This window comes from Cyanistes caeruleus, chromosome 3 (assembly GCF_971803275.1).
Source record: "Cyanistes caeruleus chromosome 3, bCyaCae1.hap1.1, whole genome shotgun sequence".
NCBI lineage: Eukaryota > Metazoa > Chordata > Aves > Passeriformes > Paridae > Cyanistes > Cyanistes caeruleus.
In genome coordinates, this window is record NC_141703.1 from 61,064,928 (window position 1) to 61,174,753 (window position 109,826).

At 40.1% G+C, this 109,826-nt stretch overlaps 3 protein-coding genes and 1 long non-coding RNA gene across 10 annotated transcripts; 1 reads left to right on the plus strand and 3 right to left on the minus strand.

Annotated features, from left to right (window-relative positions):
- Positions 1-6,244: 6,244 nt before the first annotated feature.
- On the minus strand, positions 6,245-52,842 carry ZC3H13 (zinc finger CCCH-type containing 13). 5 transcript variants are annotated; one of them, XM_086881260.1, is made up of 20 exons: positions 52,582-52,842; positions 46,596-46,721; positions 46,049-46,158; positions 40,423-40,534; positions 34,050-34,158; positions 31,771-31,910; positions 30,895-31,055; positions 29,368-29,565; positions 27,720-27,893; positions 24,567-24,877; positions 23,089-23,553; positions 21,941-22,123; positions 18,283-18,826; positions 17,491-17,594; positions 16,066-17,082; positions 14,558-15,064; positions 11,373-11,528; positions 10,544-10,744; positions 7,324-7,487; positions 6,245-6,750 (listed from the first exon to the last, which is right to left on the minus strand). In XM_086881260.1, the coding sequence occupies exons 2-20, from the start codon at positions 46,710-46,712 to the stop codon at positions 6,580-6,582; spliced, it is 4,944 nt and encodes a 1,647-aa protein (XP_086737386.1). In that variant the 5' UTR covers positions 46,713-46,721; positions 52,582-52,842; the 3' UTR covers positions 6,245-6,579. The 5 variants fall into 5 exon arrangements, with proteins under 5 accessions (XP_086737386.1, XP_086737389.1, XP_086737388.1 ...); XM_086881263.1 differs by having other exon boundaries at positions 46,596-46,718; positions 52,582-52,837; XM_086881262.1 differs by having other exon boundaries at positions 11,379-11,528; positions 46,596-46,718; positions 52,582-52,836.
- A 1,272-nt stretch (positions 52,843-54,114) lies between these two features.
- Positions 54,115-67,172, minus strand: CPB2 (carboxypeptidase B2). Its single transcript, XM_086881266.1, has 11 exons — positions 67,068-67,172; positions 63,625-63,700; positions 61,595-61,719; positions 61,395-61,503; positions 60,770-60,871; positions 60,110-60,214; positions 57,521-57,637; positions 56,983-57,073; positions 55,609-55,811; positions 54,505-54,589; positions 54,115-54,382 (listed from the first exon to the last, which is right to left on the minus strand). The coding sequence occupies exons 1-11, from the start codon at positions 67,142-67,144 to the stop codon at positions 54,198-54,200; spliced, it is 1,275 nt and encodes a 424-aa protein (XP_086737392.1). The 5' UTR covers positions 67,145-67,172; the 3' UTR covers positions 54,115-54,197.
- Positions 67,173-75,848: 8,676 nt separating this feature from the next.
- Positions 75,849-106,609, minus strand: LCP1 (lymphocyte cytosolic protein 1). 3 transcript variants are annotated; one of them, XM_023939165.2, is made up of 17 exons: positions 106,357-106,559; positions 96,772-96,862; positions 94,772-94,923; positions 93,893-94,022; positions 92,483-92,615; positions 91,795-91,876; positions 89,571-89,736; positions 86,380-86,522; positions 84,681-84,704; positions 84,245-84,340; positions 83,532-83,727; positions 83,289-83,367; positions 82,979-83,093; positions 81,959-82,092; positions 80,881-81,004; positions 78,699-78,823; positions 75,849-77,322 (listed from the first exon to the last, which is right to left on the minus strand). In XM_023939165.2, exons 2-17 carry the CDS (start codon positions 96,836-96,838, stop codon positions 77,190-77,192), a joined length of 1,899 nt encoding a protein of 632 aa, XP_023794933.1. In that variant the 5' UTR covers positions 96,839-96,862; positions 106,357-106,559; the 3' UTR covers positions 75,849-77,189. The 3 variants fall into 3 exon arrangements, with proteins under 3 accessions (XP_023794933.1, XP_023794857.1, XP_023795002.1); XM_023939089.2 differs by having other exon boundaries at positions 84,681-84,707; XM_023939234.2 differs by lacking the exon at positions 84,681-84,704 and having other exon boundaries at positions 106,357-106,609.
- Positions 90,277-90,585, plus strand: LOC111937806 (uncharacterized). Its single transcript, XR_002868772.2, has 2 exons — positions 90,277-90,348; positions 90,488-90,585. It is a non-coding gene; the product is annotated as an uncharacterized LOC111937806 (long non-coding RNA).
- Positions 106,610-109,826: the final 3,217 nt, after the last annotated feature.

Consider the following 109,826-nt stretch of genomic DNA (forward strand, 5'->3'; position numbering starts at 1 on the left):
ACAGACTCATTCAAATAAAAACTTACTTAACTTATTATCAGAGTAATGAGAATTAACACCCAAGTTTTAGAACACCTTTCTCTCACTCTTCCTTTCTTCCTGGGCTTAACTTTACTCTTGAATTCTCTATCTGCCCCACCTCAGTGGCACCGATGAATGGAGAATGGGGGCTGTGGTCAGTTCATCACTTGCTGTCTCTGCTGCTTCTTCCTCCTCCTCCTCCTCCTCAGGACTAACACTCTTCCCCTGGCCCAGTGTGAGGCCCTCCTATGGAAGACTTCCATGAATTTCTGCCTGAGAATTTTCCATGGCTGCAGTTCTTCAAAAAGTGCTCCAGCGTGGGTCCCCACAGGGTCACAAGTCCTGCAAACAAGCCTGATCCAGTGTGGGCTCCTCTCTGCACAGGACCAAGGTGCTGCCAGGAGGCTGCTCCAGCATGGGCTTCCCGCAGGAGCAGCCTCCATTGGGCATCCCTTGGCTCCAGTGTGGGCTCTTCACATGCTGCCACTGCTTCCCCAAGGACATCCACGGGCTGCAGGGCACAGCTACCTCACCATGGGCTGCACCAGGGGCTGCAGGGGAATCCCAGCTCTGCTGCCTGGGGCACCTCCTGTCCCTCCTTCCCCACTGACCTTGGAGTCTGCAGGGCTGTTCCTCTCATGTATTCTCACTCCTATCTCCATCTACAATGACACAGGCTTTTTCCTTCCCTTTCCTAACTCTGCTATCCCAGAGGTGTTACCACTGTCACCACTGGACTTGGGGGAAACTTCTGGCTGCTTCTCACAGAACCCATCCCTGTAGAGCCCTGTGACCAAACCCATGCTGAGCAAACCAAATGGAGTCACTTCTGGACATCTTGATGCTGACTGGCAGAAGGACTTGAAATGAGCTAAATGAATAGACCACATGGCAGCAAACACATCTCTTTGGGTTTCCCTCCAGTTGTTAACTGTAATTTGCAAATTTTCTCATCTTGCTTCTCAGACAGCTCCTTCCCAAATCACAAATGTACAGGGAGGTCACCCACTGTGAGCTGTTTGTGATGAGACATGATCAGTTAATCCTCTATTTTGCCTTCTGTTTCCTCATTAATTTAAAATTCATGTCATTTCTTTATTCTTCACTCACTACAGCTTAACTTTTTCTTACTAACCTTGTGCGAGACGTTCCGTAAGTCCTCTGAAACCTCTTGCTAGCACAGTTTGTGTGTGCATTTTCTGCATTTTCTGTGTATACAAGGCACTTAAAATCATACACTAACAATCTGGCAGCACATTGCTCCGCGACTCAGCAGTTTGTACAGATATGTATTCTGACACTTCAATCTTTGTAGGTAACACCTCAATTTTATCACTAATGAAAGAAAGCAAGTCTGTGATAGATGCACCCTCAGCAGTGAAAGCAGATATTAAGAAATTAAGCTTTCCCAGAAGTTTATCTTCTCCCTTTCATCAGTTGATTCCTACTGATTGGGCAGAGGCAATAATACCGGCTGTACAGTACAAAAACAGACTTCTTCCATAAAACTCTGGGCATTTGGCCACTAAATACTGTTTCAGCACTTGTCTCTCCCACATGATTGGTCTCCTTTATACAGCCTGATGGGACAAATTTTCAAATTTTCTGGAGGCTAGCTGTTGAAGAAACTCCTCACATCTTGATGTTTGGTCACATTGCTTTACTTTGGAGTTTAGGGCTTTGTTTAGAGCTTTTCATTATAATTTTAACAATTCATTTGCCGTTCTCAATTGCATCCAAATCCAAATTGCATCCAAAAACACCTTGGACACCCACACTGCCCACAATCCCTTACTCACAATGTGTGCAGTGAGACCAAGCATTTGGTACCATATCTTTGGGCCTCCAATTGGCATTAAAACAAAGACTTGTACAGTTAAAACAGCTGCTTTGTAAAAGGATCCTTAGAAAAACAGACATTGACTGCTACTGCAAAACAAGAGGCTCCTGAACTCTTTTATCTAGTAGCAAATTTTGGTATTGAATACACAGGCTGTGTCCAGCTTCAGCCAGCCTGTTCCCTGACAAATGGCATCCTTACAGCAGGAAAAGGAGAACCCAACTATGTCAAAGCAATTCAAATAAAAGCTTTAATCTTCCAAAATTGTTTAAACTCTTTTAAGTACGCTTTTGAGTACGCTGTGCAGATGGCCCACTGTCTAAATCCTTATCTCCCCCCACTAGCTGAAGCAGCAATAGCCCTGAAGTAGTGTTTGGGATAATGAATGTGACACTACCCCAAGATACAGGTCATAGTCCCATTTGTGTCTTGAGGCTCTGAAAATCTGCTCTTCCCGAGAATCTGTTCCGGCTGCAGGAGCCGGGCCCAGCGTTTCACTGGGATGAAAGCCTGGTTCATCCACCAGCACAGGCACAGCTCGTTGTTCTGCAGCGCCACGTGCCAGTGGCACCTCGGGGATGCTTAAAACTAATTTATCGTCCAACCAGGCACAGCATGGGCTTAGCAGCAGAGAGGGCAGACGTCTCTAAGCTGGTTCAGGGACCGCTTTCAAGTCGCTGCCACAGCTCAAAAGGAAAAAACTGAGTAGGGAGAGATGCTTCTCCGTGTTTTCAGACTTGAAGCCAGCGCACAAAAGGGCACCTAACGCATATATATAGCCTCACTGCTGGAAACATTACAGGCTCTTGTGTATCCACCTGAAGCCTTACAAAATGTGAAATGGACAAAAATTCTTCCACCCATTCTTTTTCCCCTCAAAATCAAGCTAGGAGAGCAATGGGGAGGGAAGAAAAGATGCAAAAGACCCATCACAGAAATGATAATCAACACATGGTAGGTGTGGAGGGTCCAAAGATGGAAGGTCCTAAAGCAAGGTCTGCAATTCAGACAAGTTTCACACCTTTTTCTGAAACTGGGATGTAGGCAATTCTCCTTTTCTTAAAGCTATTGTAAAACTACCTGATGACAGTTTTTAACTTATATTCCCTGCAAACTAAACATTACTTTTAGTTAAAATGACGGAGACTAAAATACTCAGACACAGGAACTTCATACTTACTGGGCTCTACCCATACAGTAATTTCTGACAGGTGAAGGGAAATGCTTGAAAAAGATTCTTAGGGCTTCCCACAGGAACACCTAGGTTTTCTGCCAGTACTGTTAACATACTTCTGCAGTCATAAGTGCTGCAAACTGGATTAAAGCAAAGGTGTGTAAGAGGCAATTTCAGCACTGTTCTTTGTATAATCCCAGCAAATGATGGTACAGGTCAGCACTGGCTTTGACGGGACACTGTCACTTCAGGAGATACTCATAGTAGCCCATCAGACCTACTTTGAGTTTCCTAGGGTAATGTGAAATACTCTTCTCCAAACTAAGTGCATATATACACCTTGACTGTTTTACAGGAAGACAGTTTAAAGCACGGTGTAATTAAATGCCACACCATTAATCTATTTTGTGTACTGTGGTCTCAGATAAGGCTGTTTCTAGCTATCAAACATTTTTATGCCTTTTAGAGACAGAGGTTAAAATAGGCTTTAACATAATTGGTAGCAATGATCTAATACTTTCAGCTTAAAGGCAGCATTATTGTAGCTATAAAACAGAGAACACATTTAAATGCTGAATAGAATTGGTTTGTTAACTCTTGCTCGGGTACTACAGCATTTAAGACACGTCATTTTTTTATAAGCATATAAAAAAACATCAATGACATCACAAATAAGAGTTAGCAAGCTAAAAATGTCCAGAAAGTGAAAAATAGAAAATGAAGTTTTGCCTGAGTTACATAGCTTAATAGGAATAAAAAAAAAATGGCAGAGATTTCTCACATCATTTATATTTTATATGAGTACCATACACTGCTGTGTAGGCACTTAAAAAAATAGAACTAAAAACAGAAATAAAAACTTCCTCACATCATCTTCAACAATTCTTTAAATGTAGTGTAAGAACATTTTACTGAACCCTAAGGTACTAGGTGTTACAGAAAGCATTATGGTAAGAAATCTCTGTATTTGAACTGCATTGCTGTTCACAGCTAGGCCTTTGCCCGAAGCCAATACAACTGCAGCAATCACAGATGTGAGACAGACCTGCTGTTAGCACACTCAACATCCCACCACAGTGTGCTGGCTCCAAGTGGAGAAAAAAGGATTAGAAACTGATATAAGCCAACTTGTCAAAAAATTTAGTGGTTTGTAACTCATTTTCAACCTGAGAGAGAACAACAAAAGCAAGCTGATCTTCAGCAACCCAGCATCAAGGTATAGCTATGTTTGTTTTTTTTTTCAATTCTCTGTGAGCAGAATTCAAAGAAGCAGCTCAAGTTTAAAGCCAGGAAAAGTATAGAGGTATACACAAAGACCTAGTCTGAGGTTTTAGAAGTCTTGGTTTCAAGACTGGTATGATCCAAAGATCCCTCACAGATTTTGCAATAAAACAATTCTTACAAAATTGAGCCCAGATTTGACAAGTCCCTAACATGCCTCGGAAATCTTAATAAACAGCAAAAACATCATTGGTTAGTGCCTCTACAGCTAACACACAAAACCTGAAACTCAGCAGTTGTGAAACACCCTCAGGCTGCTGCATGGGATTGATCTGTCCTGATAACTAACAGAATGCAAAATCCATCACAGAACATCCTGAATTGGGACACCCAGGAATCATCAGTTGAACTCCTCGCCCTGCAGAGAATACCCCAGGAATCACACCACGTGCCTGAAAGCCTTGTCCAAATGCTTCTTGAGCTCTGTCAGGCTAGTGCTGTGACCACTTCCCTGGGGAGCCTATTCCAGTGTCCAGTCACCCTCTGAGTGAGGAACCTTTTCCTGATATCCAACCCAAACTTCCCATCACAGCCTCATGCTGTCTCCTCTGCTCCTGTAAGGGGTCACCACAAGGAAGAGGTCAGTGCCTGCCCCTCCTTTTCCTCTTGTGAGGATGTTGAAGACCAGTGAGGTCTCTGCTCTCCTCCAGCTGAACAGACCAAGTGACTTCAGCTGCTTCTCCTATGGCACCCCCTCAAGGCCCTTCACCATCCTCTCTGCCCTCCTTTTAGACACTAATAGTTAAATTTCTTGTTTCTATTGTGGCACCCCAAACTGCACACAGAACTCGAGGTGCCGCAGTGCAGAACAACAGGACACTCCCCTCCCTTGCCAGGCTGGAGATGCTGTGTGCAATATAAGGCAGGACACAGCTGCCAGGGCACTGCTGACCTGCCATTGACCAGGACCTTCAGGTGCCTTTCCATGGGGCTCCTTTCCAACCTCTCATTCCACAGTCAGTACATCCATCTGGAGTTGTCCCATCCCAGGAACAGAATGCAGCGCTTGCCCTTGTTGAACCTCACATGGGTAGCAATTGCCCATCTCTAATTTATCGAGGTCTCTCTTCAGGGCCCCCTGCCTTCCAGGGGATCAATAGTTCCTCCTAATTTAGTATCACTGGCAAGGCTACTTAGCCTTTAATGACAGTGACGAAGAGCACAGGGCCGAGGATGGAACCCTGGATGGAACCCCACTAGTGACAGGTCACCACTCTGATGTCACCCCATTCACTGTAACCCTGTGTACCTGACCCATGAGCCAGCTCCTCACCCATCACATGGTGCGTTTATCCAGCTGTGTGCTGGACATTCTTTTTGTCCAGAAGGATATTTGAGAGACTGTATCAAAAGCTTTATTGAAATCCAAGAAGATTACATCAACTAGCTTCCCTAGATCAACCAGGTGGATTACCTTGTTGTAAAAGGAAATCAGGTTTGAAAAGCAGGTTCCCACACAAAGCCCTGCTGGCTGCAATGAATGACTGCGCTGCTCTGCAGGAGTTTTTCAACATGCACTAGCTAGTTGTTTTTGAAAGGAGACAGCATTTCCAAAATGCAGTTAGTCTCACAAATACAGACACCTAAACTGTAATAATTTCTTCAAGTGGGGTTTTTTTGTTTGGTTTTTTTTTTTGTTGTTTTTGTTTTTGGTTTTTTTTTGTAGAAACTTTCTCTTTAATTAACACGAAAGGGAGCCTCAACTGACTGGACTAGATTTTTGTATTCAGAAATTACATTAAAGAAAACCTATGTTAAAGTTGGAAAAGAATTAGAGTTTGATCCAAATCCACACCAGAGGCTACTGTGATAAGAAAGGGATTTGGAAAAAAGAAGGCAAACAGATTCACAACTATTTAACAAATTTCAGAAGTGTACTGAGGGACCAAGGTGGTGGTGGAAATACCCATTCATAGTCAGGAAAAAGATTCACAGACAGTTTTCCTCAGTTTAATATCAGCTGATGTTATAAACTGTTAAACCCAGACATCTTCACATTATTACACTTGATGCACCATAAAACAGGTTTATGTTACAGTGTAAGGTTCAATATTACAAAAATTGCAGAGACCCCCCCACACAGAAGTCTTAATTTTTCACTCCTATTCACATCTAAACCCAATATTCTTAACTGTGTACAAATGGAGTATTTCCTTACATCTTCTAGAGCCGCTTTACAACCACCAGTTCTAAACAGCAACACCAACACACTGGTAGTGAGAAATCAACTCAAAATCAAGGAAGTGCCACTGCAGCCACTTCCTCAAGTCACACACACTTCCTGCTGGAGAGCTGGCTGCGGAATTTTGCTGTCCTCTGTCTTTTCCTGCCCAGGAACTTGGCACACAGTCTTTCGTTTGAATAACCGTAGACTCAACCGTAACAAGTCGCTGTCCATCGCTGCGGAATTTGTGTAAGTTTGTTTTGTTGCACCCTGTTGAAAATGGAAATGGAATTTAAAAAAGGGAAGAACTGAAAACAATGTCTTTTAACATGCAAGCTGGGAAATTAACCTCAAGTACTCTCAGTAATTAGAGGTTTAATCATACTAATCATACCACTAGAAAAAACTTGGAGAATTATGATTTTTGTACCAGCATACAAAATCGTAAAACTTACGGCAGAAGTTTTTATTTTAACTTGGATTCTTACAATTCTTACAAAAGCACACAGAACTTTAAACAGGAAAGTTATTCAACAGTTACCTTTGAAAGAATATTTTACCTAATTATTTTTATTATGTATTCTCTAAATATAGAAAATGTATCTCCAGAATTTAAACCCCAAAATTGTAAGAAACAGGACCTAGTTCTAGTCTCAAATTAATCTCTCATTTTACATAAAAAATAAACACCCTACAACCTCTATAAATAAAAGTCAGTTTATTATTTAAAGGACCAGATCTGCTTCAGAACAACAAACACAAAAATTATCTCCCAAGAGAAAAGCTCTGCTTAGGAGCATGTGTTCCCACACTTGGACCCAGCACTGTAAGCAGACCACTTGCCTTTTCATTCTTCATGAGCTGCTTCCGAATTGCAGAATCCCTGCGGAAGCACAGCGCTTTGCAGCAAGGACCCAGATTGCTGAGAAGGCCGGCTCTCTCCTCTTTTCGCCGAAGTGCAGCCATGTTCAGTGCTCCCAGCTCATGTTCAAAAAGGTTTTCTGCATCTAGAAAGAAGTGAGATTTGCAGAGATCAAATATAAACATGGTATTTTTGAACAGAAACATACAGTCATATCAATTTTCTTAACATTTTACTATTTGTATTTCTGCCTTCTAAACAATATCAAATTTGGAAAAAAAATAAAGAGTATTTCAGTTTATAAAAGTATATGAATAAATCCTTCAACGTTCAAAGGGAAGGACTGATATCCTTGTATTTAGTTTCAGCACTGGAAAGCAATATTGAGACAGCAATCACTGTGAAGCCTAAAAATGAAGTGACAGCTTTGGACTAAAGACAGGGTATGATTTATGGTCAGACGTGTGATGGACAAAAGGTGTTTGTTTACCACCTGCATTAATCATAAAGTAGCCCAAGTTTCACTTCTTTGCAAGACATCAGGTAACTGTGCCAATGTCAACGCTTTTTTTGTATGGCTATGCAGAAGTGAAATACAATTACCTAGGATAATTTTTTCATTTGTGGTGGATGAACCTGGAGAACAAGTCAGTAGCTGCCAATGGATCACCCCTTCCTACCAGCTCACCTAAGCCATTTAACAGAACTCAAGGTGGCAGGACCAGTCCTTCAACACATTTACCTGAAGAAACAGTGTGGAGAAAGAACACTTCTAGAAAAGATGGATCCTGAGGTGAATCTTGTTCCGCAACAAGATTCATATGTTTCTAGGAAATGCAAAGACAAAAAGAGCACACAGGGCTGGACCAGAGCTCGTTGATTTACAGCCCTTCTACAGTAAATGGGAAGATTATAATGTAATAGAAAAAAAGCCGGAAAAGTATGTGGCTGAGTCGAATCCAGCTGCCTCTACATAGCAAAGCTCGTGTTCAGCAGAGAATTTAACACATCACTCAAGATGTGAAGAACCCTGGGGGAAAATACTTTCAAAAGCAAAGACTGCTCTAGCAGTTTGTCAGTATGAACATAGAAGAGGACAAAGAGGCATTTTTTAAACCACTCAGAACTTGGATGAAACTCGGTAGTTTTTAAACTACTTTTTAAACAAGGTGAAAAGAAACAAGTAAGTTACATGAAATGAAGGGCAGGTTAAAGGGAACTGCACTGAAGTCAAAGACAACCTCAATGGACAATCAAAAAATGGAAATAAGTGACAAGACACAAAAAGGTCACTTCAAAGGTAAAACAGACAGCTTGCAGAGTCTTCTCAGGTGCCAGATGCTTGCTGAGCATATCTGGCAAGTAAGCATGTCCATATCCTTAGAGGAGCAACTGCATATAATAGAGGGCATGTCAGCTAAAAATCTCAATACCATGACATACTACAGATTTTTGTTTCCAAAGCAAAAATAATTTAAAAAGCACACCCTGAAACCAGGTATCATTTCCCTACTTAATGCATTTAATAGTATTACCAGAAATATTTCAATTTGTTCCTCAACAAGAACAAAGATGGGAACACCAACCTCAGGAATAAGACAGGGAGACAAATCATATGACCATGAAGTCCAGAGTGAAAATGCTGCTTTTTCAGTGTTACACACAGTGAGCACATCTAGCGCAGATCCATTCAGTTTTCAGGGCACCATACTTGTGTCTTTCTTTAGAATATATGTGCTGTGGCTGTGTAGTCTCTATAAAGAGAACTCATCTGGCCAATTGCAGAGGAAGTGCAGACACTTGAAAGCCTACTAGCAGTGCTGGAACTCTGATGTTGACAGACTGCACACACACACCAAAGGGAAACCAAGAGAGGCACTTCAAATCCCCCATCCTCTCCAGGGCAAGGTTCTGCTGAATCCAAGTATACTTAAGACAGTCCAGAGGCAGCACTGGAGAGCCTCCTATTATCTCTAAGGACTGTATTTCTAGGGTAGCATGAAAGGATTGCTGAGATTATTTCAGGTATCATTTTGAACACCCAGCTGGAATGATCCTGCAGTGCAGTCGCTGTTGCAAGGAATCCCTGGTAAGAATTGTTGAAGTATACAGCAAAATTAAGGCTTACAGGGAGAGAGACACAGTTCACACCTTGACTATATCAGTTCGTATACTGAGGGAAAACTCAGTATTTTACTGGACTCAAAAAAAAAAAATAGGAGCAATAGTAACAGCTCACAGTTAATACAGTTATACAATTTAAATGGCTCAAGCAAACAGCGATATTGATGGAGATTAGCACAACTAAAAGAAGTTTAGGATTTTTTTCCCCCCTCTTATCTGAGACTGTGAAGTTAAGAAGACAAAAGAATAGTGTAAAGTGAAAGGTATTGTTTTAAATTAAGAACTAGAATTTACTGAGTAAAAAAACCCATGAGCTCTGCAGATACTGTTATTTGTAAGCCACAATTTTCTAACATTCAGATCCTGCAATAATTTGCATAGAGGTCTTACAGAAAGCAAATGTGTCATGGTCCCAAAAGAACCATTCTACCAGGCAAGTTGTTACAAGCAGGTCAACTGGTTCCTGGGATGTGAAAGAGAAAAACCAGTATTTTTTTTTCTCATGGAAAAGCCCTGCTAACACTCAGAACTGTAGTAAACATTACTAGTACAATTGACACCTATCCCATTTATCATGCATGTCTTGCAACATACACTATGTCCAAACCTGTGAATTATTGTATTTCCCATTTTTAGTAGAGATATAATATACATATTTCACTTAGTGCCTTCATTCTGAGCCAAAACCCCTATCTATGAATCCTAGAAAGGAGCCTTAGAATGAAAATAAGAAATCTTTATTTCTTTCTTGAAATACTACTTCTAGTTCACTGGAAAAGACATTTAGCTCTCTAAGACAAAGACAAGTCAGGCTAGAAAAGCATGAATGGCCTCACAAAAAGAATATTCCACTAAGATAAAAGCAATTTTGTTTTATTAGTCTAGACCTCCTCACCACTGCTGCAATCAAAACACTAATCTGACCAACATGCTACTGTATCACATTTCCGTAATTTTCACACAATACTCATTATGCACTTTTTGTGGTCTTTGAAACCTAAAATAATGAACTAATGCACATTTCATAAGGACTTTCTCATTACACATAAAAGAGAGTTTAATCCCTGCAGAAGTTACCTTTAGGTTTTTCTAACACTCTCTGGCATGTCTCTTTTATTTTGGTGAAGAGCTCTGGTCCTGCCAACCGCTTGGAAATGCCAACTCTCAGCATAACAGCACCTGGTGTGAATTTTAAGAGCGCAGCCCCAGGCTCACGTGGTTCTTTTGGCTGCTTTGGCATAAGACTGGACCAGTCTACATCTATAACATCCACTGGATCTGCAAAAACATTGACAAAGAATGAGTTATCACATCACCATCCCTTACCACAGCTGATTAATTTCACATGCTGTGCACATGCCTGTCTCCTGAAAGCAATATATATATATATATATATATATATTTATTACATGAACATTGTTCTGCAATCCTCTTGGACCCTCCAGGTGAGAATGTCAAAACTCACTCAGATGGGTGGAAAACAGGAGAAATACAAAAAGAAATAGAAATAAAAAGCTATACGGATTAAAAAACCCAACCCATGCCTAATATTCTGCTTTATTTTTATTGCAATCCCTTTGTGAAAGGTTGCTCAGATCCTGCTTAGACAGCACGTTTGGACATATTACTTATGCATTCAGAAAAGTCACAATACAACTGAACATGATAAGATGGATTCAAATTAAATGCTCAGAAAGCTAGTTCACACAGCCCAGATTACCCAAGTGAACTTAGGACAATTAGACAATTCCATTCTTCCCACTGCACTTGGAAAGCATTCAAGCAGAGACAGAATCTGCTCACAGACTGCACTCCTAATTCAGAAATACTTTCAACATCACAATAGCATTATATGCACACTGATCTAATCTTTATATTCAAATAATCACAAAGGGGTTTGATATACTTTTACCAGGCATCTTCTCATCCTCCTGTTGATCCTCACGCTTTTCAGCATCACCTGCCAGAATTTCATCCAGTTCATCATCACTGATTGGCTCGTATTCTCCAGCACCAGACCCCAGTGACTGCACATCATTAGTCTTTGTTTCATCCTCTCCTCCTACAGAGACAGATACATACTGTAGCTTTAAAGCAGACTTATTTGTTTTCTAAACATGCTGTACACTGCCTTAAGACAAAAAGGTTTAGCAAACCAAACTCTTAGCCTTTAGGAACAAGTATATTCAACATAAAAACTGGCATTAACCCACGGAAACAGTGAAGTTATTCCTCTCATACACAATGTGGCAGTCTGAATTTTACATACACTGGTCAATTTTTTGGTGCAGTATTAGTCAAACTGCTCAAAGAAGGCCAATTTCACAACATACATGCTGATCATCTGATATGTGACAGGTAGTTTAAAATAATAAAAAGTTCATGAAAATCTAAGTGCCACAAAGTCTTTCAGATGCTTTAGCACATTAATCTAAAATCAAGATTCAATCCAAAGGTCCTAAAATAAGTAACAAAACTCCAAAATACAAAAACGTAACAGGTATCCTTAATGAAACAATTATGTACAGAATTATAAACTCTTTGCAGCAGTCACAGGAAGAGCTTTTAGAAAAAACATGCCAAACTTCTTTTAGTCGTTACCCTCCTTTCCATCCACATACTACCTGCATACACAAATATGAGTGCTTTATCTGGAAACATATTCCTTAGGAGCTGCGAACACAAGACACTCAAACACTGAATTTTGCAGTTCACAAAAGGGACATCCTCTCAACCTCCGAGACTGAAAGATCTGACTCAAGCATTTAAAAATTCCATTGCTCTAAACTCAGGCTTTATTATGGCTCTCCACCATGGGTTCTTAGCAATGAGTCGTGCCACACAAACTGGACAGAATTTACAAGGATCTTCTGCTGTGGATGACTATTCTGACACCTTCCAGCTCCCTTAGCCAGAGTGAAACTGCTTTCATTGTAAGTTTCCTCCCTGTTCTTTGGGGATTTTTTTTGGCGTGCCTTTGAGGGGGAAGAAAAAGTAGTCACCTCAACTAACCTAAAAATCAGCAAGGAAAAAGCAAGTAAAAGACAAGCCAGTAGAGCATAAACAAACTACTCAGACCATCTGGCAATGTATTGGAGGAAGCATATAGTATCTCAGGCATTATTTAAGCCCACTCCTAAAGCAAACACATAAGGTTCAAAACATTAAGATAATTTATAATATCCTGACATATTTTGTTAAGACACCATGCAACAGTAATTTGCCCAAGTAAATACCAAATACCTTCCTAACATCATCACATTTGGAAACTGTACTTAGTTTCCTAACAAGCTTTTCCTTTTCAGAAAGAAGAATAAGGTGATCTACACTAGATTTCATTTTATGTCTTACAACTTTCAATATTCACTGCCTGTGAGAATCCACCTGCTGCATCCACACTGATGTACCAGACACACTAGTTCACCAGTACTACATGCCTGGATCCATTAAAAATATACTGTATTACGAAATTTAAAATAATACAATTCATAGTTCTCAATATGCAAATTACTTTATATTTTGAATTTTAAGTAAAAGTTTGATAATTTCTAGACTTTTACCACTCATGTGGAAGTGTACTTTTATATTAATTCTGCATTAAAAACTCAACATGCTCATCAGCTGAATGAAGCAATGTAAAGAGGAATTACAAAATAATGAAAGACAATGAAGTATACTAAACCTTAGAAAAGCATAACCACAGAATATAGAGTATGCCTTAATAAAATGGAATGCCATCTAATATTTTATGAAATAGATTTTCCTAAAATAACTAAGAAATCCTAAATATACCATAACTCCCTACAGATGATAACCTGCAGAGAATTTAGAACATAACCTTCGCAAAACAGACAAAATACATTAAAACAAGTACGCTGAAAGGCCAGACCTAAGAACACATTTAACATGCACAATGTTATGGTTACAGGTGCCCTCTTGGCACAAGTAATGTACCCAAGAATGGCCTTTAATTATTTCTTTTCTCAAGGTCCCACATGGTACTCTCAGATTTATCGCACCATGCTTTTCCTCTAGTTTAGAAATTGTTAATTCCATTTATTGTAGCAAAAGCAGACTTTTCCATGCTCACTTCAAATACTATCTTTGTCAAGTGCTTCCACTCCACAGATAATCTCTTTAAATGAAACCTTCTCCATAGGATCTCTTAACTCTAAAGACCACTTTGTGAGTAATCAGGCAGGAGACCCAAGTACTAAATATTCCTCACCACCCTCTTGAGACAGCATTTAATTCAACTGCCCAAATTAACAATGAACAATACAGGTAATTCTTACTAAGAATGGCAAACACAATGAGCATAACCATAACATACACCAGCTACTCTTGTTTCTTTTATGTTGTTTATACAAAAGCACTTCCCAACTCCCTATTATTGTAAAGCTCAAGCTTCTAATGCATGTGACAAATTGTAAGGAGTTGGTCAGTGTTTGCCCCTTACTGGCTTTATCAATTCTAAGCACACTTCCCCCAGCACAAATACAGCCAGCAAAACAAAACTGCATTTTCAGTTGATACTACTGAGATTGCCTCAGATAAGGTTAAATCAGGAAAGATCTATAAGATCACCTTAGGAAAGCTATTATTGGACTGCTGTGCCAAGTCATACATATGTTTCACCTACTAATCAAACAAACAGTTCTATGATAATTGGGCTCTGGCAGAAAAAATCCCCAAGAAACAGCTGCAAGTCCACACTCTTTTTTTTTCTGCTCATTACCTGTCACTCCCAAAATAAATAGATCTTACAATGATAAAACAAGGCAATCAAATGTTGGTGTTATCTTTTAGTAAACTGCCTATTCAGAAACATTACATTTTGGTGAAATTATCTGAGATAATTTATGCTTTTTTGCCTCAAGACTCCTCTAGAAATTAAGAAGCAGGACTAACACAATTAACAAAAAGGAAGATGCTCATCAAATTTCTCTCATTGTCTGCTTCCACAGCAGAGAAGCTGAAACCAATAAGCCTTTCAGTAAAAAGTATTCCAATATATCTCAGTTCAGCACTATGCTAGAAGAGAAAGAAAAAAATATTTGTTACTGCAGGTTCTTTCCCAGAATATCTCACCTTCTAAACTCTCTACCTTTTCGGCCTCATTTCCATCTTCAAAGCCTTGTAAAGGTCCTAAATCTTTGTCTGTTTTTTCCTTCTCTGAAGTTGCTGAGTCCCGGCAAATACCATCAAACTCCTTTTCATGATCTCTGTCCAGTTTTGTTTCACTGTGCTTTGATTCCTTTTGAGAGGAGATGTCAAGAGTTCTCTCTCTCTCTCTCTCAGCAGTATCAGGCAGCTGTCGGTCCCTCTCTCTCTCCAGCTCCCGTCTTTTCTCCCTGTCCCTCTCTCGCTCCCTGAGTCTCTCTCGCTCCCGGCTCCTTGGCCAGTCTTTGTCCACATCTCGGTCCCAGTCTCTCTGTCTCCCATCTCTCCTGTCTCTCTCTCGTTCTCGATCATGTTCATGTCGATCTCGCTCCTGAAGCCTTTCCCTGCTATCAAAGGACCCGGATCTGGAATGAACCTGACGATCTGACTCAGGGGAACTTCTTCTTGAACTGTGGCTTCTTGAATCTTGACGATCTGGAGAAGAGATTACACATATATATACATATATATAAGCATGACTATGACACATAAATGTAATACCATTTTACTAGACCAAAGCATTTTAAAGATCTGGGTATGAAAATACACTTCTCAAAAGCATCCTCTTTAAATTAATAATGCTTTCAGATTGCCTTAGAAGATTTAACCTTACTTAAAAACATGAGGTAGCTTTTCCCACTTTCAAAAAATAATTTCAGTAGCTACTTTCTTTGATGCGAGAAATCAGCTGAAGGTATACAATCTTAACTCAGAAATTTAGGCATGGGGGAAAAAAGAAAAGAAAAAAGAATCACTTCAAAAATTTTGTAACATGTCTTCTAAAAGCTAGGCATGCCTTAGTTAATAAATTATGAATTCAGAAAAATAATTTCAGGCATGTAACCATGAGGAGAACAGAGAGCCAAAATGCTTTCGGAAGAAGATATTTTTGTATTGATGCTGTTTCAGTTTTAAAACATTTTACCTATTGTTTTCTCATAGCAATTAAACACATAAAAAATGTGGCTATTTTGATTTGCAATGAAGATGATTTCCATGTGCATAACAAGAGACATAAAAAATTTACCTCATTTTGCATAATTTCAGGAACTTCCATACCAAAATTAACATTACTAAATGAATTAAATGTATTCAATAAATTTAAGAACATTATTTAGATGATAGAACTACCTCAATGTTCTGCTACCACAAGCATTTTCTCTAGGAGGTTTTTCTGTCCTACAAATTACTTTATTCCCCAGACAGCATGAACCAAATTCAACTTAATGTTTGGTGTAAACAAAATGGTAATCCTGCCCACTGAGAATCAGCTTTTCAAATAGGTTGGCACTCGCAGGAACCTTAATGCATTCCAGTTTTACAATGAAAGGCAGACAGCACCTCCCTCTCCTGTCACACTAATTAGAGCCATGAAGAACCATCTGGGACTTGTACACAGAATGCTAGGTCAATCTCACTAAAATATATCTTATTACCTGAAGATGTGCTGCGACTGGGTTCTCCTCGTTTCAACTGATCAATTCGGGACTTCCTTTCAGTGATTTCTAAGCTTTTCTTCTCTCTGTCCCTGTCCCTATCCCTGTCCCTAGAGCTACTGTGCAGGATCCTCTTCCTCCCAGTCTGATCATCCCCACTGCGATGTGCTGACTCATTGGAGGGGGATCTAAGCCTGCTGGAGGCATGGCTCCGATTGCTACCGAGGCTGCTGCTGCGCTTCTGGTCCACAGGCTTACGGTGTGGTCCATCCTCTATAGTAACATGAGGTGCTTCCACCTTTTCTGTCCTCGTCCTGTGACTCTTCCTATGGGAATCCTCAGTGGCTCTTTCTGGAACAACAATGTCACCACGTTCAGGAACATCTTCATCTGACCAGTCACTAAATGTTGTATCTTCTCTTTTTGCGGGGACCTCTGCCACTGCTTTCTCAGGTGGTGCTTCAACCAATTCCTCTTTAGTTACAGGAGGGGTTCTTGGGCCTTTTTTCTTTTTATGATGTGGAACAACTTCTTCATCAGAAACTTCAGAATCACCCTTGGATCTCTTTCGCTTTTTCTCCACATTTTTCCGTTTTTGACCCTTCTTAGGGGAAAAGACCTGGCTTTCCTCAGTTGCTGGTTCATTAGCGTACCTTTCCACCCCACTGTCTTCATCTTTCTTCTTCTTTGTGGCCTTTTTCTGTATCTTAGACTTCTTCTTGCTGTCATCATGCATTCTATCAGAAGCATCTCTTTCTTCAGAAGGACGGTGTCCAAGATTTTCCTGAACCCTGGATCGTGAACCTTCTGAAGCATCTGGTTGCTCTCTTTGTTTATCTGCTGAAGAAACCCTCTCTTTAAACTCTGGTTCTTCATAGCGCCGGGAACTTTCCTTTCTGTCCGATTTTCGCTCCTCCTCTTTCCAGCGGCTCTGCCGTTCCTCCGTGACGTGAGAGGGGCTCAGTGACCGGGATTCCTGTGGCCGCACAACCTGGCTCAGGAGTCTGTGCTTTTCATCTGCAAAATGAAAAAAAGAATGTACCTTTATTGTGTAGGAAGGAGAACATGTGAGCATTTGCTGTCTTCTGCATGCCAAAAAAAGTGTCCATTAAAACAAATCACCCATTACTTCAGTTAGATTACTTAGGTTTTTCTACTGCTGCAGCAGCAAAAGAATTTCCAATTTGGTAAACATGCATCTTAAACAGGAGCTGTGGAAGTCACTATCACCGGGCAGACATAATACATAGTGACAAAATGAAGATAAATGACAAAAAAAGATGAAGAAAAATGGTAGTGCTCATAAAAATATGAGGAACACTTACAAAACTTTCCCTGTGTTTTTTCTATTTAAAATTGCAAGTTATTTTCCATAGACAGAGGATAACCTGGGTCCAGCTGCAAAGAAAGCCCAATCCTACTTACTTTTATCATCTCCACTGTTGTAAGCATCACTATCAGGAGAATGATCACGGCGACGTTTCGGTGACTGACGGGGGCTTGGACTGCTTTCGTTTCTGTGACGTTTCCTGAAAAAGGAACACACACCATCAAATTTCTTCAGGATGTTTTGTGTTTATCATCAATACAATCCCTGAAGTCTAAGCACTGCATACCGAAGACATTTAAAGATGTCTTGAAGCTCTGTCGTTTTCTAAGTTGCCATTCCAAGTAACAGCGGTGCACTTAAAGGAAGTACAATGCATATAATGGGGATATTTTTCACGCCTTCACTGGTAGCCTTCTGGTGTAGGAAATTTGGTAGTGCAAAGGGTAATCCATGTTCCAAAGATATTTAATTAACAAAGTCACAAACCCTGACCTAGATAGCTGCTCTTTGAATTTCAGACTTTATAATGTACCACAGTTTTCTACTACATTTCCATTGATGACTGTATTATTAAAGGCAAGACAATGCAAGCATACATAAAAGGGAAAATTACATCGTCCGACTGAACTCTTAGCTCATGAGTAGTTCTATGATTCAGCACGAACGAAACACTGGAATAAATTCACCAGCACAGTACCAATTTGTGGGCAAGCAGCATGTGCCATACAGATGAAGGGGAGACAGCTCCAGACCAAGACTATCTATACATAAACAGGATGTCCTCTTCCTTAAGCTACTCCTCTGTTTACTGACTTACCAAATTGAACAGTAAAAGACTGCCTTTTTTATTTTTTTCTTTGACCGAAGTAACATTTAGATCCACTCACTTGGATTTTCTTTCCTCGTGGACATCTCTTGAGCCTCTTTCTTCTCGAGTATCTTCTCTCTTATCCCTGCGGTCTTCCCTTCCTTTTTCTTTGTCATCCCAATCTCTCTGGCGGTCTCTTTCTTTGTCTCGGTCTCGACCTCTCTCCCTTTCGCGCTCTCGCTCCCGATCTCTCTCTCGTTCTCGCTCCCTTTCTCGTTCCTCCCGCTCTCGCTCCCGCTCCTTCTCCCTCTCCCTCTCTCGTTCCCTTTCCCTGTCGTGGTCTCTGTCTCGGTCCCGCTCACGGTCCCTGTCTTTGTCCCGCTCACGGTCCCTCTCCCGTTCCCGAGCACGATCTCGTTCCAACTCTCTTTCTTTCTCCCTCTCTCTTTCCCGGTCTCTTTCTCTTTCTCTCTCTCGGTCCCTCTCCCTTTCCCGCTCTCTCTCCCGGGCCCTTTCGTCTCTCCTGTCGTCAGACCGATCGACCCTTCGCTCCTCTCTCCTCTCATCCCGCTCGAGATCATCACTCCGTCCTTGGTGTCGTACCGGTGAGCTTGCTCTCTGATCTGCAAACAGAAGCAGGTTTGATTACTGAGTGCTGAACAGATATACACTGCTTCTGCTACACTAATACAAAAACAGCCTTTGTCTTGACAATCTAGATCTAGGTTTGCATTAAATGAAAAGCAACTCCCTGCAGAAACTTGAATATTCCCTTTGGGGAGGAAGGAAGACAAAAAGCAGAACTAATTTTGAAAGAATTTTTCAATATTTAGGAAGCGGGCTTTGCTTACTTAACCAAAAGTTGCCAAAAAAATTTTATTATTTCCACCAGACTTTTCTGAATGACTTCAAAAGACAAATGTATGCCTCACAATGTACCTATTACAATTGCTTTACACAGTGATTCCAAATCTGATATAAGATCTTAAAAAAAGGTGGGAATGGCATGCATTAAGAAATGTTAAGACTTCTGTACAAAGATATTACTTCCTGAATCTATTATGAGTCAAGTGCTTTAGAATGACTCAAAATATTTACAACACAGAGCAAAAGTTTCTGCAAAATTAGAAATAATGGCCTGTCTCATCACAGAAGAGATCCCTGCACAGAAACACACTTCTGTGCAGGGATCACCCAAATCTACAAGATAGGGCAAAGATGAGTTAGGGGAAGCAGAGCTACCAGAAGTTTTCATTTGTGTTCTCTGCAGAGTCTTACAGTTTAGAAACTGAGCTTGTTTTTGTTCAGACAGAGGATTAGAATCAGAGGGAAAACTAAACATGTTTAGTGAAATGACTGATCAGAAGGAAAGTGAAATCTGATTTATCCAATTATATTTACTTTCCATAGACTTACCTACATATTCTTCATTGTATTTTGGATATTTTTTAAGTATTTCTCTAAGTTTTGACTACTTCATAGCAATTTCTATGCTCATGTTTAGTAGTATTTGAGCAACAAATCAATAAAACTATTTTCCTAAAACATATACATATATATATATAAACACTACCCAAAAGAGGAAAAAAATGGCACAAACACAGGTTGGTATTTCTCAGCACATTAATCTGAGTGCACTTCACTGTAAATTGAGACAACGTTCAGTAGGCGTGAGCAGGCAGTTTGGACAGAACTAAATCAATAAAATGTGAATTTCCATCAGTTTAATCAATTTTCATCTCTGAGTGAATTAACAATGATTTAGTGCTCCCCTGTTACCATGTAAAATCAAAAGCAAAGCTGAGTGACACTTCTGCCTTTTTAAAAAGGTAAACCATCAATCCACACAATCACTTCTGTGAACAGGTTTCACATGCTTTTAATGGGGCCTACAACACTGTAGTGTGACTTACTGTGCATACCAAGTATTAGATTTTAAAAGTAAGTTCTGTAACTCCTATTTGTTACGTCAGTTTTGGTGAGAAAACATCCAAATTAAAGTCTTATGTGAATCAAATACTGCAAGTGTATTAGACAATTAAATGCAGATAGTCAGCACTTCTTATGTGACTTCATTTTGTGAAGTGCTGTTCCAGTGGCTGTTTGGAACACTCCCATATTTGCCTTAGTTGAATAAAGAAGGCTCAAATTTGCAAGCTTGCATTTTAAAATCATACTCCTTGCATATCACAGAACCAAAATCTATCTCAATTTCACTCAGAATGACAGATACTAAAACTGTATTATATAGTCTAATTAGGAAAACTACCTTGAATTGTAATTCTGAGCATTTACTATTACAAAAAGTGATCTAAATTTTTAAGGAAGAAGACAATAAATTCTGAATTCACGCTCTACATTTTTCCCCCCAAAAGGCAAACACAACCCATTCAAAGCAACTTTGCTCCTAGAAATTTACTTTGTTATGATTACATGCTTTTTTTCCAAACTTTCTTCTTTGTTTAGGGTTTTGTTTTGGTTCTTTGGGGGTGGATGTTTGCTGTTTTTCTTAATAAATTAAGAACTTGCTAGAATATGAAGGGCACAAAATTATATATATGTAGGATTTATTTGGGCTGAGGAGGTGAAAGAGATGAAAGCTAGGCTGCAAACGCCAACCCCCAGCACACATTCAGTCTTGGGATTTTTCAGCTGACATGAAAAAGGAAACCTGGAGCTTAGGTCTGTTGAAATCCTGCCTTGAAGATGAGAGAGAATCTGAAGCTGCGCCTTTCACAAGAAGAAGCATCAACAGATCTGTTTCAATAGGCTAAAAAGTATCTTTCCAAGTGGCATACAAAATATCTCTTCAAGAAACTGAAATTACAAAGCAGCTAGAATGTATCTATCATCTCTAAATCAAATCTCTAATATTTTCTAAAGAAAATAACCTACTGTAATTTTATGTTTAGTCTTCACAGCTCCTCATTTAATTTTCATGCTATTTTCACTTCCCTGACTTCTGCTCTTTTAATTGGTGAGCAATACAAACATATTCCAGAGAGTAAGCTAAATTCCTTCAAACCAACACAAGTACACTTTCTGGTACAGAAGTCTGACATCTTGCATACTACATCAAAGTAAGTCTTGCATGCTGTTTTCATGATCACTGGTATCTGTATCAATGTTCACCACCTAATTATTACTGACAATAGGAAAGCACTCATCACCATGAAACTCCTCAGACAATAATTTTTTGAATTAAACACCAATTTAAGCTGTCACTTACTTTAGTAGCAAGCAGTCCATAATTATCAGTGTAATTTAGGCCTTCCCCAAAACACACTCAAGCAATTTACAGTACAAAAGCATAATGTTTCTATACAGACAAACAGAACCAGTAACAAAGTGCAATCATGACTAAGCTTACATGGACTCTAAGCTCAACATGCTTATGTGCCACAAAGTGGAGGAGGAAGCAAAAACATTTTACAATGAAGTTGTACAATGAAATCCCTTGAAGCTTAGTTTGTTTAAATACTAGCTGTATGAATAAACAGAGAAGATACCAATATCTAGCCATAGGGCTGGAGAAAAGGTGACGGCATTCACGCATTCAATGCCAATGAATGATCCTACGAAAGAAGTTACCTTCTATCAAGAATAGGAGTAATGTCGGGTGTGGTGTCAGATGAGCTATTTATGAAGCACTGCAGAACAAGGTAGAAAAAGGAGGGAAACACACACACTTGTACATTTGACTACAGATATATGAGCAAAAATAGACATCAAAATACCTCTTTCTCTGTTGTCACGCCTATCCCGTTCACCATGTCTTCTTTCAAAGGAGGAGTCCCTTGCTTGATCCCGACTATCATAGCGATCCCGATCAGTGTAGCTACTCCTTGATTCCCAGCTGTCATGGTAGTTCCCACTACTGCTGTGACCATCAACCTGGGATCCTCTAGTCCCCCGACTTCCTAATGGAGATGTAGCAACATAAAACATGAGCTTCTACACGTAAGGAAATCCACTGATATTTTATACCAACTGATGTATTAACATCTAATAAATTTGAATCAGCTGCTCGTGGATTTAAGGTTGTAACACCAAACTCTACTTAACCAACAACTCCATTTTCATACTGTAACTGTCAAGTTATTATTTGTAAACTGAAAAATCAAGACTTTCTAAATTCTCATCCTCTGGTCATAGTATGAGGTCTCTTGACTAGAAATACCAGTCCAAAAGCCAGCTCACAATTGTTCTGACTAGGCTATAAGCTAATAGACAGTGCAGAAAAAACAGGAAGAAAAAGCAGGGAGATCATTCTCCCTGTACAAACTATATGTAATTTTCCTAGTCAAAATATCACAAAAAGCCTGAAAAAGCCAAATAAATTACAGATTATTAAAAGTTATTACTATTACTATTATTATTATTACTACTAATGCATCAGACTTCAGAAACTAGTTTAAGGTCATTCTTTTTGGAAATTGGATGGGGCAGGGTGGTGAGGCAGGGAGAGGTGGGTGTGTGTGAAAGATAGTTTTCAGGCACCTAAGACATGCAGTTTTTGAAAGAGCAAAACCTGCTGCCCAGTGCATTGAGACACACTACCTGCTATGAATTTTCCACTACACATCAGCCCCTTACTGTTTTTTGTAGCCAATGGAAAAACCTAGGGTTGCAGAAATATTAAACAGAGTGATGTAAGGGTTAGGCTCTGTTTTAAAATGGGATGGCAGAATACCAATGTTATGCCACTTTAATGAATGGTATAAATTTCAACAACTTTTAATTTAATGACAAGAGAATTGAACACAGCTTTAAAAGCATGAACTATTTGGCAGTACTTGCTATCAAATATCAAACAAGGTAGTATGAATGCAAATACTCAATCTTCATTGATAGGGACACATGAATTTTTTAAATTATACAATACCTTTGTCAGATAACTCTGGACCTCTGCCTCGACTCCTGCCAGTTCTATCACTTCTGCTCTCATTTCTGGAGTCACTTCTGGAGTCATTCCTTGCTTCAGTACGAGAGCTCTCCTCTCTGCCATGGGATCTTCCATAGCTGCGCAAGTCGTCTTGATACTGGTCATCCTTTTTATGGGCATCACGGCTCTCTCTGTCTCTGTAGTCATGAGAGTCTCGTGTGGAGCGCGAGTCTCTCTGGTCACGACTGTCTTTGGTATCCCTGCTATAATCCCGGGCGTCTCTGGAGTCTCGAGTATCTCTGGATTCCCGTGGCTCCCGCCGATCTCTGGTGTCTCTTGTGTCCCTCCGATCTCTTCCATCACGAGACTCTCTGTCATCCCTGTGGTCCCTGGAGGTACTCTGCTCTTGGTCATAATCACGATCATCTCTTGTTTCTCTTTCTTTTTCTCTTTTCCCTCTTGTTTCTGTAAAATTTTCAAGAGAATGTTATATACCTGGCTTAATCAGAGAAGGCAAACATTTAGCACACAAATAACACTAAAGTAACATACTCAAAATACATTTAGTGAATCAAAATGAATACATTTAGGACAAGATTATGCTGGACTATCCATTTATACATTCAGTAAGTTTTAAAGATCTTATTCTGAAAATGAATCTCTACAGATATTAACCTGTTCAAAACGCGGTAAATATAATAAAATTAAATGTCAAACATAGTAAAGAGCAAGCGCACTTCACTAATTTTAAGGTAGGGTCATTCCTCCTCCAATCAGAGATTCCTCTTATTTTCTACACACACATAGAGACACTTCCAAAGTATTTGTGGTATATTTAGACCACCTTTAAGGCCTCAATGCTCTGCTAAAATCTGTTGGTTTGAGTTTGGGGGTCTGATTTGTTTTTGGGTTTTTCTATTACATATTTTTAATACTACTGCTACAGGAAGGTAAGTTTACAGGCTTAAATAGAGCTGACATGTCGTCTTTGTAATCTATCTCTAGAGGCAAACAGCGTGTTTGCTCATCACATACTAGCCAAACAGAGGAATGACTGTTTCTTTGCACACACCTCGCTAAATGTCAATTACAAAGACAATAGAAAGCAATCAGTGGGGACTGGATTTGGGCACCTCACAGAAAAGAGTAATAGTTATTTAGGTGTACCCTGCTGTGAAAATAACTCTCCTACTGACACTGCCATTGCATTATACAAGGAACACCTACATGCATATATAGATACCTACATGCATCTTTACAATCAGTTGAGCCTACATAAGCAATTCTGCCAGGGGTACTCTAATACACAGTACCTGCAAACAGCACCACCAGCACAGGAAGAGTAAACACAGGCAGTATTTTATTCACACCCTAGCCACTAGGATGGGTATACACAATGCCACAATTTGAAAATGAAGTTTCAAAATGCAATTTGCAAACAAATAAAAACGATTCTGAAGTGCTATTTTCATTCATACCGTCCCGCCTTTCGTGGCGCCTGTCATGAGACTGTGAAGTCCGATCACGATCGTGTCTTCCCTTGTCTCTTCCAGGAGATCGGTGCCTCGAAGGACTTCGCTTCCTCTGAGGTGGAGAGGAAGAGTGTGGGGGATAGGGGGAAGATGACCGCCTTGCAGGCGGGGAAGCTGTCCTTTGATAGGATGGAGAAGGAGTTCTTTTGCGGTGTGGGGAAGGAGAATGTCTTTGAACAGAGGAGCCTGACTGTGAGGACGAGGAGTGATGTCTGGAGGATATGGGAGAATGATGCTGACCTGATGGAGAAGCAGACCTGCAAGAAGAGTTAGAAGAGGCATATGTGCAATAATAATTTGACTTGAAAGGTTCTTAACTTACCATACAAAAAAGCAATTGAAATAATTTTTGTATTCTCTGACCCTCTGACTGCTGAAAATATGTGCTGTTTCTATAAAACATCAAACTTGGCTTCCCTCCAGGGTGCCAAGTGTATGTTTTCAAAATACACTTACCTTAAAATTATTATTATTTATTTAATGCCCAGGAAATATTTGTCCAATTAAAATTGTATTACATAGCTACCAGAATGTAGGGAAAGGGAAGGAAGAGTCAGAAAATCTATCTTTATCTTCTTTCCCACCCCCAAAGGAGAACCACTGTTTTTTTCAATATAAAATAGTTTCTGGAGTTCATAATAAAATTACACAGATAACTTTTACAAGTTGTAACTAAGTTTTTTTGTTCACAATAGCATTGAATTTCTTTACAAAGCAACACTGTCTCCTTCTTATATACTTCTAACACCTTTTAATGTAAGAACTGATCCTTAAATAATTTTAATATCCAGAAGAAACATATGCATACTTACTTATAATGTTAGCAAACATGACTATTTACACAGACATGGAAAACTCACATCTGATAGAAAAAGAAAATGTATACAAAATACTTCTGATCTCTGCAATTCTGTCACCAACTAAAGATAATTTACACAACAGTAAAAAACTTCCTCATAATATGACTAATGTGGACAAAAACATGCTTCAAGTCTTAAAGCTCAGTAGTGGGCTCTTTTTCCCCTTATAAGCATCAAAGTAATTTGCAAGTTCTTTTTCTCATGTAATATATAGCGTCCTTAACTTCCAACTCCCTTCTACTTCACAAAACTCCAGAGATGACAAGGAGATGAATGCAAGTTAAAAAGCCACACTGGGACAACATATCAAAAATCTCACTGTTCCTGAGGAAACAAGTAGCCTGCATGCCACTAAGATGACAATTCAAACACCAGTAAAACAAATGACCTTAGAAGGAATTAGTAGTAAAATTTCCAAAGCAATCCATGTAAAATTCTGTCAGCAATATGACTGACAGAATCCAAAAGGCTTTCATGACTTACTGTCTTTAAACTAAGACTACATTTATTTTTCCTTGTGAAACCATTATTTTGAAACATAACACGGTTGCCAAAATTGGCTTGCACAGAAGGCTTTCAGTGGTACGTAGACAAAATATTTCAAATACCCGTCCCTGCTTCTAGCAGAAGGCCATTTATCTTCCCTGCTTAACATTCCCTTGAACAACACTTGATACAAGCAGGAACGATGGGCAAAATACTGCATGTCATGCTTTAACCCCATCTACCAACTAAGTACCACACAGCTGCTTGCTCACTCCTCCACCCACCCCCAGCAGGATGGGGAGGAGAATGGGAAAAAGGTACCACCTGTGGGCTGAGATAAGCACAAATAAAAAACTGAAATAAAGTAAAATATCATAATGATGGTAACAATAATAGCAATAAACAGCTAATAAAAGAACAGCAATAAGAGAGAAGAAGAAAACAACGATAAACGGTGATGCACAACATATTTGCTCACCTCAACTGATGCCCAGCCCATTCCTGAGCAGCAATTGGATTCTTCTGGCCGATATCATACACTGAACATGATATAGTTTATACACTGAACATGATGCTCAAAGATACGGAATATCTTTTTGGCCAGTTCAGGTCAGCTGTCTTGGCCATGCTCCCTCCCAGCACTTTGGGAAACTGGTAAACATTACTTGGCAACAACTAAAGTATCTGTGTGCCATCAATATTATTCTCATGCTAAGTCCAAAAGACAGTACTGCATTATCTCCTAGGAAGAAAACTAACTCTATCCCACCCAAAACCAGGACACTGGAGTAAGTTAAAAAACAGGGAAAAGAGTATAGAAGAGATATTTTGCAGACTCTGTACTACTGCTCTGGGAGGAACTCTCTTCCCTATGAAGAATCCAGTATAGCAAAAACATCCATCAGTGACATCCCCCATAAAACAATCCAATGTTGTTCCAGATGAACTGAGTCACCACAAAAGTCAGTTTGCTTACAACTCTTTGGATTCCTGAATGGATGGGTTTTATTTTGCTTGTTTTTTCAGCATGCAGAAAAATATATGACATCTAGAGCTTCCCTCACTCTTCAACAGAGGTGCAGAAAATAAGAATGCCTTGCTTTCCATTATACAAACATGGGAATACAGTAGTATTTAGCACTGACATTCTAAACCTGAGCTTAAACCTCTTTCAGGCCAAATTAAGGAGCCTACTGTACTTTCAATGGATGGTAAAATATTTTTTTCAAAGCCCCAAGAACTAACAGATATGACACTTCCCCTAAAACATCTTGCAAGAAGCTCTGTACAGCACGGTTTAGCCAGTTGTTCCTGCTTCTCAAGAAAGATGTGCAGAACCAGGACAGGTGAATCACTTCACCCAATCTAAAATGGAGAATCTCTGCCCATTTCCCATCTCTAAAGTAAAATATTTTTCCGTGTTCGACTTTTTAAAAAGGCGAAGGTTAGGGAGGAAGAAAGTTCCCGTATGCTCACAGACTGACTGTATCTCATATCAGACTTCTGATATGAGAAGTTCTACCCGAAGGCAAAACATTTCAGAGGAACTGATAAATGCAAACTTTCACCATGACTTGTGTTCTTGATGTGACAGGTACCCTCAATGTAGTAATTTGGCAAAAAAAAGTCTCAGAGCTCAAGTGTTTAAGACACAAACATATTTACGACACATCATCAAGTAGTCAAACCAAGAAAGGAAGTTTCCAAACCAGAACTATTAAAGGAAATAAAATCCACAGAATTGACCTCCCACCTGCGAGAGGGTGAGAAGTTATGTTTGTGAGTGGTTGACTTGGCTGGAGCTCGGGAGGTTTGCCTTCTCCTTGCAGCAGGTGGTGAGTACTCCCTGGAAGGGGAAGAATTACTGCCAGAGTGATCTGCAGGACTAGGAGAACGTTTCTGTCTACGGGAGCTTTCAGACGGATCCCTGGGAAACAAACGGCAGTTTGTTTAACAGGTTTAAGATGGAATTTAGTACGTTTCTAAGAAACAACAAACACCTCCAAGGCAGAACCTGTGACTACCATATCAAGATATGCTATGCAATCATTTGCTCCACCTATGATTTCACATATGAAATTATGTTAAACTAGCAAAACTCAAGAATACAAGATATGCACTAAATTTCTTGTAACACTGGACTGTAAAAACTAAAACATGGTAAAACCAAAAAAGCCTTCTTGTAATTTTACCTAACATTTCTCATGGTGGCAAAACAGAATTCTTACCAATGGAGAAATATTTTGCTACCTTATTAAAAAATTTCCATCATATCTGAACTTTATTTAAGTGGCTTCAAGCTCTAACACATTTTTAAAGGCAAATCCCAGTAGCAAGTGAATGAAAGTAATCTGTCAAAACCTTCAACTATTTCACTGACTGTACCTCATGGAGATTTGACATTACAGCTTCATTTTAATTATGTAGGGGAAAAAAAAAAAGACAAAAATCCAACAGTGAAATACAAGGCTATAGTCACCAGAGCAATACCTGATTATAGTACAATGTTAAGACAAGTATTGTCTTGATCCTTTCAGCACTACCTAGAATGCTCTTTTCTACTGCTTTAACTTCCTTCCAGTAATGGAGCATGCAATCATGAGGGAAATAAAATACCTTCAGATAAGTATGGTGGAATTTATTTAATCAATTAAAAATACATGATTCACTGCTCTTCCAATCCTTAGTCTGCTAGGCCAGTTACAAAGTGAGACTTAAGAACATGTACCCTACTTTCATCAAGAAAATACAGGACATAAAAATGCAGGTAGGTCATGTATCTTTCAGCTTAAGTGGACATGTATGCTTCAGGAAATAATGGAATAGTCATAGTAGTCCACCATTTTTATTTAATATATAAATATAAATATAATATATAATGTAATATTAATAATGTATATAATATATATACTATAATATATAAATATATAATATATAAATATGCATATATACAAAAGTGAAGCAATTCTAAAATGTCAGTAGTCTTTGACTACTTCAAAAATAGTTTAACCTACTGAAGATTAGGGAGAGTCTAAATGCACACTGACACCTTATTAAAACATTAGTCCTCTAAGATTTCAGAAAAGCATGCAATCAGACCAATGAATGACTTCAATAAAGATTTTGGCAAACAACCCGTTCCACTGGTGAAGATCCAAGTTCCTGAGAAGTAATGAATCCCTCAAAGGGGCATATTACAAACTTACTAAGTTATGTAATTAAAACCTACCAATCTGTTATAGTCTATCAACTCATCTATATAAGACACTGAAAATACTTCACTGAGGGAAGAAAAGATTGTCAGCAAAGTAGGTAATACTACCCTTATTATTCGGTGTTCTATAAAAGATAATTTAAAAAGCAAGGGTACAGTTAAAAGCTATTAATGCAACATAACTTACCTCTGCTTCTCCTTTTTCTCCTTGTGCCTTTCAAAGTCACGCCCTCTCTCTTTCACCTCCCTTGCCTTTTCTTCTGAACGTTCTTTTGCTTTATGTTTTTCTTTGTGTTTTTTCCCAAGGGAAGTTTCCTCTTGTACTGGAGGAGGAGGGCTAGGGGTACGAGGACCTTTCTTTTTACTCTGGTTACTTTTAGAACTCCTAGAGAGAAATTAACAGAGCCAGGGGGAGGTATAAAAAATGAAGAGCTGACAACTATTTCAAACAATTTCTCAGACATTGACAGTAAAGTTATAACATAAAAGGCCTAGAAGCTTTTAGGACAGGATTTACCAACTCCCTTAGCAAGCACCATTCAATAGAAGAACTTGACAGAAAGGTGAATAAAGTTGGTTAAAATTTATGTTGAGCTCTTAGATTTATAGCCTTTTTTTCTGAAGGAAGTGAACAAAAATAGGAATTGCTCTTGTTCAGACAGAACCAGTTTTCAAAGATAAATTGCCCTTACATGAACTGCATACATCAGAAGACAAAAACTGTATCTTGTCTGTTTAGAATCCCATTTCTGCAATGCAATATCCCAACCATATACCCAAAATCACTTGCAACTACTCATGTTTTCAATTTAATGTTAACTACCTGACAGAATGAAGCATCTAAACATTCTTGAATATGCACCTCACAATATGAAATAGTATTTATTTTCCACATAATTTACCACTAAGGTAAATCCTATCAACTAAGTACCACTGCATATGTCAGTAGCATACGAGCACACATTATACCCTTCCTGTAATAGAAATGTCCTTCTGCCCCTGTTTTAAAGGGGATTTTAACAAGTAGGTTATAATTAGGGGATTTTAGCAAACACAGATGTGCTTGGTTACACTGCTGCAGTGATTTCTTGCCTATCTAAAAGCTGCAAACAGCAATTCAAAATGTCTTGTGGCCAGCAAGAACTTTAGAAGCAGATTTTGGACACTGACTTTGGTGGCCCAGCATCCTGTTAAAATCTCAAGTTTTTTACATATTTTATCCTTAATTCTTCCATGTCTGCCTCCCCAACCCTCACTTCTTATCCTCTCCTGAATTCTGAGAAATTTCCTGCCTTGAAAATCACACATTGTATCTTGTATCTATTGTAATATGCAATACCAACAGAATGTGCAGTTGGTCGAATTTGAAACATTTCAGTTTAGAGAGGCTGCTTCACGGGCTGCAGCATTTCAAACGAAAGTGTTTTCCACTTTTCAATGCTTTATATTATCTCATCACCTCACAAAGATTCTGGAGTTTCAAAAAGATCTGCTTGTTAACCATGAAAATAATCAACTGACAATAACATTCATATAACAATTTTCTGCGTAAGATGATTCACAATGCACATTTTAGAGATCTTGTCCTAAATTTATACAATCAATGGCACTGAAAGGAAGGAAAATGGAAAACATTATTTATGAAAACTCCAGTAATAAATATAAGAGTGGCTCTCTGCTCTCACTCTCTTGCAAGATGCATTTACATACTGACCTCTGCTGCTCCAAAAGCGGAGAAGAGACAGTAGATGCTTTCTTGTCTTTCTTACTAGCTGAAGATGATGATTTGGGACTGGATCTTCGTTTTGGAGATTTGCTAGACTTTCGTGGTGATGGTGATGGTGATAATTTAGATCTTACCACCTCTGGAGAAATCTTGAGGGAAAGAATATAATTAGCCAATAAGATATTGATGCTCAAAAGTGTAACTGTATGCCAATACATGTGTCAAATATGTAAATTCAGCAAGTGAGAATATGACAACCATGTACATTCTCTATTTCAACCTCATCACATTGCTTGCAAAGACCACAAAAGCAAAACAACAGATAAAGTGTGGAGGAAAAGAAGGTGATACACTTTGTGATACACTACAAAAACCATAACTTTAAGTTTAAAATCAGTATGCTCACAACTAACACTCACATTTGTCTGAAAGACATCTTTAGAGGATTTTTTTTCATGTTCCCCAAAATTTTAGAGTTTCTAACACCTATAACTTTGTCTCTCTCACTCTACTCTGTTATTACAAGGCAAGCTGAAAAATGATATTGGGAAATGCCTTGTGTTCTTTTTTACGTATCTTCTCTGTTACAGATCTTACTAGTTTTTTATCATTAAAATGCATTAAATCCTACTCATTTAATAGCTGACTTCACAAAGGAAAAACCTTGGTTACTGTGCTAGATGACTGACCAGATACTCCTAATACTCAAGTCACATACTAATTAGATAGGTGCCAGTTATTTACTATTATGTAACACAATAGTGCATTTGTAGCCCAAAAACTTTAAATCTTCTAGGAAACAATTAGAAACCAATGAAGTAGCTGATGACTTGTTTTTTTATTTCATATTTACATAATACAAACCTCTTTTTTAATTACTATTTCCTCTCGTTTCTCCATGTTTTCCTGTTCCAATTTCATGAGTTCTCTCTGAATCTTTTGGCGCTTCATTTCCAAAGACAGCTCATGATCATAATCATAATTAACATCTCCATTATCAGAGTCTTTATTGGAAGAAAAAAAAAGTAAATAGATTAGTAGACAATTTCTTGTGAAAAATATAATCAATACATTTACCACACTAGATGCCAACCATAAATACTTCCATGCCTTTTAAGTACTATATGAATGGACCAAGGAATAAATGCTGAATTTCTTCTCCAATTATGTGTGCAAACCTGAAGTAATTCCATTTAGTTCCATACAAACTGAAGTTCAACTTTTAAACTTTGTTAAAAAGAGCAACTTAACTTCTTTCATGGACATTTGTAAGAGGTAGCAAGGGAAACACAGTAAAACACTTATTTATATTTAAATAACAAAAAATTTATAACTGTGCGTCTTGACAAGGAGCAAAAATATGTAGAGCACTACTTAACAGGGGAACTCACATGAAACATTCATACAGTGACACATGAGACTAGAGAGGTTTATTTAACACAGCGTCTTACAAATCAACTGATACACTCAATTACACGTGAGCATTGATTTTAAGATGAGTTCTGTATGAACCCTTTCATTGGATAAACATACACTTCAAGAGTTTACATCTGCTTTTACAGATTATTATCACTGGTTTTCACATTAGAAAAAGTGCTATTTCTCTCACTCTTTTATTAAGTCATGGACAATTAATATCTTAAGCTTCCAACCTGGCAACTGAATTGAAATTGAATTGAAATTTGAAAATTGAATTGAAAATTGAATTTACTCACTCTGTTTATATTGATTTTGTTTATTTTTTTTTTTTTTGTTTTGAGCTAATACTCAAAAAGCATTTTGGGAAAATATCTGTCAGAGAAAAGACGACTTCATTAAAAAGTTATTAGCTTTCACTCCCTTCCTACATACAGGAACTATATAAAAGGTTTCTCAAGAACTAAAATCAGTCTGCAAATTGCCTCCATGTGTCATGAATGCATGGGAACAGTTCAGAGAAAAGTGCAGTTCCTAATAGCATAGGTCCTTTCCTGGTCTATCCATCTACTTATATAGCATTCAGTGGAAATTAACAGACAGTAATTCTTCATTCATATACTGACAATTGACACTATTTTGAAAAAAAGGCTGAATTCTTAAGATGAAAGTCTCAATGTCTAAGACTTAAGACATTCATACCATATGTTTATATAGACCTTGTGGTTTCTATGTTCCAAACTTTTCCGAGTCAGGTTTTATTTCCATATACACATGTCATAAATCAATTTTTCTTAAGTGTGTAAATAAAAAAAAAAAAAAAAAAGCTACCAAGGAGTGAATATATATAATGGCTACTTTTCCATTCCACAATACATTCCATGTGTTGTGCTTAAGACAAGCAAAACAGAACCTGCAACACTTTAAGCACACAGTATTGAAAAGCTCCCCTAGTTATTGACCTTTCCAAAGAGCTCCATCCTACATCTTGCAGTGAATTTCATTGCAAATATGTTCATTACATCTGAATTCCCTCATATGGGTTCAAAATTGCCATTTTTTTCTTCCAATGTTGTAACTACTTCTGAAACACAGATGCTTAGAAAACTGCAGAAACACCACAGTTCAGTAGAAGTTCCTGTAACTTCACTATCAGGTGAACTTGGACACTAACGGAAGTAAAACTTAGGAGAGAAGAAAACTGCCTGCAGCAACAAGGAAACCACCTAGTAGGTACTAAAAAAACCTCCAAACCCAAAAACTCCCACCCACCAACTCATACTCAAGTGACTACAGAAGGTAATGCAAGACACTTAGCATTCTTAAAGTATTTTTAGAACACAAATATTTCACCAATGTCCACCTTCAGCTGTTGTTATTCTAATGGAGACCTTGTTAACGACAGTTTACACCATTACAAATTACGCAACAAAAACAGCTGACTTTTGAATTCAAAGGAATTACTTTCTTCTCAGAGTGATAAGTTCCAAATTACTATAAATGCAACTTGGATTCACCTAGTGACCTTCATGTGACAGAATCACCATGGAGTAGTCCAACCCAGGTAACTTGTTAGTTCTCCTCAAAAAACAAATAATTAATGGCTATTGCATGAAAGTATTCTGCTTAGAAACCAAATCTTGAAGCATTCCACTTGACACATAGCCCAGAAATCTCACAGTTCTTTGAGGTGTCAGGGGACTGTCAGTTCAATACCTTTCACGTACCTTCTCTATTTGTTTCCCAATCCCCATTTTCCTCTTCACTTTCTGGTGTTCGCTCCTTTGTAATTTTGATATCCTCCTTTTCTCTGTGTCTTCCTCGTGAAGACTCTTTCTATAAAGGAAAAAATGCTGCATTAGAGTAAACAACTTTATTTTAAAAGAAGCCTGAAGAAGCAGGTGTTTTTTACATGGTATTTTGGCTGGACTTTTTTCATAGTACAAAAAGCATTTTCCCCTTTAGCCTGTTGAACAAATACCTTCCTAAACAAGCACAGACTCCACAGGCTACATGTTCTAATGCAATTTCTTATAATCAGAATGCAAATAGCAGATGAGGAAAAGAGAAGAAAGGATTCATAAAATAAGAAGGCTTAAAGGCAGGGCAAGAGTCAAGCACACATTAGAGAATAAAGTTTAAAATAGGCACCAAAGAAGAGATTAAGTTCTAAAGACCAGAAGTTTAATGAACATTTAAAGAATATAATTTTAACAGCTTAAGAAAGAATTCTCAGCTGTAAATAAGAATATTTATATGCAAGGCAGATAAGCCTCAGAACCATTTTACTCTTCAGAGGATAAAGAACGTGGAGGGCAATGAGATAATAAAATAAATAAACCCAGAGACCCTTGGATGGCAGAAGGGGAAAAAATGCTAAAGCAACACAATCGTATCAAGTTCCATTGACAGCTTTGTGTTTGACTTTCACTGTCTCCAAGTAACAGTGCACTAACTAATGCAGTACCTCCCATTTCCCATGTGGCAGATGGTGCCGTGAACACTCAAGAAAGCCAGATACTATCCTTACAAGAAAAAATATAATTGCAAGTCAACTGATGCTGTGCTGCTCTTGTGCCCCTCCCTCAATTCCAGCATAAAGCCACATAGCTGTCTCTGCATCTACTGAAGCAACATTCTCTAAATGATCTACCCGGGCTCAAGTGGACTACAGGACAAAGTTTCTTCACTACTAGCAAAAGAAGAAAATTCAAGTTTAGAAGTATCTCAGGCTAATTTATTAAATAGGAAACCAGAACAACGAAGTCTGTCCCACAGCCTTGTTGTTCTCACCTCACATAGTGCCGTCTATTGTTTTTCTGGGGATTCTTTCATGTTGGTATGTGGGAGAAACACGAAGAAAAGGAGATGCCTAAGAATTTCACTAGCTATTCCTTATTGGGATTTAAATCTTGATTTAATTTAAAACCTTAACATCACCTTAGAAACACATTAAGTAAACAATATAAAATTGCAGACAGTCACTCAAAAATGAGTAAAATTCAACTAGTCCTTTTTACTCAGTAACAATGTTAAAATCTTATCTCTAGTTTATAATGATGTAAATCTCTAAAATGATGCAGAAGGTTGTAATTTACTGAGTCATGTTGGTTGCTGACATCAACCACAGAAAAGACTGCATCCACTAAGCCATTGTCTCAATATGTACTAAAGGCATTCAAGTCTAAGGGCCAAAATTCAGAATACCATGCCCCAAAGCAAACTACTTTCAAAGAAAATTACTCAGATGAGATCTAAAAATCTGTCAGTATAACAAGCCTTCCCTGCAACCATTCTCTTCTTTCGTAAGACTGTTCTTATTTATCTACCCCACCCTCCATGAAGGCCACATCTGTTCTACTGAACTGCACAATTCTGCTACATATTTCAACTAAGTCCTATAACATAAACTAACAAAACCATAATTTCTTAAATACAAATACTAGTTCCTCCTATTAATTCAACACTACCTCTTACTAGCAAACTGAATATGAACACTAGGACAACCTCTCCATGTCAACTTAAAAAACTTCTCGAAGACAATTCATAAAATAACTGGTCATCAAAGAACGTGTAGCAAGTCAATGCTTCAAGTTCAATTCAATAACTCAATTTAAAAATACTACACAACCTCTATGTATCATGCCTACCTCCTCAAACTCACAAGCCAATATAAGCATCTTCAAAGAGCCTGTATTTTCTCCTTTTAGTGGAAAAAATCAGTAGTGGCACAATCACATTTCTACAGAAGAACTAAGAACAAAAACAGCTATCAAACAAATACTGAATACAGGATAAGCATGGTATTTCACATTAATGCTATTTAGTTGTCAAGAAGAAAGATTTTGACAACATTGCATCTTGAAAAACAAGTATCAGTTTAGAAATCGAGTATATTTTTCCTGGGGCATGCAAATCAAGAATTTAAGTTATGCTGGTTTAGTACACATACCTAATTTTTCCTCACTGAAAAATCTTCAATATATTCATTTTACTTGTTGCACTTGTAACTAATTTGATTCCCTCATACTCATATGGGAATGAAATATTTCCTTCACGTCCTTACAGACCTGTTTTGTCTCTCCCTTAACAAGCCAAGAATAAAGTAAGGCAAGTTCCTAAGGGCCAATAGCATGTCTTTCACTTGTACTTGAAGATGCTGTATGTATATCCACTTCAGTCATTCTTGTTAACTATTTCTCTGCAGACTCTGAAAAAATGCCATTTACTAGATAAGAAATATTACACTTTGAAATTATTGTAGTTTGTCCTAAGAGGAAACAACAATTTAGTAGACTTTATCTACGCTGTTTTCAGGTATATGCACACAGATAAACACAGTAGGTGTTGGATAGATGTTTACAGTTTCATGCTGATGTTCAGGAGAGATGCCACATAAGAAAGAGAAAAACGGATGACATTATGGCTGACTTTTGTGAGATTTTATTTAATTTAATGTCTATTCAAGTTGAAGTTCTATGTCCTATGTGATCAGCACTCTACAGCACAAGACCTGATGTCTATTTGAATAAATTTCCCACTACTGCCAGAAAAGCCTGGCCAAGCACAAAAGGACTCATCCAGTCTGTAAAACATGCTTCTAGCCAAGAAGTGTTCCTTTGCCAACATGGATGGAAAGATTAGAAGACTCATACAACCTACAATTCTTGCATTGCAGAAATCTTGGTTCACATGTATCAGGTTGCACATGTACATGCAGCAGCAATATAAACTCATTCCAAAGCACAGATTCCTTTAAACCTACAGTAAGCTATGCATAATACAGCTACAATATAATACTGTGCTTTTGGGCAAGCACAGTACTACTTTGCTCTAGGTATAATATCTTCATAGTGTAAACTACTACAACGCTACAGAAACGTAAGAAAATGAATCTGAAGTTCCCCTGACATTAAGAGGTATTTGTTCCCATTTCAGAGATGGAAGACAATGCTGAGTCCTATTTCCAGTGGAAATAGTTAAAACCTACAGTGACAAAACCCACAGATATGAAACAAGTGATACACATTCCTTATGAAAACCTTCCTAAATGTACATTAAGTTCCTCCCACTGTTTCTCCCAAATCACACACACCTTCCAGGTTAAGACTTTAGATAAGACTTCATACACACCGATGTAACTGTCTTCTCATAATACAGTGAAAAATTAAAAATAAAAATTTCCAACTGAATGCAGTGACAGCAGGAAGCTCATCTAATTATTTATATAACAATTCATACACTAACATACAGCGCTGAAGGACTTCCAAAAGCAAATCCAAGAAACACAAAACCAACCAAATTCAATGTAGGTGTCCACGTAACAGTATATTGTCTCTGCAAATAATAGTACAAAGCATGAAGAAATAAAAAGGGATATAATCTATAAACTGCCCACATATGAAGTTTCTTCCTAAATACATACAGATTGTACTAGTCATCTTACATCTCCAATGAATACAAAATCTCTTCAGAAAATATTTTATACTAGTTTTTACTGTCTTAGCTTCTTGTGGAACCTATTCAGCTTTGTATGTCTATCTTCTGGCAACCAGGTAGAGCTGTTATATATAATGTAAATAGCATTTCCCCTTGTCATTTTCAAATTTGTCATTCTTTCTACTGGGATAAAGTATGAATATGACGCATCTAACTTACATTCTCTCAAACATACATTATATGCATTCATCCCATGTCCTTTCTTCTCTCCAGTTTACTTCTCACCTCTTTGCCCACTTCAAGAAGACCTTTGACTGTATTTTCTTGCATACAGACAGATGATGACAACCAAACAGCATTTCAAATAAAACTGAACCATGAATTCTACAGCATAATATCAATCATTTCTATTTCATTTTTATATACCTGAATGTTTGCTTCTACAACTGTGACTTCACTTTGAACACATGGTTTCATTGAGCTGTCCACAATAACTTATTTTTCTACTGCATACTTTCAGTTACTTTTTAAAAATTCATTCATTTTTTGTTTTAAATACTTTCTTCATTGTGCATTACCTTGCACTTGCCAACACCAAGTTTCATCTGCCATTGTACTGCCAAAAACTACCTTTCCCAACCCCCGTGGCACTCCTCAGACTTCCTCAGATACTCAGACTTCAGTAATCTCAAGTACTGTTTTCAAATCTTCTGCAAAGTTTGATATTTGGGATGTCCAACATTTTTTCTACATTCTTTAAACTTATAGTTCTTTAATTACGATAGCGTTCTGTGAAATTCAGTTTCAAATTAATCTAAAATTTTCCCCTTAGCTGGCTTCTAAACCTAAACTATTATACCTGCTATTCCTTGACTATCTATACATATGCCTCAAAAGCCTTGTTCAAAACAGGTTTGACCTATGCCAGGCAGTTCTCTCTTAACCACTATTCTCCATCGAAGTTTCAGTCTAGTAGTCTGGTGAAGCACAGATTTTGTCTGTAGGAATGTTTCTGATTGGTCTCTTTTTTTTAGTTTTTAACCAAAATCATGAAAACTTCTTATGGAACAAGCTACCTTTCATTATTTCAAAGTTTTCTTATCCAGCTCTGCTGTTACCCCAAAAGCTTTATAAAATATGGAAACATCACGTATCAGTTCTCCACCATAACAGCAGCTCTACCGATGCAGCAAGATTTTTCTTAGCAGTTCAGTCACTTGAGTCTTCTGTCCTTTTAGATATCCTGGTTCTTTGCAAAGCAACTCTTGATGACTGTCCCTCTTCATCTATTTGTTCCAGAATATTTTCTTTGATATCCTGTATTTTGAGAGTTGCCTCCATGGAACTAAACCAAAAGTTCAGCTGTTTCCTCAATCTTCCATTTTATGAGATTGAAGCAGAGTATTTTTCACTCTGCCATGTGTTTAATTTTTAAATAATTCTTTGATACTTTAACACTAATTCTCCAATTCCTTTAGATTCTTGTTTCCAGATCACTTTCACTTAGGTTTTAGCTGTTTAAGAGTATTTTATTATTGCATTAAGAGAACGCTACAAAAAGCAAGGTTAACTAACCAAAAGTAAGAATTACATCAAAAATAGAGTTGCACCAGGACAAAAGTTACAGCAATTTTTTAATGACGGTTGGAAAAAAAAATTTTCCCACCAACCATGTACTCAATAACTGAACAGTTTATTCAAACTATTAGTAAATAAAAGAAACACATTTCAGTAAAAAGATTGAGTTTACACAAATTAACAGCAACTGAAAACATGATTGGAAGGTAAGTCATTCTGTTAAATTTAATGATAGCAGCTGCTGCTGATTTATTTACAGCTGACATAAAAACTTCATTTTACACAGCAAGTAGGAACAGACCAAGAGGAAATGATAGAACATTGTTAATACCTGCAGAGGCAAAACTGATTTTTTACAAATAAAACCTTTTAAAAATTATTCATATGAAGATGGTCTTTAACATGGTGCAGGAACACAGTGGTGCTATTGCTACACAGGTACAGGGTCACACTATGAACTCTATCCCTATTTGTAAAATTGGAAATGAATAACACAATTTTAAAACTAATTAAATTTTGGTATTTGAGGGCCACAGGGTTGCAGAAAGATGTTTACAAAATATGAACAATAATGAATTTTTCGCAAAATCCATTAAGTGAGCAGTTGGGGTGCCTGATGAGTACGTGAGGAGGAAGACAAAATGAACCAGCACAATAGTAACTGCATGGTTTCATCAAAAGCAAATTTGGGGTGAACGACTTAAGTCGGGAGGCATGTATACAAGGGATATTAATATAGGGGGAAATATAGTGGATGACTGAAACAATGGTTAATATACTTTCTTGGTAAAAATCAAAGAGTCTGCACTGTTATTAAATATCTGTTTATCAGTATTTATAACATATTTTAAATTTGTGGGATTTATAAAATTCTTTGGGAACCAGAAGACCAGAAAGTACTATAAAATTGCAAAACAGTACAATTGTTAAGACACTTCATAACAAAAACCGTGATATGTTATGTACAAAATGATCAGTTCCTTAAAACATTCTCAATATTACAAGTCACAATGGTAAGGTTTCTAGAACACACTACCCAATTGCTACTGAGGGATTCTGGAGTTCTGCAAACTCCACTCTTACCCTAACAGGAGAGGATGATTCCTCTGTACTTCGTTTCTGTGGCTCTGCCTCAACATCTTGACGTTTGTTCTTCATTCTTTCCCGAAGATCTCCAGTGGGTCTTTCTGGTGACCTGCATAATACAGAAACATAATATAACCAGTTCTATGGGACTATTTTTAAAGGAATATTATATTTTAATTATTATTTTATTAGTATATCCAGAAAAATCTAAACCTCCCACCCAGAAGCAAGGTGGATGAGTAAGAAAATATTCCATTTTAAAGGTTTTAAGCATTGTAAAAACCCCAATCCTTTCAGAAAATCAAGGAAGACTAGACTCCAAGAAGAAAAATTACTTGTATGTATATATGGCATGACTAAGTTACTAATCTAATCAGCTTTAGGTGATCCCACTCAAAATAAATAACCTTTTTCTGAGCATCATGCAAATGTGTTTCACAATTGCTCCTAACAAATATTTCAAGATTTAGCCTTCTCCACAGTCTTATCTGCAACAATTTTTATATATACTACATAAATATGTCTGTCTCTATATTACATATATATATATATTTAAAACCACAATTAATGCAGAATCAAACTACTATAGACTAGCAATTACAGTCACAGAGAAGCACAACTCTGAAGTCTGCAAGCAGAGATAACACAACCTAAGCACCATCTTCCCATGGTCTAGGTAAGGCTGCCACACAGGAAAACACTGCTGCAAGACCATGAACCAGAAATTAACTCTTGGAGGCCTCTTCAATTTTCCATCTTGGAGTAATATAATAATTTCACAATTTAATTACAAAATACTGGATGAACTCTACTCGTCATGCAACTTTATGACACAGTTTCTGAAAAACATATTGCTGTGATGTGGAATGGGAGGAGGAACATCCTACACTACTATAATTTTATCACCTCTTAGTATTAGGTGGTATTAGGAATTGGGATTGTATTAGGTGATACTGAATTAGGATTCATGAGTTCATTCACCCCTTATGGGTTAAAAGAGAACAACCATGGCATTGGTGGGGCACTGGCACAGGTTGCCCAGAAAAGCTGTGGATGCCCCATTCCTGGCAGTGTTCCAGGCCAGGCTGGATGGGGCTTTGAGCAACCTGGTTTAGTGGAAGGTGTCCCTGCCTGTGGCAGGGGGGTTGGAACCAGGTGACCTTTAAGGTCCTTTCCAACCCAAACCATTCTGTGGTTCTGTGGTTCAAAAAATTCCTAAGCTAAGGGAATGTAGGAGCCGTTTCAGATCATCTTTCAGTTCAAGAAAACAAATTTTCTCTGCATATACATTTGGCTTGATACTGAGTTTAGTACTTCTGTGATGACTGTTAGCTGTAATTTAGAGAATCTTCTGTGAAATGGTTGTATACAAGTACTACATCTGTGCCTATCAGTTTACACTAAAGAATCACAGAGATACTAATGCTGTCTTTTGATTAGAAAACTTATATGTAATATATGAATAATGAAATTTGCATTTTTATTTTTTATTCAGACTGAATCAGTTTCCATTGAGAAAGTAATTTCTCCCACTCTTCCTGTCACATTATACATAAAGGGCAAACTGCCTTTCACAGTCAATACATACAAAAATTTAATTTAATACCATTTCATTTCCAATCTGCACATATTTGAAAAAGCGATTTTTTCTATTTCGTCTTCTGCACTGTTTCCTATATTTAATTCTTTAAACCTCATCATAGGGTTAAATGTATGAGGACCTAGAGGGACAAAGACTAGTGACTGCTCTCATTTTTTAATGCATTTAATTTTCCATGAAATTGTAAGTACAAGTCAATCTCGATCAGAGGAAATGTACAGAAGAATAAAGCTCTGCTTTTTTCATCAGTAACGATCAAATAATAGCCAGCATACAAATATAAATAACTTATCTTCTTTGCATGCATGACTATATGATCTTTAAAGTGTCTGGATTTAGTAAAGGTTATGATTCAAATTATTTTTCCCCTCCTCCCCATATTAAAAAGGCAATTCTTCTCATTACAAAAACCCTCTGAAGCATACCAGCCATCAGCTACCTCAACAAATAAACTGTCTTTCAGCATTAAAGTGCAATTCAACACCTTAATTTTTAATAATATTTAAGCTACAAATACAAAGGATTTGGATTAGTGAAACTGAAAATTAAATTAAAAGGCAGAAAGATTATCAATAATATTTTGTAACTTTCTCCTTGAGAGGTATATTTTCAGGAAAAAAAAATCCCATTAGCTGAAGGAGAAAGCAAGAGAACTTGCACAGAATGCAGCTCATGTACCTTACAGAGGGACATCTGATATTTTAATAGCTTTTTTTTTTTAAGTTATAGGTTGGAGTAAAAAACCAAAATATCCAAGTCATTTTACCCTCAATTAATAAATTTTTTCTTCCCTCCAATACTGAAAAAAGGTATTTTGCTAAAATATTATTCAAAGCTACTTAAATATTATAAAAGTTATGAAAAAAACCACAGAAAATTAAAAGGTACACATTCAGGGCTGGGGTGTCTTGTTTGATTTTTTTATTTGGTTTCACTGTTACTTGGTCAGCTTTTTTTCAGCTTTAGGAGAACACAGAAGCAAAGTCATGGTAATCACCCTATTTCTCCTTCCCCAAAGACATCATAACCCTCCAAAAACTCTAATGAAATAAGACTGACAATTAGTCAAACTTTAAGACATGATTACTCAGGAAGCCATGACTGTTTTCAGATGCTTTGGCTAAATGCACAGAAAAATAAGCTGGTCTTCTAGCTGATTTTTCTCTTACGTGTACCACAGCTTCATTTCTACACAACTTTCCCCCAGCCCACTCCAGAAGAGATCTCTGGTTATTCCAGGTCATGATCACTGCTGAACTTCAACAGATCATGACAATTTACCTCTGCAGTTTTAAGATGCTGTGGCTAGACTGCAACTGCCAGAACCTTTCACACAAAAGGCATTATGCAATTTTTTTTTAATATTTTGAGCCAGGCCTATCTTTCAAATAAGGCCTAAAATGCAGAATTTCCTCATTTCAAATTTTAAGGCAGTTAAGTGATTTTAAACAGCATTACTTCTTGCAACAGTTCAGTTCTCCATGTTCAACAGCATTTAGGAAATGCACATTCATAACAGTGCCTTCATTTGCTCCTGTACTTCTTACAGTGTCAGAAACAAGTATCCAGCAACAGGCACACCTTGCAACACACCTACCTGAGGGTATCTGTGCTTACCTGTATGAGAGAACACATGTGCATAGAGGCAGATGACCAATATTTGTGTTATGCATTATGTACATACTATAACTGCTCAAGAAACACTGTCCTGTTTTCCAGTTTCTCATGCTACGATATTTGAAACTTTCAAAATCCATACATTCTTTCCTAATATGACTGCTGGCTTGGTTTGGTTTTTAAATGCAGTGTGATGATCCCAAATAAAGAGGATCAGTATGACTAGGAAAAGGGCCCAGCAATGGCACAGATCCCAACAACTGCATGAAGGAGCTAGCCAGGAAGCTGCCAAGCAGCTAACCAATCATCTACAAAGGCAGAAAGAGCAAAATTCCTTGTGGGATAGCATGTTTACACACATCTCTTAGTTATCTTCTCCTTAATTCTGATGTTGGGAAGACCGGCAGGTCTAATATTGAATTCTTAATACTATCATCAGGTAAAACACTTCATGTAAAAACACATTAGGGTTTATTTTTATAGCAAGATTAAAATTCATGCTGTGAGAGGCAGCATTAGTGCTAAAATGGAACAATCTTTCTTACACTTTAGAGTCACGTTTTCCTACTGTCCAGTGATATTTTGAACTATGCAAGGCATTATGATCAGATAAATCCATTAACAACAGGATTTACTGCAGACAGATATGGAAATTGAGGCAGAAGGATCAAAGGCAGAAAGGCAGCAGGACATGCTTTGTCCTACCCAACTTCTTGCAAAGCAGATGAGACTTCCCTGGCAAACGTAGCTGAACACACGCAGACACGCTACCATTTGGTTATCCCAGATACTTGAACAATAGTATTGCTTTAACTGAACTGATGCAGAAGCAGCATTAGTTTGGCTTGCCTGAAGCCAATAAAATTGCATTTGAAGTGCCTGGACAACATTTGTGAAAATCTCTCTTATGTTAAATGGCATGAAAATGCCAACATTTTATTATGTACATATTATGTACCAGCTTTTTCTATGCCTGGCCAAGAGCTCCTAGTGGAAACTTTTGAAGACAGACACAGTTCTCTCATTTGTCTGTTTTGGGGGGTGTGTGGGGGTGGTGGGCTTCCTCCCCCTTTTTACTTTTAAGAACACCTTTATTAAATACTGAATGTGCCAAGCAAATAAGTAGGAAGATTTGTCCTTTGACCTTTCATATAGTCCTAGTAAAAAAGTTAGCAATAAGAAGGAAATCAACATTTTTCTTAAATGTCAGTGGTGACCGTGAAGCAGAAACACAGCTTTAATCATTAAAAGAAATGTCACCTTTCTTCAAATGACCAAGTAGAACCCAGTAGCACTGAGTGTTCCAAACACTGAAAGCAAGGAGAAAGTGACATTATAACAGTTTTAAAATTTAATCCCTACCAGTAAACCACTTCCTTTATTAATTTGGAACATTCAGTGCAGAACAGAGTAAAATCTTTTAAACACCAAAAGAAACATTAAACTCAGTGATGTATTTTGTATCCCAGCTGCTACCACCTTAGAAGCAGTGGAAGATCAAACAAACAAAGCCAAGATCATCGTAAAAGCATGCCACAGGAATAGGAAAAAATAGGACACAGAACCCTAACCTCATGCCAACCTTCCTTTTGTTGCTTTACTCTTTGCTGCTTCAGTGCCCATCCATAATCTAGAGGTTATATTGGCAGTATATAGGTAATATTGGCAATAGGTAATATTATGAAGTGTTCACAGAAAGAGATACTATGCTAAAACCATAACATCTTTCTGCCCTTTATAATAAGAATACTACAAGCTTACTGCCATACTTGGTTTCAGTTAAGTTAGGTGTTATGCCACACGAAGGACAGTTGAAAAAAAATAAAATTTTAGTAACATATGAAGAGACATATAATAAAAAATATTCTTTTTTAAAAAATTAGGTAATTTTTTGGATCTCCCCCTAAAATAAAGGACATTTTTCTATATCTGATAACTAAAGTCACAAAGCCATGTTTTGAAGAGAAATGTTTTCTCATGACAGGAGAGAAAGGATAAACATTGATCACACAACATAGCAAAGTCAGAAGGGCTGTGAGTGTGAGCACTGCTGTAAGTAATTGCAAACCAGCATTTTAGTACAGGACAGAAAGCTGCAGTGACACTATGCCAAAACAAAAAAGTACTAAGGTACTTGAACTTCCCATTTCAAGTAATATACAGTTAATCTGCATCCAGTTGACTCTATTCATTTTTTTCAAGCTGTGTACACACAAAAATCCTGCACACTGCCAAAATAATTGTTTTAAGCAGCTTCATAAGGCAATTGGTTATTGGTAGAACATACAATTAAGCACACCACAGCATTTCACTTTAAAAAAAACCAAAACAACAAAACAAAAGACAGAGTTGTAAAAGCTATTTTCCTACAGCATGTGAAGAATTCAAAGTGAGTTCTTGATTTACCTTCTATAACTGCTGCTATAGCCTTTACCTCGTGGTGAAGGGCCATGTACGAATCTACATGTGTTCCCATAGAGGCAGTTGCCAGTCTTCAGCCAGTTACGGCACTGTGTCTAAGAGACAGACATTACTGGGTGAATTTCACACTCCTTTCTGGAAATACCATTGGTGTGAGTGTGGCAGAACAAACAAATGACTCCACATTAAGTCCCATTTATCTGTAATTTCTGTCCACCAGTAATATAATTGATTAAAAAAAAAAAATCAACAAAGAGCATCAGGTCTGGCAGAGAAAAATTTAGGTTGGTGGAAATATTATTAATATGCACAGTACTACTGCTCCATCCAGAAGCTGGCACAACACATGGTATTTGAAAATTCTACTATTAGCATGTTGAACACCCATGTGTTAAGGAGTTCTTTTCACCTTTACTTAACCTGAGTAACATCTGAATATTGGGTGCTTGTGAGCTACTCTTTCCCACCACATAAATCCTGAAAAAGAAGATGCTGGGGTGGGGAGGAAAAGAAGAACACTTTTACAACTCACCTCTGCAGTACTTCCAGTGCTGGGTCCAAGCCTTTCAAACACACTGGGTCTTCGGGATGTGCTATCGGATATGGTCTTGGTATTTTCCACTGTGACCTTCCTTCTAATTTTTGACATTTTGTACTACTTCAACCAAAAAAAAAAGCAAAACTGTAAAATCCTTCAGTTTGGGGCTATTGACACTGAACTCACATGAATAAAACAGTATGATATACGCTGCAAAAGTTGCTGCAGAGGTGATGAAGAAAGAAAAAGAAGTCATAAATGAGTGAAATGTATCTAATAACAAGGAATGCTTCTGACTTGAAATAGTCAGCTGAACACCAGTAGTGATAACTTTCCATTTTATTTCATGACCTGCTTTGCATTCTTCAGCTTCCCCTTGGGAAAGATCATACAACATGTTATTCATTTAGGCAGCAAATACCACACAGGACAGATGCTTTCATGATGTATTTTTGGTGCATGAGTGAATAGAACCTTCAATGTTATTTCACCAACCTCTCAGAAACCAGTTCCAACCACTAAAAATGCCTCCCATTTTTGAAACAAATTTCAAGAAATAAGAGCTTTATTTTTCCCCCCTTTGTTGTGTATGACAACCTACTGAAAACAATCTTGCTATTATCCACAGCCTGTGTTTGTTACTGGTCTGATTCCTACAACTACTTGGAATTACATGAGTTTAGAAAAAAAAAAATCAATAATAAAAATAATAAAAAACTCCATAATGATGATGCACTCCTTAAGCTGCTCAAAAAGCAACTCCTTCTCATTAAGAAAAACATATTTAAAAGGAAACACAGCATAACTTTGATAAACAAGAAGCCACAATTTATCTTACCTGGGAAAGGCAGGAGTTATAGGAAAAAAACCCCATATTTAAAGAAAAAAAAACCAAAAACAAGAACATATATATTTAGCACTACCGACAGATTGTACAAAAAGGGCAAAATGGGACTCACAAACTATTGTCCATTCTTTACATTCTACTTGATCTACACAAAAATAAAATCAATTCGGGAACATCTGCCAGGTGCTTGACAAATTATATACAGCTCAAAAAAACACCTCTGTTGTACTGCAATGTGCCATCACCCTCATTAATCAATAGATCATGATTAGCCAAACACTAATCTCCTAACCTTCTGCTGTTGTCTCTTCTGCTCACATGTCACTGCATTTAGAACACACACACACACACACACTTAAAGTATCTCATACACAAACAGGTTACAAATGACAAAGTTCATCCATAAAGCCAGAATAATACACATTTTAAACTAACATCCACCAGAGAGGATTGATACACATTTTCATCATCTGATCAGCAATATGTTCCCACAGTATCCATATGGTAAGGTTACATTTCACAGAAACAAAGTATTATGGTGTATAAACGTGGACACTTCATTATCTGAACCCTACAGTTATTTCCACCACAAGAATTCCCTAGGAGTCTGACACCTGTTCAATTTCTACAAACAAAATGCTGTGCTGACGCTCACATGAAGCACTTCAGCTCCTTTATAAACAATGGAAGAAAGCAAGCTTACACTGTGTATTTGAAATTTCTCAGTAGACCTCTGCTCTACTGACTCCTTCTCCAAGCCTCTGATTATCTGAAGAATTTTATCTCATAAATAAGGTTCAGATAATCAAGACATGAACCAAGATGTTCAGGGAAGGTAGAAGTTAACCATATGGTGTATACCAAACATTAAAAGCAATGGTTAACATCAATTAGTGTAAGCAGACAGTCAAACATTAGAATTTCCAGTAGTATGAAATTATTTGGGTTAGTAAGAACTGTGGAGAATAGAGATTTCCAGAAAGATCTAACTGAGTTAGAGAATTGAGTAATACAACAGCAGATGAAATGCAAAGAAACATAATGCAACGCACAGAAGGAGAAATGATTCTGTTTAAATATTTGATGAAACCAAATTAGTCCAGTCTTCTGAGAAAAATAATTAGGAGTCATTGTGGACAGCTCAATGTGCAGCAATAGTTAAAAAGTCTGACAGGATAAACCATTAAAGTTAGAAAGCAAAACAATACCATATCTCACCTAGCTGAGCACCCTTCCATTTCAGGATTCTCACAGATTTTAAGAAAAAAAACTACTAAATTTCTACAGTTTCACGCAGTCACACCCTTTATACAGAAGATATAAAAATCAACTGACACATGCAGAAGCATTTTTAATAAGACAATCATATAATAAATGCCTAATTTGGATGAAATATTTACAGTTAAAAGAGCCATATCTGAAAAAAAAGGGTTAGATAAACGACACTGGCAATGGCATAGGCAGAAGGCTCAACACATGAAGGACAGATGAGTCTATCTAATATGCAAGTACAGTACACACTGATATTGTAGCAGCATACAGAAAAATCACATTGATTTGCCTCAATTCCAATGTATTTTTATTTTCAAAGAAACAGAGGCAAAACTTTCATTTTAAATGTTAATTTTTTCACAGCATTTAGTGCCTTTTTGGAATTAACTTGTATAGGAAGTTATGATGATGACTAGGCTTAAAGGGATTGCCATAAACATGGAGAGGATGAAGGGGGCAACATCATCATAACTGAAAAGATAATTTAATTCCAACCACGTTTTTTCCCTGTATTTTGGCATAAGGAAATTAAGAATACCATTCAAACATGAATCTTCTAAGGTTTGTCAAACCCCCTATTTAAAAAACCCAAAACAGCAACTTAAAATGAGAAACAAAACCCCAGGCTATTTCTTGTAGCAATCTGTGAATTCTATCCTCATAGTCTGGCCCATATCTACCAGTTTGGAATTAACAACAGGTCCTTTATTAACAGAAGAGATATTTCCTGATAGATTACTCTTAGGAAACAAACACACCCCACATGCTGTGAGTGCACAGCATATTACTTTCTGTATGCACCTATTAACACGAGGGCATCACTCATGTAACAAGACCTGCAAGACATTCCACTGCTAAGTGAATATAGATGTTATCAAAGGCTGCAGGATTACAGTCCAGACACATCATTCTGAGGCAAATTGTGGAATTTCATTTTGTCAAACATTGCATTTGAGAGACTGTGTCTCAAAAATGCACTCAGTCCCATTTTCATTCTTTAAGGACCAAGTGAGTTGGAAAAATAGAGACTATTAAAACAGTATTGAAAACCTCAGATGGATAACGGACAGGTTTTGTGTTTCTGAAAAGGTAACTCGCTCATAAAAAAGTACTGTTTACTGTTTGAAAGGGAAAAAATTACATGTTTAATTTCCAAATTTCTCAGATTGCACATTAATGGACAACCAAGAACAATTTATATGGAACATCCCATAAAGATTTGCCTTCTGAAACATTTTCACCTTCTGCTGTTTTACCACTGATGATCACAGTCCTGCTATCATTCCCACACTGATGGCCAGTGCAGTGACTTTCCATCAGATGTCTGTGCCTCTTAATTACCATCTCCTTATCAGAAATGTGGGATTAGACAGCTGTGAGTACCAGTGTGGACTGAGCCTTAAGCACTCTCAACATTTCAAATAATTCCTACCAGCTTATAAAAAAAAAAATAAATAAAAATTTTCTATGTAGAACATTACGCACTTCTCTATTTCAGGTATGTGACATTGCAGTGCTGACTCTACTTAGGGGCACTGAACTTTCTGCTACTTCTGAAACAGAATGAAGTTTCTGGAACTAAGCAAAGTTAACTTTATCCTCCTAAAATAAATTCTCTACCTAAAATTTTAACTGCAATTTATCACATTTCCATGCATAAATAAGATCTATGACAACCTTTATAATAAATTAGAAATACTGTGACACTAGGATAACTCATTTGCAGATGCATCTATGTTATTATTAAAATGAATTAACTTTCTCAGGGTGAGTGACAATCTGTTAATGACATTAATTACACTACCATTTGAAGAAGAACATATCACAGAGCGTTATGTACATAAATCATCTAAAATGTGACAGACTTGAGAGAAGCGAGTGCACCTAGTGAACACTGACCAATGAACTGAAATCAATGAGGCATGTTATGATGACACAGCATTCACTGAAATTCTTACTTTTTATTACCAGTATTCCTATATCTTGGTGTAAAGCATGCTTAACATTTTTCTTCAAAATCAGTGTGATACTACAAAAGTCATAATGAAGAGATAGCTGAAATGCCTGGTTTTCTGCTAGTAAAACCTAACCCAACCCCCTGAAAAAACAAATCCTGAAGGATTCTACAGGAGAACTTGAAACTGAGATGTAACAGAGCAAAAGAAAAGTTCAAAAACAAGAAAACATTTAAGGAGATAAAAATCTCTTTAGGAAGTCCAAGACATCACTCATAAGCATGTCAATGTCTGCACATGCACACACCACACACAAGCTAAGCATAACATCACTTCAGAAAATCCTACCTTTGAAGAGATAAATAATATGCCATTTCAAATAACAAGCAAAATTACTTCAAGTCCTACAGAAGTTCATATACAAACTCATTATTAACACTCCTTGATAACCTAAATGCATGTTGAAAACTAAATAACAGCTTAAAGAATGGTTCCCTGCACTTTTTAAAATGAAGAGCTTTTACCTGAAAATATTTGGGTCCTATTAAAATGTTAACACTTCCATGTCACATTGCTAATGAAATAGAGATATTTGAAGAAGCTCCGCGGGTTTACTACCTAAAAATATTACTAAAAAAGGTAAAATGCATTCATAATGAACTTTCAAAAAGAGCAGTCAAATACTCACACAGAGCCTAACACAAAACTAGAAATTAATCCAAATTTTAAAACTTCTTGTTTGTAACCCATCACCACAGTAACTTGAACCTACCCCTCTAATTTCACATATGATATTTCTCCATTAGTAGCAATAAGCAACTGCTAATTATGCACAAGAATAAAGTCATGGTTGGCTTTCTACAGGAGAATAAAAACATCAGGGCTCAGGAAGTACGGAGCATTCCATGCCTTGTCTAACCAAGTCTTCATACTCAAAGAAGATGTTTCGCCAGACTAAGGGACAGTCTGTGCAGACTGGCGTGGACAGGTCCGAGGTCACTCTGCCTCAGTATCCAGCTTGCTGGATACACATTACCTCCAATCTGTGAGCTGGATCAGCACATTAGCGTGCCGTCACTCTCAGCCAACATGCTGAGAAGCAGGGTGCGTATCTCGGGCACAGCCACATAAAGTCACACTTCTTTAGTGTTCAGGTACATTGGCTGAGTCTGTCCACTCCCTCTGCACAGAGGAACTGTGAGTGTTTCATCACCACCCCAAGACCCCTCAAAGCGCTGGCTGCTAACCCACTGAGAGCCAAACACCTGATCTCCAGTCTTGCAGAAGGTTGACAAGAAATCAACGGTGGAGTGCGAATCCATCGAGATGTCAAAGGCGAGGCCCTAAGCAGACCACCCAAAACACACTAACCCAACGTGCCCGGCTAAGTTCTGGAAGGGATGGGGGTTAGCTGTAGCCACTACCTGAAGGAATGGTAATGAGTGAATTTACACAAGCAAAATTAGTAGCCCCTCTCAAGCACATAAAGCAGAAACTATTTTACTGCCGGAAAGTGGGAGAAGAGCACTACAGAAGCGGAAGAAAAAAAAAAACCCAAACAAAACCAAAATCCAACCAAAAAAACCCCACGAACAGGGAATATCCGAGTATAAGGGAAGCAGACTGCAGCACGACCACCGACGGACGGAACGGCACCCGGGGCCCGCACCGCGACGGCGCCTGCGGGCGTTCCCCCCACCCCTCCCCCGGGAGCCCCCCGTGAGCCCCCGGCCGCGCACCGAGCCGGGCGGGGCCGCGGCCCTTCCCCGCCGCTGCGCTCCGCAGGCCGAGCGCGCCCGAGGCCCCGCGGCCACGGGCCGGGGCCGGGCGGGGGGAAGGGAACGCGGGGGCCCGCCCCGCCTCTCCGCCCCATCCTCCGCGCCCGCGGCCGCCCCGCCGCACTCACCTGCTCCTTGCGCTGCCGCGCCGCTCCCCGCCGCCTCCTCCGCCGCCGCCCGGGGCGGAGAGGGTGGGAGGGGGCGAGGGGGGGGTCCGTCCTCCCGGGCCTGAGCGCGGAGCGGCGCGGGCAGGAGGGGGAGGAGCGCGCGGAGCGGCGCGCGCCCCCGCGGACCCGCCGCTCCCGCCCCGCGCGCCGGGACAGCCGTCGTGGGAGCGCCGCCGCCGCCACCGCCTCCGCGCGCCCTTCCCGGCGGCCCTCGCGCCGCCCGCGCCGCCGCCGATGATGACGACGATGACGACGGCGATGACGTCGCAGTTGGGAGGGCGGTGGCGGGAAGGTCGGAAGCGGCAGCGCCGCCATCTTGGGGGGGCGGGGCAGGCCCCCGGCTCCGCCTCCCGGGCGGGGCAATGGGGCCGGAGGAGGCTCTGGAGCCTGAGTGCGCTGAGGAGTGGGTGGCGGGGCTGGGGACGCGTCGCCTGGAGGAGGCTGAGGGGCGAGTTTATCGCTCCCTACGGCCACCTGAAAGGAGATTTAGTCTGGTGGGAGCGGTCACTTCTCCCTGGCAGCAAGTAACAGGACGAGACTGCTCGGACGAGAAGACCGAGTATTAAGCTGCGCTAATGGAAGTTCAAGTTGAACACCTGGAAGAAATGCCAGACAAAAAACGATGATTAAACATTGGAATGGATGTCTAGGGAGGTGGTGGAGTCTCTGTAGCTGAAAACTTATAAGTTTTAAACGAAATACTTTAAAGGAAATTTGTTAAAGGAAATACTGTAGGTGACACTCAGTGCCCTGGTCTGATTGACAGGGTGGTGTTGGATTCTATCTTGGACTCAGTGATCCCAGAGGTCTTTTCCAACCTCACTGAATCTGTGTTTCCATGATCTTCAGCTAGAACAGCTTGCTCAGAGCCCCATCCAACCCGTCTATAAATGTTTCCAGGGATGGGGCATCCACCACCTCTCTGGGCAACCTATGCCAGCGCCACACCACCCTCATTGTAAATAAAACCTTTCTCAATCTAAACCTGCCCAATTTTGGTTTAAAAGCATCGCCCCTTGTCCTGTCACCTTACAAAGGTCTTACAGAGTCTTCAGGCCAGTGCTGTGCTGCAAAAATCCCTTGGCTGCAGGGTGGACTTGGCTGATTGTAGTGGAGCAGCCTGTGGGGAGCTGCCGCTCGGTGGTTTGGCCACCTGTGTGTCCTCGCCTTGCTGCGAACACCCTTCCTCCTTCGCATGGGACAGGAGAAGTGGGGTTGTGCTCTTGTAACAAAATCCTCTAATAACACAAGTGACCTAAATGGCGGAATCTCTCCTATGGATGGAGTCAGCCCAGTGTGCCCTGTGTCAGTCAGAGACACTTTCAGCTCACCATCGTGGGACATGTGTGCTTTTTTCCCCTTACACTGTGCTCTCGCGATTATACCTGTGCAGTGAGCTACCATTGTAGATATATAAGTTTGGCTGAAAAAAGTGGATGTGTTCTAGAATACATGGGGTGCAGTCATTCTGGGGTTTTGCCTATGTAGAAAGAATTTTAATAAAGGAGCAAGATTTTTTTTATTACATTTTTGTAAATAGCTAATTGCAGTCATGCTGGAATAAATTATATTCAACATCACAAATTTTGTAGAACGTGTTGAGCTATCTCTTTGACAGCAGAAAGTGCTTCTAAGGAAGTTGGCTTGATTTCTCGAGAAGGAAGCAAAAATCCGTAAGTTCCTGTGTCACGAAGCTCAAAGGTAAAAGAATATTTAATGCCAAGATCGTAAGCCCAGTCGTCAGACCCTCCAGGAGCTAAATCTGTATGAGGAAGGGAAAATAGAAAATTGTCTGAAACCAGAACCTTTTCTGTTCAAAAGCTGTCTTCTGATGCTGGCAAGGATATACTGTCCTGCCTTTCACTGCAGTAAAGTCATACTTACAGATTGTTTGTGCACCAGCACCAGGTCTGTAAGTTTTCCAAGTCGTCCTCTTTATAGCTTTAGCTGCTTTCTGTGCCAGGCTTTCCTGAAATTAAACAAAACATTATTACCTTTAAGGCCTTGTGATAATAGGTAATATGTACGCAGTTAGAATTTACTTACAGTGTGCTCAGGATTTCAAATTAGTTAAATAGTCATATAAATGGTTTTAGAAAACCCACTGAATGTGGTAAAAGTTTTCAGTGTATGCCCATGCTACAGATTGCATTTCTGCTGTAGACAGGTAAGAAGGATAGATGGAACTTTATCCCCGCTTCTGGCAGTAAACTGTTGTGAAACTATTTTTTCTCATTCATCTCATATTTTTTCTTTTCTGCCACAGTATTTAAGTCACTCTTCTTTTAAGTAATATTGACAAATACAGCAGGAAAATAATTTGAGAGTAACCCTACTCTTAAGCCATGAAGAAGAGTAGAATGCCCAGAATCAGTGCACCTCTCTCTTCTTTACAGGGGAAGAGTAACTGTTCTGTTTTGAACTCTGCTGTTTTCAGTTAGAGTTTGTACTGTCATTTCATCAAGGAAGTAAAATTCTACATATGCAGGATATATTTTCCATCTTACCACTAAGACAATTTTAAATAGGTCTCCCTAGAAAAAGCCTTAATAAAAGTAGCAAGTGTCCATCAGAATACTTCATTGCTTAGGTATGTAAAAGATGTTTTGAGAGTCACACATCCCATTAATTTCAGAGTTTATACAAACCATACAACATAATGAAGAATTTGCATGTATATATTTTTTCAAGATGTTCAGAACAAGAGGACTCTGCTCTTCTAGCAGCAGCTTCAATATATTAGGTATTTTTGATGTATAATCAATCTGGAATAAGTATTTTCATTTTTCTGTAGCTTTCAGAAGCAGCTTGCTGACTTACACACTACTAGACCAGCCCAGACTTTTTCAGTTGTTAAGAACATCAAGAAAAATTCCATTTCCTGATTCTTGATCCTTACAGCACAGTGACTCCCTCATTACAAGGCTAACAAAGCTGGGTGAATAGTTCTGAAATTAGTGTGAAACTTCAGGAGGTGGGAAGACTTACCAGCTCCTCATGGTCTTTGCTTTTGTTCATAGTGTAAGAATATGGAAACAACACCATCTGGGAGTAGGAGTGCATGGTTATGTAGGCTTTAATGGTGTCTTTGTGGTCTCTGACAAAGCGAGCCACTGCTTTCACTTCAGGCTCAGACTCTGGGTAGGGTCCACAGTAAATCTCCTGGCATTCAGAGTGAGATGCTCCTGGACCTTTAACCAAACAAAAAAGTTCACAGTTTTACTCCTTCTTCCCTTCTGCATTTCTGTTCATGAAAAATGCAAGAGTATGAAATGAAAGAGCAGAGTATGATGCTAGTACACAAGAAATCATGGATTCCACCATGCTATGGAAAGAACTCACATGCTTGTAGAAATCTCTGCAAGCCCACCAGGATTTCTCACCTATTATGCTCTTACAAGTAGTCAAGGAGAAGATGTGGAAAAAAAGTATTCAAAGACTGGATGAAAACTCTTAGAGAGGATGAATATGCTTCATTTAAAATCATCGCATGATTGTGAGATCACATCTTAAAATCTAGAAGTACTACAGGAAAGAGGCAATTCCACATGATCATTTATTTAATCTTGTGGGAAAGCAAACTCCCAATGGGAAGCTGAGAAAACAAATCAAAATGAAAATTTTTAAGAAAAATTGATGGTGGAACAAATTATCAAGAAGACAAATAGGATTCACCACTTCTGTCTTCAGAATAAGATCAAATAACTTTCTGGAAGCAGTCAGGCTCTTTAAGGGAAAAAAAATCATGTTTTTCTTGATATAATAGTCATGGATGGTTTAACAATGGGCTAGAATGACTGAAATCCATATAGGACTTTACTTTTAGCACTGAGTGAAGTCACATCTGATCTATAGAACAATATTTTAGGGCAGCTATGCTGCAGACTATGAAAAAAATCTTGTCAAGTACCAAAGTGCCTGCAGTAATTAAATTAGATGTAGTCTTCAAAGGAATCACTAAGGGCTAAGAAATATTGATCACCTAGGCATTATGGAAGGAAGCTGTACACTCAGCTGGATAGTGCAACAGGCCTTGGGTGACATGGCAAGGGCTACCTCTTCCCTCTTTCCTTCTTTCTTCCCACCAACAGCCTCCCCTAGGTGTGTCATGGTGTGATGTAAGGGGCTCTGTTGTGCTGGGAAGAGGTTATTCCATGGTGTGTCATCTGGGGATGAAAATTTCAGAGTCCCAAAAAGAATTATCTAAAGCTGGGAAAGTTTTCACTAGTTCATAACAGATACTCAGCTGCATTTGTCTTTGTATTAACTTTGTGGAACAGTAGATGAAAATATTTTCAAAATAAAAAAATTTAAAGACCAAAAGTGAGGCAGGTGTACAATAGGAAGAAAATAATGTCCTACCACACCAGTGTGCATCAAAATTCCTGTTCATGTCAGTACCAATGCACTTGCTGTTACCATGCGATGAGCGGCTTTTTCTCCACAGGCGATTCTATGGAAAGAGACACACAGGTTGTGTTCAGGGAGAAATGCTGAAAAAGTCAATGCACCACCTCACTGGTTAGATAAATGTGCCTTCCCGCTTGTGCCTCTACTGTCCTGTGCTGGAAGATTCCAAGGAAGATTCCAAAACCACAAACTGCTTGCCAGCAAGGCTGGGTGATAAAAGGAAATGTTGGGTAGGATCAGAAGTGATCACATTCTGATTTCAATGGAATTTGGGCCAAGGAAGGAGGGAAGAAGACATAGTTTGACCAAGTATGTGAGTTTAGGAGCACAAATCCCAACTTTCTGTGGCAAAGATGCAGAAATTCCAAGCACAGAAGAGTTTGGGGTGTGCAGTTCCAGGATGAAAACTATGCCCTAGCCATGCACAGTGATAATTCCCATAAATAGCAAATCTGTACCTTCCACAACCTGTCAAAAAAGGTCTACATACAGAGGGGTGGCTCCATGTGTACTCATAGCCATCCACGTTTATCACGGGCATGATGTAGAAATCAAAGTGCTCCAGAAGGGTTGTCATGATCTGATCTCTCTCACGCACGTGGATTACCTATAAAGCACAGGGAAAACATATTAAAAGCATTTGTAATTGTTATTTTTCTTACCTTCCTACAAAGGTACCTGGTGGTATGTGTAAAATAATTGTGCAATTACCAGAGCAGTCTACCTGAGTCTGATAAAGCTCATCACATCATGGAAATGGTTAAATAGCAATGTACCTCTCTGCTCAGAAGTGCCACAGGGAGAAATTGAAGCAGTCAGTCAGATACACTTCAGTCCTTTAGTGTTAGTGGGTGGTCATGAGACAGAAATGAAGTCTGTTAATAGGAAGGTTTGAGGTTTTGCTGCCTGTGTAAGTAATAGAAACCCTCCCTCCTGCCCAAAATACAGCAAGCTCCAAAATAACAAGTAATATTTCAAATGGCTACCGTACATAATATTATTTATTCTGGTTGTATTGTGAGTTTAATGCAACGGTATGACAAGAGTCAGTAAGATCTACATTGCTAATTTTGCCTCACAGCTTATTTTGAAGGCTTTAGTGATACCGAACCTGGTTGTTGGTCTGTGACAAAGAAATAAATTTTAATCTAGATAAGTGGGTTTGTTCCTATTAGAGTAGACTAAGTCCTTCATCATCCTTTTTTTTCTTTATGCCTTACTTAGATCACATTCTTTCATTTTAAATCCTTCCTAGTTATCCTCAGGCAATGGACTTCCTTTGACTAAATGAGAAATGTCAATCTTTCTATAATCTTAACGACAAAATTAAATTACAAAAAGTGGACCCATTATAAAGAATGCCTAGGATTTACTAGGGACAGCTGATGATTTTAGTGCATGTGTGCAGATGTGGATTAATGTCAGATTTTAAAATGTTGCTTCATGAAGAGATATAGAAACAAAATTTGAATTTAAACCACGTAAATTAGATCAAAAGAATGGAAAACCTAAATGTTCAGCCTGTTACTTCTGAAAAATGCTGCAGGGACATGTCACTGGCAAAATGACAGCACAGCTGGTAATTATTTGGAGCAGCATGAAAAGGGGAAATGCATTTCTATCCAGTGGAACCTTGAAAGCTGGGATTATCAGTGGGTCACAAGGTACATTCAGCTGTATCTGTCCTTAACTCCTGCATTATCCTTTCAAATGTTTTAGGCATTGAGATTTTATATATGTGACTGATGACAAAAAGAAATACATTTATTATTTTTCCATTGTTATTATCATCATCATCATCCACATAATTTAGTTCCATCATGGCAAAATCATAATTCACATTTCAAGGACTCATTTATGTTGTTTCTCTGACTACAGTACTGGTGACTTTGAAGTCTCAGTGTCATCTAGTTTATTTTTACTGTGAACTTTGCTTTTATGAAAAAATAATGATAAATAATATCTCAGAACATTAACTGAGCAAGATGGGAAACCTCATCTGGGCCAGAAAGGCCTCAGAAACCTTTTCCTGGTCCCATACAAGGGACTGGGTCAGCAGCTCAGCATAAGGAGTTGAGCAGAGATGCTGTAAGTTCAAAAAGACCAAGGCAATGTATTTTAAAATCCAGTTGTAAACTGGATGTTTTTCTTTTTGTGCACCTTTCTTCCCTCTCCTGGGCAGTGCAGATAATAAAGAGGCTAAAGATAGATGTGTCTATTTGTCTGTGGCCACACATCAAGGCAGGTTAATCTAAGCCAATCCCATCAGTCATTAATCTATAGGCTCAACCCATCAGTGATTTTCTAGTTTCCATGAGCTGGTACTACAGCTGGATGTTGTTGATCATGTTCAGGAGGTCTGACATGAGGGTGTCACTAGCAGGGATAATACCTTCAGAAGAAGGTGGCTTATGTGGCTTTATTCTCTGCAGATCCAGAAAAAGAAGAGCAGGAGCACAAATGAAAAACATAGAGTCAGGAGGAGCAGGTGATGCATCACAGCCAGTGGATTGCTGGTGTGGAGCTGTGCCATGTCTGGAGCAGACATGAAGAGCCAAGGGTTGTTGTAGGACAGTTTGAGCTCACCCTGTGTGTCTTCTGACCTGCTCCAGGCAGTGCCAGTTGCAGTAATATGGACACAAATCACCATGTTCTGTGTGACTCAGAGCCAAGACCACTGCTGGTCCAGACATGGCCCTAGTAGATTACAAAACACGTGTTTTTTCTGGCATGCCCTCTCCATCCCTGACCAATCATAATGATAAATGTCTCTGTTAGATTTGCTGCACATACTTTGAGGTTTCTTTCATACTTTGGTATACATTTGAGCTCTTTTGCATTCACTCCCAATGACTTTATGTTTTTCTCACACATACATACCGTTATCTACTGACATGCACACACACACACACACACACTGCTATGCTTATAGCTTAGACACAAATACTGTGTGTTGGTGTTGTGGGAGTAAATGGATTAAGGCTTTATGTATCCTAGAATGCAATTGGACTAAGGTAAAGGGCATCAAGATTTTTTGCTTTGCTTTGAAAACTGTAATCAGATGTGATTATGTACTCACATGACCTATGAACCACAGGCAAAAAGCAGGAGAAATCCATTCTCTAGCGTGGATACCACAGTCAATCCATATGGCATTTTTTGATTTTTCCGTGCTTTTAGAAATCTGACAAAAGACAGATTGCATTCAAATGTCACTGTCATAAAGGGTACCACATAAAAAGCGGAAGAGAAAAGGTAACCAAGATGGAAGAAGAAGCAGCACCTGTCTTGTAAGGAGAGCTCAGACTGATCCTGAGCCAGGATGCAGCCATTGGTTAGGTTTGCGTACAGTCAGAGAGCCACATTCAGGTTGCTTGCAAAGTCCCAACACGGGCCCCAACACTACAGCAAGACCTGAGGTCAGGTGAGTGTGCCATCAGCTATGCAGGGCAACAAACTAGATTGGCTTTGTCAACAGAGGAGGGTATCCACTGTGCCAGTATTTCATGCCTTTGCATGATGGCCTAGATGTGGTAACTTCCTTGTGACCCAGAAAAGAACCTAATCTGGTGAAATACATTTGCAATGGTAATGCATCTTACTAGAACATATTAGGAAACTTCTAAAAAACACAAAAAATATGAATGTAGGTATAGATTCAAGGAAACATGCTGGCCAAACCCCATCATTTGCTTATAGTAGTACTTGGGAAGTTTTTTGCAGTATGTCACAGGCGTACCTTCAGAACATAAAGCGGTCGCTTTTCATAGGATGATCCAATATATATTTTCTGGAGGAGATCAGAGTGGACTTTCACTACTTCCTCCATCCAACGATATATCTGCAAGGATGAAGTTAGTAAGTAGATCTTCTCTCTACTATTTTCCTTCATCCCTGGAAGTGTTCTAGACTTAAATTCATTCTACCTCCCAAAATTTTTATCTATGGTAAAGAAAAACTAGTAATTTGACTCACCTACCACTTGCCTGACTAATTTTTTGTTAAAACCAACAGTAAGATGCAATCACAACACAGTCCAAATGTAGCCCTGAAATTCCTGTTTATTTCTATCTGTTTACATTGTTATTGATTGAATGTTTTAAATATTTGCCTGTTTGTTTTGTGACTTCATTTTGCTTCTGTATTCACTGTCTTTGAATGACAGTTTGAGGGAATACATGAGAGATTTTGTCTGGTGCTTCTTTCTATCTCTGTGAAAGCATTACAATAAATAGAACTCTTAATTGTTGAGCAATACAGTGGTAATTATTGCTGGTGATTTCTTTCCCTTTATCTCCATTCTCAACTAATGAGACAAATTTCACCCTTTGCATCTACAGATGTTCACAACATAAATAGCTTACTTCTTTCATTGAGTGGTAGTTTTCATAGTATGAGGAAGATCCGCGAGCATTGATTGTGTCATTGACAGTCTGTTTTTCAATAATTCCTTGAACATCTCCCATCAAGACTCTGAATAACAAAGGAAGAGCACAACCTCCTGTTAAATAAATGACAAACAATTTTACAGAATCATTCATGACAACAAATAAAAAATACATACTTGTGTTGGATGGTCAGTTGCCTTAACTGAGCTTTTATGCTATTTATGTTGGATGCCCTGACATAGAAATGGACTTCTCTGTCCTTCTTGATGTTTTCAACCACAACAGGTTGCCAGAGAATGACCTACAAAGTTTCCAAAAACATTTTATTTTTTTTTTCCTGAGGAAAGAAAAAATATTCTTGCTAACATTTAATAAGCATTTTGAAAATAATCAAAGCATATGTTTTCAATATGAGAGACTGCTTGCAACAAGCAGTTTAATGTTCCTTGTGATGTGTAGCATTCTGCTACTTCTGGAAATGAAATGTGTGTATTTAAGAAAGGTTTATAATGACTTCTGCACAGAAATTCATAAATCAAGAACAAAGACAAGGACATAACCTTTTCTGAGATAGTATTTCTAGTATAATAGATATATTTAGCTGGTTATTATGTTACATGTTTTCAAGTCTGCTGAGAGTTATTTTCCCTGAGGGTATTTGGAGAATTAATGAAGATCAGACCAGTCTTTGTAGTTATTGTATTCTCTGATGACTTTGATCACGGAGGAAATAAGTGCCAGAAGGGGTTTGAATAAAAGTCAAATTGAAGAAGCAATACAGAGATTAGAAATTGGAGAAAAGTAAGAAAATTAGATTGTTCTTGGTAAAATTAAATATTTTACAATAATACAATCAGAAGCCAACATATTCAATAAAAGACTGAAACTTCAGAACCAATAATACAAAAAGATCTAAGGGTGACAGCAGTAAATTAGGCTTCAATTTAGAGTGTGAAAAAAACATAATTCTTGGATGCATTTTTTGGGCACCATACAGCATGACAGACCCAGACAATAGGGTTTATTTTTTTTCTTTATGGTTCAGTTGCACAAGGAATATTGTTTGAATAATAAATGGTAACTATTAACATTGGTTGGGACATACTGTTTGTGTCTACCCTTCCCCTTCCCATTTCCCTTTCCTATTTGCTATTCCCATTCTAATTTTTTTCTTATAGCTTGCCCAATTTATACTCATGGAAATAAATTGTTCCATTTATAACCCATGAAAAATATTTGGTTTGCATATTCCCATAAATGGCTTGGAAGAAACCACCACAAGCCCTCTCTGCATTGAACGTGCTGCAGTTCTTCTTCCTGACTTCTTCTCCTGTGTACAAGAAAGTGAAGAATTACAGTAGTAAAAAAAAAATAAATGGAGGAGCAGAGGTTTATATTGGTACAGAAAAAGAGATGTATACGTGACTTGTGAAGGTGGAAGAGAGGAAGAAAGGTTATCAAAATGTTTCTGAGAATTTAAGGGAAGGATTAAAAGATGCTTGTAGGGACAGCAGAAGGATTTTGGGGTGGGCTTAAAATGAATAAAAGCCAAGAAGGACAGAGAAAGACTGGGCATAGACACCTTTAAAAGCTCTGTCATATGAAACTATCCTCAGTCATCCTGTAAATGATGTTGATTGAGGGAATGGTTACACCTTTGTTGTAGTGTTGATTTCAAACTGGGAGGCTGTGATTGGGCAAGTGAAGAGGAAGAGATGTCTCAATTTAATTAAACACTCCTTTATCTAATGAAAGATAGAAGTAATAATAATACAAAAGTATTATTTAAGATACTTTTTTCTTCTAGATTCTACCTTTAAAATAATACCACAAAAATCCAGTCCTGATCTTCAAAGGTGCGCAAGCCATATAGGTCAAGATCACACTGGTCAAAAGTGCTGAAGTTCCCTAGCAAATGTATTTCTACTTACTGTGTGTGGGTGTTTTGCCAGTTTTGCAGTGCCTTAATACACAAAATCAATTGCAGAAATATGCTCCAATATAATTCATTACTGAAACATTTTGGAGGGGTCTCCTCATGTAAATCAGAAAGTAGTAAGAAATGAAAACAAAGCATTTCCTGAGCTGATGTATTAGAACAAATGAATGGAAGTGGGCTAAATCTCTTCTGAGAGGGAGAAGTAGTATTACAGCACTTTGGGGAAAATCTGGCCTAGAGTTCAGAGAGACAGAATAATCTATTTACCTCAGAGGTGTTCAGTAAGTCCTGAAGAGCTTTAACTTGTTCATCAGTTTGTGGGAGAGCCCACAAAACTTCATCCCTGAAAAACAAGGGTTTTTAGGTAAAGCACAGATTCTTGGAACAGCTCCAGTTCATGCAAAAATGGAGAAGCAGGCTTGGCCTCACTCATCTTCCCTGGCTTGGCTGCTGTGAACCCAAAGATAATCCAATAATGAAGATGCTGAATCTAGTTCCAGCTTCTCCATCTGCCAGTCAGTAAAATCCATGGAAAAGGTGGTGCAGGGCTTTGGTAGCCAATATTACATTTTTAAATATTTAAAATATTTAAAATTAAAAATTTTAAATAAGCCAGTATTTAAAATTAACACTGAGACTGCTCCTGGGAGCTGGCACCAGCACCACAGCCGCCAGCCCCAGAAGTAGCAGCAACAGTTGAAAACTAGCTGAGAACAAGAAGATGGCTCTCCTATTGTCCCCTGAGTTTCTCAGTCACCATTCAGCAGAGACATCAGCCCTCCCAGTCTGCCAAAAGCCCTCACAGATTGGCAAAAGCCAAACATGATGTTTTGTAGATGTGTATTCCTACTTCAGTCAAGTTCTTCTGGTCTCCTCATTTATGTCCCTCTGCTGGTACCGTTTCAGTTGTCTGCAACACTGTTCTACCCATCTTTGCCCAGTAACTTATATTCCCTTTCTATTGGAAAACCATGGTCTGGACATGCTGTATATGACATAGTGCTTCCCAGTTACTCCAGGCCTGACCCCACTGTTGGTGACAGAAGTGAAATTCACTTTCTGAAAAGAAAAAAATAACAGTCTGCATTGAGTTGTGGTCATCAGTGTCATGCAAGTCCAAGTCATGTAGTTAAAAATTGCATTGGATAGATAATTTAAATAATTTGTGTGTGTAGAAGAAGGAGACTCAGGAGAATGTCAGACCCCTCTTCCCATTTCTGGGCTGGGGTGGCTCTCAGCCATCTAATCACATGGAACGGGTGGCACCGTATAAACCAGGTACAATCAAAGTCCCTGCCAGCCCTGTCTGCAAAGACTGTCCTGAAAAGAAAACAGGCAGCACTCTCAAAACTAGGGTTCTCGAGCAGCATAATATGATTGTCACAGCTTGTTGCTGTGACTGATTTCAAGCAGACACCTGACAGCATCTGGCAACCAGGTGATTCATCTTTCCTTTTAGCCAGGCTCCAAGCAATCATGAGAATCAAGTTTCTCATGCAGAGCCAACAGCATGCCAACGCTATTGTTGCCTCCACCATCATTTGACAGAACATCAAATAACAATCAGGGATAGGCAAGGTGGGCAGTTTGCCTATTTCTTTAGGTAAGTGCACTCTGAAGTGTGTGTTTGAGGCTACTTTAAAAATGGATGTCTTCTCATAGCTGAGGGAGTCTTTTCACACAGGAGCCAAAAAGAGGCCTGCTGCATCTGGTTTCACTGCATGACTCCCACAGCCTGAAAGTGCCATAATGGGGAAGCTGATGTGTACTTTTACCCCACTGTTTGTTGCACAAATATTTCATCCAAGTGTGGTAAGTACTGAGCAGGTGCTACGATTCCTCTCTAGCTCTTGTGATAGGACCTGAATACACTGAGTAAGCTGATCAAAATTCTGCCCCTGCTGTTCAGTGTGGTGACTGTTTACAGCCAGAACTGTAGTTGTTGTCCTTCTCAGTCCCCCTCCTTTGGTTTGGCACTGTACTCTCTTTCATGGGTCTTCCTCCCCACTTTTGTAGAAAACACCCAGACAAAAGCTTTAATTATTACCCTTACGCCAAACTCAAACTCAGAATCTCCCAGCTTCCTCGCCCTGCCTGCTGCCCCTGTGCAGCTGGACCTGGTCATCTTAAGCACACCTCTTTTCTTTCTGTTCTCATGCCCTCCTTCCCTGATTGCTTTCAGTTTGTCCTCGAAAACATCCTTCTCATTCCCTTCTTCCAATATTTTGCCAGAGTCCAACTGGGCTCTGTCCCTGTTTCCCATATCTTTTCCCTTTTTCTTTTACCTTTTGGTAGAAGTCCAGCTGCCATCCCCACACTACAATACTCACATCTTACCCTGTAAGTGAGTAAGATACATTTCAGTTAATTTTAGATGGGTTTGATATCTTCATCTGAGCTCAGCACTGCCTTAATAAAGAAACAGGCACTCTAGGGGTCAGCTTAACCAGAGCTAATTTAGATGCATGTGCTAACCTGAAATGAATTACCTTCTAAATACACAATTTTTTTTTCCCCCACTAGCTGTAGAGAAAGGTGAAGGGGACTTGTTCCTGCACAAAGCTGTGTAAAAATGCCATCTAGTCAGATGAATCTCATTATTTTAGTCATTTTTGTAACTGGGGCTGAGGGGGTTAGGCTCCTGCTTTCCAGTGGGAAATAATCTTCTTTAAGAGTCAGATATTCAGTGTTGTATTTAAGCATGAAATAAATAAATCTTCAAGTAGCACAGAGCAATATTGTTCTACTGAATTCACCTTAAATCACATTTGTTACTTCCTACTTTAACCCTCCCACCTCCATAGCAATCCACAACAAAATATGATTGCAATACAAAGGGAGAGGAAAGATCCTCTTTTTAATACATGAACTCAGTGGTGTTCACCTCTCACAGGTCTGCAGAGTGGCACAAAATCACAGAAGGGATATGAGAAATAATTCACACTTTATTTGGGCAGATATTTTGGTTCTGGGACAGGTTGTATTTAATCCTTGGTTGTTCAGCTTTGCTTAAAATCACTATATGAGGAACTTACTCTTTTTGTTTTACTTATTAAAACATTTCAGGTTTTTAAACCAGTGGTACATGCAGAAAATAAAAGCACTTTGCCTGTCTTCATCTCTGACATATGTTCTCATATTTTTTAAGATAGCATTTGGTTTCAGGGCATTTCTGAAGTTTATCAATAGGTAACAATAAAGCTGCTTCTGAAACATTGTGCAAATACCAAATGGTTATTCAAAAATGATTTATGCCTGGAAAAACAATCATAAAAGCTGCTTTGGAAAGAAAACAGATTGTTAGCACTTTCTGAAATGGTTTCTCTTTCTACCTCAAGAAGTAATTCATTTAAGCTCTTGTTTTAAGGCAAATGAAGCAAATTATTTTTTCCCATTAAGCTTCAAAATGCCCTTTATTGGCATCCAGAAGTACCGAATGAACAGAATTGATTTGCACTTAGACCAAAAAGAGTAGTTGTAATATGATTAAAAACATAGGATTTATGGATGCAAAGAAGACCTAAAATAATTTCATTTCCCCCACCATCTTTATGTTAAATTGAACCACGTATCCAATTACAAGGACAATAAATATTTGTCAGCCTTTGACAAATGTTTTCTCATGCAACTAGGAATTATTTTGCATCAATACTTTCCTTGTCTCACACACCACACACTAGAGCCCCCCAGTAGCACCAGTAGATATTTACCTTGGAATAGGGAAGACATGGTTCTCTGGAACCAAGATAAAAAGAGTGAAAAAGAGCAGGTAAAACTTCATCTTCATGGCATCCACAACAAAGCCAAATGCAATAGGAAAGCCGAGGGTTCGGGCCCCACATTATTGATTTTAAAAATGTTATTTAAAGAGTAGTTAAAATTTAATACTGCCTCTCACATCAACCCCAAGCTCCTGGTGGCTAAGTCAATATGACAGAGCTCTCTGGGGAGGTGCTGCTCATATTGATGTCGTCCATGTACAAGAGGATAAAATACATTTTGGACATTTTCATATTGACAAATCACTTTTTCATCTCAGCCTTTTATTTTATTGCAGTTATGAACAACAGACATAAGAACACCAAGCACAAAGCTTTTGTAATCCTCAAATATTTGTGGAGGTCCAACAGTGTGCTGTGCATCCAGCTTTCTTATAAGACATCACAGCCAAGCATGAATCTGGTTCAAAGCAGTGGGAATGAGGTTAAGTCCAAACAGAAAAATTCTGTACAGGAAAGCTTCTTTTCCTGGCTTTTGATAGCAGAGAAAACAAGGAGCAAGTGAGACATATGTTTTTTTGGTGCTTTGACATCCATGCATTTTTATTATGGATGTCATAAGGGTTACTTTTCAAGAAAAAGTGACTCTTCATCTCATTATCATTAATTTTTGAATGTCCCCAAGATTAGCTTCCCATATCTCTATCCACTGTTATCCATACAGGACATGCTGAAAAGCTGTGTGAATTTGGCATATCCAGAATAGATGATCTGCATCTCTGTTCCGTGTTTGAACAGCAAATCCAAACTTGACTAAGACACAACTTATTATCCTGAGTTATTATATATACTTATTATTTGAGTCCTCTTCCAGAGGGAATTCATTCCAGAAAAGGACTGAGGAGTGGATCAATATATATGTAATGGAGACACCAGGGAGCCAAGACTTGGATGTGAATTGGTTAACTAAATTATTTGATGCTGTAGGGGTAGCTTATGGTTATAGCTATAGCCTAGGTGAAAAAATGCCTGGGAGCAAGCCCTGGAGCTAAGGTTAAGTAATGCAGACTAGATTGCATCCATAAACTCCTCTAGAACAGCTCTGGAGTGGTTCAGATGAAAGCCAATTCTCCACCTAAGCAGGCAGCCAGGCCTTTGGAAGTAAAACACAGCCCTGGGTTTATTTTTTGTTTTAACTGTTTCAGAAGGACAGCCCTGTCCTAAGAAGCCAGACAGCTGAGTTTTAGGTGACTAAAGTCAACAGAGGTGAATCATGCTCCCCAGTGAATACTTTCAACACTGAAAATCATCAAACTGGAGTTGTGCACAAACCAGACACCAAAAGGAAAGGCAAAGAAAGGCTCATGGGAAGTGAAACCACTGATGCCTCACCTAGACATTTTAGTTCTTATTTTATTTTTTCTAGATATTGTTCAAGCAAATAGGAAGTTCTGATAAGCTACAGATGCCATTCCCAGCAAGGGTAGTGGTCAGCACTCTGCCAGAAGGGTTGATTTTTAAACCAGTGGTTCAGATGCTCTTTCCTCACACAGGCAAAAGGAACCTGTCAAAGAAAAATAAAAGACAGGAGACAAAACTTGCTCATCCAGACACTCTTTCATGTGGAAATGTTTCATGCACAGATATGAAAAAGATTTGATCTGCTGAGCTAGGTTCAACAGAAGAGATTGAAAAGCTGATGGAGTTGGGTTTATCTTACTGAAGAAAAGGAAAGGATCATCTCTCTACATGTCTTAGGGTGTTAGTTAAGTTGAAAAAGGGAGCACCACCTTCTGGTGTCTACCTGAGAAGAAAGTTTTAGACAAACATTTTTTAGTGTTGGTAGCTTTTCCTAGATTCTATGGTTTATTGCAGAGACTGTTCCCACAGTGTTTGAAAGCTACTGATTTCCTACTTGCTTTTTGGTTTCTGGAATGCAGAGGAAATATTTCATACAAAAAAAGAAGGAAAAAAAAGGTGTTTGAGGAAACTCTTCCTGCAGCAGTAAATCTTTTAATAACCTTTGAAGACCTCTGAGAACCTGGGAAGTATTTCCCAGATTATCTGGGAAGAAAAATGAAGTCTTAAAAAAACACTGTGAAGGGCAACTCTAAAAAAAATTGAATTAATAAAAAAAATTCATTTTGAGAATTTTAACTGTTGCTTTATTTTTTCTAAGGCATTTTAATTATTTTATTGAAAGTTAACTTGCATTTCTACAGTCTGTTTTTAAACCTGGAGGAAATACAGTTGAATTTAGAAACTGTTGTAAGGTGAAGTTTTAGTTGAATTTGAGAAGATCTGAAATCCTTCTTTCTTGAACAAATTAATTTATTTCTCTGATTGGGAAATTCATCAAAACTGATCATTTCCAGCAACCCTTTCTGCTGAGTCAGCACTCCCCAGTGAAGAGCTGATTGGTCAAAAATCCTTTCAAAGATTTTGCTGCACTTGGATTAATTGTCCCTTCTCCACTGGGTAGTCCATGGGCTACACTGACCTGATACTTGCAAGTGTTGCCATAGCAAATATGACCAGAGGCCTTGTATTAATGGGGAGCAATTTCAGTTGTGTTGGGTTGTGTTAACTTTTAGGGTAGCTTTGGGAGATGCACAGGCTTTCATTTAAAGAGGGATGAGTAGGTCTTAGTTTTCAGAGCAGATAATTAACAAAGTGTTCTCTTGATTTCTTTGTTGAAAATTATGCATCTGAGAATTAGGACTGGCAATATATATAGCCTTCTGATGCCATTATTATATTGCTTTAAAAAAATGTAATCACACTTTAAAGGCAGTTCTAAAGAGATGTCTTCACTCTTTTGGCTGGATGCCATCTGTCCTCTGCACATTCATGTGTAGTAACACCAGTGTTCCCTGGACAGAGACTGGGTGTTGTATCTCAGCCATACCAGGCTCTGGCACATCTTTGTGTGGTGGTTTAAGATGTCAGTGCCCAAAATGATGGCAGCAAAAGAGACCCATGTCTCTGCTAAGTCAGGGTATCTGTCATTGCTCAAGACCCCTCAGCACACCCTGGGATGCTGGGCTGTGCCTGGTCATCATTCTGGGCCCCTGCAGGCTGCTCATTTTGGTGAAAGAGAGACAGACCCTGGAAACCCATCAGATAAAACAAGTCAAAAGAAAAACTTCTTGAGCCACTGCAGTCACAACAGGTCTCAAGCAGTTGCAGCAATGGCCCTGAGTAATCTCCAGTGACTCCCATAAGTGTCACCCCTGGTTTTCAGCAGCCCAAGTGTCACAAGATTTCCTTTACATGCAACTGTGATCTAAGTGTGGCTATCCTCTTTGATCCTGGGGCTTGCACAGTATCCAGCAGCAAGATTTTAAATAACAAGTCTCATTAAGGTTCTAAGATCTGAGTGTGTATTTCAGTGTGTGCAAAAGCCCACACTAGGCTACTGCTGTCTGTAACAGTAAACCTGTTAACAAGCACTCAGAAGGGGCAGGAGGAGCAGAGGTCAGCTGTTATCAACAGCCACATCCCCCAGATCCTTTTCCTTGTTTGTGATTAGCATAGTCTGTTATGGTTTTGATCCTCCAGAATCCTCTTGTTTCCAGTTAATCAGAGAGTCCCTCCAGGGGTGGGTAATCGTGCTGATGCATCCGTGTGACACAAGCAGCATATAAAAGCCAAGTGAGTCTGTGCTGTCCTTACTGGCTCTTTAAATTCAGATTCAAATGCAAAATAATCTCATGAAAATTGCTGATAGGCTCTTGCCATTTTTCTGGTGCATTATCCCTACTGACGAGGCCAAAGGTAACCAGTGAGCATCCTTCCCACGTGAGGCAGAAGATGACTAAAATCTAACTAAACTCTGATCTCTGTTGCTCACTGTGAGATGCAGCTGAGTGCTGTTGCTCATGAGCCACACAAGGATGCAATTAGTGTAACAGCTCTTTATTATGAATGTGGCAGAACAGAATTAGAACTCAATTTACAAGTCCCCCTTTCAAACCCATTCAGCCGTTAAGGCTGCATCATCTTTCAGTTTTCCAAGGCATATAATTGATAAATGATTTCTCCCTGCACACCTCAGCTCCTCATCTTTATTCATGAACCAATTAATCTCTGTAGGACACTGCGATCATTTGCATACATGGCCAATGTCACCAACCTCTGTTATTTCATTCAGGAAACAATTTTGCAGCCCATGAAACCACCAGGAGCGGAAAATCTGGGCTATGTCTAAATTTCTGTGGTTCTGGCATTTCTCCCTCACATCATTCTCAAATATAAAAATGAGATGCTGGTTGTGCTAGAAAATGATGGATTAACCTGGGAGGAAACAGACCTCAGCAGTATGTTTCAATCATGGCTGAGAGGTGTGAGCAGAGGCTGAAAATACACGTTTCCCTGGCATTTTTTTGAGGACTTGGTTGTGCCAACCTATTTTATTTATTAATTCTTTTCTTTTACCCTCTTTTGCTAGCTCTCCTGGGTTAGAAGAGAGAAAGCTGCTCTAGTGTGTGCATGGTTTGGGGTAAATGGGGAGGTATCTGTACTGTTTAAACACTTTCTTCATGAGCTCTGCTTCCTGAAGGTCTGTTATAAACTACCACCCAAACAACATTGTCCAAGTGACTCATGTCCAAGTGACTCATGTTTTCTCTTTGCCAGTACACATTGACTTATTTGCCTTATTTGTCTTAACAAGGAGCACTTGCAAAGCAAGTTTTATATTGGTAAGCAGAGGATATCAAAGAGAGTCCCAGGAGCACTCCAAGCAGAACTTCTGAGCACTTGGGGAAGGTGTCCAAGTGCCACCTACAGAGAGCACACTTTGGCCACATTGCACGTGAGTGGATGCACACCTGTCTCCCTCTCCATGTACAAAGGTTATGTGTGCACATATCCAGAATGCAATTAGCCCAGGGTAGTGATGTGTTCTGCCTGTCTCTGGCTGGATCAACAGAATTTTCTTTCTTCTTTGTACTCGTACTTGCTCACATTTCTTGCTCAGCATTTGGCAGAGATTAGAAGTGGACCCTTCCTTTGGGCTTTTGGAGAATGCTGGGACCTGTTTAAAAGATGCCAGAGCCTGTTTAAGGATGCTGGTGAAGAGAAACTCCATAGAACAAAGGCCCTGCCCTCTTTCATTCACCCCTCTCAGCTGGTGTGGCCCCCACCACCATCAGTCTGTGCAAGCAGATCCACACTGCAGAGACACTCATCACTGCTCAGAATCTGGCTCCAACAGCAAATTTGGGAAATTTCTACAAATTTGGAAATTTTCAAGAGGCATTTGACTGGTATGCAAGATAAGATCACTACATGGACAGCATCACCCCAGGTAGGCCCGACAAGCATTATGGGACACTATGGCCATGTTTCCCTAATTGTGATTTGACATCCACAAACAGTGGATGCCTGGTGGACAGGGCCTGCATCATCCTCAGGAAGTATGGGAAATAAAACAGAGAGCACAATGGAACTGATAAAGAAGGCTTATCTTAGGCCTGATCAAACCATGGGAGAGACAGACACAGATAACTGCTCCCTGGGGTAGAAGTGACCCAGAAATATGTTGTGAAACTTTGTAATGATTACCAGGGAATTGATGTCATGAAGAATGTGTAACCAATGGGAAATTGTTAACAAAAATAGGACCCTATATAAGTGCCATACGAGTAAAACCCTATAAAAATGCCTTGTATACTCAATAAAACTGGCTTCCAATCTCGACTCAGATGTCCCCATCTCTCAATTGCTGATAAGGGATCTCTATTTCCCCTGCTGTGGCTGATTGAGCCTTTCACTGGCATGTTGCTCAACCACAGGATGGTTTCACTGACACCCAAACATACACAGGCCTTGAGGAGAAGGCATGGCAAGGCTGAGGCTCTGAAGTCTCTCAGACATGCAGGGTGTTCTGCTCCAGGGCTGCAAAATCAAGGGAGGGCACATTGCTGAGGGGTTGGTCAGAGTTTCTCCTCACCTCAGTGACAAATGGATGTGTGCTCTGAGGTGCTCCGTTTGTTTATCTGCAGTGAAGAACGAGGACAGCTCCTCAGAAATGCTGGGTTTAAGTGGCTGAGCAGCCTGAAGGAAAATGCTCCCAAATTCTTGGCAAGTCTGTTCTTCATGTGGTGGGGGAGGCTGCCAGAAGTGGGAGAAGACAGAGAGCTGACTCTGAGCAACTCAGCATATGGGTTTGCAAGATCAGAGGCACCAGGATCCATTTCTCCATCAAGCTGAAAGCAGAAATCTCTGGTACTTGCTGTAGGACCAGTGCTGCTCATGTGCTCTTTGCAGCCAGCTGACAGAGACAGGGTCCTATTTTCCAAGAAGAAGCCAGATCAAAGCTGCTGTTCATTTAGGCAGCAGTGGACACCAAGACCTGCAGTTTGTCATTAGGCTCATAACAGAATTAAGCTGCGCTTAGAAGGACAAGTTAGGGTTAGGTTAGGGTTTTGGTTCAGTCCCAGTTCTGGAGTAAATAGAAACAACCTTACCTCTACAAGAGCAGAGCAACCAGCCATACTGCTTGCTGTCCCCTTTCTAAAGCTAGAACAGATGATTTCTAGCTAGGGTAGATGATTTACAAGAAGGTGTAAAATCCTCATCATACACCTAATTATGCTTTACTACTCTGTGGGGGGACATTTCCTTCTAAGTCCAGCTGGTGATCAGACTGTACCCTGAGGCACGTGGATTGATCACCCTCATGTTTTTTTTCTCCTAGTTAGTCTAAATGCTGATGCTTTATTTTTATTCGTGTGAATCTCTAAGCCTTTTTGAAGCATTGAAAATTATGATTAATTGTGCAATGAAAATCAATAATGGAAGTGCTTACAAAGCCAGCTTGATTTGGGAGTGAATCCCAAAGACAGCTGCTTTCCCTAAGAGGGATGGAAAAAGTTCGAGGAAAGCAAGAGCAAAAAATTCCGGATCCGGGTTGGTATTTTTGGTGATGCTTGTCATAGGCTTAACCCCTTCAGCATCTGCTGAGAGAGACCTTTATTACACGCTGCTATTACCAGTTTACGAAAGCAAAACCTTAAGTCCATCAAATAAGTAAGAATACTCGATTAAAGAGAAATGCACTGAAAAGTGAAAATATACTCCTGTACCAGAAAGCAGCTATTCCCACACCCTGGGGGCCGTGACAGATTCGTTTTCCAAGTGAGGTTCTGAAGGTCTGGTAGGCATTTACTGCGATATCCCTGCCAGCAGCATCACTCCCTTTGGTGCTCTGGCGAGCGCTGGCTCTGTGCCGAGAGCTCCGTATCCATTTTTTCCCTCCGTTCGGCAGAGGATGGCGGTGCTGGCGCTCCTGGCTGTCCTGTCGGGAGCTGGGGGTGCGCTGAGTGCCATCTCGTGGTTTGCTGTCCCTGCTGCACAGCTGCGGGCTCCCAAAGGCAGCCCGCGGGCAGAGCGCTGCTAGCGCGGGGGCTGCGTGCCAGGGTGCTCCGGCAATGGGATGCTGAGGAGGAGGAGGAGGAGGAGGAAAAACAGCCCCTTTCACAAAACGTGATTCAAATGACACCGTACATCAGCTGGCTCCTCTCCAGAGCCTGAGGCAGAGGCAGCTTTCAGTCTCCAGAGCCCCTGAAGTCCTACGCCTTGCCTAGTGGCATCCTGTATGGAAACCTCCTCTCTCTGCCGATCTCAGCAGACTCCACTAAAAATCCTACCCCTGTGCAAAAAGCTGAGTTACTAAGAGCTGGTGAATGGAAAATGCCTGAAAATCCCTCCTACTCTCTGGAGGTAACACCTGCATTCATTTGGGGTCAAGGGAAAAGCCGTCCTTCTCACCCTGGTTCTGCTGCCATTTCCAATCTCATCTACTTCATCCTTCATGACTGCCCCTGAGTCTGGGGTGAGACATCTCCCTGAAACAAGGAACCTGAGGCAGGGCTGTCTTCAGGCAGGATTACCCAGTCCTTTCAGATCTACACCATTTATCCAACAAAAAATAGCCCCTTCATTTTGCAAACGCACACACACGCGTGCGACTCACACAATACATGGTCATCCTGCCTGAGAGAAGCTCTGCAGTCACAGGTTCCTCTCTCTGGCTTACCTCTGAAGGACTCCCAAGTCAATCACAAGGGGAGAGGAGCTGCCTTTTCAGTGCCACTCCTCTTCTCTGGCAACAGGAGGTCCTACATCTGAAGAGAGGAGGAGTGCTATAGGGGCCATAACTCCCCCTTCCTGGGCAATGAGCTGGGGTGACATCTCCACTGTGTAACACTTTGCAGGTTCTCCTCCTCTGCCAGCACTGGGAAATACTGGGACCAGGCAGAATGGGTTTTAGGATCCTGTACTTCTCCCATCCTGTATTAAATTCTTAGGAGGAACAGGGCAGTCAGATCTGATCAGGAACAAGATCTGTCTGTTCCTGCAGGAACAATGCAGCATATTTGAGGTGTTAGGGCTGGGTTGGACTCGATGATCTTGAAGGTCTCTTCCAACCTAGTGATTCTGTGATATTTGTATTGCAGAATGCTTAAAGAAGCAAAATTTATGGGTACCTGGGGAAAGGAAGAGGATGTTGGGCGGTGCACCAAATGGGGAAAACATACTGGAAGTCCAGCCAGAACAATGTCCCATCTTTGGCAGTGTCTCCGAGTGCCATTTTCAGAAATGGCCAGGAAATAATTCTTTCCATTCTCTGCAATCTGTGGTTTCAATAACAATACAGAAGACACATTCTCAGTGAGCCCACAGATTATTTTTACCTCTGTCCCCATTTCAGCTCTATGACACACACTGACTAGTACATCCACTACTAAAAGCAAGGACTACACATTTGGCTTTATAGAACATTTTATTTGGAGAGACTTCTCATGTCATAGAATATTGGTTCTTTGTTAAGGCAATTTTGAAGGGCAGGAGGAAAGGGAGGGGGAGAGGGAGAGAACTGAGACTGTGTCAACGGGATTGCATTAAGGCAAAATTCCCTCCTTCTGCATTTCACCACAGTAAAATTCACATAAAGGCCAGTAAATGTCTCGTGCCAAAGAAGAGATTCAGTGCAAATATATCCCACTGACAATCCATAGACAGGGCCAGGTCCTCAACTGAGGCAAATTTACAGTGCCTTGTTAGCTGCAAAGCAAAGCTGATTTAGCTCTGTTGAGGATCCCAGGCTGGGTTCAGGGGAGCATTTTAGTACGTGTTTCTTATGCTAGCACAGGTATAAAAGCTCTCCTGAATCAGAGCCGCAGCCCCTCGAGTGCAAGTCTGTGAAGTTAACAGAGTTGAATTTTTATTGTCTACATAAATATGTCATTCTGCATCCCTTTGTTCACTTCTCATTGTATTGCTACTAACTGAGTACATTCCCTTAGTTTCTTTAAAGTGGTTTTCATTTCTATCATGCTTTGCAATCTTTTTAAAGTGTATTATGACATAAAAATGAATTATCCCTTGGAGAATGTTTGTTGAAAAGGTTCCAGAGTTCGGGTGTTCTTGGAGGACCAGGCTGCAGTATGGGTTTTTTATTGGTGAGCAGTAATATTATCGGTGAGTAATGCCATGGATGGCAGAGGCATAATTTGCAGGGAAAAGTACTGCTCACTTTACATACCAGCAACACATCACAGACACCAAACACTTCTTCCTTTCCACAAGAATTTCCTCAGAGGATCCTACCATTCCAAAAATACAGTCACTACTACTTGCATTGGCTTGGGGGAACCTCCTTTGTTATCCCAGGTGCAAACTGAAGCTAAATATGGCAGAAATGCTAAGAAAAGCGTGACAACATTTTCAGGCAGAGGCAGAGTATAACATTTCATAGTCCTAAAAGCTGTCTGTCACTGGATGACCTCCCACAGAAAACCCTGGTGTCCATTGATGAAAAGATATGCTTAGGCCTCAGTGGCGAAAACTTGTTTAGGAATATGAAATGGCTATAGCTAGCAAAGTGGAAAATAAGGCAAAGAAATCAAGCACATATTACTGTTCAAAACAAAGTATTTCCTGGCTACACAAGAATACATGACTTCTGTATGACCTGGAACCATGTATAACATTCATGCCTTAAAAGCATGAGCACCCTGCATATTTCTTTGATACAGAGAAGAGCATCCAGTTTAAAGGAATCTAAAGGGAGAATAACAGACATCAGTGCGAGTCCTTTGTGCTTTAAACTTTCTTCATGCCTTTTCCCATAAGGCAAGCAAACACTGTCATGACCATTTTGGGTTTTACTTCAACCAGATCTTCTGGGAGGGCATAGACTCTTGCTCCAATTTTTCTTGCCATAGAGATGGCGTATCTGTGTTGCAGGGGTGGAAAAAGAGGAAAAAATAAAGACAGAAATTAGTGCAGTAGCATTATTTTTCCCCTGTTAAGTGTTTTGCATGATCAATACCAGAATGGGTTTCATTGATTCACCAAAGTTAAACTTTTCTATAGGAATGTATGAGACAGGTTCATAAAGAACTACATTTCTAGTAAAAGGCAGAGTGCATCTCCTGATGGTTGCAGCTCTGCAGGATGGGAGACTGCAGGTCAGATCGTGGTACAATACATTTAATCTTCCATTCCTTGAAAGACTATCCTCACAATCAGCCATTCTGGTCTTGCTCCCCCCCAGTCTCTGAGACTTAAACTTTCCACATAAACAAACTTGCAAGGATGGAAGCAGAAGGCTGATGTCAGTGAGCTCAGTGCTGCTGGAAATCAACATTTGGGGACACATACCCAGAATGTGCAAGTTGACATTCCCATCTCCCTGCTCAGAGCCACTGGCTGTTCTCCAGTGGGTTTGTCTCTTCTATTTTTTCATTAAAAAGAGCTAGAAAAGCCCAGGTTCTTCCCACTTCAGAGTACATACACTTGTGAAATTTTCCCCCAAATGCAGAGAAGCATTGGGAGCATGGGGGAATAGGGGTGGAAAATGAGGAAAAGAACAGCAAAGGAATGAAGAAATAAAGTACAGAGAAAAGCACATATAGGATTGCAAGAAAAGAAAGAGAACAGATGTTAGGAAATGGAAGAGGGAAGAGTGGGAAAAGTCTTTACAAAAATAATGGCAGCTCTGATTGCTTTACAGTCATCTTTTTCTCCTTTGTAGTTACTGCACAGAAAAGAAGTTAAGCTGATGATCATATCAGAAGGTGATCTGTGTAACTCTGAAAGGAGAGGGAGATGCCCCCAGAATTGACTCACTGCTAGGAAATCATTTGCATTCAGGGAAAAAAAAATCAATATCCACATCTACAGAACCAGTTTTTCATGCATGAATCCTGTCCTCCCCTTTCTCTCTTAAATATGTCTGTGTTCCACCTGTAGGTGACTAAAGAGCTATCATGACCTCTAATCCCTGTTTTCAATGGCTCACTATTGTTGGCATTGTTCCCTGATCTCTGAAAGAATTTTAAATTTAATATGAGAAAATAGGAGCTTATGAAACCAAGTGATTTCAATCCTTTCAAGGGATTTATAAAGCAGGAACTATAACATTACACACTCCATTTCCACTGATAATCATTTTACTACCTAACTCCCAGCTTTCATGCTTCTAACTCGGGTGGTATTTCTCACATGAAGTTGTGCCAGATGAGAATGACAGCAGAGCAGTTTCCAAAGACAGAGTTAGGGAAGCCTGAGCAGGTAACTCATGCTAAATGCTACTTGGCAGAAACATACTTAGCATTATTTAGTTTCTCCTCATCATTCAGGTCCTCTGTTTTCAAGAGGTCATACTTGATTGACCCTGGTTGAATGGCATCAATGAGATCCAGGACTGGCATGCTGGTGCTGATTTTGCTATCCTGCATGGACAGAAAAGAAAATTAAATGCAAGATCAGGATGACAGAACTCCCACAAAGCCAGAGTCTAGACTCAAGTGCAATGAACAGTTCAGTCAAATACCATTTAGATCTTCACAAAGGGCTGCTTAGAGTAATTTTTCATCTAAAGCAGACTAAGAACTCTTTCAAGGATTTTTTTTTTTCCCCCAAGGGATGAAACATCATAGAATAGATTAGGTTGGAAAATATTTTTATGATCAAGTCCACCCTTAATCTAGCACTTCCCAGTCTACCACTAAATCATGTCCCTAAGCATCACAACTACACATTTTTTAAACCCTCCAGTAATGGTGACTCACTTCACTAGACAGCCTGTTCCAGGGCTTGACAACCCTTTGAGGGCAGAGAAACTTCCCCTAATATCCAATCTAAACTTCCCCTGGCTATTTCCAAACTCAAGACCATTTCCTCCTATCCTGTCACTTGTTACCTGGGAGAAGAGACTGATCCCCCCCTGTCTGCTCCTTCCTTTCAGGCAATTGTAGGGAGTGATGAGGTCTCCCCTGTGCCTCCTTTCCTTGAGGCTAAATGCCCCCAGCTCCCTCAGCTGCTCCTCATAGGATTTATGCTCCAGAGCCTTTCCAAGCTTTGTTGCCTTTTAGGCATGCTTCAGCACCTCAGTGACTTCCTCATGGTGAGGGCCCCGGAACTGGACACGGCATTCAAGGTATGGCCAAGCACAGGGGACAATCCCTGCCCTGCTCCTGCTGGCCACACTGTTGCTGGCACAGGCCAGGATGCCATTGGCCTTCTTGGCTACTTGGGCATGCAGTAGCTGATGTTCAGGTGCTGTTGACCAGCACCCCCAGCTCCTTTGCTGCTGTTCAGCTTTCCAGCCGCTCTTCCCCAAGCCGGTAGCACTGCAGGGGTTGTTGTGACACAAGCACAGGACCTGGTACTTGGCCTCACTGAACCTCATACAACTGGCCTTGGTCCATCAATCCAGCCGGTCCAGATCCCTCTGCAGAGCCTTCTTGCCTTCCAGCAGATCAACATCCCCATACAACTTGGTGTCCTCTGCAAACTGACTGAGGATGCACTTGATCTGCTTGTCCAGACCATCAATAAAGATGTTAAATGGCCCCAAAACTGAGCCCTGGGAGCACCACTGGTGACAGGCTGCCAGCTGGATGTAACTCTGTTCACCACCACTCTCTGGGCTTGGCCATCCAGTTTTTACCCAGCAAATAGTGCACCTGTCCAAGCCATGTGCAGCCAGTTTCTGCAGGAGAATGTTGTGGTAAACAGTGCCAAAGGCTTCACTAAAATCCAGCTAGACAACACCCACAGCCTTTCCCTCATCCATGAAGCAGGTCACCTTGTCGTAGAATACAATGTCATTAAAGCAAAAGATGGGGTGCAGGGCTAGTGCATTTGCTTCCTGTGGGGAGATGACACTGACAGACACCTCCTGATGGGAGGTGTTGGGGGGACCAGCTGTGTGATTCCTGAACTCATTAGATGAAGTCTGATGGATCTGTTCTTGCCTGGTGCAAACTGCTGATTTATAACCACTGAGTGTTCCCCAGCAAGTGTCATAGATACGTGAGCGGAATTGGAAGTGCTCTAGAACCAGTCCATCTCTGTGTTTGTATGGTAGCTTTCAAAATAGGGCAAGGTACCCCTGGATGGTACTACCAGGTTATAAATGTACTGCTGTTGTTCATTTTAATAGTGTCATTTGTAATTGCTGTTGATTCATAACCAACAGCACAGCAGCTCTTTCTTAATTCCAGTCATCATTCCTGTCTCCATTTTTGATTTCCCATGTCAAAATGGAATTCAAGGTGTTTCCTGTAGTGTCCACCGTATCATATTTCTATTACTTCTTCACATTTAAGTCACTTGAATAAAATCTGTGTATTTGGACAAGCTTTCATAAGGGAATGAAAAACAAGCTATGTAGTGAGTTATATCATGATGAGTGTGTGTATATGCATACCCACATGTATATATCATACACACTAGCACACTGAGTAAGAGATTCCTGAGCAGAGACTTCTGAAAAAACCTGTACCTTGAAACTGGAGATGGTTGAATCCTTCCCAGCCACCGTGAGTGTTTCATTGACCCAGCTGACAATGATTTCATCATTGACCTTCTCTCCACCACCAATGTCTTCAAGGATATTCAGGGTGTACCTTAAGAGGGAAGCAAAGATATTTGCTCAAAGCCTGCTGTAACCTCAGAACTTCCTTTTTTGGATCATCCCAATGATCTGATGTTCCTCTGCCTCACACACACTCACTGTGCATATGATTTACACAATAATTAATCTAAGGACTTTAATTCATCCCCAATTCTTTAACCACTGTTTTGGGAATGTTAAAAGTTTTGGTTGCTTAAAATTCGTGGAAGGTCCCTCTTAATGTATTTCATTGTAAATTACTCACTCCCATAGTGCTTAAAAAATAAGGTTTTAGAGATAGAAGGGAATCCTTCTGCTCACCTAAGACTGACCTTCTTCATAAAAACAAGCCTGGAGTATTTTGCTTATTTGTCAGCATACAGCTTGGAAATATATCCCAAGCTGATGGTAAGTGATCACCTCATTCCTATTTTAACTACCTTACCAATAAACCTACACCTTTCTCTATTGTCTGAATTTAGTTTGTATTCAGTTCCTAACTAGTGAGGCTCTTTGTTCTCAGCTATGGCACTCTTAAACACAGAAACATGCACACACAGAGAATTACATTAAAATGGAGAGAGGTACTGAGTTGTGCCCACTTCAGGGAGCAGCTTACAAAATTTCTGCATCAATTCCTTATTTCTGGTACATTGCCCCCATCCTCTGATGCAGAGACCTTATAACTTCTTTTCCTCTCTTCTGTGCAATAAACATTTCTTCTTGCTATGCAGATAGTGACAATAATAATCTTCTGCATCAGCTGGCTGTAATGGCCTTGCCCACAAGATGTGCTCTGATCACACACTTAACTAGGAGTGGGCAGAAGGTCACTCTGCCTTGGCCCTGAAGTGCAAACAGAGGAGTGAGAAGCCTGTAGAGCCTTCTCAGTGAGAGCATCAGGAAACTACAGCAATGCAAACTGAGCATACCAAAACACTCTGAAGCTCGTGGCTGGCTGACCTACCTTCTCATCAACTGCCAGATTAAGGCCAGCGTGAGGGTACGGTTTCCTTCATTCAGGTCTTGCCCAGCAATGCCAACGAGGGAAAATTTGGCTTGATTCTTTCCCAGTTCCACTGCATAGTTGCAGTTTTCAAGCTGTTAATGGCAGGGTCAATTGGTGCGGTTCAAAAATATGGGAGAAAAAAAAAATAAAGCAGACAAGACACTGTTACTTTAAATTCTTTGGATCACCCATCCCAGAGCCTCCTGGGCAAACAGGAACCTCGGGGCTCTGTGATAAAACAAGCTGATTCACTACCAGTGGGCAAATCCATCCCAAAAATACCATTTTAAGCATTTTCACAAAGAAGAAAATGCTATACTTCATTTTCAGGGCCTGAAAAGCAGATTAGCCTGGAAAATAAAAGCGTATGGCTCATGGGTACCTCCAGAATCATGGCACTGCACTGAGACAAAGGATTAGTGTCCCAGCCAATATTTTAGATCAGTTGATCTCTCTGGTCTAACTGGATGCAATTACTCATCCAGATAGTTGGGAGAAAGCTTTGTATTTAGCAGCAGCTGTGTGATCGGTTCTTGATGCATCTGATCAAGAATGCTTATCATCACTGTCTTCATTTGATGTGGAGGGCAGTGATCCAGACAGCTGCAATTAAGCTGGTGCCATGCATTTCACAGACCAGATGCATTACAATCAGTGCCTAAAGCTGTAGCAAAAGTGATCTGCAAATCCAGTTTCTAAATACTGATACAAACGCTGTCAAGTCTTTTTACTTAACAAATATTTTTCACCTGTCAACATAGCAAGTGAGTCTAATATATATTTCTTCTTCAGAATGAAAAATTATCCACTGACAAAGTGGATAATCATAAATAAATAAAAAAATCATAAATAAAAATCATTTAAGATGCTGTCCTTGGGACTGGAGAGCAACATGAGTGTCCACATTGCTGTTTGAAACAATATAGGCATTCACTGAGGATAAGGCATCGCTAATGGAGCTATTCTAGCTGTTTGTACCTTCTTCATGTTGCCACCCAGTTTAGGGTATGGTGGTTTGTTCACCCTGTTCCAGTCTACTGGCACTTTGATCTTTTCATAGAGTTGGAAGATAACCAAGGCATCTGACAGGTCACTGAAAACAACAAAAAGGATATGTCATTGTCCAAAGAACAGAGGAAAGAAACACAACTATTAGCAGAGGTAAACTTAGTTTTCTGGGAAACACAAAGCAGCATATATTCTTATAGGGCCCAAAAGTTTTTATGCTTTTGCTAACAGCTTGCTGGCTGTATTTATCATCTGAAGGAAGTGTAATACCTCATCTTACCTATACAAGTGATTTACACGTGGATTAACACCAAGGGAGTTCATCCAGTTCCTGAATGTCCTTTCTTCCCTTGTCTCACCTAAAACAACAGACACATCAGACAAAGGCCCACAGAGCACCACACTTCAGTAAAGTAAGTGTTTTGGAAAGAAACCTCAACTGAATTTACAACTCACTGAACCATGAACAGGAGACACATGGGAAATATCACGGCGCACCGTGCAATATTTGCATTCTCCTGACCTTCAATGGAGCTCCAGTCGATGTCCTGGTTCTCTGGCTTATGCAGGGCAGGGTATTTGTTGAACAAATTGGCGATGAAGGCCAGGTTGAGCTTGGGGTTCCCCCGGACGACGTCGGTGGCGGTGACGAACTGGCGGCAGCCGAGACGCTCGGCCTGCTGCAGCATGCACTCGGCTCGCTGCACGTCATCCTTCTCCTGCCCGGGACAAGGGGACATCAGCCTCAGCCAGCCCTGGCTCTGCAACCACACCACACCCACCTGGGTCTCCGTGTGGGGATCTAGCTGCTAAGGCAGCCCCTTGATGGATTTATAGGTGTTCCCCTTCCCACTTTTACCTATGGCGAGTCTGTGTTTTCAAATGGGTTTTGCCTATGATTCAAACACCTCACCATATTGCTTTTACAGCCACATTCCATATAAAATGTGATGGTTTGATGAAATTCACAGAGAAATGTATTTAAATACACTTGTTACGTGCTAGTAGTTTATCACTGTGATTAAATGGTTGCTGAAGTTTCAGAGTTATTATCTAACAAAAACGCAAACACATAATTTAATTCTTTGGAAGCTTTGATTTCTGAAATAGGAGATTGTGTTGCAATGTAAGAAAGAATTTGCTGGTTCTGACATCCCAGTGCAGTGCTGCATTGGCCAGCAAGGCACGTAATGGACAGAAAATATCGGCATTTACTCCAAACTTATCTCATCTTACCCTTAATCCTGACATGTCAATAGTAATAGCTGGAATGCCTTCTTCATCTCCCTTGGGGGCAACTTGGTTCAGCAAATGGTAATAAGCTCTTGAGTCCTGTGACAGACAGAGAAATTAAAGGGAAGAAAAATTACATCTAAAGCCCAGCCTCTGCATGCCAGTGCTTCCCTGAACAATGTGCCTGCATGCTTCATTTTTATTACATCGATCATTGGGCTACATAATTAAATTAATTAAGCTGGAAGCACTTAGCAATTCCTACTTTATGCTGTGTTTGCCAGATCTATTTCTTCCCTGAGCCAATATATATATGCTGCAGAATGCCCAGCACGCGAGGCAAAAATGCTGTGTGTTGAACTTACAGAAAGGACAGCAACAAAAAGATATCAGAATTTACTTAATCTGAACATAGAATTAGAGGTAAAAAAATGCATACCTTTATAATGCTGTAGAAGTCAGGCTGCTGAGCATTTAATAAAAGAAAATGCAGAAGGAGAAAGCAGATGTTTAAAGTGGATTTCAAAGCAAGGCTGGAACAGTTGTGGAAGAGAAAGCACAGTTTTCAAGGACAAAAGTTAACACTGACAACAGTATCAGCATTTTTCCGGCAAAAGGGCAGGAACAAGACAAGGATTTAACATGTTGTGTCTTTAATCTTTTGTGAAATAGTACACTGCTTCCATATGTGGAAAATATTAACTCACTTCAAAAACACCTCGAAGAACTGAAAATAAAGCAACATGTTAATGTCTAGGGACTTGTCAAACTAACCCAACTGATGCTCTTCAGAATGTAAAGCAGACTACCTGAATTATTTTAAATATTTTACATCTGCATTACTACACACCATATCTAGGAAGTGGTTATTTACAGCAGAAGTGAGGTGGGAGGACAGACTTAGAGAATGTCTGTAAACACTGAAATCTTGTAAACATGTGCCTTATTTTCCAACAGTTAACATTGGAATTGGGATTGGAATAGGGATTTCACTTTCAGTTGTAGATAGGATTTAATCAGTTGCACCATAGTCTTTTTTGCCAGCACACAGAAAGATGGAAAACACTCCATTCCCTTCCCTTTTTATGGATATTCTTCAGTCACCTCCACCCAGTCAACCAAGAATCTGTTAAAATAAAAATTGTTTTATCAAATGTGATTCTCTACCTCTCCTGTTGCTTTCCCTGGTGTTTTTTTCCTGCATTTCAATTAAATGCTTGTGCTTGTGCTTCAGTCCCTAGTGAAGCCTATGACCAGGTACCTCTAGAACCGGATTTTCCCCATGCTATTCTGGGAGCAGGCAAGACAGGTTGTGGCTGGTGAGGTTGGTGTGCTGGCCAGCCCCTGGCTTTCTTGTAAGCCAGCTCAGGTACCCTCCCTTATACACCCTCTACAGCTCTGGGATGCTGTCTGGGCCTCACACTGGGCTTTAGTGTCTGAAATTCATCAGAGGGCACTACTGAGGTTCAGATACATCTGTCTGGGAACAATGAAGGTCCTACAGAGAAAGCTTTGCTGAAATCTGCAGTCATAAGCCCAAGAGGTCCTGGGTATATGAAATAATGCTGCCCAGACTCCAGACCCACCCTTGCAAGTGTCTCCCAGTCTAGCTGCAATCTTTTCAATAGTCCCAGTGAATTAAAACTTGCAGACAACTGCATGCAGGGCTATAGCAAATGTTGGGACAGAGGAGCACATAGCCCAGGTGAAGGAAAGATCAAGAGGGGAATTAGAAATGCCCAGTCATCTTTCTCTACATGTCTCAGTAAAGTCCAGGCTTTTCCAAACGAAAGTCAGGTCAAGAGTTATTTACGGAGATTTGGAAAGGAGAAGAGCAATAGAGGCAAGGAACTGAAAATACAGTGTCCATATGCCCTGTCCAGAGCCAGCAGACATCCCTTTCCCAGCCATCTGGTGTGCAGGAGCTGGCAGTGATGACTGGGAGGTCAGGAGGAAGAGGAGGAATACTACTGAGTGCAAAGGTAAGCCCCATGAAAGCATTTTATGTACCCAGCTCCATGAACTTGACAGAGCAATCTTAGCTACTTGGAGTGTTTCAGTGCACAGTCCCTGTGTGGAGGGCAGGATTTTGGGTGCAGAGCTGCTGTTTTGCTTTTGTTGGTCAGTATTTCTCATACCTTGATGTCTGAGCTGAAGTTGTTGACTTTGTTGCATCCTGCATTTTCCAGGTGATAGTTTGCCCATCTCAGCAGCAGGTCCTCTGGAGACAACTTCATCAGATCCTCCAGGCTCTCTCCTTCTCTCAGAAGAGCAATCAAGGCTAAGCAGGAAAAAAAAAAAAAAAGGAAAATTAATGAGTGAATACTTGTGAAGGAAAATGTATAACTGTTTTCTCTCTTTTACATTTTCCTACCTTCATTTCTAAATGTGAGTTGCCAAAATGTTGCGAAAATTCAAACTGGGTTAGCATGGCAGGATGTAGAGAGAAAAAGGGTCTCATCAATAAAATGAGTACAAGGTTGTAATTTGTTTATCTAGTAGTGGATCATATTCAAGTGGGAGACAATTTCAGTGTGGTGTAAGAGCTGCCCACGAGCTATAAAGGTCTGGTCAACCCTCCCTGCAATGAGCAGGGACATCTTTAACTAAATCAGTTTGCTCAGAGCCCCATTTGACATGACTTTGAATGTTTCCAGGAATGGGGCATCTACCACCTCTCTGGGCAACCTCTGCCAGTGTTTCACCCCTTTCATTGCAAAAAAATCCTTCCTCATATCCAGTCTAAATCTACCCTCTTTTGTTTAAAACCATTACCCCTTCTGCTACTGCAACAGGCCCCACTGAAAAGTTTGTCATCATCCCTCTCATAAGCCCCTTTAGGTACTTGAAGGCTGCAATAAGGTCTCCCTGGAACCTTCCCTTTTCCAGGCTGAACAATCTCAGCTCTCTCAGCCTGTCTTCACAGGAGTGCCCCAGCACTCTGAGCCTTTCTGTGGCCTTCCTCTGGACCCACTCCAGCAGGTCCAAGTCTTTCCTGGGTGGAGAAGTGCAGAGCTGGACCCACTGATGCTGAGCACAGGGGCAGGCTTGGAATGAAAATATGAACACAAGCTTTTTGCAGCTTAGATGAAAGAAATCTGAGTGACCTTCACACTGAAACTGGATTCACACAGGCGTTCTGGAATACTTGCACATGACTTCATGGGCTTGTGGGCCAGTAGGGCTAACTCATCTGTCAGTTGAGGAGACACCCTATTGATAAAGAAAAATTGATATTATGTTCATAAGAGGAGGAACAGGCAGGATGGGAGGATTGAGCCTTGAAAATGCAGTGTTCCATGGACCATGAAAGGCTTTAGGACTAATTTTGAAAAGAAGAACGGACACAGAAACTAATTATTAATGTGGTAAAAAGAGAGAGTGTGTTACATTGCTCTGATTTTCTTCCAGTATCTTTTGTCAGTCCTTGAAAGAATTATGGATTGGCCACGAAAAGGAAACAGTGGAGACATAACATAACTGGAGTTAAACAGATAATTTGATGTAGGGTACCATGGGATTACACTGGACCATAGGGAGTAATAGAAGCATTTGAAAGTAGACAGAGAATTCTATGAAGAGAATGGTGTTGACACTAAGAGAAGGCTGGAAGAAGGATTCTTTTGTAGTTGATTGTGGATTGATTTTTGGATTAATGTTTTCTCCCTTTTTTTGCATCAATTACCTTGGCACAAATATTTGCAATATGCTAAAAATGTGAAGATGATAGTGGCTAGGTGGCATAGTCAATAGAGAGGATGGTCAGGAAATCAGACAGAGTGAACTAGATGACAGCAATAAAAATGGAATGCAATTTAATAGTGCCATGTTCAAAGACATTCACTGGGGAATTCATATAAATAACTGCTATTAGCTAAAAGCTTATATGAATGAAGGATGAGAACTTGAGTGTATTAGATGTCTTCCAAGCTATTCTGAACCACCATTTGATATGACATAGGGAAAATCCAACATGATATTAAGTGCATCCCAGGTAATTCCCATAGAGGTTGGGATGTATTACTGCCTTGAAATCATGTGCTTATGAAAGCTCATTGGAAATATAGGATCAAGAAACTGTCTTTTACCTGAAACAGCTGCAGAGAAGGGCTGTGAGGGAAAGAGAGAACCTGAAAAGAAATCAGAATTCTCTTGGCTTGTCTAGTCTTAGATGAAGTCTTAGATGAGAAGTGAAGGAGAAAATACCAGAAAGGGAAAAAATAGCAAATAAGCAGGGAAACACTGCCTACAAAGGAATGGGAACTGGTGGCTCTGGCTACGAAAGGGACAGAAATGTGAAGGTAATGAATGAAGGTAACACCTGCACAGAAACTGGAGAAAAGAAGTGTCACTGTTGGGTGAGGGACTACCCAGAGGCATGGGAATAAAGCAGTGAGATGAGATGCTGTGTGGACTGCAGGTGCACCCACAGCCTTCATGATGAAGCTACTTCATGGAGAATTTTGGCATTGGTGAGACACACCTGGAATGCTGTGTCCAGTTTCTGGCTCCCCAATATAAAAGAGATATTGACAAACTGCAGTGAGTTTAGTGGAAGGATACAAAAATGGAGTTTGGATGGAAGTTTGTGATATAAGGGAAGAGGAAGAGGAAACTGGGATTGTTTAGCCTGGAAAGAGATTTGAGAGGGAAGCAAGTATTGTCTTCTGCCATTACAGAGGGGCCAGATCTGAATTATTCCAGTATGCACAGGAAAAGGATGAGGAGCTGTGGACACAAGGCACCAGAAGGGAAATTCCAACTAGATTCCAACTAGAAAAAAAATTCAGAGCAAGAGTAGTTGGGCTCTGGAACAGGCTGCCCAGAAAACACTGGAAAAGACCCTAAGCAGCCTCATCTGACCTTAAGATGTTATACTTAAGACGTTGTACTGCTGAAAGCAGGTAGCTGGATGGCTGAGTCAGATCTCCAAGTGCACCTCCACAGGTTCCTTCCAGCCTAAAATATTCTATGATTCTATAATTATGATTTCACAAAGAAAGATGTTCGGCAATCAAGAGCAAGAAGGAGCCAAACTTCCTGAATGCAGATTCTCTTATCCCAGACTTAGTGCCAATATTCTTGGATGTAGACCACCATTTCTCACCCAATGAGTATGAAAAGGCTCTGAACACACAACTCTACATAAAACCTTGGACTTTTGAGTGCTGAAACTTGTGAAAAGCAAAGAAACTTAGACCAGTCATGAAAACAGACAACAAATACTTGAAGAAAAAAATTAAAATCAATTTTTTTTTTTTTTAAGAGCTTTATCCTGAAAACTCTGCAGTGATAACAGAGGAACACTGAAAGGAAAAGCCACACATACCTTCATTCCTGCTGATCTCTATGTCGGCAAAGAGCCCAATTTTGATGACTTGCCATAAAAGACCCAGAACCAGGTAAGGTTTCCCTTCTTTTAAGTCTTCAGCTCCAATGTTAACAACATGGCACCCAATGGCTGAAGCAGAGTTCAGGGCCAGGTTCAGATTTTCCTAGGGAAAAAGGAGAACTTCTGAATGATGCAGAACTTGAGAGCTGAGGCTACAGAAAGGGATCACGACCGAAACGAGTGAAATCTGCAGGCAGCTTCACTGTAAATGCATTTGACTATACAGAACCATGTCTTTGCTGTCAGAGCTCCAGCTCTGGGTGCTCTGGGTGCTCACCAGAGTGGAGTACAAGGACAGAACCACCTCCCTTGACCTGCTGGTCACAGTTCTTCTGATGCAGCCCAGGATACATGTCTGGCCACAGGGGCAGGGGAATGCAGACGCTCCTGGGGATTACAGGCAGATTCTGGGTCTCAACACAAAGACAGAAAGGACCTCTTTTTGGCAGAGGTGGCAAATGTCATGTCACAAAGCACTGGAGCTCAGAGCATACATCTACAGTCACAGTTGTGCCCTGGCTCAATCCTGGTTACCAGGGCCAGGCTCTCCCTGGAGCTAATGCTCGAGCTCAGGCTCGAGTACAGGTGTAGTTTCAGCATGGGGCAAACTCTCCTGTGCTCAGTCCTGCACACAAAGGAGCTACAACCCCATCAACTGGCAGATATTCCAGGCTCACCTCTCCCTAAGCACGCTGCAAAAGCTCTGATACCTAAGGTACAAGTAAGTTGCTAGCTGGCAGTGTTTGCAAAGAGCACGCTGTTCCAGGAGTCAGTATGAATAAACCTGATGAGTTTTTTGCCTTGCAGTTCAGTCAAGGTCAGAACTGGTAATATCTGGACATTTTCTTTTTCAGCTCTGGAGTACAGACTCCTGGTTTGGGAGTGTGCAGAGGAAGATGAGGGATTCAGTGATTCACAGTGACAGGCAGAAATAAAACTGGTATTTCAGGAACATTATGTTCCTTTGCCATTTCCTGTCCATTTAAAAGGAAGGGAATAAGAAAACCTGATCCTCAGGTCTACACTATGCTAAAAGGTGGCTTTGTAAACAGAGGGCAAGCAAAGCAGGCAAAGAAGCCTGGAAAATATAATTTATCACACAGATTGGCAATTTCTCACATGAATTTCAGCCTGCTGTCATGACAGGGAGATCTGATTAGATACAAAATGCAGAGAGAGACATAGTGTAAATTTTCAAAAGCTAGAAAAACTGGAACATTTCTAATTAATTACCTTTTCTCCAGCAGACAGCTGTAAAAGGGTTAAGTTAAAGTGGAAGCTATATTGATCAAATCATGTCTATGTGTGACAGGGATTGATCTGAGCTGCATCATTAAGTTATGCTGCTGACCAAAACGATTAGAACTGAAAAATGAGGTATACAGCATAAAAATCCAGTTTAATGGCTTCTGAGCTTCCTTGAGTCTGGCTAATGCTCCATCAAATCAGAGTAGCTGAGGGCCAAACTGGGTTAGGTTCATATCTATTCCATATATCTATTTATACTCTGTACCAGGTACATAGATGTTGTTCATATAAATATATCTCTCTACATACTGCTGTGTGAGAAACACAATAAACTTTAAGTAGTGAAAATTAACACCCTTTTTGTCCATTTTAAAAATGACATACATGTGCATGTGATAGAAATAAAGGAGGGATGCCTTATTCAAGGTGAAATACTGGCTTGTAAAAGGCATGCAACAGCAATGTGCCGATTTCAGGCATGTTGCCCTGGTACTTCCAGGGTCACAGGTAATATTTTGGTGATGAAATCAGACTGCAACAACAGCAGCTGTGAGTTCAAGTCCATTGTCATGCCTTAAAAGAGGGATTCAGTCTTCTGAGAGCTACTCCAACTGCGATTGGTCATTGTGTTATTTCTGTATTGTATTATTTCTGTGCTCTTGCACTCATATGACATCTACCACAGAAGTATCTAAAGTTCTGATCTGGTGAGTATTATTTGCTGTGTTTGGTTAGTCAGGTTCCTCATTTATTTGGAAAGAAATGTAAATATTAGTCTTTATATGTGTTTTTATAGCATGGACCTGAGCATCTCACTGTGCCACAAACAAGTTTGCCTGACTGTGTTGGGCAGAACCAGCCTTTCTTCTAATTGATTTCAGGAAAAGCAAAGAATTTTGTTTTGGTTTTGTACCTGTATTGTGAAGGGCGTGAGTTTCTTTTTGTTGATTGTTCTCTCATCAATGGTATCTGGCACTGAAAAGTTGATCATCTTACTGGAAATAAAAGGAAAATATAATAAGACAGAAGAAATACACTAAGCTATGTGTGCACAAAATACAGGTATAGCTTTTGTCTCTACATTGCAGGACAAGTCTAAGAGCTGGAGAGTTTCTTAACAAAAATAGATAATCACCCTCTGCTTCTACATACATACACAGAGGCATACACTCAATACTTAAGCACTTATTTTGGTCTACATACAGATTGTACTGTAGGTGTGAGGCCAAGAATGCCACAAGGTGAAGTTGTGTGAGAAGTTTATTGTGCAGAAAATATCTGTGGAAGCACTCACTATTTTGTGCCATTTTGTGTGAAACACCAAAAGTCCTTGGGCAAAAATAAAACAAAGCAGCTCCTCAAATTTCACTGACTTCATCTAATTGTAAGTGTCTAGAGGCAAGGAAAAATGCTCATTAAGCATGAAATATGCTTTTTATTTTTTGAAGATAAAAGAAGCACAAAAACTCTAGTATTATCAAGGCCCTGAGTCTGGAAATGCTCCTGAGCTTAATGTAAATTCAGCAGCTTCTGTTTAAACAGAAATGTGAGTTTTTGCAGACTCATGGTTCCCGTTTGTGAGAAAGAAAGGTATTATTTACCAAAGCACTATGCCATCACCGACAGCCTGGAAGAGGTCATCTGTTTCTGGATTCATTGGCACCACGTGCTTGCAGTCAGGGTCCTTCTCAAGGGCTTTGTTAATCCAGTTGACAAAGGCATATTTTTCTTCCTCTGTGGACACAACATCAAATCCATCAGTTTGCCGTGCAGTACCTCTACCATCATTTTACTTACAAAGTCAGAACTCCTGGGGGAGCCTCTCCCACCAGTGTGACTGATCAACAAAACCCTGCATGGAAGAGGCTCTCAGGAGACAAGCAAATGAGCTGGGGACAGCAATGGGCTTGAGCTGGTACATACTCCTTCAACACCCCTTATCACTCACTGGGGTCATGAGGGCAGGCATATTACTGAGACTGGTAACAAAGTCCACGTGGTTCAAACGTGTGGTGCAAATGTTAAACTCTGCAAGGACTTGTTGCTAAAGGACATGAAATTATTCACACAGACACCTCTCAGTGTCAGAACAGGAAAAAAGGAACTTTATTCTCTGGCTCCAGTATTTATAGATCCTTGACAGTGACCAGGGATTGGATAATTAAGTTACCACCCTCCCAAGCACACTAGTCATGTGAAACGTCCATCAAAAGACATTTCTTAGAAGGAATGTGATAAACAACTTATGCTTATAGAACTTGCATGGGAAAGTAACTAAAACTATGAAAACATTATCAGAAGGCTCTAAGTTTCAGGGCAACAAGGAGTCATTTGTGCTTTCACCGTAATTTGAATGCATTGTTGTACCACTCTGCCAAATAGAATTCCCACATAACTTCAGACAATTCCTTATTGTACATTACACCCTCTTCATGTGGAATATCTAGAAAAGCCTGGCCAGGATTGGGCTCTGACAAAGAGCATTCAGAGGGCAATGGGCAGATGTGCCTGTAGCTCAATGGGGCTGAAGCACAGCTAACCTGTCTGTACCAGCAGCAGCTCCCATGGCTCCCAGGAGCTCAGAGCAGGTGCCCTCTGGGATGAAGGTGGATGGAGTCCTTGGAAGCACCCTCTGTTCTCCCTTCCCCAGAGAGAGTCAGTCCCTCACTCTTAACCCCTGCAGAAGATAGCCAAGGGTAGGACCTCCTCCCCGTGGAACTGCTTCAGAGTGGGCTGTGCTCAGGAGGCAACAAAAGCAACCAGCTCGGAGAAACAGGCTGGAGAAAAGCCCTGATGGGGTTGTGCCCTCCATGGGAAAAAGTCAGGAACTACCTGGTTGCAAGGGGAGGTTACAGAACGAGTGCCTGATAAAATGTACAAGGAAATGGGTTATCAGCAGCAGGGAAGCTGTGCCTTGCCTCCCTGGTGAGCAGGGGCAGCAGTGGGCAGGTGTTTGTGCTGCTGCAGCTGTGGCTCACGTGCTGCTATCAGTGTGGGACAGCTGCACCTACCTGAATAGGAGTGTTGTGTGCCAGCACTGGACTGCTCTGATGTCCCACCAATAGCACAGATCCCCTCCTTCTTGTTGATTTGCTTTCGGAATGACTTCGCAACATCATCACTCTTCAGGTCTTGGAAAATCTTTCAAGCGTGAGAGATTGTTTTAGAATTTTGGACAATTGAACCAAGCTAAAACAGTGAACTCTTTGGCCAGGAGACACATTCTCTCTGCTTCATAAATAGGGAAGGGCAGCTAGAGTATTTTCAGTGGGTTTCTGTGTACAGTCTGTGTATCTGCTGAGGTACAACAGGATTATGCTCAGCTTTTATGCTTTCAAATCAGGGAACAAAGATCAGCTAAGTAGCAAAAATGTTACTCTGCAGCAGAGCAATTTGGGTTTGAAGAAAGAGCAAGGAAAAACCTACTTCTCCATCCCAAGGGAAATCCCACTGTTTTAGCATTTGCTTTTAACCCAGCTCAGACCATAAAAAGAAGCTTTTTGATTAAAAAATGACCCATGAAGTTTTCAGTTTTGATCTGCTTACACATTTTGTAATCATCTAGCCAGAACATAGTCTTTTTGTGTGTATAACATAAAACTTTATCTTGCTGCACCAACCAAACTGAAAGATATGACATCTATGCAATGCAATAATGGCAATATACAATATGCAATTTTGCATTTACATTTGCAAACTGCAAATATTGCAATATGCAATAACTTGTCCCAGTTAATTGCAGAATTTCTAGTTTGGTTACTTTCTGCTTTCAACTTTTCTGGTGAAGAGACTCATTGGATTAATGAGGTGCCCATGAGACCCTGTGTTTGTGCCTCTGCCGTGCCCTGTGGATCACCTTGAGTGATTGAAATAAATAACATCTTACTTACTGAAATAAATTCATCAAAACTGATCCTGCCATTCCCTGTGGTTGTCAGACTCTGAATGAGCTCTCTGGCTTTATATCCTGGGAGAGGGAGATTGGCAGCCTTCAACACCTCTGTTAAATCATTGGTATCAATGAAGCCATTCCCGCTGATATCTGCAAAGATTAAAGCAAAGTTTTGCATTCTATGTCAGCCCAATGACATTTTCTGCACATAAAGGCTGTTTTACAAGGAAAGGTACATTATATACAAAGATTTGTTGTCTTGAGATCTGGTATTTTCAATTGCTTTGGTGTCATTCACACCCAAGAAAGAATTGCAATCACTTTTTAACAAACAAAAACTCACAGTGATGAATTTATATTTTTTTGACATATAAATATCTTTAAGAAGCTAGGTTTAAATGGATATAATTGTCATTCCAAGGTTTACACACTGGCAAATGTCATCTATAGAGGAAACATCCTGTCTACAGAACAACTAAAGAAAATAAAGTTGACACAATACACATATTCACTTATCCATAGATATAATTTGTGATTTTGGCCTGTTTTCTGCATCTAAAAACATCAGAAGTAAGCTGGAACTGCGTATGGTCATCCTCAAAATAAGAACTCCTGTGCTTCTCTGTGATGGTGCTAACATGACTATTCCTGCTGAGCTTCCTACAAGATCCTGGGTAGTACTTGATGAGAAGATCATCAATACAAGTTCATCGTCCTTTATTCTCCACTTAGTGAAAAACTCCACAGGTAAAAAAGCAAACTGAATTTATTACATGTAGAGTTTCCATTAAAACACTATGGTTATGACATAGGTAAGTGTATATATAGTTATATATGGTTATTTATATTTGGCTTTTAAGTATCTGTGTCTTTCTGTTTCTGCAGGCTCCTTTTCCCCACCCTGGAGGCAGAGGTGATTTCAAAGCAGGGTTTGCTGATTTCCTGCATAGTAAGTTGCAATCTGAGTCACTTGTTGCATGCTGCAAAAAGACACTCAGCTCTCAGCTTCAGTAGCACGGATTAATAGATTGCAAAGAGCATCCTATCCATTTCACCATGGCATACAACAAAAGGATTGGGTCTTGGAGAGGGAAATGCCTGGGGGAGGAATGAGAGCTTCCTTCCAGCTTTCAGAAGAGCAACCAGATCTAGTGGAAGGTGTCCCTGCCATGGCAGTGGGGTAGGAACTAGATGATCTTTGAAGTCCCTTCCAAGACAAACCATGCTAGGATTCTGTGATTTGTCTTGTCAATGCACTGGGTGTACAGGACACTCACAGGGACCAGATTTTTAAGATTGCCAGCCTAGACTATTGTGTGCTCAGAAATCGACCAATGACCACCTGAATCAGCAAGGACAACTGATGAGTGCATAATCCAGGGAGGCTGATAGATCTGCTGATAGAAGTTAAGTGAGCTGTGAGAAGCATGAGGACCTTCTCTGAGAATTTGGGTAGACAGTGATGGATCTGTGTGACTTTAAAGGAGACAGATCAGATGAGATGTTTAAAGGTTTGGAAAGAAAACACACAGTAGAAATATGAGGCTTGAAAAGTCACTGTGAAGAGATTACAAATTTTTAATCCATTTGCATATTTGTCCTCTCTACACTCTTCCCTACCATAGGGAATACTCAATTTACATTAAAATAAAACCTTTTTGCCTTCCAAATAATTTGTCAATAATAAACAATATTCTTGGGAAAACACTTGAGAATATTTCCAACATGGTTTGCTGTACAGCTTTTGAATCTTTTCTGTACACCCTGCTGGAGCTCCAACACCCCCTCTGTGACAGAGGCCAGTGCTCTGCAGCGAGCTGATGTGGTTTCATCAGGAGGCCTGCAGTGGCAGGAAAAGGGCTTTCTGTGGCTGCTGTCACACAACAGATCAGTGCTGGAGCAAACTCCATTTCCTCACGGCCGGTCAGTCAGACCATGAGAAAAGAGCTCGCTGCAGGCTCACACTTCAGCAGTGCCTTTGCTGCTGGCTGCACTCACCAACTTTGCAGAAAGCCTCCCGGAGCTCTGCCATCTCCTCCTCGGAGAAGTGTCCTGTCGATGCCATTTCTTACTTCTGTCAGCAGCAGATCTGCAAGAAGAAGACACTTGTTTTCATTAGGTGCCTTTTGGGTTTGCAATTGTGATGCAACAGTGGTTTTCACGGGGGTTTTCAAAGTTCTGGAGCAGCTCGCCATAGCTGAAAACCCAGCTCCTCTCTGTATCCTGAAATCAAGTGAAGGGATAAAATCCTGTGTAGATGAGATACAATTCCATGTCCCTCCTGTTGTTTTGCCAGGCTCTGCTCAAAATCACAACAGTATTATTTGTACTAATTTAACTGGAATTAAATTACCTCTGGTGACATTTTGTTTCTGATGGAAAAGATGAACTAAATTGTGCTGGTTCTTTTATTCCTCCTTGGAAACACAATTCACCAGTCACTTCTTCAGCAGTGCTGGGCTGGAACCAGAGCCTCAGGGGACAATTGCACCACTGACCTTTGGGTACCTAATGAGGAGGCTGCTCACCCTTAGGTGGAGGGATGGAGAGAAGCTCCTTCAAAAGGTACTCAGAGCATCAGGCCTAGCTTCCCAAAAGTCAGCTACTTCTCTCCATGGATGTGTGGGGAGTTTAAGGATTTTCCTCCCAAGGTGTCCAAGTTAGTGCCTGAGGTTGGGTGGCTTTAGGAATGTGTGGCCAGGAAGAGTTTTCCTGTCTTTCCTCTCATCAAAGATATAAAACAGGAGCAAGGATTAGACTTTCACTTTACAGGCACTTTTCTTAATAACCAGGAAGGGAAAGTTCACTTTCTTTTATGGCATCATTAAATACACTTCCAGAAGATGCACATTATCCCCATCTGCTTTGTCATGCACCTACTGTCCCTTGCATCTATTCATGAGGAAGTTGTTCAGGAGACAGACAATCTATTATTCTATATTTGTGAGAATGACTGTAGTGTCCTATGTCTCTTTAAGTATTAATTAACCAAACAACTATTTAAATAGAATAGAATGGAAACCCGAGTTGGTCCTGGGAAGTGGTTGCTGTAGCTACAGTAATCAAATGAGGGGAAAAAAAAAAAAAAGTCAGAAATATTCCATTCCCAAACTAAAATTGACACTGCATAATTTAAAAAGAATTGGATTTGCTATAGCCTCCTGTAAAAACTCAGAGTTATGTGCAGCCTATCTGGGCTTCAGATTCAGTGCTCTGCTGAACTCATGCATTGATTCCTCGTGTCTGTGGAAACCACTATGGGCATGGCTTTGAAATAGCCCAAAAGCAATCTCATGTGGTTAACTTCTTGTCTGCTGTCTCCCAAAAGTATCATGTACCCTGCCTAATCACTGTGGTTTTAAGATGAGGACAGCAATAAAAAATCTATTCATTCACTCCAGCCTTCGTAAATAGAGAAGTGCAGCAGAATCCATAATGCTGTTGCTCTTGCAGCTGGTTCTAACCACCAAACTCTCAAGGATTACCTCTAAAAACCCCTATGATCCTCTAGCAATGTGTGTTATGTATGTAAGGGTAAAATTAGATCCATAGTCTTCCCTCAGTCTGTCCTGGTATCTTTCCTGCCTCTGATTCCTCAGTGCCAATCTTTTCCTGTTGCCTGCTGTGTGTTTTTACAAATTGTGGGTTAACTAAAATGCACCTGGACACATGAAAATCTTACTCTATAAGCCAGAAAATCCATGTTCCTCTGCAAGATCATTCCTACTAGTCCAGTCTCTTGATCAAGAAATATAATTTGCAAAACAACTTTTAATAGCATGAAGACTGTTCTAGGTTTAAGAGGTAGGAAACACTACAGGGTTTTGCCTGTAACATTGCTTTTGCAAAGTAAACTTGAGAAAAAAGTACCACCAACATAAAATGGCCTCTTCCAGATTGTATAAGAAGTCATGACCTCTGATATGTAATTAAGTAATCTGTTAAATACAGAGAATCTTACTAATAGTACATATGTTTACACACGTGGACATTTATTCTAATATGGGCTTTGCTGTAATGACCCATTTTGACTTTTTTAGGTCAGTGTTATCCACTGTTGTGAAGGTACCTATGCTTAGCTGAGCAATCAGATTCATCTCAGGTGCCCACCAAGAACAAGGACTGGTCCTCCATCACCTGAGGGGTGGTTGTCCTCAGGTGACAGAAGGATGGTCACTGCCTTCTCCAATACACAACTGACTTTTTCCTACAGTTTCACCCTCATAGCACCCCTTGATCTCAGCCTGTCAGTTCCAGTATCTAATTCCTTTGGGTGTTGCTGATTAAAAGCCCACTGTGGTTTCACAACAGTGAGATTCAGAAAGGCACCAGAATTTTCAGATTAAAGGCTTCAGAGTCATTCCCAACAAAAAATCACTCATTTTTTTTAATTGTTCAAGTAGGAAAAATAAAACATAAGGAAATCAAGCAAGTAGAAGTCCAGAGCTTTAGCAACACACAGCAAAAAAACAGGAGAAAATCCCCTTTCAAAAAGCCACCTTCCAATACTAAAAATGCTTAAATAAGCATAATATTTAATATTTAATATTTAATATTTAATATACTATATACTATATACTATATACTATCTAATATTTAGTATATAATATTTATTATAGGATATTTAATATGCAATATGTAATGTATTATAGATTCTAGATTCTAGATTCTAGATTATTATGTTTAGATCATTAAAAAGATAATATTTAGGCACACAGAGGTGTAAAATGCTTCTGGATAGTAGTGGGAGAGGTCAGGTCCAATATTTTCTTCTGATTTAACCAGCCAAAAGCAGAGCCATTTCCTTCTAGGGTTCTACCACTTTCAGCACTTCACTGCCCCCAGTGCAAACTGAAAATACTTTGGACAGCCCATTGAGAGGGCACCCAACAATCCTGGGTGAATTGTCCAATTACTGATAACTCACAAGGCATTGCAAGCACACAGTGCACTGCTCTGCTCCAAACTGTTTGAAAAATCAGTATGACCAGGCAGATGCAGAGAAAAAAATGCAGAGGATGATATAAGAGCAAAGGAGAATACGTGGATGACCAATGGTGATGAGCAATGTGAACAAGTTGAAAGAGCTCCTTTGGAAGGAACATTTGCTGAGGAGTTATCTGAGGGAGGAGCAAAGGGAAAACCAGCTGGTGAGAACAGGCAATGGCTTTGAGCAAAGTGATGTACGGCCAGAAGCAAAGAGAAAAGCTGGGCAGGGGAGAGGTTTGGCAAGACAGAGGGGAGTTTGGTATAGACTGAACACAAACAGCTTAGCTGTCAGCACAAATGAGATATTGAAGATCAGGAGCAGCTGGGAGGAAGGATCTTGAAATCAGTGAAAGATCTGAAGTGTCTTAGGGAGAATGAGGTGAAAGTCAGCACGTGCTTAGATGCTGACACAGGATGCTGAGGAGGGGAAGACAGCTCCCTGGGACAGAGCAAGAAAGACAGTGGAACTGCCAACAAGAAATAAGTGGAAGGTAATACACATTCAGAAGAAAAATAGAAAACTCCTTGAGACAGTCTGAGATTCAGATGGCTTCAGGACATCCGATTACAACATTGCCTGGAAGCGACACTTCATTCTTGTTTGGCAAGCAGCATAAACCCGCTATTGCAAAAGCAAAACATAAAGTTGTGCAAATACACTCTTTCCTCCTCAGAAGACTGCTGAGTTACTGGTTAGTGGAATAAAGGGAAGAGGTTCTCACCTAAGCTGCTGAGAACACAAGCAAGTTGATACTAAAAGAGCTCTAACAAAGTACTCCCTTCCCTGCCATCATTTCCAACCCAGTATGTCACAGCTGTGCCCTAAAGCCTCTTTTTAATTGACCTTATCCCCAGAAGAACCTATGACCACAGTGATGTTTTAAGAGATCTAATAATAAACTATTTTTAGACAGGAATATAAAGGAAGAACTAAAATAATCTTAAACCTGAACATAATTTCTAAATTGAAACACAGTGATATTGATGTTCTTTCATTTTCTTCTTTATTTTGAAGCCATAGCTGGAGGAGCTACCTTGTTATGCATTGCTTGGCAAAGTGTGCACCCACCATGCACTATAAATAATAAATGGCAAAGCCATTAAAACCTCAAGTTTCCAAGACTTGTGTTAAATGGTTACCTTGTTTGATACTTTTCTCCACTGCTGTGGTGTTTAAGCTTTGTTGCAAGTGAGGCAATGAAAACCTTGAAGATGTGAAATGGTACTTTATAGATAGACATATAGTTGTACCTTTCCCCAAAACAAAAAAGCACATTTCATGGAACAAAACTACCTTTCACAAACATATTTAGTCAGGAACAACTTGACTGTGAATTTGGTGTCAAGAAAGTCAAAGAAAGTACTAAAATTTACTCACTTTCTACCATCAGGGCTTTGCTTTGTTAATGCACTAGTGCTTTGCTAATTATATTATAACTTGTCTAGCTGTTGGAGAGTGACATGGCACATGTTCCCTGGCACATATAAATTTCCTGCTATCTTCTCTTCAAACTTGTTTATTTTTTTCAGAAAGTGATGAAATAAGAGGCACTCACTGTTGCAAAACACAGCTGTCAGAGTTTCAAGGGGCAGTGTGAGACTCTCCATCTGCACAAACAAAACTCTTATTTTTACCACAGGTCATAGCTCTATCTCCTTTTCTCTTTATTATCTCACTCACAGACTCAATTTCCAAAGTCCAGCTTTCCATGAGAGATGGGAAATACTCCTCCAGCTCTCTTCTGCATTAGATTTTCTCTCCCAGCTGACATGAAAGAGGCACCCCCAGCAATCCTTTCCCAAGGCACAGTCTGCACTGAACCCTGTCACCAGCAGGGAGGATTGAGAGAAGAAACCTTAGAATTGTGCAGAAACTCTTGTGGTAGATCTGAAGCATCCTGAAAGCCAGGAAAATACAAGGGAAAACAAGAGTATCTTGGATGTATTCAGTCTTTGTCCCACATTTATTGCACCTTTGCATACCTGCCTATTCCTGGTCACTCATCAGAACATCCCTGATAGGATATTCCTCCCCAGAAATATTTCCCTCTACCTTTCTCTCATAAGATCCCACACATAAGTCCATATATCCATATGCATTTCTGTTCAAATGATTAGTCTCAGCTGATTTCCTACAGTGTGGAAGGGCTGAGGAGGAGACAAGAGAAGATTTTTGAGTTAGGTTTTGATACTTTCCTCCTGGAGACAAGTTTTTGCCATTTTCATCGTCACTAAAGGGTGAGAAAAAGATAAACTACATGGTAGATCTCATGTTGAAAGAAGAATCAATGCTACAAAACTACAGCAGTGTGGCCTAGAAGTTCCTCAATTTGAATGTTCCATCTTGTGCTCATCAGCAAAAAACTTCAACTCAAATGTAGCAGGCAAAGCCATCTTGTTGATGATCAGCCAAACAAGTTCTTTTGTACAATACAGAATAGTTTATCTCTCAATTAAACTTATTTAATAAGCATATAAAAGCACATTTGCTACTATCATGCTTTTCTCCTATATATTTATTATTAGCTGTAATTTCTCTTACCGTTCTGATCAAAATAGTGTGCTTATATCTCTGCAAAAGCAGGGTGATCCATACTGCACCCACAGCAAAATAGGATAGTAGCTTTAATGCTAAATTAAAGTGAGCTGCCAGTGATCATTTGCAGTGACAGCTCTGGGGTATCCAGCCTTCTTAGACAAACAAACAATCCCATTGATGCCCTTTATTCTTGTTTGGTGTCATAGCTTCCAGGCAGATTGAGTGGATTTTTTTTGTGACTGTTTTTTTTCTGCTCATGATGTAGGCTAAAAACTAGAGTCCATATCTCTCTTCCATGCTGGTGAGTTACTCAGACAGCTGCTCAGCATGGCTGAGAGTATCAGCAAACACAAACAGGTTTGGAAATGCAGGCCAATTAGACACATTTCTTACACAGGGACTTTGAAAATCATTTAAGAAGCACAAACTGCAACATTTTCAAACACATGAGGTAGTTAATTTTAAAAAGTTAGTTTTTCACGTTGGGCTATGACACTTTCTCTACTGAAATAACTACATGATGAATAAGAGTATTTTTTAAAATTTCCTCAAAGATGCTGAGATACATTTTAAATCCTGAAGTAGAAACATACTTGGCTCTGTTAGGAAGGGGTAGCTCGGATCACAGTTCCTTCAGTTTGAATGGGATCTTGCTGTTTAAATCAGCATTCAAGACACTGAGAGGAGTCTTTCTGAAGATATGGCAAATACTTCCTCCCAAGTACATTACAAAGATTCATGGTTTAGCTCACTACAAATGACAATCTTTGCCTCAAAGGTTTTTTAAAAAACTGGTGCCTGCAACAGCAAATCTTACCACGTGTACAGGCACTGGGATTATTAAGATGTTGCACTTAATCTGTTCTTTTTATTATACAATTTGAAAAAAAATACAGAGAAAAGACATTTATCACTGTTCAGAAAGAACACAGCAATGCCCATGAGTTATTTGCTAATGTCCCATTTTATAAAGGACATTATTTGTCAATGCCTGAGTCCTAAATCAAATACTGGTCAACAGGGCTTAGAAAGGGAAAATCCACAGGGTCTGGATGAGATGGAGATCTCTTTCCAATTTATCACTCAGTGGCAGGAAGGGCTAATCCTTCAAGGAAATTAAGACATTGAAAAAGCAGAACTCTGAACCTATAAATACTCTCCTTATGTGTCTTGTATCTGTCAGATGCATCCTACTAGGGAGACAGCATATAGGCACATATTTTTCAATCAGAGTGTAGAATTTTTCTATTAAAAAAAAAAAATAAAATTGATCCAGTACACTACATTTCTTTTTGGGTCACTTATCCTTCTCATCTCTTTATCAACACAGGCTAGCAAGCTTTAAAGTGAAAACATTTTTCCATAGATAAAGGGACATTTTGATTCTCAAACTGACCAACAGCTTCAGTCATTCAACAGGTGTCCCATTGGGCATGGAAAGCCCTGTCTCACCTGGTTCCACCTCCACTAACAAATGTGGGGGAAGAGGAGAGCATCTGCAGGGTCTGCTTTGGATACAGGTATGAAAATCTTTCCCATCTCTGCCCCATCATGACTGGGGTGGCAGATGGGCACAAAACCCTGGATAGACAGATAAAATCTTCTCTTCCTATTCCTGTGTACTTCAGCCTGATGGCAAGAGGTCAGGCCATGAAGTACTGACCCAAGTGAGCTGTGGAAGCTGGGTAACTAATGCAAGAAAAGGAGAAGGTGGCCTCTGCTTCCAGCTCGTTTGCAGAAAAGCAGTTCCTCTGTGCATGGAAAAGATTACAAACATGTTCCAGCTGTAAAAAAGGAGGTTTTCAGATACAAACACATATTTGCATTTGACTGGTTCCACAAGGATTTACGGATCTGCTGCTGTCACTCCCATGCCAGGAGTTGAATTCTGTCCTCAGTTTTGCAGGACACTTCAGTGATCCCAGCAGTGACCAGGCCCTTCCACCCACAAAATCAGATCAGAAAAAGGAGAGCACATCTGAACACAGCCCTCCTAACCAGCTGTGCTGCTGCCCTGCAATGGTGCCGTGCTGGGAGCTGTAGTGTGCAGAGGGGAGCCCAAGCAGGACCTGGGGCAGCAGAAGGCACAGTCCTCCTGCTCCCCTTTCCTCTGAAGAATGATTTGCCTTTGTGGCATGGTCCCCAAGCCTTGTCACCGGGCATCCCTCTCATGCCTCTCATATGCCACTCTCCTTCCTGTGGGCACAGCCTCCATGTCCAGGACACCAGACCCGTTTCATCAAGGGGCAGGAATTTATTTCCCATCCTACAGCTTTCCCCTTGGATAACTGCAAAAATCACAGAGTATCCAATGTAGAACCTCCCATATTCCATTTGCAGCACCTAAATACTGTTCCAGATTTTTTCCTAAATATTTTTCATTTTGATAAATATTTTACATTCATTTTGTATCAGCATTGCACCGGAGTCTGCTGTTTTGCATGAAGGGACTGGGTATGAAAATGAGCTACATTTCTGAATGCACTGTGCTCCTCTGATCTCCTTCTTCCCCTTTACTAATCTCTTCTAGTTCCTTCATGCTTTATAAAAAGCATATGGTAATGACTTTCACAGTAGGCTCTCTATCAAGATAACTCTGCTCCAAGCTACACAGCTGTGTTTTAAGCTGCTCATGACTGAAATCAGAAAGAAACAGGATCAAAAAAAATGATAGCAAACTACAAGACAATGGAGTGTGTGGCAGGTTCCGTGAGTGGAGAAGAAGAGCAACACCATGAGATTTAAGTACAAACATTTCATAACCATGATAATACTCAGTCCAAACAGTCACTCTGGTTCAGCTGAGGAAGCAGATTCAAACCCAGTAATATAATACATCCCTTTTTTTGACCTATAGAGTGGACACTGTCTTCAGCTTCTGAGTCAAGTAAATCTGGGCCTTATGGTCAGGTTGGAAGCAGAAACCCCCTCTCACGGAAGGTACTTCCCAGTCCCTCCTGGCTCTAGCATCGCTTCTCAGTGGAGCTTCCCACCACAGAGGGGGTTTCCACATCTCCTGTCTACTCATGAGAGCTTCCCCAGCTCAGGAGGCCAGACTGCTCCTGTGGGCAGGCAGGAGGGGTGGAAGGTGAAACATGCTGGAGCTTCTCCACAGGAGGGGTTTTGGGGTGTGATCTGCTTTCAGCAAAGATGATCAAACCCCATCTGCTGAGCAGCCAGCTGCATTTGCTAGAGATCATCTTCACCTGACACCTGGAGCAGTACGAGATCAGTCAGCCAACCTGGTCTGTGACTTTGGTTGTGATAACAAAGACCTAAAGGTCCATTGGGTCGGTGTTCAAACCAAATCCATGTGCCAAGGAAATCACTATATGACAAAACCAGCAAGGCTACTGCTATTACAGAGAAGACAGTTAAGCCTGGAGGCTCCTGTTCACAATACCACCACCTAAAATATCTTACATATTTGCAACTCATAATTCATCTAGAGCCTGAACTGAAATCCCAAAGAAGACAAGGGACAAGCCTGACTAGATTCATCAGTCAAGATCTTAAAAGGCAAATATAATGTTAGGACCACCCCATATTGCTATTTTGAAAGCAGAAGTCCCTACTGCAATCAGTCTCTATCATGAATCAGTTTTATTTATCCACTGGAAAGTAAAATTACATTTCTAAAAACCTGATATAAATGTCCTAACAGCCAGCAGGTTACATTGGAAGCACTATGAGCCAAAATACATTATACTTATGAATCAATGTTTTTCATCACTGAAATTAAAATTACCTTTTTACATGGATCCAGTCTGCAATCTAAATAATGGCTTCTTACTTTATCATGCCCTTCCAAGCCAATGCCAATTCCAAGACTACCGTTCTACTCAGCCAAAAATCACTCTGCCAAATTAAATCCATCAAACACTTTCTTGAAGGTCAGTAGAACTGTCGTGCACAAGACTATTGGAAAATGTCTCACACTAATAGAGAATCTGCTCTGCTTTTTCATGGCGACCACAGTTTCCTGTGCAGTTAAACTGCTGGGGTGCTCAGTGAGAGCAGCTTGCCAAAAAAAACACCAGATGCTGTGATCTTACCTCTCGGGCTCGAGCAGTGGGTCCAAACCGTCAGAGCAACAAAGAGCTCAGCAGCTGCAAATCCAATGGCAAGGGAAGAACTTTTTAAGTAAACCAAATGTCTTGTAAGGGTGCAGGAACTGCAAAGCAGCTGTCACTGCAGACTCTTCCCTTTCTGCAGCGCAACTAGGCAAGCCCAAGAGTGCGAGCCCACAACTGAGCCCAGAGAGGGAAATAAGGGGTGACAAAATCCCCATAGATTGGACTTTTGTCTTTATAAGGAAATGAGGCACTCTCACATCAGTTCTCCTCCAATAAGGGCCACTGCTTTGCGCCACTTCCTCTCAGTACCGCTCTCGCTCACGGAACACACACATGCTCAAAAGACTTCCTCTCTTGGCTGGTAAGGGTAGCCACATTTGGGGCATGGAACAGCAAAGTCTGCAGTGACACCTCATCCACGAGGCAGGGCTGGCTGCTAAGCCAGGCTGGGGCAGTCACCAGGCATGGAAACTCCTCAGCATCACTGTGCAACCTCTGCCCACATTTGACTGCCCTCCCTGTGAAAACTTTTTCCATGCAAGTGGTTGGAATTTCCTTTGATGCAACTTGTGACCTCTTCATTATCAGTGTTCACCGCTGACCATCTTCTCTATAAGCTCTGATTAAGTTGGTGTAGATGCCAAGATCCCTCTTAGCCTGCTCCTCTCCAGGCTGAGCAAGTTGAGCCCTCTCTCCCTGCTCTCTGATCTGCTGTGCTCCATCCCAGTGCCATCCTGCTGTCTCCCTACAGCTTGTCCAAGCCTTTTTTGAACAGGGAAGCCTGAGAAAGGACAGGTCTCCTCACACCACCTCACAACTGACACAGATTCCAAGGACACGTTTCCCAATGCACCGAGGGTCACTTGTAAAAGTGCTTGATGGATGCAAATATAAACTATCTTTCAAGCCCTGACGATGCAGCATTGCAGAAGCCTTAGATTTGAAAACGCAACATCAAGAGAGAAAAGTTATTAATCAGTCCCACAGGGATTTCAAGAAATGTCCTGCCTTAACAGCAAAATTCTTGCCACTTGCCATAGGCTGAAGAACTATCCTTCAGCTTTTTCAACAACTTCTGTCCTAACATTTACCTCTGAAAACAGGCTGGTGAAAAAAATTACCAAACTGTATGTCTTTAATGAAAAAGCTGTCATTCACCAGACCAGCTGGACCATCATGCTGTTGTAAAGACATTCAAGGAAGCCTTCTCATGAACAAACCTCCATAATTAAGATCCATCCTTGAATCAACATACACTTGCTCTATTCAGAAGTACGTTGAAACACACTCCAGGCATTTTTGATTACTCGCTTCTATTTAAAAAATACTTCCTCTGTAGTATCTGATTATTTGATAGGTTGTGGCACAGCTCTTCTTTGTTTTCTAGGATATTTTACACCAGCCTGATGGTTTGTCCCAGCTTTTTTCTTACAGACCTTTTCCAAATCCTTGATTACTTCTGCTGGTCTCCATGACATCCATTAAATGCTGCAATGTCTTTTCTGAGATAAGGAAGAGAGCACCAAAGGGATGTGTGCTCTAAATCTAACACCTTATTTGCACAGGAAAACCAGGGTGGGTGTTTCCTTACCAGATATGTTTGCTTAAGACTCTTAGCACCCTCTCTTGAGTTGTTACAGCTTATGCAGAAGGTAGGGGAGCAACTCAGAGTTTCCACCATGCCGTATGGCATTTTATATTCACGTGACCTAGACTGAGCTCTACACTGTGTCCTCAGCACTGATTCAATACCAGCACATCCCACAGGCACCAGCTGTGTTCAAGAAGCATTCAAAGAAGCTTGGAAATGCAAGAACAGCAAGGATGAAAATTTAAATATGATGGATTTATGAGGCAGACGTAAACAAAAAATGTATTTACCACTTGGACCATTAATCCCTTTTTCTGCTTCATTTCAAGACCTGCTGGGTTGTCACTGTATAGATAATAATGCTCTCTCACCAAATATTATTAAACTTAGGTAGTCTTTAGATACAACCCCAGCTGAAGCCCTGTCATGACACGCTATTTAAACCCTGCACTGTGCATCCTTGAAGCATCACACAATTTCACTGGGCAGCACTGAAACACATTTAAGAGGGATGGTGCGATAGTTACCTCCTACCTGTACCTGGTTAACTTGTACCTGTGTGGTGGACATTTGTGTTACTGCTGACAATGCAGGATTCCAAGAGAATGACATCTCCAAATCAATTTCTGAAACAGGGCAGGATACTGCAGACTCTCACTGTAGTACTGGTTTCCTAGAAGGGTACAATAACTCTACTTATATTGTAACTCTACAATATAAAATACATTTTGCCATAAAGCAGGCTTATGGCTAGGAACAGTCCAGCTGGTGCTAGGACAGGCTGTACTGTGGGACTGAGTTAAATGTCCCTTACTGTCCCACCTTGGAAAAACAATACACTTGACCTACAGCTTCAGTCTTAGGGGCAAAATATCAATGCAGCTGCTTTGAACAAAAGGTGAACAAAAGGTAAAGAAGTTAAAGGAGAGGTGTTTCTCCAATTACAGAAAAAGACATTAGTAAATATCAAAGATGATTGTTTATAAATTAAGTACCATAAATTAGCATGCACTGTGTTCAATCACTTGCAGAGGGAGGACTATAATAGTTAGCAGACCATGCCCCTGAGACACAGCTGAAAAGGTCAAAACCAGTCTTTTCCTCCCTATTGTCACCAGCACAACACTTCAAAACTCTTGCCTCTTATTTTCTCTGTGCCTGCAGGACCTTTCTTTCCAAGTACTCTTTGCAGCGCTGACACTCCCATCGTGCTGCCTGTGTAATGCAGTCACACTTCACTGCAGATCAGGCAGACTGTTTCACCACAGGCTTCAAACCCTTCCACGACTTTTCTCCTCCTCACCTCTGCCCCTGAGTCAGCCCCACAGCTCTGAGTGACAGAGCACTTTCACTTCAACCTCCTCACCAGCCAGCAGGCTCTCACCTTCCTCCCCTTCACCCCCAGGGGCTTGGGGAGCCTTGGGAAGGGCAGAAAGTGCTTGAGTTCTCCAGCCATGAGGCTTGGATGTTTCTTAGCAAAAGCCTTGGGAATGCAAAGCAATGCTGGGTGATCCCATTGAACCTGTCACAATATGGATACTGGCTTGTGGGGGTGGAATCATGATATTATGATATATCTCTTGCTGCAACAAGAGCATCTCATTCTCTGTCTAAATCTGTTCACACAGGAAGGAGTGGGGCAGATCTATGCTTGCCAGAGCTTTGCCTCCAGCTCCAGAGCTCGCCAGCATGCCCTCCCTCCCTGAGACAGCTGGTCTCTGACCCCCATTAAACCACCACACTCCGTGGCAGGACTCACCAGCCCCCGTGGGCCTCTCGTGTGGGCATTCCTGGTGCACCCTGCACGGCTGCTGTGTGGAGAGGAGAGGCAGGCAGGGCTCAGGGTGATGGCCCATGC

Excerpts from the sequence above, each read along its gene's own strand:
- ZC3H13 (XM_086881260.1), bottom strand. The coding sequence starts at position 46,712 with ATGTCAAAAATTAGAAGGAAGGTCACAGTGGAAAATACCAAGACCATA. Across the intron at positions 31,911-34,049 it reads TTGGGAAACAAATAGAGAAG|ACTCTGATAATGGAGATGTT; the intron begins GTACGTGAAAGG and ends CTTCCAATAAAG. Across the intron at positions 31,056-31,770 it reads AAATAGTAATTAAAAAAGAG|ATTTCTCCAGAGGTGGTAAG; the intron begins GTTTGTATTATG and ends CTTTCCCTCAAG.
- CPB2 (XM_086881266.1), bottom strand. The coding sequence starts at position 67,144 with ATGAAGATGAAGTTTTACCTGCTCTTTTTCACTCTTTTTATCTTGGTT. Across the intron at positions 60,215-60,769 it reads GACCGCTTTATGTTCTGAAG|ATTTCTAAAAGCACGGAAAA; the intron begins GTACGCCTGTGA and ends GTCTTTTGTCAG. Across the intron at positions 55,812-56,982 it reads TTTTGATGCACACTGGTGTG|GTCCAGGAGCATCTCACTCT; the intron begins GTAGGACATTAT and ends GTTTGGTTAAAG.
- LCP1 (XM_023939089.2), bottom strand. The coding sequence starts at position 96,838 with ATGGCATCGACAGGACACTTCTCCGAGGAGGAGATGGCAGAGCTCCGG. Across the intron at positions 84,708-86,379 it reads ACTTCAGCTCAGACATCAAG|CAGCCTGACTTCTACAGCAT; the intron begins GTATGAGAAATA and ends TTAAATGCTCAG. Across the intron at positions 78,824-80,880 it reads CAACCATCTCCAGTTTCAAG|GATAGCAAAATCAGCACCAG; the intron begins GTACAGGTTTTT and ends CTGTCCATGCAG.